General features: G+C 51.9%; 5 protein-coding genes, 1 long non-coding RNA gene and 2 pseudogenes across 9 annotated transcripts in view; 3 read left to right on the top strand and 5 right to left on the bottom strand.

The window, feature by feature from the left end:
* The first annotated feature begins 18,131 nt into the window (after positions 1–18,131).
* LOC142051287 (olfactory receptor 14C36-like) lies at positions 18,132–19,549 on the top strand (annotated as a pseudogene).
* A 4,792-nt stretch (positions 19,550–24,341) lies between these two features.
* LOC142051291 (olfactory receptor 14A16-like) lies at positions 24,342–25,955 on the bottom strand (annotated as a pseudogene).
* A 1,505-nt stretch (positions 25,956–27,460) lies between these two features.
* On the bottom strand, positions 27,461–52,610 carry LOC142051290 (protein ELYS-like). The gene is made up of 11 exons (XM_075080435.1): positions 52,490–52,610; positions 35,026–35,121; positions 34,165–34,258; positions 32,567–32,690; positions 32,381–32,437; positions 31,022–31,168; positions 30,085–30,272; positions 29,770–29,914; positions 29,562–29,675; positions 28,270–28,417; positions 27,461–28,184 (listed from the first exon to the last, which is right to left on the bottom strand). Exons 1-11 carry the CDS (start codon positions 52,608–52,610, stop codon positions 28,048–28,050), a joined length of 1,371 nt encoding a protein of 456 aa, XP_074936536.1. The 3' UTR covers positions 27,461–28,047.
* Positions 52,611–59,567: 6,957 nt separating this feature from the next.
* LOC142051288 (protein ELYS-like) lies at positions 59,568–74,144 on the top strand. 3 transcript variants are annotated; one of them, XM_075080434.1, is made up of 7 exons: positions 59,568–60,987; positions 61,423–61,540; positions 63,749–63,915; positions 72,239–72,389; positions 72,821–72,953; positions 73,041–73,222; positions 73,698–74,144. In XM_075080434.1, the coding sequence occupies exons 3-7, from the start codon at positions 63,904–63,906 to the stop codon at positions 73,943–73,945; spliced, it is 726 nt and encodes a 241-aa protein (XP_074936535.1). In that variant the 5' UTR covers positions 59,568–60,987; positions 61,423–61,540; positions 63,749–63,903; the 3' UTR covers positions 73,946–74,144. The 3 variants fall into 3 exon arrangements, 1 of the variants encoding a protein (XP_074936535.1); XR_012658398.1 differs by lacking the exons at positions 59,568–60,987; positions 61,423–61,540; positions 72,239–72,389; ... (1 more) ...; positions 73,041–73,222; positions 73,698–74,144 and adding exons at positions 62,262–62,339; positions 64,376–64,510; positions 64,705–64,952; XR_012658397.1 differs by lacking the exons at positions 59,568–60,987; positions 61,423–61,540; positions 72,239–72,389; ... (1 more) ...; positions 73,041–73,222; positions 73,698–74,144 and adding exons at positions 62,262–62,339; positions 64,376–64,954.
* A 4,553-nt stretch (positions 74,145–78,697) lies between these two features.
* LOC142051292 (forkhead box protein J1-like) lies at positions 78,698–81,955 on the top strand. Its single transcript, XM_075080437.1, has 2 exons — positions 78,698–79,213; positions 81,108–81,955. Exons 1-2 carry the CDS (start codon positions 78,713–78,715, stop codon positions 81,906–81,908), a joined length of 1,302 nt encoding a protein of 433 aa, XP_074936538.1. The 5' UTR covers positions 78,698–78,712; the 3' UTR covers positions 81,909–81,955.
* A 12,286-nt stretch (positions 81,956–94,241) lies between these two features.
* On the bottom strand, positions 94,242–96,478 carry LOC142051289 (uncharacterized). Of its 2 annotated transcripts, none has more exons than XR_012658399.1 (3): positions 96,372–96,478; positions 94,796–95,577; positions 94,242–94,335 (listed from the first exon to the last, which is right to left on the bottom strand). It is a non-coding gene; the product is annotated as an uncharacterized LOC142051289 (long non-coding RNA). The 2 variants fall into 2 exon arrangements; XR_012658400.1 differs by having other exon boundaries at positions 94,796–94,962; positions 96,372–96,468.
* An 18,603-nt stretch (positions 96,479–115,081) lies between these two features.
* LOC142051286 (hydroperoxide isomerase ALOXE3-like) lies at positions 115,082–120,413 on the bottom strand. Its single transcript, XM_075080433.1, has 13 exons — positions 120,204–120,413; positions 119,708–119,906; positions 119,550–119,631; positions 119,334–119,456; positions 119,094–119,197; positions 118,666–118,988; positions 118,376–118,579; positions 118,159–118,245; positions 117,488–117,657; positions 117,286–117,407; positions 117,096–117,196; positions 116,549–116,719; positions 115,082–116,319 (listed from the first exon to the last, which is right to left on the bottom strand). The coding sequence occupies exons 1-13, from the start codon at positions 120,339–120,341 to the stop codon at positions 116,140–116,142; spliced, it is 2,004 nt and encodes a 667-aa protein (XP_074936534.1). The 5' UTR covers positions 120,342–120,413; the 3' UTR covers positions 115,082–116,139.
* A 5,350-nt stretch (positions 120,414–125,763) lies between these two features.
* The window catches only part of LOC142051293 (E3 ubiquitin-protein ligase rnf213-alpha-like), a gene marked incomplete at its 5' end in the record, with an annotated part of 51,322 nt that continues 44,691 nt past the window's right edge, over positions 125,764–132,394 (bottom strand). The window contains 12 exons of the mRNA XM_075080438.1: positions 125,764–126,436; positions 126,916–127,076; positions 127,335–127,424; positions 127,888–128,088; positions 128,335–128,412; positions 129,326–129,521; positions 129,751–129,919; positions 130,196–130,279; positions 130,761–130,896; positions 131,103–131,360; positions 131,830–131,921; positions 132,288–132,394. The exon at positions 132,288–132,394 is cut by the window's right edge and continues 62 nt beyond it. Coding sequence (XP_074936539.1) covers positions 126,244–126,436; positions 126,916–127,076; positions 127,335–127,424; positions 127,888–128,088; positions 128,335–128,412; positions 129,326–129,521; positions 129,751–129,919; positions 130,196–130,279; positions 130,761–130,896; positions 131,103–131,360; positions 131,830–131,921; positions 132,288–132,394 — 1,765 coding nt within the window. The remainder of the gene's footprint in view (positions 126,437–126,915; positions 127,077–127,334; positions 127,425–127,887; positions 128,089–128,334; positions 128,413–129,325; positions 129,522–129,750; positions 129,920–130,195; positions 130,280–130,760; positions 130,897–131,102; positions 131,361–131,829; positions 131,922–132,287) is intronic.

Below are 132,394 nucleotides of genomic sequence, written 5' to 3'. Positions count from 1 at the left end.
TTCCATTCAGATTGGGTGATCTGATGTCAGCTCCACGTTGGAAATAATTGGGAAATGCAAAAATTTGTCATACCCTTTGCTGAATTGAGACTAGATCATTCAGAGGCTTGTTAGGCATTTGAGCAGGAATTGCTTGTGAATGTGAGTAAGACAAATCTCAGAATTAGGGGCAAGAAGCTTGGTTTGGGGGTTTGTTTGCCACTGTAAGTTGTACTCGGTGTGTTTCCTTGTCTGAGACTGGTTTTCAGAAAAAGATGGAAATCTGATGTGTGTATTCGAATGTGTAGAAATGGCTTTGAATGTGATGATTTTATTTAGAAGGGAAAGATACTTCTGAATGTGCTTAAAAAGCCAAAGAAACAAGCAAACAAAAAGCAAAAGCCCTAAAAAGGAAAATTTGCTGAGGGCTCAGTCTTGGGCCCCTCGGGACAAGAAGGACATAGCGTTGCCGGCGCGTGTCCAAAGAAGGGCACCAAAGCTGGGGAAGGGTCTGGAGAACAGGTCTCATGAGGAGAGGTTGAGGGACCTGGGGTTGTTTGGCCTGGAGGAGAGGAGGCTGAGGGGAGACCTTATCGCTCCCTGCAACTGCCTGACAGGAGGCTGTTGTGAGGTGGGGCTTGGTCTCTTCTCCCAGGTCACTAGCGATAGAACGAGAGGAAACAGCTTTAAGCTGCATCAGGGGAGGTTTAGGTTGGATATTAGGGAAAATGCCTTCACTGCAAGGGTGGTCAGGCGTTGGAAGAGGCTGCCCAGAGAGGTGGGGGACTCACCATCCCTGGAGGTATTGAAAAGACATGTAGACGTGGCACTTGAGGGCACGATTTAGGAGACATGGTAGTGTTGGGTTGACAGTTGCACTCAATGATCCTAGAGGGCTTTTCCAACCTTAATGTTTCTATGATTCTATGTTTCTATGATCATTTCACCTGGAAGAAGTATCAGAACACCAGCTGCACTCAGCTACTCCTTAACAGTGCACGTCTGTGCCTGCCTGTGCTTTGCCCTTCTGAAGGATTGCCACGGCATTAGAACACAGTGTTTGAAGCACCTAAAACTGAAACCTATTAGAACATCAATGTTTCACTTCTTTTCTGTCGTTTTGGGAAATGACAACTTAATGTTTGGGGTGTCGTAACTCCTTCATGTCTTCATAGCCTGGAAAGCTGCTTGATCTTGGCTTCACTGCTTCCATGCAAACGTTGCAGAGTTCTGTTTGTTCTGTCCCCTTCGCGCATTCCTGACGGCAAACTTCTCTGCACCCCATGTGCCATGGGTATAAGCAGGGCACGTTGCTGGGAATAGTTAATTGGAACGCAGTAAATTGAGAGGATAATGCAGAGGCATGCAAATAAAGATTAGAATTAGCCTTTGGGAAGTTGTCATGTCATGGGGAAAATTCCATGTGCTCCTCAAAGCAACAAGCAGCCCAGCCTGTGATGCCTGAGTGAGTGTAGAGTTAGAAACAAGCACTTACTGTTGGTGGTTTGGATGTTGAAAGCAGGTAGGATTCTCCTTTGATTTTGCCTGTTACTTTTAGGAGGAGCAGTTAGAGGCGGTCTTGTCAGCTGCTGCCCAGACAGGTTCTGTAGGGCTTCTGACTGGCTGCATTAAGCTTTGGACATCTAAAGGTAAGACTTGTTATGTGGTTTTTATGTTGCATGGTTTCTTCGTTTGGAATTCTTGATTCATTTCTTTTTTGTTCTCTCTTTTTAAAGAGCAGCCAAGTTCTGCTGCTAATTTAGAGTTGGCCCTTGACTGGACGTGGAGCAGAGTGATCTATACAAAAGGCGCATTTGAGCAAATCTGTGAGTACTAGTGCAGCCATGCTGCAAACCTAGAATCAGTCTTTCCAGTTGAGCTTATTCAGTGATCTGCTGGTAGATGGTCTTGCCCGCAGATCTGGAAGTGCACTTTGAAACTCTGAAATGGCTCTGTAGGCTAACGATTTCATACTTGTTCTTGAAAAGGTGTTGCGCTGTTTGACGGCTCCTGCAGCTCCACTGACCCGCAGAGGTTACAGGCTCTGCAGCACCGCCAGTTGCTTTTGAGCAACCTTAGCAGAGTCTTAAACTGTTTTCTAACAGAGGCACAAGAGCTCGCTGGAAAAGGTTTGTCACAGTATTTCTAACTCTCTGGTGTGTCTTATGAAGATTTGGAACGATGCTGGGGCTGTAATTGTGGAAAGAGGAGCTGTTGTTGGTTTTGCTGATTGGCAGAAAGTCAAATGTAGCGGGGAGAAGGGGCTTAAATGGGAGGGGTTGGGGCTGCCACTTAACGCGCGTTGAGTTCAGGGCACGAGTTTGTTGGGGAGCTCGTGCGAGTGGGTGGGGAGGCTGCGTTCAGCAAGGAGCTGTGCAAGCACCCGGCTTGAAATTACAGCAACGGGATGTGGCACTGTGACAAATACTCCCTTTGATTGTCAGCTAGCAGTGCGTAATTGCATGCAAATATTGGGCTGGAAATTACTAAAATCAGAGAGGAAGCCTAAATGAGTAACATGTGAAGTGAGTTGCATGAGTTTCTGTAGCTGTTTCTATTAGAACTTGTTCCTGGCATATTGAGGAGAAAAGAGAAAATCCCTTTGCTAGAGTAAACCTCTCTGCTACGTGAAGAACAGGTGCCTTATCCATGAGTGGATTTAGTAGTTCCGACTTCACTTTTTTTTATTAAACCTTTAGTGAATCTTCTTCTTTGTAGGGGTTGCTTGTGATTGTGGGCTTTTTCTTCAGTTAAGGAAGTGATACGGAGTGAAAAATGCACAGGCAAAGATTCCTACCGTGTTATTTTTCTACTTTCTCTTTAGTGCAATGAGGGGAGTTTTATAAAAAACAAAAGAAATTGCACACCAACAGTCCTCTTAAGCTTCTTTTCATGTTTTGCAGACCTGACAAACAAGCTGGCGGTGACCAGCCTCGCAGCTTTGTATGCACGAGTGGTCCTCTGGTTCTGTGGGTCCCGTCTCCTGCCAGAGGGCTCAGGTAAGCCTAAACTGTCAAGCACCTGTAGCAGTCGGTGCTTCCTATGAACACGTGCTTCCCCATGGTTTTGTCAAGGCTTCATCAACACCAAGTCGTGCCGGTTCAGTGACAGCAGATGCTGAAGTTCTGCTGCTGAAATTGAGATTTCACTGTTTTTTCAACTCCGTCGTGTAGAATGATGGAAGCAGTTTCTTTCCAGGGTGTTTCTCAGAAACAGCACTAAGCCTCTGAGTGAAGGAGTTGCTCGTGCCCACAGCTTGAAATCCTTGGGATTGTAAACAAGTAACTCCTAAAGCACCAACACGGGAATGCTTGATTTTACAGTAAAAGCCTGACGTGCGTGTTTTGAACTTTTTATGGATTGTTTGAGGAAAAAATACACCTTGGAAATAGTTCATCATTTGGATGGGTTATAAACCCTATTGTCAGCCTTAACTGTCTTACGCATGTTCACATGACATGTTTAAAAACCCATTCCCTTTGAGAATTGGGGTTTTTTTTTTAGAGTGAACTTCAGCTGACACTACATGTTCTGGATGCTACATCACCTGTAAGCTTGAAATGGCACTTAGGACAAGGAGGAATTGACTCCTGTGTCGTAGGTCTCTTTTAGCAAAGGCAGAAGGAGGATGGGCTTCTTTCAAAGTCGGAGGCTGGCCTGTGCTTTTGATGCTCAGCTTGTGTGTTCTTCTGTCTTTTTAGTCAAAAACTGTAGGTTGAAAATGTGATATGACTTCTTTAACTTACTTCTTATTTATTGCCTGTAGGTGATGAGATGCGTTTCTCTAGACCTTTCTACAATTATCCTCTGATTCGGAGCTACTACGCTGGTCATCGACAGAAACTGGAGTGTTTATCAAGGTAGGACGTGCAGGAAAGCTCTAGAGCAGTTCCGCTGCAAATTTAGAAGCGGCAGCAAGTGGCTTTTCCATCAGCAGCTGTATTTGCTATGCTTCATGCGTTTGCTGGCAACACTCTTGACTGGAGTGATGCGTGTGTCCTGCTGAACAGAGAGGTTCCTTTCCTGTGTTGAAATGTTGATATATACCTCTGCTTAGTGCCCTTTGTTGGTATCATCATTGTTTTGACGTGCACGTAATTCATTGGCAATTCTGTGTCATTTGTTACCACTGGAAAAGGTCGTGTGGTGAGGACAGGATCAGTCACGGCCAGGTCAGCCAGGCACGGCCTTTGCAGAGCAATTGTTCTGGACACAGAAGAAAGCATGTTTTAGAAAAAAAAAACCAAAAAACAAAGCAAAAATAATCTCTCTCAATGACCAGTGATAGATGGCGATAAGGGGATTGGCCCAAATCTCCTACTCCCAAGCACCGCGGTGTCATTGAAGGAGATGGGCAGAGTCACATGCAGCTGGCACAGCCAGCGCGCTCCTGGCTACTGGATAAAAGTGCCTTCCTCACGGGAACTGCCTTTCCTGGGCTGGCTCATGAGCATAATGGTGATGTGCCTTGGGTTCGGTGAGAACAGATTTTTCTTTGGCAACTGTTCTGTAACCTAAAGAAAGTCCTCAAGTAGCCGTGGCTGTGGCACCGTGAGCAAGGTGCAGCAGGAGGAGTCCAGGTGGAAGCTGCTCTATGTCAGGCGTTGGCTTTCAAGCTCCTCTTCCTGCGCGTCCTTCTCAGGTAACTCTCGTACAGGCTCACGGGCTCCTTAGAAGCACCACCTCCAGCGTGCTGCTTCTGCTCGTCCTCCTCGGGAAATGAAAGGCTGGCGTCGCAGCCCGCAGGAGCCTGCGATGGGCTTCTGAGCAATGCCGTGTTTAACAGGCCAGCCCTCCGTCACTGTGATGGCATGTGCAGAGGCACAAACGTGCTGCTTCAGGTGATACCAGAATTCAGCTGTGGGCTCAGCTTTCTGACCGTGACTGTTTTTCAGTAACAAAAGCGAGGTGCTGAGACCAAAGCCTGACATTTCCGTGCTGTGGTCTCACCGCTGTGTGTGGGAACGCTCCCACTGGAGGCGTGGGGTTTGGGTTAGCTTTGCTCACACTGCCCTTGTATTACAAGTAATGCGGCACAAAAGAAAACCTGAAAACTAAAAGGTCGCTGCAACTTTCCCCTTAATAAGGGAGCTTTTTGGATTCCTATTTGGAGCTCCTTTAATAATTCACTAGGATCTAATGAGCACCTTTCACCTGACTCCAAAATTTCTTTCCAGTCTATTTCAAGTCACGATCATGCCTTTGTCTGTTTGTTCCTTTCTTGGAGTCGTGGGAGCTTTAGCTGGGTTTGTTTTGGCTGGAGGAAATCTGTGACACTGAGAGGCCAGAATTAGTGTTTTCCTCTGTGCAAATCCTCGCTAGGTTTTGTTCCAGAAGAAAATGGGACTCTGACTGCCTGATGGTCGATGGCATGGTTTCCCAGTTAGGAGACCGAGTTGAGAAGTTGTGGCAGAGAGATGAAGGAGGAACGGGGAAATACCCACCTCCTAGTTTACGGGTGAGTGTTGTGTTCGCTGAAGGCAACAACAACAGCCACAACAAACCCCAGCCCCAGCCCAGCCCTCCCGCAAAGCCAATGATTTCTCAAAGAGAGGAGTTTTAAAAAGCTTCTACCTTTTCATTCCAGGCACTGCTGGAGCTCTATTTGCTAGAAGGTGTTGAAGAAAGCCACAAGCATGCAATCGTATCCCTTGGAGTTATTTCTGTTACACCTCCAGTATACGCGCATCAGGGGTCTGAAATGTCTGTCACCTACGTGTTCGATGCATTTTCTAATTTGTGCTTCAAACACACTGCGGATGAACACGTGTAGTTAAGAATTAAGTCGCAGACAGAAGCATTGTTTGATTTCTTTGTACTGTGGATTTTTTAGGAATTTTTAAAATGTTTTGTTGCAAAGTCTTTTCTGATGTGAGAAAACAGGTCTACTAAGCAATGTTAAAGGTAGAAAGCTCCCCTAGATTTTCTCAAAATGTAAACTGTTTTTCATTTTTGAAGCACCCATAGCTGTAGCAAACAGCTGCTTCCTCGAGCGATGCACTAGAATGTGCTGCTTCAGAGCAAAAGGATTTCTGACAGCGGTTTACCAGGACCTGATTTTGCTGAAATCATCCATTTTCCAGCACAGCTAAGAGGGCTTGCTTTTGTGCTGTTACAAGTGCAGGCACACAGAATAATAGAGAGAGAGAAGGGAAAAGCCATTGGGCAGAAACTGAATTTTTAAGCTGCCGAAATACACTGTGTTGCTTTGGTTGTTTGTTGCCTGAGCCGAGAGGGGAGCCTAGAGAGCAGGGGCTTTAAAGCTGTTGCACCCCGGAGCTCTCTGATGAGAATAGACCCCCCAAACCAGCTGTCAGAAAGAGAAAGTGACACTGCCGATGAGTGATCCACATACTGGTTTAAATCCAGTTTTAATCATTCAGAGCTAAGCTGTGCTGTAAGGACACCCTAATTTCACTTGTTTTATATACGCTGGAAAGGAGGGAAGAAACCAACTGTAGAATTTGTTTGCTTTAATAATCAAGCATTGGCCGTTCTCGTGTTTTGAATGTCCAGCTGGTGGCTGCAGTGACTAAAGAGGGAGCCTGAGTTTCCAACAGAACTGTTTAAATATCGAAAGGCAACCTTTCTGAATGCCTTAGAGAAATCAAAGAGTCTGTCTTTCTGGTTATTTATTCAGAATGCAATTTTGTTGTTAGGGCCTGACTATCTTCAGGTTGCAACAGCATAAAACGGCAAGACTAATACATGAGTATTTTCTGCGTCCTACCACTATGTTATTCTTATTTCCTTTTATTATTTATTCCTATTATATTAATCATAGGAATAATATTATTTCATGTGATAAATTGTTGGTCTTGCAAATTTATCAGCCTTAATTAGATACTTGATATCAGACAATTTACTTGCTGCTAGACATCATGCATTCCTTTCCGAACAAAACAGAAACTTCCGTCGACTCCTTCGCAGCTGCCTTTGCCATCCCTTCGGGCCTTGTTAAGCTTATCCAAGGATTTTGGCTTCTAGACCACAAGGACTATGAAGTAAGCATGTGACAGTTTAGTTAGGCATACGTTGTAGTGCAAGGCTATGATCTAGCAAATGACTTTAAAAACCTGGTGCTTAGCTAATAACAGGTGATAAAACATGGGAAGCTTCTTTTGTAATCCTGCTTCAGCAGCACCTTCAGCAATACGTGATGATCTGCAGTTTGGTTTTAATTACGTTGAGAGGAAATGGATTAAGACAATGAAGAAGTCAGCGTTAATAATGCTTGAGATGTGAATTGCCAAAGCCGTCTGTTCAGGTTGTTCTCAGCAGAGCAGTCGAGCGCTTTCTCAAAAGCAGTGGTTTGGGTACTTTAAATAGTCAAACGACCATCCTGGCAGCAAGATTTGAGACAGAAGACCGCAAAAGTGACTCTTCAATCTAATTCATGTTCCTTCTGATGCTGAAGGTTGCTCTTTGCCTGTCACAATTTTAATACAACCTGTCTGGGAGAATAACTTGTATTTATAAGAAGTGATGTTTGCCTATGGGGATTTGGTTACCCTAGCCGAGTGTGAATCACTCCTTTTAAAAGACTCTGGTTTTTTTCTGTATGGCTAACTGATTTTTTTTTCCTGCAAATAGTAAAGAATGTATATTTACCTGTCCGGTATCAGGGACATTCACCCTTACTGAAGAAACTTTTGAACAGTTTTGTTGTGTGCTTGTGTGTCCAGTCTGATCCCCTCTATACAAACAGGCTGTGGCCAGGCTGGAAGGGGCCCAGAGAGGGGCCACCAGGATGATCAGAGGACTGGGAAGCTGCCATACGAGGATGGGCTGGGAGAGCTGGGTTTGTTCAGCCTTGAGAAAAGGAGGCTCAGAGGGGATCTCATCCCCGTGTACCAGGACTTAGGGGGTAGCTACAAAGAAGGTGGAGACTCCCTTTTTACACGGAGTCCCATAGAGAGGACAAGGGGGATGGACACAGGTTGCTCTTGGGGAGATTCCGACTGGCCACCAGAGGGAAATTTTTCACACTGAGGACAGTCACCGTTGGAATAATCTCCCCAGGGACGTGGTTGACTTGGCCACGTTGGACACCGTCAAGAGTTGTCTGGACAGGGTGCTGGGCCATCTTGTCTAGACTGGGCTCTTCCCAGAAAGGTTGGGCTAGATGATTGCTGAGGTCCCTTCCAACCTGGGATTCTGTGATCTTAGTAAACCTGATCTCCACCTTCTGCAGAATTCCCTGGCCCTGCTCTTTCACCCAGCTACAACCAAACCTGTGTCGTGGCAACACGTGAGAATTCTTCGGTCCCTCATGTGCCAAGGAGAGCATGGGCGAGCCCTCAGATACATGCAGGTGATGAAGCCACCATTCGCAAGCAGTTGTGAAGAGCGACTTTTCCTCACTGTGCTGTTGTCCAATAGGTAAAGAAATATCTGCCACCATTTTGGCATTGAAATACTGTGAAAGGTGGAGAACAAACACTAGAAATCACAATCCCCTAAATTTCCTTTAAACTTTGAGCACAATAACTGTGGGGCATCTTTTTAGTTATACTATTAATACGCCTTTACATCTCAAAAAATTAACTACAGGTGCATGGCGGAGGCTTGGGCTCTGCTGCAGGAAGACACCGCTCAGTTAAAGGAGGAAGAGCTATTAAAAGACATGTATGACATCTGTCGGGAGATGGGACTAGTGGGAGACTTCCTGAGGCTGCCTTTCACAGACTCTGAACAAGTAAGTGTGGGCAAGAGGAAAATCTGAATCCCTTCTTTGCCAAGAGAAGAGGCAGGGTCATCATATATGTTTTAAAATGTGTTATTTCTCATAGAAGTGTTTGGAGAAATTTTTACGGATTCATGAAATTCTTTTAGCCCGGCATCTGCAGCGTGCCAACTGTATGGCAGCAGCACGGCTGAACCAGGCGACGAACGTTCATCTCATGGTAAGCGTAAAAGTCCTGCCAAGTGTGCCAGTTTCTCTCAGGGGTTACTGACCGGTTTAACAGCGCTCAGTAAGAATCCTGCTTTCTTTATCACACCCTTCTTTGAAATACTTGCAATAAGCCTCTGCACCTTACGTTACAGCTGAACCTAAAAGTTGAACAGAATGTGTCACTACTCCAGAGCTACCCCGTGCAGTTGGAAATTCTGTGTTCCAGGCTGTTGTTGACTCCACTTCGAACAGTTTGTGTCTAAGGATTAAATAAGTATCTCCTGTCAGCCACTCTTACCATTCAGTTATTCAGGGACGTACGTTATGCAGGGTTCAGATGATTGGAAGTTGTTTGGGTCACTGTGGAATGAAGAGTGTGTTGTATGTCATCTCCTGTATCTCACACGCAGCTCTGGGTGCCAACCCACAGGCAACATTTGCATCATGGGTTGATGTTTTTATTATTTCCTCAAGTTATAGCGTGAGGTCTGCAATTCCACAGCTTTCATTTTACCACTTTTTGGACAGAAATTCTTACCTAACTTCTGTATCTCAAAGTAGCCATATCAAATTCTGTGTTATGTGAACTTCTGTTGTGGTTCTGTGATCCATGTGCTGCTTTCCGGAACCATAGTTCTCCAGGGAAGCAAACTTATGGGGTGGTTCTGGAAGGTTGAGGTCCTGCATTTGAAAGCTTCCATCCAGGGGGAAGGGGTGTGTAGGTAGCTTTCTCTTCCTCATTTTAATCCTCACTTCCTCTTGTCCAACGTAACCCGCCGCTGCCCTGGAGATTCAGTCACCTGGGGCAGTGGCGTTTCAGGAAAAACAAGGGAAAGGCTGCTGTTTTGTCAGCCACGTGAAACTTGTGGGTGCTGACAAGTGTGTCAGAATGAGGTTCTGCAGGGTGCCGGCATGGTTTTACCTTAAAGTTGTAGGTTCTGCTATTATTCTAGTCTTCCTTCCACTTGGCTAAAGATACAGGGTGAAACTTCTTGCTTTACGCTTTTTGTTCACCAGAATGATCGTGCTCCTCGCTGGAGACAGAGAGCAGTTGCCAGAAATTCTCTCTCGGCCCAGCACGGCAAGACCCTTCCTAGAGGTCAGAGGCAGCTGGCTGTAGAGAGAGCCAAGCCTTACCATCTGCCTTCGTCCGGACCAAGAGAAGGTAATTTTTAGGGGGGGAATATAACGCACAACTAACCATCGCATTGATTGCACAAGGCTGATCGTTTTTCCCTCGTGCTTTACAGCTGCAAGACCAAAGCCATTCTCAACAGTAACAAAACCAGCTAATACAGGAAATGTGCATCCACGGGCACCTTTCAGCAGTCGTGTGTTGGCCAAAGTTAGAGAGTTATGGGTAGGAAATGAGCAGAAACCCAGTTGAGAGAGAGTTTTTCTGTTATGATAATGTTTGTTATGCAAAAAACATATATTTATATTATGGTAAATATGTTTAGAGAATTTAAGATGGCTAAAACTAAAACCCTGATTACCATCAAGCTATTGGTGTATGGATCCTGCTAGACTTGATTGTGTGATCAAATAGTAACCTTTTCCCACTTGCTGCCATGTTTCTGCTTTGTTTCTGCCTTATTTACTTAAAAATAGGCAGAACGATAAAGAGCAGGAAAGAGGCCTGTAGCTGTCAGATGTTTTTCCTACAGGTGGTGTGGCCAAATCAACCTCAGTTCTGGTATATTTGGACCTCTTAGTCTAGGCCAATTGGAAAATGCAAGAAAAGAATAGAATTTCACGTAGTAAGATTGCATTTGTTTCTTATGTTGTTGGTACTTTTGTCTTCTGTGCAAAACTTGCAGGTTTCCATCGCAGGAATGCTGTTCTCACCAAAGCAGTCAAGATAACGAGTGCCTTTGAGATGCTCGGAGAGAAATGTTCTGCGGTTCCTTCTGAATTACAGCTGTTCCTCAAATAAAAAGCGTTTTCCAATGCACTGAGCTGTGTGGGTGACCCATACGTGAGGTAGAGGGAAAAATGCAGGTGACGGTTCCTGATGTGCCTGTTGGTTCAGGTCACTCACTCCTGGGCTGTGCATCACCCGGTGTGGTTCAAGAGCAGGCTTATCCCACAGCAGCCATCGGTGTGGTGTGCCTTGCTCTCGAACTTGGTTTAAACCCAGACGAAACCATGGATTATTAGTGCAAGCCTGATTGCTGGTAGTTTGATACTACAATTGTAATGTTAATAGGCAGGAAGAGAAGGATGCAGGAAGTCGGTGTGTGACCGGCTCAGGGAAGAGCCCATGAGCGACTATCGGGTATGGTGCGAACAGAGGCTGGGTGCCCATTGTGCGCCAAGAGCTCTTCAAAGCCCCCCGCACTCGGGAGAACCACAAGCAGTGCCAGGTGGGATTAGCACAGAGTGGTGCTACATGGAGTAAATGGGTCGCACTGATCACCCAGCGGGCTTGAATAGGAAACCCCAGTCGCCCAGGAATCCTGGAAGTGACCATGGACTGGGCAGAGGGCAAAGGCTTTGGAATATCCCCAGAGGAGGGGGTGCCACGTGCTGAAGAGGCCCCACTGTGGAACAAACTGCCAGAAAATGAGCAGCAGTGTGCCCTGCTCACTGATGCGTCCTGTCGCCTTGTGGGGAAGCATCGGACGTGGACCATGGCTGAAATACAGATATGGGCAGGCCCGGCAGATTGACTATATCACACTCCCACAGAGCCGCCAAGGCAAGCGCCATGTGCTTACAATGGTGGAAGCAACGCCCGGCTGGCTGGAAACATACCCCGTGCCCCACACCACCGCCCGGATCACTCTCCTGGGGCTCGAAAAACAAGTCCAAGTCCTGTGGCGACATGGCACCCCAGAGAGAACTGAGTCAGACAATGGGACTCATTTCTGAAACACCCTCACAGACACCTGGGCCAAAGGGCACGGCATGGAGCGGGTGTATCACACCCCCTGTCACGCACCAGCCTCTGGGAAAATGGAAAGATGCAACGGACTGTTAAAGAATAGAATGAGAGAAATGGGGGTGGAACAGTTAAACACTGGGATACACATTTAGCCAAAGCCACCTGGTTAGTCAGCATGAGGGGATCTGCCAGTCGAGCTGGCCCTGCCCAGGCAGCCCCCTTACGCACTGTGGAAGGGGACAGAGTCCCTGTAGTGCACGTAAAAAATAAGTTGGGGAAAACAGTCTGGGTTCTTCCTGCCTCAGGCAAAGGCAAACCCATTCGTGGCACTGCTTTTGCTCGAGGACCTGGGTGCACTTGGGGGTGATGCAGGAGGATGGACGAGTCCCGATACCGTCTTTAAACCAGAAAACAGACACAGAAGAGCCTTGGCTGTCACAGGAAAGTTCAACGGTATCTCCACCCCCAAACACCAGCTCTCCCAGAAAGTCGCTCTCGTTCCTCAAGTCTTCTGCAACGGGAGAAAGAAATGGAAATGAGCAAATAAGAGCAGGCATCAGAGAATGAAGGAGCATTTCAAGGAGAAACAGAACTTATGTTTGCCCTGTTGATGCTTCCATGTGCTCAGAGCTCCTCCTTGCCCGAGGGAAGCCTTGCCTGCAACCTGAGGAGTGCCCAGGTGGCCAAGGAGGCCAACAGCACCCGGGCTTGTATCAGGAATAATGTGGCCAGCAGGATCAGGGCAGGGATGGTGCCCCTGTGCTCAGCACTGGTGAGGTCACACCTTGCATATTGTGTTCAGTTTTGGGCCCCTCAGTGCAAGAAGGACACTGAGGTGCTGAAGCGTGTCCAGAGAAGGGCAGCGGATCTGGGGAAGGGTCTGGAGAGCAGGTCATATGAGGAGAGGTTGAGGGACCTGGGGTTGTTTGGCCTGGAGAAGAGGAGGCTGAGGGGAGACCTTATCGCTGTCTACAAGTACCTGACAGGAGGCTGTTGTGAAGTGGGTGTTGGTCATTCAGGTTACTAGTGTAGAATGAGAGGAAATGGCTTCAAGATGCATCAGGGCAGATTTAATTTGGGTATTAGGAAAAATTTCTTTGCTGAAAGAGTGGTCAGATATTGGAAGAGGCTGCCCAGAGAGGTGGTGGAGTCGCCATCCCTGAAGGTGTTCAAACAATGTGTAGACATGGCAGTTCAGGGCATGGTTTAGCACACATGGTAGTGTTGGGCTGATGGTTCAACCTGATGATCCTAGAGGTCTTTTCCAATCTTATTGATTCTATGGTTCTATGATCCTATTTGCTAAAACCCTCAACCAACGCCTTGATCTTGCTAGAGTTCCCTCCACCCGCCTCTTGCATCCGTAGGCACTGCCAATCACTACCTAATGACTAACTGAGGAGCTAAAAAGCTCTCCAGGCTTTTCATCTCATCCTCAAAGGATGTCCCTGTTTCTCCAGTCACCATTCATGCATCCTAAACACACCAGTTGAGGCAGCTCACCTTGGTGAGGGGAGGACCTCCCCGAGGCACCTCCGTGCTCTTTGAGGTCGGAGCGCTTGTGCAAGGCTGCAGGAGGAGTGCGTTTGGTGCCCAGCACTGTACTGCAGGTGGTTGGTCTGCAGTGGGCAGGAACGAGACAGGGCTGCTTCCAGAAATGCCATGGAGGGGAGGTCTGGGGGTCAGGGAAAGCAGGGTGGACATTCAGGGTGATGGTGTTTCTCTTCTCAAGTCACCATTACACGTGACAAAGCCCTGCTTCCCTGGAAATGGCCGAGCATCTGCCTGCCGATGGGAAGCACTACACAGCTCACTTTGGGAGTCTCTGTGGTGCCATTGGCCAGCGTATTTGGCTGTTAACTGAAAGGCTGGTGGCTTGATCCCACCCAGGGACAGATTCATCCTTCCCTGCCCATGGCAGGGGTTTGGAACTAGATGATCTTTAAGGTCCCTTCCAACCCAAACCATTCTCTGGCTCTATCAAAAGAGGAGGTTATTCAGTCCCCTCAGCAAAGGCCAAGGAAGGAAAGCAACCTGAGACAAATTCCTTGTTCTGACCCTTGATTTTTTATGACTTTCCAATGCTGTCCCCCATCCCGCTCAGGGGGAGTGAGCGAGCAGCTGGGGAGGGGCTTAGCTGCCAGCTGGGGTCAACCTACCATGTAATTTGCCTTGTTTCTACTTTTAGTAAATCCAGCAGCAGTACTATGCTCTCAAATAATTTCTTCTTCTTCTTGAAGACAGTAAACTTTATTTCTTTAATGTTATGCCTCCCATACATTCTTCCTTGACAAGACAGTTATTTCTCCGTATTATGTTCTGGCATGAAGTTTTTAGAACAGCACTTTTTCTCTCCATTCCAACTGTCACCATTTAATGGCAACAAAATTACTCACCACGGGGAGGAATGAGAGCCTCATTCAGGCTGGAAGGCACCTTCCTAGATATCTGTAGGAAACATCCTACTCAAAGCAGGATCACACCAGCTTTCTCACGGTTTCATCCAGATGGGTCTTTGAAACTTCCAGGGATGGAGGCAGCGCACACTCTCTGGGGGATGGCTTCCCATGTCTGACTGTCCTCACATTGCAGACGTTTCTCCCTATATTGAGCCTGAGCCACTCGTGTTTCAGCTCGTTGCCTCCTGTGCTCCTGCCTTGCACCACAGAGTCTTCTTGGAAGCTTCACCACAGGCAATGCAAGTCTAGTACATCCTCCCCGCAAAGCCTCCATTCTCCGGGGTGAACAAGCCCAGCTCCTTTGGCCTCTCCTAAGAGGACAAGTGCTCCAGCCGTGACCACCTCTGTGGCCCTCCAATGAACTTCTGTGTCCCTCCAGCTTGCCCGTGTCTCTCTGACACTGTGTAGAACCAAAACCTGGGCAAGTCTTCTGGGTGTGGTGTAACAAGCGCTGAGCAGAGGGAGATAATCACTTCCCCTGGCCGTGCTAGCGCTCCTACAGCCCAGGGTGCTGGTGGCCACCTTTGCTGATGGCTCATCTCTTGCCTAAGGGAACCCAAAGCCCTGCAGACCCTTCCCTGCAGAGCTACTACCCGCCGAGGCAGTCCCTGTCCTGTGACACCATCGAGTCTACATCCTCTTTAGGAGCAGGACTTTGGTTGAATCTTTCCTGGATATCATGATTTTGGTGACAAAGAGGATGGCGACAGACAAGCCAACCTGAGTAAATCCAGTCACCTTCTCCTTCAGACACTCAGAAATGGGATCTGAGTGAACACGGCCTGGGGCACGGCCTTTCCCTCCTCTGCACGTCCTTTGGGAACTGGTGCCAGGTGCATGCGACACTGGCATTTTCCATAGGCTCAGGGAGCTCCCACAGGCTCCACAGCCACTGGAAGACAATGGGGAGAGGCTTCCCTGGGACACTGGCCTGCTCACTCAGCTCCCCGTGATGCTGTCCCTCCTGTCCCATGGGCTGGGAAGGATTGCGTTTGCTCAAGTGACCCCTGGCTTGATCCCATCCCCCGCTGCCTGATCTCCTCCAGAGTCCTGCCCTGAGTCACAGAGGCCGGGAGACCTTGCTGGGGAAGGCTGAGGCAAAGAGGGCACAGAGAATCTCACATCTCTCTACCCCTGCCCTTACTAAATCCAGCAGTGCCCACACAGTGTCTTTGTTTCTCCTTTAACTGTTCCTGAAGTAGGAAACACTCCTTATGGTGCCCTTGAGTTGCCTTTCGAGTTCAGACTGAGTTTGGAATTGGACCCTTGCTGAGTTTGGAAGATGCTGTCCTTGAAGACGAGCTGTGCTGAGCTCTGCAACCATGTCACAGCTCTGGCTCTTCAATGGAACACCACATGCCTGTTTGGAGAAAGTAGATCCTTCCCTGTCACCTTCCTGCTGTCCTGTTTAACGATGGGGCAATATAAGTGATTGTCGTGCCCAAATCGTTTCCTCACAGGAGAAATAACAGTGCTGGAAAGCCATGTCTCTCCCCAGCTGAGGGATGACTTCAGGCTGTTTCACAGCAGGTTCCCCTGGAGCCCCAGGGACACCTGGAGGGAGCCCCGAGGGGCAGAGAAAGGGCTGCCTTGGGCTGTTCCTCTGCTGCCGAGCTGGGCTGGGCTCCTGGCGTGGAGGGAGCTGCTGGCAATGAGGCAGCGCTGCCGAGAGACAGCTCTGCCCAGGAGCAGCTCCTCTGCCAAGCGCAGCAGGGCTGAGGGCACTGCCTGCAGGCACCGAGGGCAGAGGAGCCGGGCAGGGAGAGGGGAAAGGCAGCCTGGGGTGGGGGGATGCTGAGAGCTGACTGGGGGAGAAATCTTCACCACCTTTGACACGGTAAGTCTCTGGGTGCAGGACAATGCGGATGAGAATCCTGGAGGCATTTCTAGAGATTGCACATCCCATGGCTGATACAGACTGGCAGGGTGGCTCGCAGTATTTCTTTAGCACAGAGGAGGACATGCTTCAGAGCAGGGCTTCCCGCTGCACCATCCGAGGGACAAGACAAGCCAGCTCCCTCCTTCCTTCTGCCAGGGATGGCTGCAGTGGGATGAAGGTGGGTGCGCACCCAGGGCTGCCCAGGGCTGTCCTTCAGAGCAGGGTCCCTGCACCCCAGGGGACTCTGTGCTGCGGCAGGGACTCTGCTCCATGCCAGGGTCAGCACTCAGCCTGCCCAGGGAGCTCCCCATGGGGCTGTGGGGACAAGCTGTGGGTGGAAGCAGCGGTGCTTGGCAGTGCAGGGCAGGGTTCTGCTGCTGCTGAGCGGGTGCTGTGTGTGTCAGGGCTGCTCACAGCTCCAGATCACCATGAGGACATCTCTGGAGGACTCTTTTCAAGGGGAAGGTCAAGGCAGGGATTGATATAAAGAGAAGGACCTTTCCAGGGTCTGTTTTCAATTTCCTACTTGGGGACGGGTGAGATGATGGGGGATGGGAGAAATAGAATAGGAGCTGTAATGTTTGAACAACTACTGAGTCTCCTGAGCTGTAACTCTGAGTGACCAGTATGTCTACTGGGAGCCTCCTGAAGTGCCTTCAGCCACTCCTCTGCCTTTGGACTGCACCAGCATCACCTCTGCTGGCCCCACCAGGGTTGTTCTGAGCTGCCCTTTCCCACCCGCAAAGAGGAAGATGTGCCCAGGCAGTGCCCTGCAAACAGGCAGGTTTCTGTAGGGCCAAGGTGAGTGCACAGAGGTTGGGATGGGCCTGTCAGCGCTGACAGGGAGAAGACATGGCACAGACAAACACCTCTGAGGAGGAAAATGTCCAGGCAGCAGGGGTATGATCAGGGAATGAGAGGAAATTAAAACGAGAAATGCAGTGGGAGGGAGGTCAATGTTGATGTCTGGGAGCTGGCGTGCACAGCTGGGTGAGGGTAATGCTTCCCTGAGTGCTCGGCTGTCTCTCCACTGCCTCTCTGAGCCAGACCATCGCTGCATTCGTCCTTGTTTCTGCACTAGCCTGTGATATTGTTCCTCTTATCTAGTTCTTGCTGTCAGGCTCTTCGGGGCATGGGAGTTGCAGCAGCCAAGTCAGGCCCTGATCTTATGATTCCTCCCATGCAAGTGTCTCCATGGGAATGAGGTGCCCACGCTCTTCTCTAACTGTGGGGCTGTGGGAAAAGCAGTCTGTGTGGCTGGGGAACGAGCTGTGTGCCCGTGACTGAGCTCTCTTCAACAGGACAGTTGGGCATCTCCTTGGGGTATCCTTCCAACCTCCAGCTTCGGGTCTCCTTGGCAAGATTTGGGTGCTGAGACCTTGCTCAGATACCTTAAGTAAGGTTGAGACATTTAGTGAACCCTCAGCTCTCAGCAGTGTCTGGTGTCTGTTCAGGGTAACATGGGAGTGCGATTGGTCTCTGACACCCAAAGGTGTCAGTGCAGGGCACTTGGGAATAAGCCCTTCCAGCAAACCTCACTTTGCCCTAAGCCACAGTGAATCCCTTTGCCTCTTAGGCAGGTCTCACAGTCAATAACTCCATGTGCAGCAGAAATGCAGGAACTTCTGACTTCAGAGAACCAGACATGGCATGTGAAGAAAATTAATAAGCGTCCTTTCTTATACTCACTTTCCTTAGCACTGGAGTGGAGATGCGAACAAGCCCTTCTGCGATTGGAGTGGTTTTGTCTGACAAATGCTGAATATCCAGCCTGTTTCCCCGCCACATTCCCACGTACCCTGTGCAGCAGGGCAGGGATGACTCCTCGAGAGGCCACACCCAGAGTTCTGGCTGCTCAGCCAGCACACAGTGAAGCTCAAGTCAGGGACCTGAATGAAACTTTCCCCAGAGGTATAAAAAGTTTTGCGTGACACAGTGGGAGGATCTAAAAGAAATGGCATAGTTTTTGCTCAGAGAAACCTGTCTTAACTTGTCTTTGTCTTTTCCTATAGGACCCATACCCAGAGGCAGCAGATGTCGAACAGCAGCTCCATCACCCACCTCCTCCTCCTGGCATTTGCAGACACGCGGGAGCTGCAGCTCCTGCACTTCTGGCTCTCCCTGGCCATCTACCTGGCTGCCCTCCTGGGCAACGGGCTCATCATCACCGCCACCGCCTGCGACCACCGCCTCCACACCCCCATGTACTTCTTCCTCCTCAACCTCTCCCTCCTCGACCTGGGCTCCATCACCACCACTCTCCCCAAATCCATGGCCAATTCCCTCTGGGACACCAGGGACATCTCCTACATGGGATGTGCTGCACAAGCCTTTCTGTTTGTCTTTTTAATGTCAGCAGAATTTTTTCTCCTCATGGTCATGGCCTACGACCGCTACGTGGCCATCTGCAAACCCCTGCACTACGGGACCCTGCTGGGCAGCAGAGCTTGTGTCCAAATGGCAGCAGCTGCCTGGGCCACTGGGTTTCTTCTATGCTCTGCTGCACACAGCCAGTACATTTTCACTCCCCCTCTGCCAAGGCAATGCCCTGGAGCAGTTCTTCTGTGAAACCCCCCAGATCCTCAAGCTCTCCTGCTCGGACACCTACCTCAGGGAAGTCGGGATTCTTGTGGTTAGTGCCTGTTTAGTGTTTGGCTGTTTTGTTTTCATCCTTTTCTCCTACGTGCAGATCTTCAGGGCCGTGCTGAGGCTCCCCTCTGAGCAGGGACGGCACAAAGCCTTTTCCACGTGCCTCCCTCACCTGGCCGTGGTCTCCCTGTTTATTGGCACTGGCACATTTGCCTACCTGAAGCCCCCCTCCATCTCCTCCCCATCGCTTGACCTGGTGGTGGCAGTGCTGTACTCGGTGGTGCCTCCAGCAGTGAACCCCCTCTTCTACAGCATGAGGAACCAGGAGCTCAAGGATGCAGCCCATTAAGGAAGTGATTTCATGGATATTTGTCAATATCAATAAACTTTCCATCACTCTCCAAAAATGACATTTAGTGTATCCCAATGAAGACCTTTACTTTGTTTACTGATTTTTTTTTTTTAGCTCTACCTGTTCTATTATTTATTGTTGTTACGTTACTACATAATCGATTGTATTCATCTTACCCTCCTTATAAATGAACCTATCCCTGTCTATTACCTCAAACCTGCATTGATGTTTTTTGTAGTGCCTTTTCAGAGCTGACACTCTCACAGCATCTCTGTAAGAAAATGATGCCTCCATCAGGCAGGACCTCAAGATTTGGCTGTTCTTCCAAAGCTGATGTCAACAACAGGCCCAGGAATTTCCCCCCAAAAGGGCCTGAGCAGAAAGCTCATCGTCACCTTGGTGGCTGCTAGAGATCAAGGGTTGGGTTTAGGACACAGTCCTTGTTGTCAATTGACAGAGGAGGCAGTGAATGCTCACTGAGACACTGCCATACTGCGCCGTCCCAGTGCGTGGCAGGGCAGAGGCATCCTCCAGGAGAGGAATGTGGCGCTGCCTCCAGCGCCCGCAACACATGCATGGACCGTGTCACTGACTGGAGCCCCACAAAGTGAGAGATCGCCCAAGGGGGAGTCAACCATAGGGAAAGCATTAAATCAACGTGCAAGACACAAAATTATCTTTCTTAATGCGGTAGGTATGATGGAAATGTTGAGAAGATTAAAAAAAAAATGAAGCAACAAAGAAATAAAATGAAAGATGTAGAGAGGAGGAAGTGTCCTCTTGCAACCTGAAGCTTCAAACATTGTTGATGTTGCTATCCTCCTTGCTTTGTTCTGTCTTGTTTTAATATCCTGATCTGTGGGGGGATTTCGTGTACTGCCTTTGTTTGCAAAGGCAAGTGATCCTAGGATTGGGCTGGGATGCAGTTACAGGGACACGGGCACGTGGTGCCAGTGTAGGTGTCCTGGGACCCTCTGCCCAGGCTCCAGCTGCCGCTTCCGAGGGCCTCTCGTCTCCAGCAGGTTCCCTGTGACAGCTGCCAGTGCCAGGCATGGACTGCAGAGACACTGGCTCCTCCAGAGGCAGCGCTGGATACTCACAGTCAGACAGCGGAGCGCTGCCTGGAAACCAGAGAATTTCTGACACGTGTTTCAAAGGATGAGCATGACCTCCTCAGCTGAAACAACTGAATACTTGCAATGAAATGTCAGTGTTTCCCCATGGTTTCTCGAAATGGGGAGTTTTCAGGATGTGCATTAATAGCAAGAGCAGAGCTATTGACCTTCCACTAGACTTGCATTGTCAGTGCTCTGTCTATTAGGCTGTGCATTTCATCTCCCTCATCTTTCATGCATTCCCACCTGTCCTACCTAAACTGACCACGTCTGATGTCACCTTTCCAGCAGCCCATCTGCACATAAACACTTGCAATTGCTCTCCAGATTTCGCTTCCCCTCACTCTTTGCTCATTCAGGCACCTCTCAAATACACAGCTGCTGTTTTGAGCAGAAGGGAGTTAAAGGCTGCCTATTGTTCCATAGTCTTTCTAAATGTGTCTTTAGTGAACTCTTTAATTGTGTTTTTTTATCATATCTTTTCTGTCAAAAACATTTCCTGCATGATTTTGCCTTGTGGAAGGTGAACCTCATTTGTGGCAGCTTGTACTTGGCATACAATTGAGGGGTGGGTTTTACTTCAATGGTGAACCTTATCGGTTTTACTTTGTTTGTTCAAAAAATAAGAACCATCCCCCTTTGCCTTTGTGCAGCCTGTTCTCAAAGGAAAGCAGGTGGGAGCTGGCATGAAGGAGCTGCAAAACCCAGCTGCAGAGACCAGTGGAGCAGTCTGATGTAAGGAAAAGCAACACAAGACCCAGGTGCCTGACGAGAGACATGCTGGGGCTGGGGAGGTGCGGTGGGAGGTTGTCCTTACTGTGTCAGACCTGAAGGGACAGCTTCTCTGACCAGTCCAGATCTTCCTAGGAGAGACCCTGGGTCAGTATCTATTGGAGAGTGCTGCCATCGCCTCTTCTCTAAACTGAAAAATATTAATCTACACCCTTTAAAATAAAAAGTCCTTTTTATTAGAAGCTCCTTGAAACCTTTCTCCATAAGTCACTAGGAAACTTCTCTACTTCACTGTACAAGACTTGAAGTAAATTAGAGGAAGAAATAGAACTCGTTTGGGCTTTCTTTATTTTAATGAGCCCCATCGCGTCTTTGGTGCCGAGTCCTTCAACCTTGGGACTGAGAGGAGATTGCGCAAACCTTTCCTTAAGTTAAAGTCAGAAAAAAACCCTGAAGTGTCTTGAAGTAGGACCGAGTCCCTCTGAGGAGGGCCATTTCTGAGAAAGGCTCCCCAGGGACTCGTTAGGGCAGATAGCTGGAAGCCGTGACTCCAGGGAGGCCAAGGTAATGTGCCGGCAGGTCGGATGCTGGGAAAACCCTGGCTTTGCCTCATGAAGCAGAAAGGCCAAGCTCTGAGCCCCAGCCCCGGGGAAGGCAGATCCTGTCCCTCACACAGCGCTCAGGGCCCTTCCTGGGGCAGGGGGCTGTGGGGTGTGTGATGCTGAGTGAAGGACAAGGGTATGGCAGCGTCCAGCCTCACTGGGGTGTGCAAGGAGGCGAGGAGGCCCCCGTGCCTGAGGACAACGTGTCTCCTCATAGGCCTTGCTGGCAGAGACACTTGCCAGAGCCACGGGGACAAAGCCTTGGGTTCTCCTGGCAGCTTCCAGCCTTGCCAGCGCTCTTTGCCTTCTCTACCAGAGCTTCTCCTGTGCTGTCCCACAGCTGCTTCTTCTTCCCTGCACGCTGGAGACACCCCCCCTCGCTTCCCCACCTTGCTCTCACCTGCCATTGCCATACAGTCACTGACGTCTGTCTGTCCTCATGCTCTGTTCTGTGAGACACAGAGACAGACTGATCCCATCCTCCTTCGGGAGGACTTCATGTACCACAGCACGACCCTTTGAGGGACATCTCTTCCTCCTCATGGCCACTCCCCACCTCCCAGGCTGCCCTGTGTGGCAGTGCTGCTCTCTCCTGCTCTTCCCTCCCTCCAAGGAAGGCTCCACCACCTGGGAAACCACCCTTCAAGCAGGCGTCCCAGCGCGGCAGCCTTCCCATGGCCTTTCCCCTGAGCACCGTCATCCCCCCAGGCTGCCGCCCTTCAGATTCTCCATAGACATGGCCAAGCTGCGTGCCTGCTGCTGCCCCATCAGGCCCCCGGGCAGAGAGACACGACACCCAGAACAGAAGCCCCCTTCGTGCAGTGAGCCCAGCTCCTTCGGCAGAGGGGATCTCACAGTCACTGTGCCAGCCAGGTGCCTCCTGCTGGCCTCTCGGAGATGCTGGCAGGTGTCAGCTTACAAGCCCATACCCCAGCCATGGGTCAAGGGCTGACCCACCGGCTCTTTCAGAAAGAAGTGACCTCACAGTCCCTTTCCCAGCCACGGTCCTGCTCTTGGCCTGTCACCTCCAGAGGCACAAGTGACCTCACAGACCCCTTCACAGCCTTTGGCTTCCTCCTGGATTGGGAGTTCCCGAGACACAACTGACCACACAAGATGTACTCAACTGTCACCCTCCTTGTGGCCCTGTAGCCCAGTACCTGACCAGATAAAAGTAAGCTTCGTTCATCAAATTTATCAGAGGGATTTCCTACCAATACTTTGAGTGGAAAAAGGTTCCTCAGAGGAACTGCTGTATTTATACTGGTGCGATTTATATCTCTACTTCTGCCCCGCGGTTCTTTCTTCTTCCTCTGTCTCTTCTGTCTTCAAAAAGCTCTCCAATGACAAGAGAGTCTTTGAATGAGAGAATAACTGAGGTTGGAAAGACCCCTGAACACCATTGTGCTGGGTGTCGCTCAGATGGAGCGAACTTCTCCAATAACAGCCCATATACTGCTGTGCTACATACTCGTGGCTAGAACAGTGTCGATCACACTAGAGTTGACTATGCGAGATGGATCAAGGTCTTCCTGTAACTTGGCATCATCCACAAGGAGTTGAAAATGTGTTTTGTCCCATCCTACAGAGGGATACTAAAAAGGTTCCACATGGGGGTCAAGGGCTGGTCACTGAGGGAAGCAACCAGTAAGTGTCTGCCAGGAGGACTTTGTACTATGGATGATATTTGACCCTCACCATTCAACCAACTTCCCACCCACCACATACTCCACTTCTTCAGTCCAGCTGTCAACAAGCTGTCAAGTGTGTCCCTGCCCACATCCTTTCTGCCCCACAGGCTGTAGGTGAGAGGATTGAGCAGGGGCGGGGATGGTGTTGGAAAAGGGCATCGTCAGACTGTGTCAGGGGGGCTGTTCTGGGCATCACTTAGACAACGATGAGAGAGGCTGTAGAAAAGAGTGGCACTAGTGAGGTGAGAGGAGCAGGCGGAGAAGGCCGCCTGCGTGCCCAGCTGGGCAGGAGGGCTGCCCCAGGGTGGCAGCGCTGGTGCACACAAGGGATGCCGGCGTGAACAGAAACTGGGAGACTGGGCCTAAGCACCAGGTTCTGAAAGCAGAGAGCAGGAGTGTCATGGTTTCACTGCAGGAGAGTTCCAGCACTGGGGCAAAAACCACAGAAGAAATGGTTCAGTACATCGGGGCAACAAACCTTCATCCAGCCCAGGCACTCTGCAGCCCCTCGTGCCAAACTTGCTCCCCAGCACGACAGGAGAGGATTGGCCCAGGGGCTCCTCAGGCATCTCCTGCTACCCCAGGGACAGGGCAGCCTGCCCCAAAGGATGTCTCTCTCCATGCCTCATGGGCACACACACAGTGCCCTGCTCCTCTCCCAGCACAGCCCATCTCCCCACAAGATGCCTTTTCCCAGCTAAGCACACCTGTGCTGGCCAGGCCGCCCATTCCTGCACCCTGCCCCCATGCTCCCCACAGACCCCGAGCTGGTGGTGCTGCTCTGCAGAGAAAGTGGGCTGTGGTTCACTGAGGGTAAGACAAATCACCCACCAGGCTCCTTTCCCTGTGCCTGCTGTGTCCCCTGGGCTTGCTGAGCTCCTGTTTGCCACTTCACACCCAGATTTAGCATATTGTTTCTGGGTGACACCGTGCTGGACAGGCTGGTGCTCAGTGGGGTCCATTCACTGCCAACTCCCTGGCACACGCTGTCCCTCCCTGCACATCCCCTCTGCTCTTCTGGCAGCTCCCAAGTCCCTCCAGAAAAACATTCACCTGCCACCAGCCCTGTCACATGCTCCAGAGCCCCAGGAGGGTCAGTCAGAGACCATTCACCACCTGCATGGGTGCTGGCCACAAACAAGCAGCACCTGAACCAGCCCTCAGTCCCTTGAAGGCCCTACTGGGACCATGACCTCATCACACTGAGCCCATGGAGAGCAAGCAAAACAATGAACCGATTCCTTGGGCATGCTCTTGAGAGCATTCTTGGGCCTGCTCTTGAGAGCAACTCTGGAAGAAGAGATAAGCCTTCAGGTACTGCACTCAGGAGATGCCCTTTCCTGATGGAAACGGTGTTGTGGTGTTATGTGCCTTCCTGAACTCACAGCACTAGAACACAGCAGGACCGTGACCAATCTCCAAGAGCACTCAGGCCTTACACCCGCTCAGCAGCTCAGGAGGAGAGTGTGGATGTGGGAAGAGAGCAGCTCTGAAAAGACCAAGAGCTGCTGCTCCCTGGCAGTGCTGCTGTGCCGGGACTCTTTTTCCCCCCACCTATGTCCACAGGCACGGCCCCCGCAGCTTCATAGAGGTCTCAGAGGAAGGGTCTTGCACAAAAAAATTGATGCAGAGTCCTTTTTTTTTCTGTTTAAATACACAGAGAGCACAGTTCCTCATTTACACAATCTCTGGGTCAAATTCAACAGTAGACAGTGAATTAGAAGTGGGATAGATAATAAAACTTTATTGTGCACTTGCACACACCCCAAAAGTATTTCAAGGTAAAATAGGCTTGTCATGAGTTCCATTCTGAGTGCTGTGGAGAAGGCAACAAGCAGTTTCTTGCACCTGAAAAACATCCAGTGATCAGTTTCCCCACTGCATCCTTGAGCTCCTGGTTCCTCATGCTGTAGAAGAGGGGGTTCACTGCTGGAGGCACCACCGAGTACAGCACTGCCACCACCAGGTCAAGCGATGGGGAGGAGATGGAGGGGGGCTTCAGGTAGGCAAATGTGCCAGTGCCAATAAACAGGGAGACCACGGCCAGGTGAGGGAGGCACGTGGAAAAGGCTTTGTGCCGTCCCTGCTCAGAGGGGAGCCTCAGCACGGCCCTGAAGATCTGCACGTAGGAGAAAAGGATGAAAACAAAACAGCCAAACACTAAACAGGCACTAACCACAAGAATCCCGACTTCCCTGAGGTAGGTGTCCGAGCAGGAGAGCTTGAGGATCTGGGGGGTTTCACAGAAGAACTGCTCCAGGGCATTGCCTTGGCAGAGGGGGAGTGAAAATGTACTGGCTGTGTGCAGCAGAGCATAGAAGAAACCCAGTGGCCCAGGCAGCTGCTGCCATTTGGACACAAGCTCTGCTGCCCAGCAGGGTCCCGTAGTGCAGGGGTTTGCAGATGGCCACGTAGCGGTCGTAGGCCATGACCATGAGGAGAAAAAATTCTGCTGACATTAAAAAGACAAACAGAAAGGCTTGTGCAGCACATCCCATGTAGGAGATGTCCCTGGTGTCCCAGAGGGAATTGGCCATGGATTTGGGGAGAGTGGTGGTGATGGAGCCCAGGTCGAGGAGGGAGAGGTTGAGGAGGAAGAAGTACATGGGGGTGTGGAGGCGGTGGTCGCAGGCGGTGGCGGTGATGATGAGCCCGTTGCCCAGGAGGGCAGCCAGGTAGATGGCCAGGGAGAGCCAGAAGTGCAGGAGCTGCAGCTCCCGCGTGTCTGCAAATGCCAGGAGGAGGAGGTGGGTGATGGAGCTGCTGTTCGACATCTGCTGCCTCTGGGTATGGGTCCTATAGGAAAAGACAAAGACAAGTTAAGACAGGTTTCTCTGAGCAAAAACTATGTCTGGTTTCTGGTTTAAAGACGGTAGCGGGACTCGTCAATCCTCCCGCATCACCCCCAAGTGCACCCAGGTCCTCGAGCAAAAGCAATGCCACGAATGGGTTTGCCTTTGCCTGAGGCAGGAAGAACCCAGACTGTTTTCCCAGAGGCTGATGCGTGACAGGGGGTGTGATACACCCGCTCCGTGCCGTGCCCTTTGGCCCAGGTGTCTGTGAGGGTGTTTCAGAAATGAGTCCCATTGTCTGACTCAGTTCTCTCTGGGGTGCCATGTCGCCACAGGACTTGGACTTGTTTTTCGAGCCCCAGGAGAGTGATCCGGGCGGTGGTGTGGGGCACGGGGTATGTTTCCAGCCAGCCGGGCGTTGCTTCCACCATTGTAAGCACATGGCGCTTGCCTTGGCGGCTCTGTGGGAGTGTGATATAGTCAATCTGCCGGGCCTGCCCATATCTGTATTTCAGCCATGGTCCACGTCCGATGCTTCCCCACAAGGCGACAGGACCCATCAGTGAGCAGGGCACACTGCTGCTCATTTTCTGGCAGTTTGTTCCACAGTGGGGCCTCTTCAGCACGTGGCACCCCCTCCTCTGGGGATATTCCAAAGCCTTTGCCCTCTGCCCAGTCCATGGTCACTTCCAGGATTCCTGGGCGACTGGGGTTTCCTATTCAAGCCCGCTGGGTGATCAGTGCGACCCATTTACTCCATGTAGCATCACTTTGTGCTAATCCCACCTGGCACTGCTTGTGGTTCTCCCGAGTGCGGGGGGCTTTGAAGAGCTCTTGGCGCACAACGGGCACCCAGCCTCTGTTCGCACCATACCCGATCGTTGCTCATGGGCTCTTACCTGAGCCGGTCACACACCGACTTCCTGCATCCTTCTCTCCCTGCCTATTAACATTACAATTGTAGTATCAAACTACCAGCAATCAGGCTTGCACTAATAATCCATGGTTTCGTCTGGGTTTAAACCAAGTTCGAGAGCAAGGCACACCACACCGATGGCTGCTGTGGGATAAGCCTGCTCTTGAACCACACCGGGTGATGCACAGCCCAGGAGTGAGTGACCTGAACCAACAGGCACGTCAGGAACCGCCACCTGCATTTTTCCCTCTACCTCACGTATGGGTCACCCACACAGCTCAGTGCATTGGAAAACGCTTTTTATTTCAGGAACAGCTGTAATTCAGAAGGAACCGCAGAACATTTCTCTCCGAGCATCTCAAAGGCACTCGTTATCTTGACTGCTTTGGTGAGAACAGCATTCCTGCGATGGAAACCTGCAAGTTTTGCACAGAAGACAAAAGTACCAACAACATAAGAAACAAATGCAATCTTACTACAAGAAATTCTATTATTTCATAGCATTTGCCAACTGGCCTAGACTAAGAGGTTACAAGCATTGCCTAACAACTCACAAGAGGTTATGGGTTGGCTTCTGCCTGGAGCTTGTTTCTTCCCCACCAGAAGCTATTTATGGTTGGTTACATGGGAAGGGATGAAATTGGAGCAAAGACATGGAGTGCGCTGACAACCCTGAGAGTAATCTTCCATGAGAAGGGGTTCTGATGGGGGATTAAACTACTTAGTTATCTGCGGCCTTATTTGCACGCCGGGCATGTTCTTGTAGTACGATCTGGCCAATGTCTTGGTCTTTTCTCATGGCAAAAGGACAGTAGAGAAGGGCAGTAACTGACCTTCATTGCCCTCAAGTCCAAATATACCAGAACTGAGGTTGATTTGGCCACACCACCTGTAGGAAAATCATCTGACAGCTACTGGCCTCTTTCCTGCTCTTTATCGTTCTGCCTATTTTTAAGTAAATAAGGCAGAAAAATGTCAGCAAGTGGGAAAAGGTTACTATCTGATCACACAATCAAGTCTAGCAAGATCCATACACCAATAGCTTGATGGTAATCAGGGTTTTAGTTTCAGCTCTCTTAAATTCTCTAAACATATTTACCATAATATAAATATATGTTTTTTGCATAACAAACATTATCATAACAGAAAAACTCTCTCTCAACTGGGTTTCTGCTCATTTCCTACCCATAACTCTCTAACTTTGGCCAACACACGACTGCTGAAAGGTGCCCGTGGATGCACATTTCCTGTATTAGCTGGTTTTGTTACTGTCGAGAATGGCTTTGGTCTTGCGGCTGTAAAGCACGAGGGAAAAACGATCAGCCTTGTGCAATCAGAGCGATGGTTAGTTGTGCGTTATATTCCCCCCCTAAAAATTACCTTCTCTTGGTCCGGACGAAGGCAGATGGTAAGGCTTGGCTCTCTCTACAGCCAGCTGCCTCTGACCTCTAGGAAGGGTCTTGCCGTGCTGGGCTGAGAGAGAATTTCTGGCAACTGCTCTCTGTCTCCAGCGAGGAGCACAGTCGTTCTGATGAACGAGAAGCGTAAAGCAAGAAGCTAAATAGTTACAAGAAGTTCATCGCACGGAGCTGTCGGTGCTATTTCGAATTAGGGAATAGGTTTCCTCTACAGGTGCAGTAAAATACACCCCCTGCACAGAACGGCAGCCAGTTCTGCCCATCAGCGCACACCAGCTTCACCCGGAATTTTTAGCCAAGTGGAAGGAAGACTAGAATAATAGCAGAACCTACAACTTTAAGGTAAAACCATGCCGGCACCCTGCAGAACCTCATTCTGACACACTTGTCAGCACCCACAAGTTTCACGTGGCTGACAAAACAGCAGCCTTTCCCTTGTTTTTCCTGAAACGCCACTGCCCCAGGTGACTGAATCTCCAGGGCAGCGGCGGGTTACGTTGGACAAGAGGAAGTGAGGATTAAAATGAGGAAGAGAAAGCTACCTACACACCCCTTCCCCCTGGATGGAAGCTTTCAAATGCAGGACCTCAACCTTCCAGAACCACCCCATAAGTTTGCTTCCCTGGAGAACTATGGTTCCGGAAAGCAGCACATGGATCACAGAACCACAACAGAAGTTCCCATAACACAGAATTTGATATGCCTATTTTGAGATACAGAAGTTAGGTAAGAATTTCTGTCCAAAAAGTGGTAAAACGAAAGCTGTGGAATTGCAGACCTCACGCTATAACTTGAGGAAATAATAAAAACATCAACCCATGATGCAAATGTTGCCTGTGGGTTGGCACCCAGAGCTGCGTGTGAGATACAGGAGATGACATACAACACACTCTTCATTCCACAGTGACCCAAACAACTTCCAATAATCCGAACCCTATATAACGTACGTCCCTGAATAACTGAATGGTAAGAGTGGCTGACAGGAAAGATACTTATTTAATCCTCAGACACAAACAAACTCTTTGACGTGGAGTCAACAACAGCCTGTAACACTGAATTTCCAACTTCACAGGGTCGCTTTGGAGAAGTGAAATTTTTTGTTCAACTTTTAGGTTCAGCTGTAACATAAGAGACTTATTCCTAGAACTTTAAAGAACAGTGTGAAAAACAAAGCAGGATTTTTATCTGTAGTCTCAGAACCGGTCAGTAACCCCTAAGAGAACCTTGCACACTTGGCAGGACTTTTACGCTTACCATGAGATGAACGTTCATCGCCTGGTTCAGCTGTGGTGCTGCCGTACAGTTGGCACGCTGCAGATGCTGGACTAAAAGAATCTCATGAGTCCGTAAAAATTTCTCCAAACACTTCTACGAGAAATAACACATTTTAAAACATATATGATGACCCTGCCTCTTCTCTTGGCAAAGAGGGGGTTCAGATTTTCCTCTTGCCCACACTTACTTGTTCAGAGTCTGTGAAAGGCAGCCTCAGGAAGTCTTCCACTAGTCCCATCTCCCGACAGATGTCATACATGTCTTTTAATAGCTCTTCCTCCTTTAACTTAGTGGTGTGTTCTTGCAGCAGAGCCCAAGCCTCCGCCATGCACCTGTAGTTAATTTTGTGAGATGTAAAGGCATATTAATGGTATCACCAAAAAGATGCCCCACAAATATTGTGCTCAAAGTTCAAAGGAAGTGTAGGGGATTGTGATTTCTAGTGTTTGTTCTCCACCTTTCACAGTATTTGAGTGCCAAATGGTGGCAGATATTTCTTTACCTATTGGACAACAGCACAGTGAGGAAAAGCCGCTCTTCACAACTGCTTGAGAATGGTGGCTTCATCACCTGCATGTATCTGAGGGCTCGCCCATGCTCTCCTTGGCACATGAGGGACCGAAGAATTCGCACGTGTTGCCACGACACAGGTTTGGTTGCAGCTGGTTCAACCAGCAGGGCCAGGGAGTTCTGCAGAAGGTAGAGATCAGGTTTCTTAAGATACATAGACACACACACGCACAACAAAACGATTCAAAAGTGTCTTCGGTAAGGGTGAATCTCTGTTGAATAAAGTTAGATGGTGACTAATGAAGGGCTTGGTACCGGACAGGTAAATATAAATGCTGAAGTCTGCAGAAAAAAATATTCAGTGAGCCGTACAGAACAAAGGGAGTCCTTTGACAGGAGTGATTCACACCTGGCCAGGATAACCAAATCTCCGTAGGCAAACATCACCTCTTATAAAGACAAGTCATTCTCCCAGGCAAACAGGTTATATTAACATTGTGACGGGCAAAGAACAACCTTCAGCATCAGAGGGAACATGGATTAGATTGAAAAGTCACTTTTGCGGTGTTCTGTCTCAAGTCTTGCTGCCAGGATGGTAGTTTGAATAGTTAAAGTACCCAAACCACTGCTTTTGAGAAAGCGCTCGACTGCTCTGCTGAGAACAACCTGAACAGACGGCTTTGGCAAGTCACATCTCAAGCATTATTAACGCTGACTTCTTCATTGTCTTAATCCATTTCCTCTCAACGTAATTAAAACCAAACTGCAGATCATCACGTATTGCTGAAGGTGCTGCTGAAGCAGGATTACAAAAGAAGCTTCCCATGTTTTATCACCTGTTATTAGCTAAGCACCAGGGTTTTTACATCATTTGATAGATCACAGCATTGTATTGCAATGTGTGCCCAACTAAACTGTCACATACTTACATCATAATCCTTGTGGTCTAGAAGCCAAAAACCTCGAATAAGCTTAACAAGGCTCCAAGGGATGGCAAAGGCAGCTGCGAAGGAGTCAACTGAAGGTTCTGTTTTAGTTGGAAAGGGATGCATGATGTCTAGCAGCAAGTAAATTGTCTGATATCAAGTATCTAATTAAGGCTAACAAATTGCAAGAACAACAATTTATCACATGAAATAATATTACTCCTATGATTAATATAATAGGAATAAATAATAAAAGGAAATAAGAATAACATAGTGGTAGGACGCAGAAAATACTCATGTATTAGTCTTGCCGTTTTATGCTGTTGCAACCTGAAGATAGTCAGGCCCTAACAACAAAATTGCATTCTGAATAAATAACCAGAAAGACAGACTCTCTGATTTCTCTAAGGCATTCAGAAAGGTTGCCTTTCGATATTTAAACAGTTCTGTTGGAAACTCAGGCTCCCTCTTTAGTCACTGGAGCCACCAGCTAGACATTCAAAACACGAGAACGGCCAATGCTTGATTATTAAAGCAAACAAATTCTACAGCTGGTTTCTTCCCTCCTTTCCAGCGTATATAAAACAAGTGAAATTAGGGTGTCCTTACAGCACAGCTTAGCTCTGAATGATTAAAACTGGATTTAAACCAGTATGTGGATCACTCATCGGCAGTGTCACTTTCTCTTTCTGACAGCTGGTTTGGGGGGTCTATTCTCATCAGAGAGCTCCGGGGTGCAACAGCTTTTCAAGCCCCTGCTCTCTAGGCTCCCCTCTCGGCTCAGGCAACACACAACAAAAGCAACACAGTGTATTTCGGCAGCTTAAAAATTCAGTTTCTGCCCAATGACTTTTCCCTTCTCTCTCTCTATTATTCTGTGTGCCTGCACTTGTAACAGCACAAAAGCAAGCCCTCTTAGCTGTGCTGGAAAATGGATGATTTCAGCAAAATCAGGTCCTGGTAAACCGCTGTCAGAAATCCTTTTGCTCTGAAGCAGCACATTCTAGTGCATCGCTCGAGGAAGCAGCTGTTTGCTACAGCTGTGGGTGCTTCAAAAATGAAAACTGTGTCTAAATTTTGAGAAAATCTAGGGAGCTTTCTGCATTAATATTGCTTAGTAAACCTGTTTCCTCATAGCAGAAAAGACTTTGCAACAAAACATTTTAAAAATTCCTAAAAAATCCACAGTACAAAGAAATCAAACAATGCTTCTGTCTGCGACTTAATTCTTAACTACACGTGTTCATCCGCAGTGTGTTTGAAGCACAAATTAGAAAATGCATCGAACACGTAGGTGACAGACATTTCAGACCCCTGATGCGCGTATACTGGAGGTGTAACAGAAATAACTCCAAGGGATACGATTGCATGCTTGTGGCTTTCTTCAACACCTTCTAGCAAATAGAGCTCCAGCAGTGCCTGGAATGAAAAGGTAGAAGCTTTTTAAAACTCCTCTCTTTGAGAAATCATTGGCTTTGCGGGAGGGCTGGGCTGGGGCTGGGGTTTGTTGTGGCTGTTGTTGTTGCCTTCAGTGAACACAACACTCACCCGTAAACTAGGAGGTGGGTATTTCCCCGTTCCTCCTTCATCTCTCTGCCACAACTTCTCAACTCGGTCTCCTAACTGGGAAACCATCCCATCGACCATCAGGCAGTCAGAGTCCCGTTTTCCTCTGGAACAAAACGTAGCGAGGATTTGCACAGAGGAAAACACTAATTCTGGCCTCTCAGTGTCACAGATTTCCTCCAGCCAAAACAAACCCAGCTAAAGCTCCCACGACTCCAAGAAAGGAACAAACAGACAAAGGCATGATCGTGACTTGAAATAGACTGGAAAGAAATTTTGGAGTCAGGTGAAAGGTGCTCATTAGATCCTAGTGAATTATTAAAGGAGCTCCAAATAGGAATCCAAAAAGCTCCCTTATTAAGGGGAAAGTTGCAGCGACCTTTTAGTTTTCAGGTTTTCTTTTGTGCCGCATTACTTGTAATACAAGGGCAGTGTGAGCAAAGCTAACCCAAACCCCACGCCTCCAGTGGGAGCGTTCCCACACACAGCGGTGAGACCACAGCACGGAAATGTCAGGCTTTGGTCTCAGCACCTCGCTTTTGTTACTGAAAAACAGTCACGGTCAGAAAGCTGAGCCCACAGCTGAATTCTGGTATCACCTGAAGCAGCACGTTTGTGCCTCTGCACATGCCATCACAGTGACGGAGGGCTGGCCTGTTAAACACGGCATTGCTCAGAAGCCCATCGCAGGCTCCTGCGGGCTGCGACGCCAGCCTTTCATTTCCCGAGGAGGACGAGCAGAAGCAGCACGCTGGAGGTGGTGCTTCTAAGGAGCCCGTGAGCCTGTACGAGAGTTACCTGAGAAGGACGCGCAGGAAGAGGAGCTTGAAAGCCAACGCCTGACATAGAGCAGCTTCCACCTGGACTCCTCCTGCTGCACCTTGCTCACGGTGCCACAGCCACGGCTACTTGAGGACTTTCTTTAGGTTACAGAACAGTTGCCAAAGAAAAATCTGTTCTCACCTAACCCAAGGCACATCACCATTATGCTCGTGAGCCAGCCCAGGAAAGGCAGTTCCCGTGAGGAAGGCACTTTTATCCAGTAGCCAGGAGAGCACTGGCTGTGCCAGCTGCATGTGACTCTGCCCATCTCCTTCAATGACACCGCGGTGCTTGGGAGTAGGAGATTTGGGCCAATCCCCTTATCACCATCTATCACTGGTCATTGAGAGAGATTATTTTTCCTTTGTTTTTTGGTTTTTTTTTTCTAAAACATGCTTTCTTCTGTGTCCAGAACAATTGCTCTGCAAAGGCCGTGCCTTGCTGACCTGGCCGTGACTGATCCTGTCCTCACCACACGACCTTTTCCAGTGGTAACAAATGACACAGAATTGCCAATGAATTACGTGCACGTCTAAACAATGATGATACCAACAAAGGGCACTAAGCAGAGGTATATATCAACATTTCAACACAGGAAAGGAACCTCTCTGTTCAGCAGGACACACACATCACTCCAGTCAAGAGTGTTGCCGGCAAATGCATGAAGCATAGCAAATACAGCTGCTGATGGAAAAGCCACTTGCTGCCGCTTCTGAATTTGCAGCGGAACTGCTCTAGAGCTTTCCTGCACGTCCTACCTTGATAAACGCTCCAGTTTCTGTCGATGACCAGCGTAGTAGCTCCGAATCAGAGGATAATTGTAGAAAGGTCTAGAGAAACGCATCTCATCACCTACAGGCAATAAATAAGAAGTAAGTTAAAGAAGTCATATCACATTTTCAACCTACAGTTTTTGACTAAAAAGACAGAAGAACACACAAGCTGAGCATCAAAAGCACAGGCCAGCCTCCGACTTTGAAAGAAGCCCATCCTCCTTCTGCCTTTGCTAAAAGAGACCTACGACACAGGAGTCAATTCCTCCTTGTCCTAAGTGCCATTTCAAGCTTACAGGTGATGTAGCATCCAGAACATGTAGTGTCAGCTGAAGTTCACTCTAAAAAAAACCCCCCAATTCTCAAAGGGAATGGGTTTTTAAACATGTCATGTGAACATGCGTAAGACAGTTAAGGCTGACAATAGGATTTATAACCCATCCAAATGATGAACTATTTCCAAGGTGTATTTTTTCCTCAAACAATCCGTAAAAAGTTCAAAACACGCACGTCAGGCTTTTACTGTAAAATCAAGCATTCCCGTGTTGGTGCTTTAGGAGTTACTTGTTTACAATCCCAAGGATTTCAAGCTGTGGGCACGAGCAACTCCTTCACTCAGAGGCTTAGCGCTGTTTCTGAGAAACACCCCGGAAAGAAACTGCTTCCATCATTCTACACGACGGAGTTGAAAAAACAGTGAAATCTCAATTTCAGCAGCAGAACTTCAGCATCTGCTGTCACTGAACCGGCACGACTTGGTATTGATGAAGCCTTGACAAAACCACGGGGAAGCACGTGTTCATAGGAAGCACCGACTGCTACAGATGCGTGACAGTTTAGGCTTACCTGAGCCCTCTGGCAGGAGACGGGACCCACAGAACCAGAGGACCACTCGTGCATACAAAGCTGCGAGGCTGGTCACCGCCAGCTTGTTTGTCAAGTCTGCAAAACATGAAAAGAAGCTTAAGAGGACTGTTGGTGTGCAATTTCTTTTGTTTTTTATAAAACTCCCCTCATTGCACTAAAGAGAAAGTAGAAAAATAACACGGTAGGAATCTTTGCCTGTGCATTTTTCACTCCGTATCACGTCCTTCTCTGAAGTAAAAGCCCACAATCACAAGCAACCCCTACAAAGAAGAAGATTCACTAAAGGTTTAATAAAAAAAAGTGAAGTCGGAACTACTAAATCCACTCATGGATAAGGCACCTGTTCTTCACGTAGCAGAAAGGTTTACTCTAGCAAAGGGATTTTCTCTTTTCTCCTCAATATGCCAGGAACAAGTTCTAATAGAAACAGCTACAGAAACTCATGCAACTCACTTCACATGTTACTCATTTAGGCTTCCTCTCTGATTTTAGTAATTTCCAGCCCAATATTTGCATGCAATTACGCACTGCTAGCTGACAATCAAAGGGAGTATTTGTCACAGTGCCACATCCCGTTGCTGTAATTTCAAGCCGGGTGCTTGCACAGCTCCTTGCTGAACGCAGCCTCCCCACCCACTCGCACGAGCTCCCCAACAAACTCGTGCCCTGAACTCAACGCGCGTTAAGTGGCAGCCCCAACCCCTCCCATTTAAGCCCCTTCTCCCCGCTACATTTGACTTTCTGCCAATCAGCAAAACCAACAACAGCTCCTCTTTCCACAATTACAGCCCCAGCATCGTTCCAAATCTTCATAAGACACACCAGAGAGTTAGAAATACTGTGACAAACCTTTTCCAGCGAGCTCTTGTGCCTCTGTTAGAAAACAGTTTAAGACTGTGCTAAGGTTGCCCAAAAGCAACTGGCGGTGCTGCAGAGCCTGTAACCTCTGCGGGTCAGTGGAGTTGCAGGAGCCGTCAAACAGCGCAACACCTTTTCAAGAACAAGTATGAAATCGTTAGCCTACAGAGCCATTTCAGAGTTTCAAAGTGCACTTCCAGATCTGCGGGCAAGACCATCTACCAGCAGATCACTGAATAAGCTCAACTGGAAAGACTGATTCTAGGTTTGCAGCATGGCTGCACTAGTACTCACAGATTTGCTCAAATTTGTCTTTTGTATAGATCACTCTGCTCCACGTCCAGTCAAGGGCCAACTGTAAATTAGCAGCAGAACTTGGCTGCTCTTTAAAAAGAGAGAACAAAAAAGAAATGAATCAAGAATTCCAAACGAAGAAACCATGCAACATAAAAACCACATAACAAGTCTTACCTTTAGATGTCCAAAGCTTAATGCAGCCAGTCAGAAGCCCTACAGAACCTGTCTGGGCAGCAGCTGACAAGACCGCCTCTAACTGCTCCTCCTAAAAGTAACAGGCGAAATCAAAGGACAATCCTACCTGCTTTCAACATCCAAACCACCAACAGTAAGTGCTTGTTTCTAACTCTACACTCACTCAGGCATCACAGGCTGGGCTGCTTGTTGCTTTGAGGAGCACATGGAATTTTTCCCCTGACATGACAACTTCCCAAAGGCTAATTCTAATCTTTATTTGCATGCCTCTGCATTACCCTCTCAATTTACTGCGTTCCAATTAACTATTCCCAGCAACGTGCCCTGCTTATACCCATGGCACATGGGGTGCAGAGAAGTTTGCCATCAGGAATGCGCGAAGGGGACAGAACAAACAGAACTCTGCAACGTTTGCATGGAAGCAGTGAAGCCAAGATCAAGCAGCTTTCCAGGCTATGAAGACATGAAGGAGTTACGACACCCCAAACATTAAGTTGTCATTTCCCAAAACGACAGAAAAGAAGTGAAACATTGATGTTCTAATAGGTTTCAGTTTTAGGTGCTTCAAACACTGTGTTCTAATGCCGTGGCAATCCTTCAGAAGGGCAAAGCACAGGCAGGCACAGACGTGCACTGTTAAGGAGTAGCTGAGTGCAGCTGGTGTTCTGATACTTCTTCCAGGTGAAATGATCACAGAAACATAGAATCATAGAAACATTAAGGTTGGAAAAGCCCTCTAGGATCATTGAGTGCAACTGTCAACCCAACACTACCATGTCTCCTAAATCGTGCCCTCAAGTGCCACGTCTACATGTCTTTTCAATACCTCCAGGGATGGTGAGTCCCCCACCTCTCTGGGCAGCCTCTTCCAACGCCTGACCACCCTTGCAGTGAAGGCATTTTCCCTAATATCCAACCTAAACCTCCCCTGATGCAGCTTAAAGCTGTTTCCTCTCGTTCTATCGCTAGTGACCTGGGAGAAGAGACCAAGCCCCACCTCACAACAGCCTCCTGTCAGGCAGTTGCAGAGAGCGATAAGGTCTCCCCTCAGCCTCCTCTCCTCCAGGCCAAACAACCCCAGGTCCCTCAACCTCTCCTCATGAGACCTGTTCTCCAGACCCTTCCCCAGCTTTGGTGCCCTTCTTTGGACACGCGCCGGCAACTCTATGTCCTTCTTGTCCCAAGGGTCCCAAGACTGAGCCCTCAGCAAATTTTCCTTTTTAGGGCTTTTGCTTTTTGTTTGCTTGTTTCTTTGGCTTTTTAAGCACATTCAGAAGTATCTTTCCCTTCTAAATAAAATCATCACATTCAAAGCCATTTCTACACATTCGAATACACACATCAGATTTCTATCTTTTTCTGAAAACCAGTCTCAGACAAGGAAACACACCGAGTACAACTTACGGTGGCAAACAAAACCCCAAACCAAGCTTCTTGCCCCTAATTCTGAGATTTGTCTTACTCACATTCACAAGCAATTCCTGCTCAAATGCCTAACAAGCCTCTGAATGATCTAGTCTCAATTCAGCAAAGGGTATGACAAATTTCTGCATTTCCCAATTATTTCCAACGTGGAGCTGACATCAGATCACCCAATCTGAATGGAAGAGCCTACATCAGGCTTGCAAAAGAAACAGCCTATGGGCCAGGCCAACCTGCCAAGACGTTCATGTTAGCTACCACACTGTGCACAAGTGCTCTTTGCCCCAGCGCACCCCCACAGATCTGGTGAGGAATCCAGTAGAGAGGAAGATGAGGGCAGGGAAAGCCTGCTCTCCCCTTCCTACTAAGTGCTCCTCTGCCTGATGACTCGCTCGCTCAGCATTTCGCTTGGAGCCTGCCTGGGTGAAGATGGGTTCTTCATCACAAAGGCTGCATCTCTCAGGGAAATCCTTCAGAGGAGAGAGAAAGGTTGGTGCCCTGCAAATAGGAAACCTCTGAAGGAGGGGGGTGAAGTCACTGCGGTGGGATAAAGCAGAGAGAAGGTGGTGGGTGTCACGAGCTAAAGGTGACTGAGGTGTTGCAGCAACAAGAGGGCAGTCCCAGAGGAGTCAGTTGGGCACCTGTAGCACAAGGCAAAGGCTACAGAGGTGAAGATCTGCTTTGAGAGGCTGCAGCAAAGCCGACCAATGAAGGGAAAATACAGGGAAGTCATCGGGTAGAGCTGCCAACAGCAATTGTTTGCTGCAGCTCACTGCCTTGGAAGCAAACGATCAGGTATAGTCCCGCAAGCGGATGTTCGCAGCCACTCGCATCCGAGTGAGACACCCCCATCGTCAGGTCCTGCACGGAACCTAATGCTTTGAGAGACTGACGGGGGGGGAAGGTTGTTCTGAGGGAACGATGCTTCCTTTTCTCCGTTCTGTCCTCTTTTCCAAGGTAATCAGGGATCAAAACCCGAACTCAGGACCACGCAGGCAGTTGCACTCATTGATGAGAGAGAAGGAACAGCTTTCCCCGACTTTCTCTTCCTGCTCCTAGAGCAGCACTCTCTTCCTTTCTAAACATTCAGGCCCTGATCGTGCTTCAACAGGAGACAACGGTGCGTTTACACTCCCAAGAGGGGACCTCAAACATTACATTTGATAAAACTGGTAGGGTACAATTGCAGTTACGCGTGTGGATGGGCAGGAGGAGCATTAAATGGTCCCTGACACCGAAAGCAGCGCCATGGAAAGCTTAGGAAAGGTCCATCTCTTGACATTCTCAATAAAGATACAGTAAAAGATCACCTCCTTCCGGAAGCCGCTGCACGTCACATGAACAACTCCAGAGCTCAGCAGGCACGTGCCATCTGCAGAGACAATGAACGTTGGACAACATTCCATACTCTCACCGTGATGGTAGCACCAGTTTACATTTTTGTCACAGCAACCTCTGGAAAGGTACAACTGAATACCCGTTCTTCTCATCACATCACTTACAGCCTTTTTTAGAAAAACGATGACTGAGTGTAGAGATTTTCCCTCCGGGGCTATCGAGGTGCTGCGCTTTGAGCTTCAGCCCAGAGTCATTTCATTTGATCACCAGCACCACCTCACGGGCTGCGTTACAGAAGCACCCAACCCCCAGACCCAGCCGCCTGTCAGGCAGGTGTCACAACAGCACACACTTGGTCAGTACAACGTCATCACAGTTGGGTGGGTGGGGGGTTGGGGTGTTTCGGTTTGGTTGGGTTTTTGCGTGACAAACAGTGAACAGGAGAACCAATAAATGGCATTTGAGCTCGTTTAAGCTTATCACTATTCAAAGCCGTGTAATACCTACCAAAATTATAGGTGCTTGGATGAAAACACAGCTCAGGTTGTGGATAAGAAGGAGGAACTCTCCAGCTTAGGCTGCGCTCCTGCACCACAACATCCAGAAGGAGGTTTGGAGCAGTCGTGCTTGTTACAGCATCCAGTGACCACAGTGCAAAATAGGGGCAGTCCTGAAGGGATTCTTCTGGCCTGAAAGAAAACAAGTGCAGAAGCTAAACGCCGACTTTCCAATGAATTATGGGGAGGGATACTGAAACCAGCTTCATAAAAACCTACCTTAGCGAGCCTGGCTTTTGAGCCTGATACCAGCAGTCAAAGTCAAATACACCCAAATAAGTAGATGGTTTTCCCTGGCCGCGTGTATTCACTTGCCAGCTGAAGACTGAGACACTGGTGCCAGGAGATATGACTGGAAAAGGCAAGACATTGTTTCTTAGTGGGAGAAAATACAATCTATCTGACATTTTCAAAACATCACTTTCTATTTTGGATTCATTCTGTTACGTCACTCATGAAACGCAACACTTGACTAAGAAGAATTTTAACAATGTACACCATAGCATCACCTCTGTGATAGGTTTCAGTCATGCTGCCCCCTTTGCGAGTTCAACCTGTATCCGTCCTAAGACAAATCCAATTCACAATTGTCAGGTAATCAAGTTTCCCATACAGTAAGAGTGCATCAAGATGGTTAGAAAAAAACAAAAACCAAAAACCAACCCACCACCCTAGGAAAACATACTTTGCTGCTTTTAGAAAGCATACAAATTCTTGTCATATACACTTGATCACTCAGCTGGCATGATTAATTTCCAGATTCGACTCGATTACGAGTGTTACGAATAGCTCCTTTCCAGCACAGTCAGAATGAAAGAACACAATTATCACACAAAACAAACACCAAAACCCAACCCCAACAAACAGGAGATTGGAACAAAGAGTTTAACATCAAACATTGACCATGTTACACTCGGGTTCTCTCAAGAAGTGGCATGGTCTGTCGCCTCTGGGGAGAAGGCATTCTCCAGATGTGAGCAAAGTGGGGGGTGCATCCTTTACCCTGACAGAGCAGGGAACCAGGAGACAGGTCATTTGGCAAAATGGGTCTCTGTTCTCTGCTGAGTTCATCAGGGCTGCTCAGGGAGCCTCCCACACTTTACTGTGTGTCATCGTGAGCTTCTGTGCCCTTTCACTTGTGTGAGCCGCTGAAACTGCCTTTGAAGATGTCAATTAGTTTCATAAATCAGAAGCCAGCTGCATTTCTAACCTCAACCCACATCCAACAGAAGCTCATGTGGGCCTACAACTTGAATAGTTTCTGGATAAAAGCTAATGAGGAGCCATCAGAAAAATGACAAGCATTTTTCCATGCCTCAGACTTCATGAAAAGGGGACCGAAAGGGCCTTTTTTGTTGGTTTTGGTTTGGGTTTTTTGGTGGGTGCGTGTGTTGGTTGTTTTTGACAAGGTTTTAGAAGGCCCTCTCCTCAGAATCGTGACACAAGTGGAGAAAATCCAAAGGGGTTTTCATTAGATTTTGACACGCTGTTGTTAGAGGATGGCACCCCAAAAGAGGTGGAAGCTGCCTCTTCAGGACTAAGTCAAAGCTAATAAACACAAATAGCCTAGAAAGTCATGCCAGTGTCGTCTTTGTAACAAGCAGACATAAGTTAAGGCCAGTAAGAAGAGAGGGAAGGGCATTCACACACCCAAACAAAAGGCTGTGGAAGTTATCACTGCAGCCGGCTCAGAGATGTGCTCAGAGCATCACTGGATGTGCAAACCCAGAGATGCACATCTCATTATTGCAAGGTAATGAAAGACACCAGAGGAGTTTTAACTGTCGGTCCGGACGAGGGAAGCCAGAAGCTATTGCTTTAAGAGCTTGTAGGTGTAGGAACCTATTAGACACAGAGAGGGCAAAGTGCACAGGCAGATCATAGACTCGTAGAGTCATTTAGGTTGGAAAAGGCCCTTAAGATCATCGAGCCCAACTGTAAACCTCATACTGCCAAGTCCACCACTAAACCCTGTCCCAAAGCGCCACGTCTGCACGTCTTTTAACTCCCTCCAGGGATGGTGACGCCACCACTTCCCTGGGCAGCCTGTTCCACTGCTTCGCAACCCTTTCTGTGAAGAAATTTTTCCTAAGATCCCAACTAAACCTTGTGCTCTAGACCCTTCACCAGCTTCGCTGCCCTTCTTTGGACACACTCAGCACCTCAGTGTCTTTCTCGTAGTGAGGGGCCCAAAACTGAACACAGGATTCGAGGTGCAGCCTCACCACTGCCGAGTAGAGGGGGACGATCACTGCCCTACTCCTGCTGGCCACACTATCTCTCATACAAGCCAGGATGCTGGTGGCCTTCCTGGCCACGCGGGCACACTGCCGGCTCATCCAGGTGGTTGGGGAAGGTATCAAACAGATCTGGCCCCAGGACCGAGCCCTGGGGAACAGCACTCCTGACCGGCCGCCAGCTGGATGCAGGTGCAGGCATAGGTTGGAAGAGGGGAAAAAAGAAAGTTGAGGGAACATTCCTAAGCAATGGAGGGGATGATCTTACTGTTCAAAGACGAGAGCTGGAGGAATAAAATGACTGACAGGCGTTATAGAGGTGACCCCACCATACATCGCTACAGCATGTCAGCAAGCATTGAAGGGAAAAATAGGGTTTATTTTAACAAGTCCCACAGAATTTCAGCACCCAGTTTTTCCTTTGAAATAAGCCCAAGAAGTTAGTTTATACAGAGACTTAAGACTTTCAGGCTGTGGGTATGGAACAGCATTCATTGCTTGGATGCCAAAACCATTTAGTTTAGAAAAACCAAACAGGGACATCAGGAACAAACCTTCATCAACGCTGCCTTCTCTGGCTGCGCGGTTGGGAAAGGTTTCTATAGCCTGACAGCTGAGTAGTTTGGCCTTGCTGCCCTGCCCTCTCAAGGGAAAGGCTCCGCCCGCCAGATCCAAACTGTACTTTTCAACACAGGATGCCAAACGCTGCGGAAAAAATCACAGGCGAGAGAAGGGTCATTCTGAGAGAAAAGCAGACATTATACCTCAGTAGGAAAGAATGTCTATGTCTAATAGAACCTGCATATTGTACTGTATCTCTCCCAGGCACTTAATCTGATGGCAAAGAGAAACTACAGCTGACACGCAAGAGAACTGAGTGTCAAACCGTAACGGGTAAGTTTGGCCGTAAAAGCTTTGCACATTTTCAAAACTGAGCATTTCCCTCACAATATTGGTTCTAAATGTGTTTTGCAGAATTCCCTGCACCATCCCGGTTTCTTCACAAACCTACATATTTAGCTACAAAGGGAGATCTGAAATAATGCCATACATAGGCATGCAAAGCGCTTTGTTCCATGACTTGATCACAGAACTGATGAAGTTAGAGGAGTCACGGCCTTCCAGCAGCCAAAGCTCTCTTGCAAGGCATTATCTATAGGCACACACCGCTAGAGTGAAAGCCCATCCCTCAGGAGTAGCCATGAGAACTTCTTACTGAGTCACACTCTTCTCTCAAACCACGTCAGCTCCTGCCAGCTCCTCCTCTCACCTCCTCAGGGACTGATGGGTGAAATATGCCTCCCTGCCTTCACCAAGTGCAGCCAACAGCAAAACAACCCGGCGGACATGGCATGCACGTGGGCAAGGCGTTTAGGATCACAAATCCCTACAGAGTCAGCAAACTACTTTGAGACCTACAGAAACTCCAGCAGGATTGTGTGGAACCTCTGAGACCACCATTTGCTAAGCAAGCATTGACTGAAATACTGTCTTTCCAAATACAGCACTTGGTCAAATGATCTACCCTACAACACATGGGCGTGTGGATTGTGGACAAAGAGCAGCTCTACAATTAAAAACCAACCAAACAAAACCAAAAACCAAGCAGCTAAAAGTCTCCAAAAACCTACCAGAAAATAAAAAAATTGATTGTACCTCATTCTACCCAAGTTTCCTAAAGTTTCAGAGCTCTAGAAGGAACTGGCATGAGCTGGCACGAGACAATCCATTCTCGTATGACCTGATACGTTACATTTAACTCACCTACTCTGAGAACAGGCAAGCTTTCTCTTAACCATTCTAGGAAATACTACTAATAAATATCAAGGCTGTAGAGCACAGATCCTCTCCTACTGCACCTCAACAGGAAAGACATGCTCTGAATTAAGATTACTTTCCCATCAAAAAGATTTTGCAAGGGTTTCAGGCATAACACTGAATAAAATTATACGTTCTAAAAACGCATCTTCTATCTGTTAGATAACAGAGAGGTAAGGCTACTTCATCTCTATTTTAAACACAACCTCTTTGGAGCCACTTCTAAAAATTTACATATACTTTTTTGACCAAATCAGACCACTCTTTACTGTATTTGCGTATTTTGCTGGCTTCAAGAGCAGAGTTCATAGGTAACGCAGCCAAAAAGTAGAAAGAGTTCTCTTTAGAGCTACTAAGTTTCAGGACCAGCACCGAAGAGACCCTGCAGGTGAGCATCATGTGAAGTCCTGCTGACAGAGCTCAAAGGGAAAGCAAGAATTTAAACCTGAAGACCGGAACAGAATAAAGCTGTACGCCCGTGTTTTAAGGAAGGGAGACAGACAGAACCTTATTCAACTCTGCAGTTTGGTTAAACAGAGCTACTCAAAGCCCTGTCTTCTCTTCCTACATGCCATTCAGTTGGTGTTTAAATGAAGAATCATTTTATTTGTAAAAGCTGCTGCCTCTTCAGGAACTGAATTTATACGGGCTCTTTGCAGACGGCCCTGGCTGGAACACACGACACGGCGGTATGAAATTGTACGACTTCTTTTCAAAAAGTATGGACAAAGGCCGTGCCCAGGAAGACTCAGCAAAAGATTCTTTCTTTTTAAGTCATCTCTGAATTGTCATGGTCCATATTCTCCCTGCCAACTTCACTGATGCTCCCTTAGGGAAAAGGACTCTTTCCAGCCTTTCACGGACGTGCACGTCTTACCTCGTACATGACTTGTCCTGAAGCCAAGCGCCTCCTGTCTGCGAACGCTAACTGCAACAGATGTAAACTCACGGCATCGCCTTCACTGGAAAAGGTATAAATGATGACATTTGGTTACAAAGCTGCTTTATAGTCCTCGTTACCCTTTCCTTAGATCTAGGCTGAGGTTTCCTTAATAGCATTGTCTGGCTCAAAAGAAAAACAGCCCTTCCCAAAACCTGAGAATTGGTCACATTTAGCCACCAAACCACAAAGGAGGAAATTTGGACACTAACAGCTTCTGGGGCAAAGGCTACCCATACAATCTGGAAGCTTCAAGGTGTTCTATGGAATAAAAATGGTTGGGAACAGTTCTTTGCATTGAAGAGCTCGCAATCAAAACTGCTTTACAGTCAAACTGAAAAAGATTGCCACTCCATGAGCAGCCGAGCTGAGTAAATAGCTTGCTGATGCTGAAGGGGGCAGATCTTTCTCCCCTTCCCTTCCCACCAAAGCTCCAGTCCCTCCCCTGCACACACGGCACCTTCCACACCCTCGTTTCAGTCATTAGCCCAGCAGGAAACCACCGACTTGGCTGCTGAACACCTTCCCTGCCAGCCGAGCTGAGCTGGCTCACCAAGGCTCAGGCTGGCACCAGGGAACCGGCCATGCTGTCACCTCCTCCTTTAGGGGCAGCAGGCTGGTGGATCCGCACCTTTAGTGCTCTGGAGCTGCAGCCTCCACTGCGCTCCATGGTATCTTAATACCACGGTGTGAATATCAAGCAAACCATGAAGCAGTCATCAGGAAACAAAGGAAGCCATTTAAGAATGCCAGCACAGAAATAGAGCCACTGTCGCTTTGCTGCCTTTCAGCAGGGAGGAACTAGTAGGTCCCTCTTCATCCCTGTTACATCCTGTACAAATCGCACCGTCAGCTCCTTCCATACCGGAGAGAATCTCCTGCACGGCTAATTCAACAAAACAAATACACGTGGGTCAACTCTAGGTGAACAAATACTCAAAAAAAAAAGAAAAATCAGTGGCCGATAGTAAGCTTTTATTCACCTTTCTTGCGTCGACTGAACAGCCCACAAGTAGCAACAGTTGCGAGGATCATGCTCAGGCTCTTGAAAAGTAACGGCGCAGACAGGAATCCTTCCTCCTTCCAGCTGACAGTGGTGCCTGCAGGGTTAAAAAAACCAAAGAAAGCAGGTGAGCCTGGTGGCCCTGCCTGTTTGTAGAAGGGGAGAAGCATCTTCTGAGCAAAGAGCCCCTGACGTGCTTCTCCTCAAGGCACAGAAGGTCACACTCCCATCTCAAACAAGGGAGTCACGGGAGCGACTGCTTTTGATGCAACAGCCACGAGGTGAGGAAATTACTGTCCCTCACGGGCAATAACCTGGCTTTATCTCCTCCTCTGCCTGCGGAGCAGGAACATGAAAGATTCCTTCAGCTGCCAGGCAAAAGATTCTTCCTACTCTTGTCGCCTGCTTCAATATTGAACTGAAAATGCAGCCTCTCTTCTGCACAAGCTGAAAACAGTGCCAAACACCAGTAGTGTCTTGTTTCTTTACTTGGACTATCTAAAGCGTTTCTCCTCCAGACTTCTGAACCTTCTTTGCACCTTCACAATCTATTCTTGCCACCTCACTATCCCTCCACTCTCTATTCATGCCGCCAATAGTTCCCGGTGAGTCACTGCAGATTTGCTTAAGTGAATCCCGATCTGAATTGGGTCAGATATTCCAGGGGGGATTGCTCTTTGGCAGAGCTGAAATCATCTCCCTAATTTCTCTGTTGCTTATCCCTTGACACGACCCTTATTCCACCTCCAAGTGTTCCAAGCAGACTTTCATTCCCATGCATCGCTGCCTTGGAATGGGTCAGTCCCCTCTTTTGGTCGAGGCTGAAATGTGGGAGAGAATGTCTTTTCAGCCACAGATCAGCTCTTGAGCTTTCATGTCTCACTCCTTTCAACCTGGACGCTTTAAAGAATATTATCACCACAATCCCACCATTAACATACTTCAGCCTTTCAATGGGTGCCCTCATTGCAGGAGCTGGTTCTGAGAAATAATGTCTACAATCTCTTTCATTGAAACACACACAACTCCTGCTGTCACTGAATACTGCTGGTGGAACAAACTGCCTTATGGAAAGCAGCTCTCTCACGCCCTAACTGCTTGACAGAACCCAGAGAAGGGAGCTTTCCGCAGTTCCTCAGCCCACAGGCACAATAAGGAGAACAATCCCAGCCCGCTGGGGAGAAGGCGGCCCACTGAATCCAGGTATGGCTCAATGGTTACTTCAGAAGGGGATTCCTAAACACTCCAAGATTACACTCCACATTTCCCTCCCTGAAAAAGGGCTCTTTAAATTAACAGACTTCCTCCTCAAGCAGAGCCTTGAGAGCCCTGCACCTCCAGGCGTGACCAAGTGCAAAGGCCGACTTACTCCCGCTGCAGAGTTTTCATATTCCACAGTGACAAGGAGCCGTCGGAAAAACCCACAGCGAGCTGGTTGCTTCTGCTGATGTAGCACAGGGTCGATACTGCTGTTCCTGAAGAACACTGTAACTGAAGGCAGAGATGTCTCCCTGCTCTGGTCACGGTTGCTCTTCCTTGTGAAACGCCAGCAGCAGCTCTAGTGACAACTGTTAGACCTGCACGCACAAAACCACACAATAAAGGAATGCGTTATGCCATTCAGGTTGCATTTGAAACACTGACGTGACAACATGTATGATCTAATTCTACCATCCCCGGCAAAATACCCATTGATGCAATACTTTGTCTGCTCTTCCCATTTTGTACGCATTCAGAGCACATAGGAACTCTCTGACTGGACAGGTATCCTCGCTCCTATTTCAAAACCAGGTGAAAGCGAAACCTCCATAGACAAATTCTTCCTGGGCTCTGCACATCAGGAGTTTGGGCCTCATCGTGAAGCTACTTGAAGTGACACCAGCTCCCGAGGCCACTCTTGTAAGAGCAAAAACAGCGTATGCAATCCGAGTACACCAAGTACAGGTTCCGTTTGGTCAAATGCAGGGATTTTGGTAAGGCATATTTACTTTAAAAAACAAGCCTAAACTTTGCCCCAAGTCAATGAACAGAAGCAGAAGAACATTCCCAGGAAATAGGGCACGTCCGACACACCTTCCTGTCAGGCAGCTGCACTGACTCGGATGGTCAAATTCCTACCCCTCACTGGCGAGAGTCACCGTGACAGAGGGACCCTGGTGGGAGGGGGTATTTGTAACCTTAGGAGGAGTATGAAGCCACTCCCATTTTTAATCCATTCAGGACTAGACGATGTCAAACCGCCACCTGTAATCAGCAGCCATAAACGTCTGCACAGCAGTAGCTTCAAAGTGGGATGCGTGTTGGTGATTTAAAAGACTCAAGTTTTCTTACTTTTCCGTTCAAGTTTAGAAACCGCAAGCTCACCCGATGGTTCATTCTCCCTCTGACTGCAAGAGAGATCATCCAAACCAAGGTCCACCACAAGCAGATGACCAACATCTGTCGCCACCGCTGCCACGCCACAAAACCCTTGCAGAGCCTGGTGCAGGTGCCAAGGCCTCACGCTGGCTCCTCCGGGGTTGGTTATGGGCTCTACAGCAGTTACCTACAGGAAAACTACAAGTTAGTATTTAAGCTCTTTGACAAGCTAAATAGAAATCACTCAAAAGTGAAGCCAGAACCAGCCCATCAGAAGCAAGAAAGTAAATACAGGGTTGTAAGACTTAAAAACACAGCATTGATCCCAATTATATCCAGACAAAACAAACAAACAAACCAACCCCCAAAAATGTCCGGTACAAAAATCCGTTACTGCCTTCCGTTTACTGGGTTTCCTGCAGGGATTTCGCTGAGCTCACTCCAACTGCAATGGTGCAGTCTATTATCACAGCTTACCAAGTTCCATTTTCTACTTAGAAACCATTAACTCGAAGACAACACAGAAAATCCGTTAAATGCAAGAAACTTGACCGTATTTAAGGGACTGGAGTAAGAAAGACCAAACTCACTCTCGCTCTCCCACGGCCCCCAGCCCGTCAGCACTGGGATACAGCCCACGCCTTCTTTGCCAAACAGGTATTAGGGCAAATCTCGGCTCTCAGTCAGACGCGGCAGCGGCCAAGTTGCAGGGGAGACACACCGCTGCCACGGCAATGGAGTATTGTTACAGATAGTGGAAGGGAGATACCAGCTTAGGGAAAGTTACACCAGTCCTCATTTAGAATCAAAAGAGCAACCAGGGAAAGCAGAAAAGTTTTCAGTGCCGAAACAGCGGCAAAAAGCCCAGCAGCTGGTTCGCCAAAAGCCAGCTCCCGCTGAGGAGAAGCGCACGCTGCTCTGTAACACGCGGAGCCGCCTGCCAGCAGCTTTAGTACAAGGCCCTGATGAAGACAGACCTTTCAGCACCTGCAGCCCCTCCCGGGACAGCCCTGACTGCTCCAGCAGAGACACCAGCACGTGAGGGCTCCTGCACTAAGGCTCCACAACAAAAGAACACGGGCTGCCCTTCAGCCTCCTTGCATAATGTCACACAGTGACACCAGGGAGCTTTACATCAACACCAACCTGTTACACGACAATGGAACAGAGCAGTGAGCACCACAAGGATTCCTTTTTTTATATATATTGGTTTTTCTCCCCAGAGGTGGGGAAAAACTGACCAAACCTCCAAGCCCCAAAGTTCTCTCCTCTCCCGTATCAAGCACTTGCTGTGACTGCGCTGCCTGGCAATCTGCTACAGAATTTACCTTTCCTTTGGGCCACAAGAATTCTACTCCTAGAAGTGCCCGCAGTAATTGAGACAACTTTATATTGTTTCACACTTCCTGGAAATCAGATGAAATCTCCAATCTTCTCAGCTACTCAAAGCACCACCAAAAGTGCGTTGATTATTCGAATTCTTGCTGCTCTAAGCCTTGATGACTCTCAGGAGGAAAGCAGAAACACTGCACATATCGTGCTGCAGAATCAGCCTAAGTTCCCGTGTTGCTGTTAACTTTTTTTCTTTTAAGGTCTCGTTTTGTTGTTGTACAACTGGCCCCAAATCCACCTTTTCCACCTTTGCATACAGGTTCCCAGTTTTAACGCTTCAGTTTTCCCTGTAGAAGCTCCTGGAACTGCCTATTTTCCCACGGCACCAGGCACTGGCTTTGCACACTCTCCTACACTGCTGCCAGCTCATTCTGGGAACGAACGCAGAAATCCTGTCTCAGCTCCCTCACTCTGAAAGCTGCCCTTCTGCCTCACACAAACCAGGAAGAGTGGGGAAAATACCATTCCAGAGCTCTGAAACATGCAACCGTTATAAACCAATTTAATACCATTAATATTTTCAATTCGGGTTTGCTTTTACAAGTCTGAATGGCTGCACGTCTATGTCAGCACACAGCTTGCCTTTCCATCTCAAACGCTGAGATTTACCAGGACGATCGGCAAACCCACACAGCGGAGCACCAACCCAGCTCAGCTCGTTAGAAATCACCACCACACAAACGCTCGCTGCCAGCAATCACACTGTAGCGCTACAGACAAACAAACCCCGCCTGGATTCTAGCAAGTCAAACCCAATCACGCTCTGGAAAGCTGAGTAATACAGAAGTATTTATCTGTCGCAGATTCTAAGGTGGTAAAGATAGAGTGAATCTTGATGTCCCATTACCTTAAGGTGACTCTTGTCTACATTCAGATAAGGAGCCGAGGGGAAAGGACGTCATTTGAGTTTATGGGTTAGAGAAGGCAGGGAAAATTAGCAACATTACACCAGAGTATCCCAACGGCACAAGCACCATATGCAATAAGCAGAGGTTCAAGGGCTTCAGGCTGAAAGTCGGTCTGTAACCACCTGCCAGGTAACGCAGTGAAGCCTGTTTTTTCCCATCCTAAGTCAACAGAAAAATGTGCTTTGCTCTAAAGTCACCTGCTTGCTAGTCCCAGACTCCTGGGAATGTGCCGAAGTCAGCTACAGCACAGCCATGGAAGTCTGAGATATTTTAAAGACAGTATTTCTGACATAATGAACCATTCAGGACATGTATGTTACCAACACTTGAAAGGCAGGGTGAGGACGAGGTCTTTGTCACTCTGGCTAAAAAAAAAAGGTAGTTTTCAAGGCCTTTTTGTCAAAGTGGAGAATTAGGTAACTACGTGCTCTACTGTAAAACCAGAAAACTTGTTTGACTCTCTCAGCAAACTCAAAGGATAACGGTACCGTTAACCCCACGATTTCACATCAAGGTGCTCTCGACTGGACACTCTGCAGTGACAGTATGATGACACAATAGAGAAAATGGACGTCCTAGCAAAGAGACGCTCCAAAGCTGCTCCTGAAACAGCGTTATGCAGCACCTGACAACGTTTCCCCCATTAAAAAGGACCTACCCTTCCTGGCAGAACTACTGCTGTAACCACGCTTGATGTTCCAAGGTCGTACAGGCAGAGAACACTTCCCTCTGCTTCTCTCAAGCCAACCAGCAGCCCCGTTCCCGTCTGCCAGGAAACCTCCTTCACCACGCGGATGGTGGGAGGCTGCTCACGGGCTCCACTGAAACGGTGTGCAGAGAGCCGCTCTCCCGTCACAGCGCTCACGACCTCCAGCTGAGGGCCACACGCCAGCCAGGCCAGCCCATCTCTCCCTGGAAGAAGAGAAAAGGCTGGCTAAAGCAAACTCCCAAGAGAGGGTTGAAAACAACAGGAAAATCACAATCACTGCCCCTTTGCTTCAACAGAAGTACCTCACAGAGCAAGAGAGGCTTACCCAATTCCGGTCGATTATTGAAAATCACCCACTGAATCCTCAACCAATGCATCGTAAAATGAACCACCTTATTATTTTGCATTTGGACTTGTCATTCCTGCACTGAAGAATTCTGGTTGTTTGGGATAAAGATTACAATAGATTGGTCTCTAGTCTTTATACCATATTCAGCTTGGTTTTGCTAGAAATCATCTAAATACATAGGAGAATACAACTCCTAAAGCATATACTTCAAATATGGCAAAATCTCAGCCAATTCTTTTCTAGTTTACTAACTTTGCTCGACACACGCCTACTTTGGGCAGGGATTTGGACTTCAACAAGGAATTACCTTAAAATGGGCACTGCGGGAGCCAATTTCAACTTTTACACACGCTGATCACAGAGAGAAGTTAGCACATTTAGTTTCACTGAACTACTTCCAACACAAAGGGAGTATTAACTCAACTACTGCACTTACAGTCACACAGAGAGATCCTACATGGTCTTCACAGGCGCCCGGACACCCAGGCAGGCCCCCAGCGCTACCTTCAGATCACCGACAAAGTCAGCTACCTCATCTGCTCAGCCGCTCTCAGCAGCTCTCCCGGGACACTCCTCTGCGTCCCATTAAATACTCTGCAAACCTGGCTGCAGCGCCTAACAGGGCTTTCCTCTTCCTTCTGTTTTTAGTCAGGCTAGGAAAGAAAAAGCAGGGGGGGTTGCCTCTCTAACACTGTGGAAGAACTAGTTCTGCACGGGATGTTATGATGGTACAAATAAATACAGCCCAAAACCACACCAGGACTTTTTTGAAAACTGCCTTTCCTTCAATTAGAAGTTGAGGAGGGCTCACTGACTTGCCCGTGTTATTTTAATAGCTCAAGACTGGCGCAGGCTGTTGTCCTTTCAAAGTTTAACTCTACTAAGGTTTTAATGTTAACATTTTTCATCATTTTGTCATAGTTCATCCTTTCTGTTCTCTCAAAACCTGACGCACCTGAGCAGCACCAACCTGACACAGCTGATACTGTGACCCCGTGCCTCAGGTCACCTCCAGGCAGTAACAACTTCACAGCAAGACCCAATTTCAAGGAAAAGGCTCACCTCTGGAAAACCGCCCACGCAGCACAGAACCTCGGGTGAGCTCATCTTCCCCAAGAGCCTGAATGGTCACCTCGGGAAACTGCAGCAGGCTGCTCGTTACCTGAGCCGCGAGGTCTCGCATTCTTCACTGTGAATAGAGAAAAAAATGCAAAAAGAGGCTCCTGACAGCCATCGACATTTTTGAGATTGACAGAACTTTCATCCCTTTGCCGTGAAAAATCTCCCGTCCACCTCCTGCGGCTCTTTTCCTTAACAAAAGGGCACTCAGGACAGGTTTGGATCTCACAGCAGAGCAAAAGGAGAATCCTTTGCTTTTCTGATGCCTACGAGATCACCAACAAAAAGGGACGCAGGGGTATTGACAGGATAAACAACACGGGGAAAAAGCCCAAGACACTGGAGTCAAGTCAAGCAAGGCGGCACGAGTCAGAGACCGAGTTTTGCATTAAAAAGCTCCAGAAAATAAACAAAAAAGAACAAGTTGAGAAATTACATGTTTGAGCAGAATCACATCCAGCCAAGTCAGTGTTCTGGGATGTCACCGTTGACTGACATGTAGTACATGAAAGTCAGATTCAAAGGCCAACAATGTTACGGGCTTACTGAAGGAAAAGCTAAAGATACGGTCAGTCGCAGCTGAAGACGTGATATCACAAACCAGGTTCACTTCAGTGCCACCAAAAGAGAGGCCTTGCTGCTGCCCCCCTCTCTCCATCTGCTCCTTCCTTCTGCTCCTGTATCCCTGTGCCTTCCCTTGCCCTGACCTGCACACGTTTTAGAGCTCCTTAGGAGCCACATTAACTCCCCAAGCAGACAGGGAACGCACCCACAAGAGCAGAGAGTTTCCCACCAGCTTAGAGAGTGAAACGGGGTTGCAGAGAGAGCCAGCAAGCATAAAAGCTGGCACAAGGAAGGAGGCAGGACACTGCACCGGGGAGAAGGAGAGGGGATTTGCCCATCTCCATTCTGTGGCCGTAAGCCGTCCTGCTAGCTCATGCACGTGTGAAACCACACACTCACTTTGCAAGGAGAGCTGCAAGAAACCCCTTTGCTTTTAGAAAGGGCAGCACCCAAGGCACTCTCAGTCAACTCTGGACTCCCTCGTGCACGTAGAGGCTCACTCTCGCACGGAGGGAGGCTGAGGCTGACGGGCGTCATTCTTTCACTCAGCCAGATGTGGAAGCTAAAGTGATCTCAGGGAAGCGTTAGTTACTTGGTGGTCAGAGAAGGGACACCATTGCCTGACACTGCTCGGGTCACATTGTCTAAGGAAAGAGGACAAAGAGTGGGAAGAAGCCAAAGAAGAAGAAATGGAAGAAAAACTATGCTCTGTTGAGAAAAAACAGCATCCGCTTTGTTGAACAGCAGGGAAAGATCACAATTATAGAGCTTTCTGAATCACTATTAATGACTGGTTCAGTGACATTTTCCCCAGAAATACAGCCCCCAACAGCCCCGATCCCGTATCTGATGCAGACCACAGATTTCATTTCCCTTTACATGAAAAAACCCAAACCTGAGACACATCAGCGTTTGACACTAGAGCCACTTTACCCAGCTGCCTCCTATGGTTATTCTCCAACACGACTATTCCTGCATGCAGGAGCTGCAGTCCCTCTCCAACGCGGCCAAGCTAGCAAAAGCTCCTCAGGTCACTCCTGAAAGTGTGCTCTGTTGCACACTGCTTGGCGTACCTGGACAGACGGGCGCAGGCGCCGAGTGTCTCAGGGCAGAGCACACACGCAGCCGTCCTGACAGAGGCAGAGCCCAGCGAAGACAACGTTCCCAGTGCTCCCACAGCGCTGGCCCCTCGCAGCACCGGTTCCAGAGTCACGGAGTCACAAGGGAGAGAAAGGCCTTCCGGAATCCCTGGGGGCAGCTGGTCCAGCCCCTGCGCAGGCAGGGTCACCCAGAGCAGGCTGCCCAGGGCCAGGGCCCGGCGGCTGCTGAACCCCCAGTGCTCAAACACACCCCTTGCAAACAGCCGCCCGACGAGGGGAACTGCGGAAACGTTGGCAGCCCACGCGACAGGCCCAGGGGTTTGGGGACTCGCTCCGACCAACTGAAGTATCCTCTCCTCCACACCAGTAAAACACCACCACACCAGCAGGGGCTTGTCACCATTCTTCCTCCAAAGCTCCGTCCGACGGCTCACTAGGCAGAAGACACAAAGTTAAGGGAAGCCTGATTAAGTTCGTTTCACTGCCTTAAACCAGCAAACCCCAGGCATGTGGATGCAGGAAAACGAGCTGAAGCAGGCAGGGAATGAGGAGCCGCCCTCAGCAGAGCAGGACACGGCACCGTGTGCCCAAACGCAGGTGACAGCTGCCAGCCAAGGCTGACACAGCCACCCTGACTGACGGGCCTAAGGCGGCACTTGAACCACCGCGCTCAGCCCCACACCCCAGACGGGGGGTCAGCGGTGCCGACAGGATTAAGTCCTGACTGACTCCCGACAACAGATGCTGACGCTGACTGGCGCCAGCCAGCTGAGTCCGGGCAGGTGATGCTGGCCGACTGATGCTGGCCGACTCACTCTGGCCAACTGACGCACGGCTCGGGTCCTCCTTCTGCCCTCGCACCTGGGCATCACCCCTGATGGAGCTGGGCGGGCAGAGGGGTCCCTGGTGCTGCCACTCATACCTGTCGGGCAGAGCTCGGGAAGCTGGAGAGGCCCCTGACTAGTAGAGGCGCTACTTAGCGACACGGAGCCGCTGCTTAACAGCAGCTGAAACATCAGTGTGCCCTCAGCACTATGCCAGCGACGCTGAAGGACATTAACTCTATCCCAGCTACAACCAGCACAGCTCTGAAGTTTTTAACCACCTCTCCCGTGGAGAAGAGTGTGGATGAAATGCCCAGCTCCCCGTTGGCTGCAGACCACAGGAAGGCACCAGAGATGGCTCTATAATTTTGTGTGAGGGAAAGGGCTGCGGACAAACCAAACGCGTTTGATATCTAATACTGTAATCACCTGCGCAGTTAGGCTCTCTTCTCAAACTCCTCCTTCCACCTGTCAAGAGGATTTAACTACATACGTAAAAAAGGAAAAAAGCTTCCTGCCTTTTTTCCCTTTAAGTGAGACAAGTCCTTTCCTATTCAGGCTCTGCTTAAGTCTTAAATAGAACTGGTGACAAAGTAATTCCCTGATCTCCTCTTTCTGCTTTCAGAAGATCAGATGTGATGTTTTGAAGTAACAACCACGGGAGCTGCACTTACATCCGTCACAGGAACTGCTTCCACAGCAGGCACTAACAGCGGCATCGGACATTGTATCTTCACAAATGAGACACAACAACTCATCTGGACTAGGATCACCAGAGCAGGATGAGGAGGAAGAAGAGGGCGATGGCTCCTCTGGCAAAAAGGGAGGCTTTTCCTTCTTTCCTCGCACAGAAGCTTCCCTGGAGGGGGAGAGGGCCTGGTGGGAGAGAAAAGTTTAAAGATGGGTCAAAGAAAACTCTTCCAAGCTTTGGATTTTATCAAAGGAAGAGAACAGGTGGAATTCTTCTCACTCCACATTCGCCTCCTAAAACATAGGCCTTCAGATTAAACTACTCTTCTAGAGCCACAACACCAGAAGAGGGAGGGGGGAACAATTTTCCTGCTGCAGAACTCTCCCTTTCCTTTGATCAAGCAAGAAATTAGCTCAGACCAGAAAAATAACTTTTTGACAGCGAGAAATCAGGTGAAATGAATCCCACCTCTCCTTTGCCAGACGGCAAATGTACATTGCAGGCGCAGCACCAAGTTAGTCTCCGATCAAGTTAGTCTCTGAGTGATTACATTTTAGAAAGGGAAGGAGCCTGTGTTACAGCTTCTCCAGAAGGAGATCCATGGCAGCAAAACAGAAGTGCTACCAAGTGCAGTTTAAAACAGCCGCTCCTCTCAGCACACAGGAGTGTTTTCTTAATTTACAGCAACAGGAAAAGTTCTGTCTCTTCCACACACGGGAGTTCATAGAAGTCAGAGGGGGAGGACATCTCAGTCCAGCGGCAATTTCTTACGTTTTGCAAGGAGCCTTTGCAACATCAAACAGAACCAAAACGACCTCTCAAAGAGAACAACTCCGCTACAAACACCACCAAAATGCTTTGCAGAAATACACGTTCTTAGCACAGCACAGGTTTAACCAGCTTCCAGGGGCATGAACACGGGGACCACCCTACTGCGACGTTAGACAGTGTCACAGATTTTAAGATTAAGACGCAGTGACAGTGCTTCCTCCCCCGTAACTGCAGGCGCTGGCCAGTTCCGTTGCATTGCCACTCACACTTGTGCGCGTGGTTTCTCTTGTTCACTGCTCGGTCAGTCCAATTCATTCCATACTTACGCAGGAAGAGCTGGCATCGCATATTTCCCACTGCTTGTCAGCACGGCACCCTTTGGGTTGGGATCTTTCACCTCCACCATGGAACTCCACGGAATTCCTGTGCTCTTTCTATCTCTGGGAACAGGCTCAGAAGTTTTGTCCTGCTAAGAAAAGAGGTGCAGACTTATCTCGTCTGAAGAACCACGTTTAAAATGACATTTCCATGAGTATTTGAAGCAGCAAAAGCCTCTCATCCTCTCATTTTACCCAGCGTAAGTGTTGCTCAACTAAAATACTCCTTTGCCTCAGTGAATAGAGCCGGGATGTTCCAAAGGCTTGGGCAGGGTTTTGAACTCACTCGACATTCTTTGGCTTAACTTCAGGTTCCCTAAGGGCGAAACACCCCTCAGCTCACCATCCACTCAGAGAAGGGGCACAAACCCGCTCCTCCTCCAAAGCGCAGTGCAGAGTGAGAGCTTAATTCCCTGCTCTGGATCCGTCCCTGGGGAAACTCCTATTCGCCACCTGGGTACGAAGGTTGGATTCATGCCTCACGCACACACCTTCAGTGAGTAACGTTCAATGGCATGAATACTCAGCCAGAGGCTTGGGCAATTAAAACACGCAACTATTCAATAGGTGGGGTCAGCAGCAACATCTTGGTTTTATACGAAATACTAAAAACCGTGAACCGTCATTAAAGGACTTGAAAACTGAAAAAATTTCCAGCAATATTGAAATACATAAAAATATGCAAGCAAGCTCTCAGAGAGCGATTGATGGACTTATTTAACGTCTATGACCTGGAAAAAAGAGCGTTTCACGTTTATAACTCCAGGTGTCCCTTGAATCCTGAAGGGCTTTGCAACACTGCCTTAGAACCTCTCGATTTCAGTTTTACTGAAATAAACTCAGCAGTGTTTCTTGAGAGCTCAGGCTCAAGTGCAGCTTTACCACAAGGAAAAAGGGTAACTGTCCTCTTTCTCCTTTTCCAGCCTATTGAATTATATCATGCCCCCAGCCCCAGGTAAGCTTACGCTAGGAAAACATTATCAGAGAGACACGTGACTCACTGCTTATCGTCTCCTCAGTTGTTCAAAAGCGCAGAATCAAATCTCACAGTCGGCACGGAGGGACGGACCGCGCGGAGGGACGGACCGCGGGGAGGGACGGACCCCGTGGAAGGAGGGACCGCGCGGAGGGAGGGACCCCGTGGAAGGAGGGACCGCGCGGAAGGACGGACCGCCCCAGACCCGCGGCGGTAGCTATTGCAACACTCTGGTGTCGCTCTCGTTTTGTCTCTCCCCCCTTTCTCCCTTTTTTCTCTCTTTCTCTGCTTTTCTCTCGCGTCTCCATCGCTGGCCAAATGAAGGGACTTGGCACTTTGATTCCGTTTTGAGTCTTAGTTCTGTTCCCGAGAATGTAGAAGGAACGTGGCCACGGCAACACGTTGGAGTCAGTCAGAAGTTAAGCCCAGCCGCCCCCAACCTCCCAGAATTCCCTGAGGTCGGTTGGAAAGCAAGGGGGTTTAACCTCTGCCAAATTGTTCAGCCCGACAGTGGATCGTGACAGACTGGTAGGAGTGTTACCGAAAAACGCGGTAAAATCAGAAACAACTCTTTAACAGCAATTTAGTATTAAAGAGCAGGCATTCTTTATTCACAGCGCCGGATGCACGCGGGATCGCTGCTCCTAACGTGCGTACCTTACGCACCTTTCCCGTACAATTTATAGATCAAAAATTTACATATTCATAGATATTCATTATTGTCCTTTCTACCGATTGGTACAAACTTGCTCGTTCCGTATGTAAATTACTGCGCAGACTCAGTTATCCTCTTTGTTGTTCTCTTTTGAGTAGGTGGTATTACTTGGGCCGGTGGTGGTCCGTGAGTCGGTGGTCGCGATCTCCCCCTGTCGGAATTACCTTTTACCTACTTGGCTCTTAATCTTGGCAGTCCTGGCCAGTTTTCTCAGTCCACTACACGAAACCACATTTTGTCATCCTTTTCTGACAGAAGCACATTGTCTATTGTTTCGTTCACATTAATGATTACCGAGGGACTAAAACGCAGATCAAAGAATGCACTGATTGGTATACTCCATGTCCCCAGACTTAACGTCCAGTTGGATAAGGCTGTACAAGAAGTATAGCAACGTCTATGGTTGGTTAATTCGATCGCTCTGGTTACAGGAGCAGCAACAAAGAGGCGGTTTTAGCAGTTTTTCTCCAGCAGGTATGCCCTGCTGCAAGGTCTGGCCTATCGGCCCAAGGACTGGACTAGAAGCAAATAAAGAGGAAGCCATCAGCTGCTTCCGTTTGCAAGAAATACCAAGTCAACAATTGCTAAGTTCTTCCTGTTCATATCTCAGGGTCCTTTAGAGAGCTTGACATCTCCGCGTGATTCCCGCGAGGCTTTGGCTACCACGCGGGCTGTGCCCCACAGCCTCGCAGTTAAATTCCCCTTCCTGCGCTGCAGCTGCTTTGTGCAGTGGCCATAAGCTGCTCTGTTCCTCCTGCGTTTTGCTGGCGAGACGGCTGTACGAGGGCGATGCTGGCGGCACACACCGGCTACGGGGCTGCTCCAGTCCTCCTCTACACCCTTCCCTGTTCCCTCTTGCTCCTTCTAGCAAGAGGTTGTAAAAGTAGCAAGTCACTTGAGCAACTCTTCTCTAGCATGCAAGTCCTGTCAAACCAGTAACATGATACACCTTAAAGTCTCTGTTCCTTTATGGATTATAGAGGTGTGACAGAACACCAGCAACACCACCATCACCACCCCCAGCCACAGCAAAAAAGATGACATTTCTTTACAGCCAGCCACCAGATGAGCCGGTAACAGGAGTGTGTGCCACTGGGTCGCTGAGGCCAGCAGGGACTGGGGTCCATTTCTGAGCAACGCTGTCCTGTATAGAACCGAACCCGTTCCTGCTTTTCAAAAGCTTTCAATATTAGACATGAATGAACTGGTCAGTAAGATACCTAAAACAGAGGTTTTCAAAAAAGAGGATTTCAAAAACATTATTTTAGCAAATGGATTCATGAGCAGAGGGACCACAGAGACCTTTCACGCTTCTACAAAAGCAGGTCTTATATAAAGATCACAAGCAAAACGAGCTGAAATTAAAAATGCAAAAAAAAAAAGAAATAAGGGAAAGAAAATGGATTGGGGGGCAGTGAAGACAAAGTATTGTCTAATCCTTTTGTTATTTAGCTGTATAATTATTGATTGTGCTGACAGGTCGCTGACAGTTTTTGGGGGGTGTGCCTGGGTCTGCTGGTTGCTGCCAATTTTGGGGGAAACTTGAGGATTTGGGGGTGTTGCTGTGTCAGGTGCATGCTGCTAGGTCTGGTGGGAGCAGCCAGGTGTGGGGTGCGTCTGGATTTAGGGTTTGTTCCTGGACTGGGGCAATGCTACCAGGTCTAAGGGTTATTTTGGGTTTGGTGGCTGCCGCTGGGTTGACGGCAGCCTCTGTTCCAGTGGACACAAACCCTGTCCCTGCAGCAGCACCAGCAGTGCGTCTCGTAAGGCGCTGGGCACTGCTGTGGTCACGCTGCGCTCTCTGGCTGGTTGTTTCAGCAGGTCGGCTGCACGGCTGGCCTCCCTTGAGAGGCGCTGGGGTGCCACCCTCAGGTGGATTTCACTTGCTGTGTTTGAGGTGAAACTGCGTCCCTCATGTTCAGAGCGCTTTAGGATAGCACACACCATGCCGGCTGCTCCGCCTTGGTAGTAAACAGTGTGTTTCTGTTTGTGGTTTCGTTGCCCTGTTCCTTCGTTTGAATCTCTGATGCGGATCACTCGGGGCCATTGGTGGAGGCTGATTTTTGCACCGTGCCTGCTGTGTTGCTTGTCAGTGGTGCAGGAGGGGAGCCGGGCAGCGCTGCTCCACTGCTGCCCCACTGCTGCCCCACTGCTGCTTGCTGGGGTAGCCGTGGAGGAAAGAGGCTTTAGGAAGTCCCTTCCTAAGTCCAGCGGAAGCTGAAGAGGTTTTCTGCCAGTGGAGTTCCTGCTCTGTATGAGGTTGCTGCCAGGCACTGAATTTGTGCAGCCTGCGCTCCTGTTGACTTGCTGCTCTGTGTCACAAAGGGGTTTGTCAGGCAACTGTCTGGTGAACAAGGCTTCCGTGGTGCTTCGCTGTCTGGATATTCCAAAATAGGAGAGGGGCGCAAGTTAACATTTTTGAGGTGAGTTGAGCTTTTTAAGTTTTGGAGCTGACCGATCCAACAGAGTTGTGCTTAGGAAACCACAAATCTGGTATTTGAGGGCTTGTTGCACCCAGAAATCAAGCAGGCTGCATCAGTGTGACTCTAGGGATTGTTCTGCACAACGAAAGCTAAAGCGAGGCATACGTCACTAAAGGCGGCTGTGGGTTAGGCTAGATGAGCCACATCTACAAGCCTTCCCACCTCAGCATCTTCTGTGGTGTGCTTAGGAGATGAAGCTGTGCCTTGCTGTTGAACTTGGTCTAAACCCAGACGAAACCATGAGTTATTAGTGAAAGCCTGATTGCTGGTAGTTTGACGCTGCAATTGTAATGTTAATAGGCAGGGAGAGAAGGATGCGGGAAGCAGGTGTGTGACTTCTGTGAACAGCGGCAGCACAGGCGTGTGTGACCCTAGGAATCCAGGGCACAGGAAAGCCTTTGCTTCTGATCCAGCCTATTGGTCTCAGAGGAGCTTCCGAAAGGACGAGAACGGCATGCTCATCTCTGCAGGATCCAGCAGTTCCGTGGGCCAGGTAAGCCTTGAGTCAAAGAACCAGCTGGAAGCAGCTGTCACTAATACGCAGCTGGAGGCCGGTCAGTTCCTTTATCTCCCGTTATTAACATCCATGTCAGCGTAACGCAAAAGACCGGCATTTATCACTTTCCTGGTGTGAAGCAGTGGCTAGATTTTATCTATGTGTCTTGTCACCCTGGAACTGAGTGTTGCTGTCAAGTGTGCTTGCCAGTCTTGATTGCTAATTTAAACTGCTAGTGAGGGCTCTCCTGGCAGAGAGCAGTGCTTGTGTGTGCATTTGGTGGCTCGCTTATGAAGAGGAGGCACTTGATGGTTTGTTAGAGAGAGGTCTCTGGTGATCATGGTCAGGGAGTGCTGGAGAGCGCCTGGCAAGGTTATAATGCCACGCTGCTGGCGTACGGTCAGAGGGGCTCAGGGAAGAGCCCATGAGCGACGATCGGATACGGTGCAGCAGTTCCTGGGCAGTGATCAGGAAATGGGGCAGTTGCCCAGAACTGCTACTTTTACTCTCTTCCCATCTCCCATCACTGGTTTTTTCTTTCTATCTCTGTCTGACTCCCTGCCTGTATTTTCTAACTCCTCCCTGTCTGTCCTACAGCCTGTTGCTATGGTCTCCTTTCTGTGAGGGACCCGTGTGAGCTGTGAGGCACCTGTGGGTTCCCTGAGGTGGAAGGCAGTCGAGTGAGCGGGGCTGCAGCACAGGGAGGGAGGGAGGGAGGGACAGACAGACACAGAGAGAGAGACAGAAGTGCCTGAGCTGTGCCATGTGCCTGGCAGTGCAGAGAGCAGGAACTGCGGTGAGTCCTGGGCCCCTGGGGTCATGTCACCCCTCTCCTGCATCCCAGTCCCTCCTGACACCCCCTTCCCTTTCCCTCTGAGGATTTGTGGTGGGATACGTAGGTACATATCTATGTATGTGTGTATATGTTTATGATATTATACCTAGACATATACATAATACAAATATTATAATTTCAAAATATTTATTTGTAAAAAAATAAATCTATTCTTTATAAAAATAGAATCATATTATCTTAAACATAAAAAATACCTGTTTGTGGACGTAAGCCATCCCCAGCCCAGCTCAGCCACCCGCGGGGTGGGCAGGGGATGGGTTAACCCCCCACCCTCCCTCCCACTGAGCAAATGCCCGCAGGCAGAGAGAGGCGCTGCAAAGCCAACACCCAACTCTCTTAAGGAATTCAAGAAGAAACAGGGATGTGGGAGAGGGCTGGGGCTGGAGCAGCTGGGTGCTGGTCTCTGCCTCTGCATCTCTTCTGCATGTGGAAAGGAAAAGTCTTTTTCTATTCCCTGCCGGTGCTGGATTATGTGAGGTCTCCTGAGCTTATTCTTGACGTGGGAGCACCAAGAAACAGAAAAACAAAAGTTGTGGGGGAAGGAACCAAAGATGCTGGTGAGCGTTGCCTTTCCCCTTTCCTTTGCTCCTCGAAGCTTTCTTCTCCTGCCTTCCTGCATGGACCTGCTCGCCTCCTGTCTCTCCCTGCTGAGTATTTTCTCCCCCGGAGTGCCCCAGGTCCTCTGGATGAGCTTCTAACGGGGTCGCTTGGTCCTGCAGTCTTTGTCTTCCCAGTCATCGTGAAAACTGTCAGCATGGCGTGGAAGCAGAGTGGAAAAGGTGCCTGCAGAGGTCTCGGGCGTGAGCTCACGGGGGCTCTTAGTGAGCACAAGCGGGTGCTGAGAGCCTGCCCTGCTGGAGGGCCTCACGCTGCGTTTGCAAGCTGTCCTGGCACTGCCCCTGAGCTGCCTGCACAAGTTGAAGAGTTGGCTGGTGCCAGTGGGAGGAGGTGGGACTGAATGGGGGGAGCAATGGCTTCTCCTTACAGGAAAGGCTTGTCCAGGTGGGACCCTAGTTGCCACCTGCTCTGGGCCGGTGCCTTTCAGCTGCACCATCCCTTGCTTGTTCTTGGCGAGTTGCTGCACACCGAGAGAGGCCAGAGAGCTGCTTCAAGCAGCGCACCCAGCTCGCTGCCATGCAAGTGCTTCTCCACTGACGTGCTCTTGTGACCTGTGAATTCTCACGGCTGCTTCTCTGTTTGGTACCCGCAGGGTCCGACCGAAGGCACCGTCTGCGGTTCAGAGCCGAGCTGCTTGGCCAAATCAGTTCTTAACCCTGTGATGGTCATAGCAGGAATGAGAGCCAGGGCACCCTTCTCCATGTGAACGTAGTTTCTTCTTCTCCTTCCAGCCTGAAAACCATGCGGGAAAGTGCTGGCCCTTGCTGGGAAGTCGGGGACAAGCCTTCATCAAGCTGTCTGTGCCAATCCTTCCCAGAGCAGTCACCATGGACCACGTTTCAGGACAACGTTCCCTGGAGACAGTATCGGCAGAGCTCCAAAGGACATGGCTGTCTACGTGAGTGGTTTCTCCAGAGTAGGGGGCTGGGTGCTGCACAGCGTTTCTAAGCCGGGGGTGAGTATGGGTCAAAGAGTCCAGCGGCCTCTGGCCTCCTCCTGGCTCGCAGAAGCAGCAAGCTCCTTGGAGCTGTATTGCGCTTCTGTCCAATATACTGTTCGAAAGGAAGGTTCTGGGGCATGATGGAACTCGGGGAGCCACAGGGAAGAGGAGGTGGCACAGCGCACTGTCCTAGCCCTTCTGGCTTTCAATCCCCGTGGGCATTTGTGACCCTCAGGTTACCCCCCTCCCCCTGGGAACATCTGCTCCTTCTCTGGGTGGCAGCCTAGACTCGCTGAGTAGGCAAGCGTGGCGTGCTACCTAGGTGCAGCTTCTTGTCTGCTCCTTGCGCTCGTCTTGCTTTGACTGCGTAGCTGAAATAAACCCGTGCTTCACCGACTGAAGTTAAGTCTTCCCACAGTGTGTGAGGCGCTCTGGTTTCTCCACCCCCGTGTTTCTCTTGGGCCTGAAGTAGGAACCTGAGGAGCAGGGAAGGCTCCTGGGACAGTTCACTTTCCAGGCAGTGCTGAATCGCAGTCAGACCTTGCAGCTGAAGGTACGGGGACAGAGAGGGAGGAGAACTGTAGGAGAGGAGGAGAAATGAGCTTGGCTGGGGAGAAGCTTCCCTGCCAAAGGGCTATAGGCAGCCCTGTCCTTGAGCGTGTGCCACGCTGGCCTTTCTTCTGCTTTAACTTCCGAACAGCGTGTGCCTGGAGAGCTGTTCTTTTTCTCTTTCCTTTTGGGTTTAAGCTTCAGTGCCTACAACCACCGCAGCTGAAGCTAAAACCACCTTGAGTGTCTGGACTGCAAGTGGCTACAAGTGGCCACATCCCGTAGAACGCACTACTCCTGGCCTGCTGGTGAAAGACTCGAAATCCTGGCCTTTCTGAGGCCTCTGTTGCTGCTGGTAGCGAGCAGTGACAGGGAGGCCATTCTGCTTCAGTGCCTTTCTAGAGAAGGCAATGAGACATTATACTAACAGCACTGGGTCTTGTGACTGTGGAAGCAGGCGAGAAGACCTTGCCAAACTGTTTGCTGAAGCTTCTGGGAGCTGCTTCTTCCTTTACTCTTCTTGCAGCCAAATGAGGTAGAGCAGGATCAGACTGTCTTGACCACGAGAGGTGCAAGGAACTCGCAGGGCAGCCGGAAGGAAGGTGTTGACCGAGGCCGTCACCGCGGCACTGCTCTGTTGGTAGTCAAATGCTAGAGAGGAAAAGGCAGCTCCGAAGAGGGGGGGACGGTTCTGGGCCGGTGGGTTATGGGTAGCCGTAGTCGTTGGCTATGTCCATGCTGGCCTCCTTCTGCACACAAACGTGCAGCTGCCCGGTGACACCTGCAGGGCCGCCCGCTCCCGCTCCTCCTGGGCCAGCGCCTTCACACGCTCCCGCTGGGGCCGCTGCTTGCGTGTGATGGGCACCGACTGCTCCTGCTCCTCCAGCGGGGTGGGCGCAGCCGTGAGCCCCTCCAGGGCCCAAAGGACAGCGGGGAGTCGTTGGGAGGTTGTGGCGGCATGTGCAGCTGCTGCGGCAGCCTCTCCTGTGGGGTTTGGCCTCCGTGGGCGACAAGCACAGCCCGCTCGGCTGCTGGGGTTTGGCAGCAGACCTGGTGCGTGCCTTGCTGCTCGGTGGTGCCGCCGGTGCCGTGTCCTTCTTGCCGTCAGCGGGGGCTTGAGGCATCCAGTGCTGCGCTGGGTCTCGGGGCTGCCATCAAGGAATTGGGTTCCGGGTTGGGTGGTTGGGGCATCAGCCCCACCACCTTCACTGTGTGCCCCAGGAGGTGGAAACTGTGGCTGGAGTTGAGCAAGGGCACCCTCAGGACGATGCGGAGCGTCCTCAGCGCCGGGTGGGGATGCTGCTCCTGGGGACTCTGGTTCCAGGCTGCGGTGGGGATGCCGGCAGCGGCGCAGGGTCAAGGCGGTGGGATCAGAGGTGGCACCCAGTGGGCCTAGGACTGGCACCATCAGGGCGGGCAGAGGGGACTCCCATGTCTCACTGGAGCGGTGAGCGCGTCTGCCCTGCCTTGCCCCTGCACCCACTGCTCCGCGGCTTCCTCCCGGGCCGGGGCCTCCTGGGGCCTCCCTGGGGTGCTGCAGGGGCGTGCGGCCCAGTGCTGCCGGGAGCTGCGGGGCCCGGCTGGGCCCTGACACCAGCTGTGCTGGCACCTGGCAATGCTGTGTGTTCCCTGGAACGTATCGCAGCCCCCGGGCAGCGGGGGGCCGTAGCTTCCAGCATGGGTCTGTGGGACTGGAGCAGTTGGGGGTCACAAGGCTGGGGTGGGGCGTGGGGTGGGAGTCCCAGAGCAGCAGTTCAAGGCCTCCGTGCTGTGGTGTCTGGGTGGGCCGCTGCATTAAACCTTTCTTCTCCGCCCCATGAAGAGCCTTTGCCTTCTGGCTTCCTCTCGGGTCCTACGTCGCTTGGCAGGCACGTTGGTGGTATTGGATGCTCTGCGCTTGCTGCTTCCCACCCGCAGCCCGCTGCCACCTGCACTGCCCTGTTGCCGTCCAGCTTTCCCTTGGCCTGCTTGCCGCCCGCTTCTCCCCATTGGGGCCCCTCTTGGCAGGACACAACGCCCGGCGGCAGCAGCAGGTGGGTCAGACCCATCCGAGGCTGCCTCCGCAGCGCCGTCTCCGCCAGCTTGTGCAGACGGAGCAGCCCATAAGTTGAATACCGGCGATCCTTTGGCCTCCTTGCAAAATGCACCCCAGTGACAACAGGGAGCTTTACATCAACAGCAACGTGTCACAGGACAGGAACACAGAGGAGTGAGCATCACAAGGTATCCTTTTCTTTATACATTGTTTTTTCCCCACAGAGGTGGGCAAAAATGACCCAACCCCTGAGCCCCAAGGTTTCCTCCTCTCCCATATCAAGCATTTGCTCTGTGGCTTTGTGCCTTAAAAGAGGGGCTTGTACCCTGAAAGTGAAGGTTTGGAACTGAAAACTGAGGCTTTGAGGATGAAAAGAGGGATTTGAGCCCTGGAAGTGAGGATTTGGGTGTTAAGAATGAGGCTTTGAGCTTTAAAACAAGGGTTTGGACCCTGAAAGTGAGGTTTGCAGTCCTAACTATAAGGCTTTGAGACTAAAAGAGGGGTTTGGGTGCTATAAAGAGAGTCTTTGGGACCTTAAAATGAGGCTCTGAGCATTAAAAGAAGGGTTTGAATAATCAAAGGGAGGGTTTGGAATTTAAAAATGAGATTTAGTCCATGAAAATGAGGGGTTTGGATCCTAACAGTGAGACTTTGGGACCTCTGAATGAGGCTTTGTGCCTTAAAAGTGGGGTTTGCACCTTGAAAGTGAAGGTTTGGAACATAAAACTGAGGCGTTGAGAGCTAAAAGAGGGATTTGAACCCTGAAAGTGCAGCATTGGCTGCTAAAAATAAGGCTTTGAGCTTAAAAAGCGGGATTTGGACCCTGAAAGTGAGGTTTGCGGTCCTAACTATAAGGCTTTGCCGTTACAGGTGAAGTTTTCGGTGCTTTAAAGGGAGGGTTTGGGACCTAAAATGAGGGTTTTTCCCTGAAAAGTAGGGGTTTTGACCCTAAAAGTGAAGGTTTGGAATTTAAAAATGAGGCTTTGAACCTTAAGGGAGGGGTTTGTACCCTGAAAGTGAAGGTTTGGAACCTAAAACTGAGGCTTTTAGCCTTAAAAGAGGGGTTTGAACCCTGAAACTCACAGTTTGGAGCAAAAAATGTGAGTGTTTGGGACCTAAAAAGGAGGCAATGAGTATTAAAATAGGGGTTTGGACACTGAACGTGAGTCTTTGGGTGTTACAAATGAGGCTTTGACTGTTAAATGAGGGCTTTGGTTCCTAGAAGTGAGGGTTTCGGTGTTAACAATGAGGCTTTGAGCCTTAATAAAGGGGTTTGGACCCTGAAAGGGAGGGTTTGGGACGTAAAAATGATGCTTTGAGCCTTAAACAATGGATTTAGACCCTAACCGTGAGGCTTTGCAACATACAAATGAGGCTTTGACAGTAAAAAAGACAGGTTTGGACCCTGACAGTGAAGGTTTGGAACTGAAAACTGAGGCTTTGAGAGTTAAAAGAGGGATTTGAACCCTGAAAGTGAGGATTTGAGTGTTAAGAATGAGGCTTTGAGCCTTAAAACAGGGGTTTGGACTCTGAAACTCACGGTTTGGAACGAAAAAATGACTGTTTGAGCATTAGAAGACCAGATTCGATGCTAGAAGTGAGGGTTTGGGACCTAAAAATGAGGGTTTGTCCCTTAAAAGTAGGTGTTTGGACCCTAAAACTGAAGATCTGGAATTTAAAACTGAGGCTTTGTTCCTTAACAGAGGGGTTTGGACCCTGAAAGTGAGGGTTTCATACCTGAAGATGAGGCTTTTAGCCTTAAACGAGGGATTTGGACTCTAAAACGTGAGGCTTTGGAAAGAAAAAATGATGGTTTGTGCCTTAAAGGACCAGAGTTGATGTAAAAGTGAGGGTTTGGGACCGAAAGAGGAGGCACTGAGCATTAAAAGAGGGGTTTCGATGATGAAAGTGTGGCTTTGGGTGTTAAAACTGAGGCTTTGAGTGTAAAAATGGGGCTTTGGACCCTGAAAGTGAGGGTTTGGCTCTTACAAATGAGGCTTTGAGCTTTAAAACAGGGGTTTGAACCCTAAAAGTGAGGTTTGCGGTCCTAACTATAAAGCTTTGAGGTTAAAAGAGGGGTCTGGGTGCTATAAAGTGAGTGTTTGGGACCTGAAAATGAGGCTTTGAGCATTAAAAGAAGGGTTTGGACAATGAAAGGGAGAGTTTGGTATTTAAAAATGAGGGTTACTCCATGAAATGGAGGGGTTTGGATCCCCAAAGTGAGGGTTTGGGATCTAAAACTGAGGCTTTGAGCCTAAAAGACAGGATTGGACCCTAACAGTGAAGGTTTGGGACCCCTGAATGAGCCTTGTGTTTTAAAAGTGGGGTTTGGACCCTGAAAGTGAAGGTTTGGAACTGAAAACTGAGACTTTGAGAGTCAAGAGAGTGATTTGAGCCCTGAGAGTGAGGGTTTGGCTGTTAAAAATGATGGTTTGTCCCTAAAAAGGAGGGGTTTGGACCCTGAAAGTGAGGGTTTAGGTGTTAAAAATGAGGCTTTGAGCCTTAAAAGAGGGGTTGCGACCTTGAAAGTGAGGGTTTGGGACTGAAAGCTGAGGCTTTGAGTGTTGAAAGACAGGCTTGGGACATAAAACCCTCCCTTTTAGCATCGAATCCAGCATATTAATGCTCAAACCTTCATTTTTTAGTTCCAAACCGTGCATTTTAGAGTCCAAAGCCCTTGTTTAAGGCTCAAAGCCTCATTTTTATGTGCCACACCCTCATTTTCAGGGTCCAAACCCCTCTATTAAGGAATAAAGCCTCATTTTTAGGTGCCAAACCCTCACTTTTCAGGTCCAAACCTGTCTTTTTTAGGGTCAAACCCTCATTCTTAGGTCCTAAGCCCTCCCTTTTAGGGTTCAAACCCCAGTTTTAAAGCTCAAAGCCTCAGTTTTACCACCCAAAGCCTCACTTGCAGGGTCCAAACCCCTGTTTTAAAGCTCACAGCCTCAGTTTTACCACCCAAGGCCTCATTTTTAGGGTCGAAACCCCTCTTTTAATGCTCAGTGCCTACTTTTAAAGCCCCAAACCCTCACTTTTAGCATCCAAACCCTCACTTTCAGGTGCCAAAACCTCATTTTTAATGATCAAAACCCTCCTTTCACCCGCAAAGCCTCAGTTTTAGGTCCCAAACCCACACTTTTAGGGTCCAAACCTGTCTTTTAGGTTCAAAGCCTCAGCTTTAGGTCTCACAGCCTCACCTTCAGGGTCCAAACCCCTCTTTTAATGCTCAGTGCCTCCTTTTTAGGCCCCAAACCGTGCCCTTTTAGCATCAAATCCAGTCTCTTAATGCTCAAACCATCATTTTCTCATTACAAACCATGCGTTTTAGAGTCCAAAGCCCTTGTTTAAGCTCAAAGCCTCATTTTTAACAGCCAAACCCTCACTTTCACAGTCCAAACCTGTCTTTTAAGTTCAAAGCCTCAGTTTTAGGTCCCAAACCCTCACTTTCAGGTGCCAAACCCCTCTTCTAATGCTGAAATCCTTATTTTAAGTCCCAAACCCTCATTTTGGGGGTTCCAAACCCGTTTTAAGGCTAAAAGCTTCCCCTTTTAGGTGCCAAACCCTCACTTTCAGGGTCCAAACCCCTCTATTAAAGAATAAAACCTCATTTTTAGGTGCCAAACTCTCACTTTTCAGGTCCAAACCTGTCTTTTTTAGGGTGAAACCCTCATTCTTAGGTCCCAAGCCCTCACTTTTAGGGTTCAAACCCCAGTTTTAAGGCTCAAAGCCTCATTTTTACTACCCAAAGCCTCACTTTCACTACCCAAAGCCTCACTTTCAGGGTCCAAACCCTCTCTTAATGCTCAGTGCCTACTTTTAATGTGCCAAATCCTCACTTTTAGGTACTAAAATCTCATTTTTAATGTCCAAAGCCCTATTTTCTCATGCAAAGCCTCATTTTGAGATCCCAAATCTTCGCTTTTGGGGTCCAAACTTGTCTTTTAGTTTCAAACCCTCACTTTCAGGCTGCAAACCCCTCTTTTAATGCTCAGTGCCTCCTTTTTAGGTCCCAAACCCTCCCTTTTAGCATCGAATCCACTGTATTAATGCTCAAAACGTCATTTTCTCGTTCTAAACCGTGCATTTGAGTCCAAAACCCTTGTTTAAGGCTCAAAGCCTCATTTTTAACAGCCAACCAGACCCTTTTTTAAAGCTCAGTGTCTCCTTTAAAGTCCCAACCTGTCACTTTTAGGTGCCAAGACCTCATTTTTAATGCCCTAACCCCTCTTTTCACCCGCAAAGCCTCACTTTTATATCCCAAACCTTTAGTATTGGCATTGAATGCGGTCTTTGAATGCTCAAACCGTCATTTTCTCTTTCCACACTGTGAGTTTTAGAGCCCAAACCCCTCTTTTAACGTACAAAGCCTCATTCAGAGGTCCCAAACCCTCACTGTTAGGGTCCAAACCTGTCTCTTTTACTATCAAACCTCATTTGTATGTCACAAAGCCTCATGTTTAGGGTCTTAATCCGACTTTTAAGGCTCAAAGCCTCATTTTTAGGTCCCAAAGACTCACTTTAAAGCACCCAAACCCCTTTTTTAACAGGAAAGCATCATTTTTAACACCCAAACCCTCACGTTCATCTTCTAAACCCCTCTTCCTCTTCCTCCCCAGCACGCTGGGCACGCGACGTCCTGAAAGCGCGGCGCGGTGTGGGCCAGCTGCAGGGGCCCTGCTTTTATAGGTCCCGAGCAACAGCGAGGTGGCTCTTGGCAGCAGGAGCCCATTGTGGTGTTGATTGTGCCTGTGGGCGACGCGTGTGGCCAAATATGGGGGGTTTGGGCGCGGGGGGGCGGTGGCCTCAGAGATGGCCAGATGTGGGAGAAGGAGGAGGGTGGTGGGGCTGAGGGCTGAGTAATACCCATGTGTCGTAGGGTAGAGCATTTGACCAAGTGCTGTATTTGGAAAGACAGTATTTCAGTCAATGCTTGCTTAGCAAATGGTGGTCTCAGAGGTTCCACACAATCCTGCTGGAGTTTCTGTAGGTCTCAAAGTAGTTTGCTGACTCTGTAGGAATTTGTGATCCTAAACGCCTTGCCCACGTGCATGCCATGTCCGCCGGGTTGTTTTGCTGTTGGCTGCACTTGGTGAAGGAAGGGAGGCATATTTCACCCATCAGTCCCTGAGGAGGTGAGAGGAGGAGCTGGCAGGAGCTGACGTGGTTTGAGAGAAGAGTGTGACTCAGTAAGAAGTTCTCATGGCTACTCCCGAGGGATGGGCATTCACTCTAGCGGTGTGTGCCTATAGATAATGCCTCGCAAGAGAGCTTTGGCTGCTGGAAGGCCGTGACTCCTCTAACTTCATCAGTTCTGTGATCAAGTCATGGAACAAAGCGCTTTGCATGCCTATGTATGGCATTATTTCAGATCTCCCTTTGTAGCTAAGTACGTAGGTTTGTGAAGAAACCGGGATGGTGCAGGGAATTCTGCAAAACACATTTAGAACCAATATTGTGAGGGAAATGCTCAGTTTTGAAAATGTGCAAAGCTTTTACGGCCAAACTTACCCGTTACGGTTTGACACTCAGTTCTCTTGCTTGTCAGCTGTAGTTTCTCTTTGCCGTCAGATTAAGCGCCTGGGAGAGATACAGTACAATATGCAGGTTCTAGTAGACATAGACATTCTTTCCTACTGAGGTATAATGTCTGCTTTTCTCTCAGAATGACCCTTCTCTCTCCTGTGATTTTTTCTGCAGCGTTTGGCATCCTGTGTTGAAAAGTACAGGTTGGATCTGACGGGCGGAGCCTTTCCCTTGAGAGGGCAGGGCAGCAAGACCAAACTACTCAGCTGTCAGGCTGTAGAAATCTTTCCCAACTGCATTGACAGAGAAGACAGCGTTGATGAAGGTTTGTTCCTGATGCCCGTGTTTGGTGATTCTAAACGAAATGGCTTTGGAATCTGAGCAATGAATGCTGTTCCATACCCACAGCCTGAAAGTCTTCAGTATCTGTGTAGGCTAACTTGTTGGGCTTGTTTTATTTCTTTTTTTCCTAAACCTCTTGATCAACTCTTACTCTATAGAAAACTTGATTAGCTAATAATTGTGTATTTCATTTGGCTTAGGATGGATACAATCTGAACTTGAAAAGGGGGGCAGCATGACTGAAACCTATCACAGAGGTGATGCTATGGTGTAAATGTTTAAAATGATTCTTAGCAAAGTGTTGTGTTTCATGAGTGGTGTAACAGAATGAAGCCAAAATAGAAAGTGGTGTTTTAAAAATATCAGATATGTTGGTTTTTATACCAATAAGAAACAATGTCTTGCCTTTTCCAGTCATATCTCCTGGCACCAGTGTCTCAGTCTTCAGCTGGCAAGTGAATACACGCGGCCAGGGAAAACCATCTACTTATTTGGGTGTATTTGACTTTGACTGCTGGTATCAGGCTCAAAAGCCAGGCTCGCTAAGGTAGGTTTTTATGAAGCTGTTTTCAGTATCCCTCCCCATAATTCATTGGAAAGTCGGCGTTTAGCTTCTGCACTTGTTTTCTTTCAGGCCAGAAGAATCCCTTCAGGACTGCCCCTATTTTGCACTGTGGTCACTGGACGCTGTAACAAGCACGACTGCTCCAAACCTCCTTCTGGATGTTGTGGTGCAGGAGCGCAGCCTAAGCTGGAGAGTTCCTCCTTCTTACCCACAACCTGAGCTGTGTTTTCACCCAAGCACCTATAATTTTGGTAGGTATTACACGGCTTTGAATAGTGATAAGCTTAAACCGAGCTCAAATGCCATTTATTGGTTCTCCTGTTCACTGTTTGTCACGCAAAAAACCCAACCAAACCGAAACACCCCAACCCCCCACCCACCCAACTCTGGTGACGTTGTACTGACCAAGTGTGTGCTGTTGTGACACCTGCCTGACAGGCGGCTGGGTCTGGGGGTTGGGTGCTTCTGTAACGCAGCCCGTGAGGTGGTGCTGGTGATCAAATGAAATGACTCTGGGCTGAAGCTCAAAGCGCAGCACCTCGATAGCCCCGGAGGGAAAATCTCTACACTCAGTCATCGTTTTTCTAAAAGAGGTTGTAAGTGATGTGATGAAGAAAATGGGTACTCAGTTGTACCTTTCCAGAGGTTGTGATGAAAAAAATGTAAACTGGTGCCACCATCACGGTGAGAGTATGGAATGTTGTCCAATGTTCATTGTCTCTGCAGATGGCAGGTGCTTGCTGAGCTCTGGAGTTGTTCATGTGACGTGCAGCGGCTTCCAGAAGGAGGTGAGCTTTTACTGTGTCTTTATTGAGAATGTCAAGAGATGGACCTTTCCTAAGCTTTCCATGGCGCTGCTTTTGGTGTCAGGGACCATTTTATGCTCTTCCTGCCCATCCACACGTGTAACTGCAACTGTATCCTGCCAGTTTTATGCAAATGGTGATGTTTTAGGTCTCCTCTTGGGACTGTAAACCCACCGTTGTCTCCTGTTGAAGCACGATCAGGGACTGAATGTCTAGAAGGGAAGAGAGCGCTGCTCTAGGAGCAGGAAGAGAAAGTCGGGGAAAGCTGTTCCTTCTCTCTCATCAATGAGTGCAACTGCCTGCATGGTCCTGAGTTCGGGTTTTGATCCCTGATTACCTTGGAAAAGAGGACAGAACGGAGAAAAGGAAGCATCGTTCCCTCAGAACAACCTTCCCCCCCCGTCAGTCTCTCAAAGCATTAGGTTCCGTGCAGGACCTGACGATGGGGGTGTCTCACTCGGATGCGAGCTGTTGCCAACAGCCGCTTGCTGCACTCGACGTGATCATTTGCTTCCAAGGACGTGGGCTGCAGCAAACAATTACCGTTGGCAGCTCTACCTGATGACTTCCTCACCACTTCCCTGTATTTTCCCTTCATCGGTCGGCTTTGCTGCAGCCTCTCAAAGCAGATCTTCACCTCTGTAGCCTTTGCCTTGTGCTACAGGTGCCCAATTGACTCCTCTGGGACTGCCCTCTTGTTGCTGCAACGCTCAGTCACCTTTAGCTCGTGACACCCACCACCTTCTCTCTGCTTTATCCCACCGCAGTGACTTCACCCCCCTCCTTCAGAGGTTTCCCATTTGCAGGGCACCAACCTTTCTCTCTCCTCTGAAGGATTTCCCTGAGAGATGCAGCCTTTGTGATGAAGAACCCATCTTCACCCAGGCAGGCTCCAAGCGAAATGCTGAGCGAGCGAGTCATCAGGCAGAGGAGCACTTAGTAGGAAGGGGAGAGCAGGCTCTCCCTGCCCTCATCTTCCTCTCTACTGGATTCCTCACCAGATCTGTGGGGGTGTGTTGGGGCAAAGAGCACTTGTGCACAGTGTGGTAGCTAACATGAACGTCTTGGCAGGTTGGCCTGGCCCATAGGCTGTCTCTTTTGCAAGCCTGATGTAGGCTCTGACATGGTGTAGACCTGGGCATGGTGTGAATGGTAGGGAATAAGGGCTGGAGACTGCGCTGGTTTTGGGTGAGAAGGGGTTAATTCTCCTCACTGCGGTGGTCAGGGACCTTTCCAGCTTCCCGCGCTCTGCCGTGTGGGCAGGGGGCTGGGAGGGGCGGGGCCACGGCCGGGGCAGCTGACCCTGATTGGCCAATGGGATGATCATTCCATACCACGTGACACCATGACCGGTATATTAACGGGGGCAGTTGGCGCGTGGGGGCCCCCCCACTGCCCTGTCCCACCCCTCTCTGCCGCTCTGTCCCTCTCTCCCCCTCCTCCTCCTCCTCCCAGCTCCACCAGGGCTCCAGGACCTGGGCAGCCCCAGGGAGGCGGCCATGGGGCCCGGCGGTGGGGCAGAGCGGGGCGGGGGGACGGTGTCGCTGGATGGTGTCCAGGGAAGGGAACATCAGTCTGATGCTCCAGCGGTGGCTTGTCTACCAAAGCCCAACCTTCCTCGTGGTTTCAAAGGGGACAAGGAGAGCTCTCCAGGCCTGGCCAGGCCCCCCGGTGTAGGGCTGCAACAGTGCTTGTGGTCGGGGCGGGTCGGGGCAGGACAGGCAGGTCCTGGGAGGCGACCAGGAGGGTTTTCTGGCCGCTCCGAGCTGTGTGTCCCCAAGGCTGCAGGAGTGGCCCAGCAAGCTCAGGGGGCAGCTGCAGAGCGGGGTGGCTGCGTGCGGGCACCTGACGCTTGCTCAGAGGGGCCGTGGCTGCCGGCGAGCGCACGGCGATGGAGAGGAGCCGGGAGGAGGCTGTGCCCATGCAGCGTGCTGCGAGCAAAGCCACGAGCATCCTCCGCCGTGGCTCAGGAGAGACGGGATTTTGGTGTGGGTGATGCCAGCGCTGCCCTCGGCCACCCAGCAGGGACGAGGGGTGGGCAGGAGCTGCCAGTGCCGGCAGCGTGGCGTGAAAAGCAACGGCCCCTTGCCTCGCAGGGCAGCCCCTTGTTCCAGGGATCGACCCGCCAGGGATTGAAGGAAGGAAACCAGATTGCTGCTTACGGCTTTGCTTTGAGCGTGTTTTGGATTTGAAGAGCGCGTTTAATAAAGGGTATCTTATGTCAACAAAGTGTCCAGAGTCGTTCTGTGGTTACAAGGCGAGGGCAGTCGGGGTCTTGGGGGCTCGGTGGGTGGAAACCCTTTCTGGCTGGGAGCATCCACCCACCCGTCCCCCTGCACCTCCCCAAAACCAGCCCAGCTGCTTCAAGTCTCCTAAACACTTCCCAATGTCCCTTTCAACCCGCATTACCGACCCATCCTAAATCCTGCCTCCTCCGAGCCCTGCCAGGATGGAGAAGGTGCAAATGCAAACGAAACCTCTGCAGGGAGAGCCTGGCCGGGGGTAGCGGCAGCTTCCTGGTGCGGGGTGCGGGTGGCCGGGCAGTGGGCACAGGCGCCGGGGCCCCGGCACTGCGGGGACGGATGAGGACACCCAGAGGGGACCTTTCCTGGAGGGGAAGGGGAGAAGAGGAGCGCTGAAGAGAAATCCCTCCAGCGCCAGGGAAGAAACCTCGTGCTGGGAGCTGATGCCTTGAAGGTGAGGAGGGCTGTAAGGGGGGGTTATAATTTGGTTTTAATGGAGGGGCTGATGCGTGGTGGGGGGAAGCACCTTGCGGCAAGTGGGTTGCTCGCAGACAGCCCCACCCTGCGCAGGGGGAGGGTGGGGATGGGAGCGCTGAGGCCTGAAGTGCTTTGCTGCAGGCTGCTCTGGAAAGCCCTCGAGCTCTTGCTGCCTTCAGGTGTGTTTTTGCAGAGGCAGGCCCTGCTCCCGAGGGAGGTGACTTGTTAGAAGGGCAGCAAACTGAGGGTTGGGGTTGGTTTCTGGCTGTCGGTCTGCTGAAAAGGGAGATAGAGATTCCCGCTCCCCTGGGAGTCGCCTCCTCCCTCCTCCACGGCTGGTCCCAGCACCCGCCAGCTCCCAGCCTGCGGCCGCTGGGGAAGGGCGCGAGCAGAGGGGACTCTGCCCGTGTGCTGGGGAGAGGGTTTGACCCTCCCAGCTCGTCTGGCCCAAACCCCCGGGGGTCCTGGCAGGAAAAGCCCTTGTTGTCCGCACCACTGGTGGCAGCAGCAGCCCCCGAGAGCGGGTCTGGCCGCCCCCCTGCCCCTTGCTCTCAGGGGTCCTTCCCCCGTGGGGCAGTGGGCAGGAGGAGTGCCTGGTGGTTAAACCTTCCCGGAGACACCCCGAAGCCCCCCACCCCGCAAAGGGCAGGCCTTACAGTGTAAGGGGAAAGCAAACGGCTTCCCTTGGCTTTCATGGCTGCTCTTGGCCCCCTCGGTTGGGGTACTGGGGGTCCCTCCCTGGTCTCTGTTAAAGCCCTTGGGCGGGCAGTGGTGGGGCTTGGGGAGTTCTTAGAGAGACATGTGTCTGTAATCCTTCTAATTAAATAAAGGCAGGCCCCATCCTTGAATCTGGGGCTCTACCAGCCCCCCTCCCCCCTTCAGCTTTGCCCTGGTCACTGTGGGCTCCTCAGGGTCACAAGTGGAGGGGGGTCCCAGGCAGGAGGGAAGGGCTGGGGCTGCCCCTGCACCAGCCCCACGGGGGCACCAGGATGTGGGGTTTGGGATTGCTGGGGATGGATTTGGCACTGGGTGTGGGGTACGGTGGGATCCCGCATCCTCCCTGCCACCTCCCCGCGTACCTCAACCCTGCCCATCCCCACCCCGGGGCTCCGTCCCTCAAATAGCCGAGTCTCAGCCCAAACTGGCAGGTCCCCTCCACCTCCCCATGGCCATGCGAGGACCAACAGCAGGGCCAGGAGCTGTGTTATTGTTATTTTTGTTGTTATTTGCATTCCCTCCGCCGCTCCCCCCAACCACTGCCGTGAGGGTTTCTGGGCTCTCCCTTACCGGGGGCACAGGAATGTGCAAGGGCTGGGTGGTGACACTGGGGATCAGGCATCCAAACAAGCTGTCGCCCCGCTGAGCCTTATTCTGGGGGGAAAAGCCTGTTTTGCGGGAGCAGAGCGGGTGATTCCGCTCCGCCCACACCCCCTGACTGTTGGTCGCAGCATCATTCGAATGACGGAACCCTCGGCCCCAGCTGCCCCAGTGCAGCCGGTGCTGGGCTCCTCGGCCTCGGGGGCCTCTCCTCGCCCAAAGACACGCGAGTTTGGGCTCACAGCCCGGCAGCGAAGCCGGACACCACAGCCCCAGCCCGGGAATAACGGACGCCTGGATCCACCGGCTCTCGCTGAGTAAGGGTGTGCTTGGGCTGGGCCTGTGCCCCCTCCCCGGGTTGTTTTAGGGGCGCTAGGTGAAGGGAGAGGCAGAAAGAGCAGGAAACCAAGGGAAGCTGGTAGCAGGAGGGGAACGTTAAGATATTTTGGCGAGGTGGTGTAGCCTGAGATTTTGTCCTGCTAGCAGCAGGTGGGAGAATCATTCTTCCTTTGCGGGATGGCAGGGCTGGATTTTGGCTGTTTGAGGGGGGTTTGGCTGGTTTTTTTCTTTCTTACTTTGGCTGAAGGCTTGTTGGGCAGCACTGGCCCGCTGGGGTCTGGGTGACACCGTGGCACAGGGGTTTGAGGGAATTTCCCTGAGTTTGGGGCTGCTCAAGCACCCCGGGGAGGTGTTGTGGCTCCGGTGCGCAGCACCCTGGGGATGGGTCTCGCCCAGCGGCACCCGGAGCACCCAGGGCCAGCCCTGCCCGGGTGCCGGAGAGCAGCTGCGCTTCAGGGAGCTTCAACCCTCTCCCTGTTGCTGTTGCAGGATCTGCCCCATCCCCTCCCTTCCCTTCACGTGCACCCCGTGAAAGCAGGAGCTGCCGAAGTGCCGAGGCATGGCTGAGGGGTGGCTGCGCTGCCTGCAGGCAGGAAAGGACGGAGGGACGGAGGGCAGCGTGGGGGACTCGGACAACCTGGACGACAGCCTGACCAGCCTCATGTGGCTGCAGGACTTCTCAATCAGCGCCTGCATGGGCAAGTCCTCCTGCTGCCCCAGTGACCCGGACCCCCAGGACTGTCACAGCATCCCCAGCTCTGCCGCGCCGTGCTCGCCCCCGGCCGCCGACCCGGCACGCATGGGCATGCCCCACACTCCCTGCAAGCCCATCTCCTCCTCCACCTTGAGGACGGCGCACCACCCCACGGCCGCGCACCCTCAGCTCGCGCAGGACATTGACTACAAGACCAACCCACACATCAAGCCACCCTACTCCTACGCCACCCTCATCTGCATGGCGATGGAAGCCAGCCAGAAGCCCAAAATCACCCTCTCCGCCATCTACAAGTGGATTACTGACAACTTCTGCTACTTCCGACACGCCAATCCCAACTGGCAGGTACGAGATTTGGAGACTTCTTGCCTTCTCCCCTCTCCCCACGGGGCTGGGGAGGGCTTTCCACAGCCCCCACGGTGCAAGGCAAGATCCCACGGGGATGCTGGATCCCTCTGGCAGGAGAGCGATGCCGGCAGCCGGCGGGGAAGGGCTGTAACGGGAAAGAGCTTGGGTGTGCAGAAATGCCACGGCCATGAGGGCGGCGGAGGGAAGGAGCCATTCTAGGGGAGAGCCCGGGGCCGTGTTGGGAGCGGGGAGGTACCCACCGGTCTGCTGGTCCCTCCGGCTCCTCTTGGTGCTGGGGCGAAGGCGTCTCTGTGCCCAGCTCCACCTTCCTGGCGCTCTCGTGGGGTCCTGAGTCCCTCGGGGGTGAGCACACATGAAATCGCCAGGCCGAGTGCCTCTGGGGGCTGAGGAGCAGGTGTAGGAGAGGGACGGAGCCGACCCCCAGGCAGATTGTTGCGCAAATCCCTCGCTGCGGAGGTCCAGAGCAGAAATGCTGCTGCTTTCCAAGCAGGGCAGAGGGCAGGTCTCCTGACCCCGGGACAGGCAAAGGAGGCTCCATCACTGTGACGAGCCGGTGAGGCCTCAGAGGGAAACCCAAGAGAGGTCAAATAGGGCTGCTGTCCCCAGCCAGCACAAGCGTGCCCTCGGGGGGCAGGGGCCAGCTCCCCCACGCTCACCAGCTCTGGGGACAGCCTGAAGCACAGGGGCTTTTCCCAGCCACCTTGGCTCGCTGCCCTCCCCCGGCACACGACGGGACCTCCGGCACGGGGGGCTTTCTCGGCTGTGGCAGGGCAGGAGGGACCCGGGAGGCTCGTCCCTCTGCTCGGGTTATTTGCAGCCCGCGCCCGCAGCACGCCAGCGATCCCGGCAGCGGTGCTCGCCCGGGCAGGGCAGGGCGACGGCGCTGCAAACCCCCTGCCCGGGTGCTGCCCACCTTCTCCCTGCGCAGGGCGGTCGCCAGCGCCTCTGGCAGCCCAGTGCTTTCTGTTCTTCTTTTTTCCTTTTTTCTTTATTCTTTTGTCTTATTATTATTCTTTATTCTTTTTTCTTTTCTTATTTTTTCTACTTTTTATTTCTCCTTTTTCTTTTTTCTTTTTTCTTTTTTCTCTTCTATTTATTTTTTCTTCTTTTTTATTTATTCTTTACTCTTTTTTAATTTTTTTTCATTTTTGTTTTTTCTCCTTTTTTTTTTCTTTTTTTCTTATTGCTTCCCTTGCCTCCCTCTCTCTTTTTGGTCTCTTCTCTACTTTTTTAGGTCTCTTCTCTCTTCGGTTTGGTCTCTTCTTGGCTGTGTTCTCATCCCCTCTCCTCATTCCCATACATGAAGACAGCCTGGAAAGGTCATGCCACCTACTCTGGGGGGAGATGATGGAGATATCCCTGTGGGAGCTGAGTGCTTTGGAAAGGAGCCAACACACCCGGGCTTCAGCCCGGAGGAGGGGTTTTGGGGGTGGCGGGGGGGTGCGGTGTGGGTGTGCGCATGTTTTTCAACAGCTCTAAGTGTTCAAGCCTTGGTTTTCCTCTTCAGCACTACGGGTTATGGATAAATAAGCATAAAGGTATCTAGGCAACATTACAAAAAAAACCACCCACCTCTACCATATCCAATCTCTTAATCCAGTCTTAGCTTTGTGGAGTCCAACGCTGGGGCATTTACCCAATAGCTGAGTTTCCTTTCGAATTAGTCACATCACTCCAGGCACATTCAGGGCTTCAGAACCACTCGACAGAGGCTGCCTGGCCTATGGTTCCCCGGGTCCTCCTTCTTCCCCTTTTTGAGGATTAGAGTGACATTTGCTTTCCTCCAGTCCTCGGGCACCTCTCCTGTCCTCCACGACCTTTCAAAGATAATGGAGGTTCAGCCTTGGTTTTTTTCCTGTTTTGGGTCTAGAACTCCATCCGACACAACCTCTCCTTGAACAAGGGCTTCATCAAGGTGCCCCAGGAGAAGGGCGAGCGAGGGAAAGGTGGGTTTTGGAAGCTTGACCCCCAATACGCCGACCGGCTCAAGAGTGGTGCCTTCAAAAAGCGGAGGATGCCCCCGGTGCAGATCCACCCGGCCGTCACCGACAGAGCCCAGCAAGAAGCACAGAGCGTCGCCAGCCCGGCCACTTCAGCTTGCGCCTCCAGTAACAGCCTCAACGTCAGCGTGGAGTTACAGCAGCTGCTGAAAGAGTTTGAAGAAGTCACCGGTGACCAGAACTGGAACCTAGCGGATGGCAAAGCAGGGCACAAGCGCAAGCAGCCCTTGCCCGAGCAAACGGCCAAGGCGCCTCGGCTTTCCAACCCTGCCTTGCTGACCCAGGAAGAGCAGACTGAGCTGGCATCACTGAAAGGCAGCCTTGACTGGGAAGCCATCCTCAACACCACCCTGAATGGAGACTTCTCCACTTTTGGGGACCTGGAGCTCACGCCTCCCATCAGCCCCATAACACGCGACCTGGACTTGATGTTACACGGGCACCACATCGCCTCTCCCCAGGGGCAGGAGCACGTCCTCACCGAATCCAACCACGACAACCTGGACTTTGATGAAACCTTCATGGCCACGGCCTTCCTGCAGCACCCCTGGCACCAAGGGGCAAACGATTACCTCTCCAACTCCGGCAACGTGGAGGAGGTGTTTGAACTCAGCGACGGCTCTTTGCCAGCAGATGTGAGCGACTGGAGCAGTCTGGTGTCCCTCTTATAAGGGGCCAGTCACTCTCCAAAGCCCGCACAGGCTTTAGTAGGATGCTCCCCCAGAGCTGCTGGGACTTACAAGGGACAAGAGTTTCTAGAGACAGAGACATTCACAGGGACTTTTACCAGCTTCATTGTAAGATTATTCACAGAAACACTGCGGGGAGAAAAAACCAACACCACAGGAACAGCTTGATAGAGCTTTAAAGGCCACGTCAGAAGTCTCTAGTCCATGAGTTTCCTCAGGAGAAGAAATACAACACTGCTTATTTTTTTGCTTTTAAAGGAATACATGTGAATTGTCTTTTTCTTTTTCCCCGTGGCAAAGGACACGGCCTACGTTCCTTCAGGGCTAACAGAGCACCCGCTAAATCCCATCCAAGACATGAGATCCTGGTGGCTTAGGGCTCGACAGACTAAGTGCAATTTTCTTACCCCTTCGTCCCTCTGTTTCTCTCTCTCTTTTTCCTATTTTCTGCCTAGGGTAGGTCATAGGTATAGTGTGATAATTAGCTAGCAAGTACGTAGAGGTCCCTTCTAGATCCTCTGAGTTCAACCTCCCTCCTAGGGAGGTTCTACCTAGGGAAGAACAAAAGGTTTATAAATTCAGCAAGTCTGCTTCTTTAGATGTTTTTATAGAATCTATTATCGATTATATATTCAAAGGAACCTGTATTTTTAGCACTAGAATTTCCTAAGAGTGGGGTTAGGGGAAATGCAGTTTGGGAGTTGGTTTATATTTTCATTGTTTAAAGGCTTGTGTTCATCGTTCTGTAAACCAAGACCAGGCAAGGGAGGATCCTGCAGCAGCAGCAACAGGTTTCATCAAGGGTCCTGGAATTGTCCGCGACAGGAGAGGAGCAGCGGGGACGGGGTCGCTCCCACAACTGGCTTTGGTATTTTTTCTACCCAAACCCCTCGCTGCCGTTGCCAAAGGGTCTAGACCACCATAAACCCTCTCTGCCTTTCACTAGCTGACGTAGGCTGGGGACAGTGTCCCGGGGCTGGGGAGCAAGGGTCATGCCTCTTGCGGGTTTTGGGGGGGGTCACTGTAGGTGTTGGTATCTGTATTGCTGATGCTTCTTTTTATTTGTTGTTTTTGTGATATTTTCCTGTTTTGGGGCCTCTATATGATACTGAAGAACTGCAGATACACGTGTGCAATTTAACGTTTTTCATGGAAAGTTATTTACAAATTAAAAACAAAAATGGAGAAGAAAAAACCCCTTCTGCCTCCTTGTTTCCCTCCAGCACCGCCGGGCTCTGTCTGACCCTCTCTCCTGTGGGTAGGGGACACCTCAGCAGCCCAGCCCTGGCTGTACACCCAGCCCCGGTACGGGGGTGCCATCACCCCCCTCTGCAGCGACACAGCAATTCTCCACGGGGAAACCGAGGCACAAACCCCCACCTGCGCGGCAACGCTTACACACCGCCCGTGTGGCACCAGGGTGGCCGTGCCTGGTGTCCGAAGTCCTGGGAGCTGCTCCCAACCCCCGGAGCATCCTTCCCTGCCCCTGCGGGGAGCTCCTGGGGGTGACATGATGGGAGCGCGTGGGACTGTCCCTCTGCTTGTGCCAGGGTCGGACCCGGCACCGCAGCTGCCCTGAGAAACACAAGTGGACGTTTTTATGGACATTTTACAGGGAAGGGCCATAGACGAAGGGAGTGATGTCTGTGTATGATGCCAAAGGCTGGGGAGGGGAGGGGTGGTGGTTGGTGAGGTTGCGTTGCATCGTATGGGACCTGGGCATGGCGAAAACGGTGTGGAATAAGGGGTGGCGACTGCGCTGGTTTTGGCTGGGAGAGGGTCACTCCTCTTCGCTGCAGCTGGCGAAGCAGCCAGGGACCTTTCCAGCTTCCCACGCTCCGCCCCGGGGGCAAGGGGCCGGGGGGGCGGAGCCACAGCCAAGACAGCTGACCCTGACTGGCCAATGGGGTGCTCATTCCGTACCATGTGACGCCACGACCAGCCTATTACCCGGGGCAGTGGGCGCACAGAGGGGCGGCTGCTGCTCAGGGACCGGCATCGGCGGGTCGGCGGGTGCTGAGCGGCCGCGTCACGTGCCGTGTGTCTTGGTTGTTCATTCCCCCTTCCCCCCGCCCCGGGTTTCGCCTCTCTCTCCTTATTTTCCTTTTCTTTGCATTATTGCTGCTGTTATTATGGTTTTATTTTAATTATTAAACTGTTCTTATCTCAACCCACGAGCTTTCTCACTTTTGCCCTTCTGATGCTCTCCCCATCCTGCCGGTGGGGGGCTGAGCAAGCGGCTGTGTGGGGCTCAGTTGCCGGCTCAACCCCAACAGCCTTTGCTTGTGGGCAGCCAGGCTGGGTGCCCCTACCAGCACCGCCTGGCCCCATCCCTCCCTGGCGCTGCAGAGCTTCCGAGCTACCTGCTGCTCTCAAGCCAGCGAAAGAGCACTGGGCCTACGGGCATCACAAAGAAGCGGTATTTGATGTGCATGCATTTGCAGCAGGATGATTTGAGAATCGGAATACACTTGCCCTCTGAGACAGACTGCTGACATTTCAAACAGCAAACTACTGGGAAAAAAAAACAACCCAGCGATTGCTTCATCAGTTCAACCTGACTTGGCAAGTTTCATTGAAGAGGACACAACTCTGCTTTAGAAGCAGCACCAGCAGTCGGATTTTCAACAACAGGAGACAGTGCAGGGTACACCAACAAATAAAACAACAACAGAGAGACGAAGACCCTCTGAAACAACACATGGATGTGGAGCGTGTCCTCCAGAATCAAACACAGCAGCGGGGGGAGAGGGGGGTCTCTGCCTTGTTACCCTGTCCCTAATACCTCACCTTCCCTTTAGCTGGAGCCTCTCTTGCACTTTGCTTTGTGGGTAAACAAGTTATAGCACATCAGATTTCGTCTGTTATTTATCGCTCGCAACAGGTTAAAGTGTGCATTGGGGTGTGCATGGGGATATTCGTCCTCAAGGGATAAGGAAATCAACTCATTGTTGGAACCCTGAAACCCAAATTTGCAGAGCTTGACTTGACTTATGGAAGCAATAGCACAGAAAAAAAGTGCTTTGTCCGTAATTGAACAAACGCTAAAACCAGGGGAATCAAACACGACCAGACAACTATTGCTATGAAGGGGGCCACTATGCCAGTGCAGAGAGGGGGTCAGACCTCCATCTCAAGAGCCATCCCTGAAAGCTGGCAGAACTGCCGAAGAAACTGTGAGTCTCTTCTCAAAGACTACTTTCTTCTCCCTTTTTAATTTCACTGAAGTACATTTGCTGACCATGCTGACTTCACAGCAATCAAATCCCAGGTAACTTCTCAGTGTCGGGTGACAGCTGAGGACCAAATCTGAAGCATCCTCCACCTGAGTTCCCCACAGCTCAGCTACAGATCCCCATCTGGCATCTTCCCAGTAGTGAGCTACTGAACCACACAAAAATAATTCTTACCTGTTGTAATCCTGCTGCTGGGCAGGAGCCACTGTTCAGGAGCTGAACACAAATGACTGCCATCGTGCTTAGGAGCGATTTGAAACACTGCCCTTCTGCCACCTGCAGCACAGCTAGTTCTGCTTAGCAGGAGGATATTGTCCTCCACGCGTCTCCCAACTCTGGGGGCAAATTCTTACACAAATAACTACTTGCCAAAGTCCCGAGGAAAACCAAGTGTGGGCTGAGACATCCCCTTTCCACGTGGCTCTCTGCTGACAGGGGAAAACCCACTGAAATTCGCAGACTGACTGCATTCACCAACTGCAACTCGCACAGCAGCTTTCAGGAACGGCTCCAGGGCACAGCAGCAATGGCACAGATTGATTTTAAAAGACCAGAGGCGTGATCTGTGGGTGTCACAGCCTTCCCCAGGCAGCCCTCCCGCTCCAGGTACCCCAGGCACACCCTCTACTTTAGCAAGAAGAGGCCCAGCAAAGCCTCCCCACACACCGGAGTGGAGAGCGAGCACCAGGGCCAGCACACGCACAGAGACGCACATTACCTGGGACGAGGACTGCATTCACATCAGGATTATAAAAATAAACACAACACACTTAAAATGGGTATTTCTTTTCCTCCCTTACTCCATCCCATCCGTTTCCAGTCCCTAACCACACTTCTCATTATTTTCCTCAACGCAGTAAGGTTATTTGGACAACACAGGAAAAAATATGAGGGTGGGACAGTATTGGCCAGGTAAACCCACAGAAATACGAACTCATCTCACTTTTGTCACTGTTACAGAGGAGACGACAGGGTGCTGTGACACAGAGAGGGACAACATCACTGGGCTGCTGCGGGAGGTACGTGCTAGTGTTTTATCAGGTCTGAGTTTTCTATTTGCTGCTGCACAGTCTATGTTCCATATCCCAAGGCTGAGGATAGCTGTTCTCAGAGCATATCCTTTTAGAGCCCTCTCAGGTCCCTTTTTACCTATTGCCTTTGTTAGGGCAACGGCCTTTTCTCTCCCATATACAGGGCCCCTCTCCTCCCTCACATCACCCAGAGAACAGACCTGATGACTTGTAAAATAGGGACAGAAAATGTCTGAATCTCAGTGCTGAACCCAGGGCAGAGAAGAGGTGCTTATCTCCAAAACCTCACCTCTGCTCCTGTCCTAAAAGCCCAGGAAAGAGGATACACAGACAGTGATCCCCCCCTTCAGGGACTTCAGGTATTTTGTCTCTGCTGCGGAAGTATCAAAAATACAAAGTCTGTGCTACCGTTTTGGGTTCTTAAATAACCAACCATCAAAATTCGAAGGTACCTTTAACCAGGCTGTATATCCCCAGGATTACAGACAGCTACCAGACGCAGTACTTCAAGTTCTAAGAAAGAACAGCCATAGCCCAGACACTCTGAGGTGCAAGTTTACTTGAGTGACAAACATCAGTGACCTGACAAAGAAGTCACAGAAATGTCAGCAGCAGCACCTTTAGAACAGTGTTTCTTTGTGGAAGCCCAAGCCCTGTGCTCAGATATCTGCCATACTTAGCCATCACAGCGCCAAAATACTAAATCTGTTACGTGTGCTGTATCGACTGAAAATAGGAGTGGAAACGTCACCTGAAAGCAGTTCCTAGGATTAGGCGCAATTTAGGAGCCCTGTGAAAAAACCCAGAAAGGTCTCAATTGCCAGAATTTGCTTTAAGATAATCTGGAAAATGCTGCAGTATTTTAGGGAGTAGTTATTACATTTGAAAACTTGCTGAGATTTCACACACTCATTGATCTGTAGCTGCGCTCTACTCGTGATGAATCAGACATACAACCACGGATATTGTTGACAAACAACTCATACACCATCCAAAGTGCCCCATGAGCAGAGGGCAATTCGGAGGCTGCTGTGGAATTTAGGGGCAAAGAGGAAGGCTCATGCTGCCTGCCACTGCTAGAACACCACCGGGCTCGCACTTACAGCCACGCACCTCCCGAAGGGGAGGAAGGACAAGGACGTACTTTACATCACCACACAAGGGTTGCTTCATCCACTTACCTTGAGGAACACACTCCAAGGCCAGTAACGCATTTTGGAAGGCCTCTCCACCACTACAGCCTCCATTCCTCGCTCCCAAACAGGAGCCACTCTAAACAGTGGTTTCTGCAATGTTTCCAGCTGAAGGAACAGAAAGCTCATCTGCCTGGTTCATTTTCCGTGTCAGAACAGCAGTGCCATTCTTGCCTTGAACCGCATACAGCTATTTACCTGATCCTTGACGACAGCAGCACCTCTCCTCTCATTTAGGGCAGCATTACAATACCAGGAGAGGGTGCCGCCCAACCAGAAACGGAGCGTGCATCGACAAGACAGCGCTAGGCACACCCATTTCAATTAACCCCCAGAACAAGGCCACGTTTAGAAGCGCAACACTGTGGTGTCCAGAATTACTGGGGAGGGCCTGAAAGCACTGCAACAACTACTGCAGCAATACACCCAAAGCTTGCACGCAGAGCCACATAAATTCAGGGTTTTTTGCTTGCAGATGCTTCATGGGCACCAGGAGGCTGCTGTAGTGTTTGTGCAAGAGACGCTGTAACTCACCAGTGTACTTCATTTATTCAGAGCCAACACCAGAAAGACATGGCAAAACCACAAGCTAACAATGGCTACTCATTGTTATGTGGTGGAGAGGCAAATCTTTAAGAAGGCTGGAAAACACGACCGTTCAAATAAGGCCGGCGGAGCTGACATACTACTGGGCTGTATGAATACATGAATGACAGCAACAATCCTGTAGCCAGGATTGCATTTCAATAGCGGTAATTTCAATCACTGCACCTGATTCTCTCTCCTCCGTAAATCTGAGGAACACAGAATACAGAATGACAACCTGGAGCACAGAGACCAGCTTAGGGCAGAAAAGAGATCTTAGAAAGAGAACTACTAACATTTGCTAACATGCGAAACTGATTACTGCGTTTCAAGTTTGGAAAGGATTAACGCTTCCTTCATAATACCTGCACAAACACAATACTGTTTGCGATATTGTTCTTTTGCTCTTGCCTGAAACGGACATTGTCTTTAGGAAACTAGTCGCAATCACTTATGAAGGAAACTGCTTTTTTGCATGGCTCGCCAGCTGGCACCCTTGCTCTTTCCTCTATGGCTAGTATGCAAAAACCCCAGATTTGGGGCAGAAGAATACCTGCCATCTCCTGCCCCCTCTCCCCAAATGCAAGAAATAGTCAAACACTGACAATCAGACTCTTCTGGGATGGGAACAAATTAGAAGTTTACACTACAGTGCGTATCTGCCTTTAGTCTAAAAGCAAGAAAAGCAAACACATCGAATAGGGAATCTCTCCAGGTACAGGAAGCAGGATCTGCAACTCGGCTCTCAGAAAAAGCAAGCAGACGGATGACGACACCACAGAACTAGAGTTGCTTTGCAAAACAGCAGTGCACACGTGTGTGTTAAGTATCAACCGGTCAACTAGCGTTGGAGATGAATGCTTGAACGGTCTAAAAACACGTGTAAGACTGCATCTGGGGTGCCTCAGTTTGAACGGGACAGCTCGAGGGCACGAATGTGAGGGTGCCTCTGTACCGCTATACTTTGCGTCCCAGCCTCTCTCCTCGGTTGGCACAGGCCAGTTGCCAGATTTGCCCGAGAGCTCCCCAGCATGGCCACAAGGTACCGGTACCGCCAGCGCCAGGTATCCCCACGGTTGGGAGCAGCATTGTCCCCACCCTGGGGCAGAGAGGGGCAGCACAAAAACAACCCCCAAAAGGGCCCCATCCCGCCCCAGTGGTGGGGATGGGGCAGCTCACCCATGGCAGCACCGCAGGGCCGCCTGTACCGGCTGCATCCCTTCCCCTTTGGAAGGAAATTCACCTCTCCACAAAAATCATGCTTGGGAGGGAAATTGTGGGCATGGGAAACCATTGGGATAGGAAACCATCCCAGGGCTGAGAAATCATTGTTGGGATGGGAATTCATGGCGGGGATGGGAAACCCTCATCCGGATGAGAAATCAGCACAGAGGACAGAAAATCATCAGCAGGATGGGAAATCATGGTGATGGTCAGTTGCTGAGGCATGACAAATCCAGCCCTGGCAAGGCTGGCTCAGGCAGGTGCTGGCGGAATGATCGCCCTGGGGACAGAACCCCAGAACAGTGTTTGCCCCAAACAAACCCCACACTGACCCACCGCCAGGCAGGTACAGCATCAGGCTCCTGCTCCTCGTGGTGCTCCTGCCCTCCAGGTAACCCCCCAACGGGCTCTGCCCACCAATACCTCACCCCACCACCCCTCTTTGCTTCCCCCAACAGAGAGGTTCCCTCTCCGGCTGCCCACGGCATCGCAGGTGCCCAGCATGAGCTTCACCACCCCAGCCATGCCAGCACCGGTCAGTGCCCACGTGCTGCCCTCTGTCCCGGGGCTGGCAGTGTCTGGTGAGCCTGCCCAGCTCCACACCGTCACCCACCAGCTGTCCCAGCCCACCGTCTGGCAGGCGGTGCCAGGGCCCCTGGGGGCCCCGGGGCAGGTGGTGCAGCTCCCCAGCAGGGTGCCACCTCCCCCAGTGGCACAGCTCCCTCACGGGGTGCAGCTCCCCACTGGGGTGCAGCTCCCTCAGTGGGGTACAGCACCCGAAAGGCATGCAGCTCCCCACTGGGGTGCAGCTCCCCGCTGGGGTGCGGATGCCCATGGGGGTACAGCTCCCTGCTGGGGTGCAGCTCCAGCTGGGGTGCCTCTCCCCCATGGGATGCAGCTCCATGCTGGGTTGCAGCTCCCCAGTGGGGTGCAGCTCCCCAGTAGGGTGCAGCTTCCCCATGGGGAGCAGCTCCCCCACCGGGTGCAGCTAAACCATGGGGTGTCGCTCCCCACCATGGCTGCTCCCTGTCCCCCTGCCTACGGCTGGGGACAGCAGGTGGTGCCACAGGCGCTGGTGCCCCACCAGCCGAGGGGGATGGGGCCACGGACCCTGGACCAGCAAGAGCCCATGGACCCCACGGGCTCCTGCCTGCTGCGTGCCCCTGCCCACACCGGCGACGCACCACCGTGCCGCCCCACGGCTCAGCCTTGGGTCCAGGAGCACCCTGTGCTCCACACCCTGCCCGGCAGCGCCCAGAATCTATCAGAGGGCTTCAAGAAGGAAGTGGTGGCCATCGAGGACAGTGTCCCTGCTGCCAGCCCCCACCAGACCGCCCTGGCTCTGCCAACCTGCAGAACCAGGATGGAGCCTAAAGGTGAGCTCTGGGGGGTGGCAGAGCCCGCGGGTAGCTGCCCTGTGCCAAGGAAAGCTTGCATCACCCCGCGCTTGGGTTGGATCTCTTTGCTTTTTCAGCAGTGGAGACCACCCCGGCAGCCCCAGAGAAGCCCGTCGACCTGCCCGAGCAGGGGCCACAGGCCTTCGCTGAGGCCTGTCCTGAGCTGGCAGAGGACACCATCGCCAGCTTGGTGCTCTCCTGGCTCAACACCTTGGAGAGCGAGGACAGCCTCCCCGATGGGCCTGACAGCCCCAGCCTCGCCGCCTTCCTCCACGAGCTCCCCGACCTCTCCGAGTACGTGGCGGAGGGCGGCTGCCCCAAGGAGCCAGCAGCGGCGGCGGGGCTGGGGGTCGGCGAGGTCTCTGTCGACGACGTCGACGACTTCACCAGCTTCCTCAGCCGGGTCCCTGACTTCTCCGAGTACGTGGCAGAGGGCGGCTGCCCCCATCAGCAAGTGGTGGCAGCAGGGCTGGGGGACAGCGAGGACACCATCCCTAATGGCCTTCATTTCCCCAACAGCCTCATCAGCGCCGATTTCCTCGATGACCTCCACGACTTCTCCATGTACACGGCAGATAGCGCCTGCCCCCAGGACCATGCGGTGGTGGCAGGGCTAGGGGACAGTGAGGACACCACCCTGACCACCAGTGTCCCCAACGTGACTGCCGAGGCCCTTGATGAGCACCCTGACCTCTGTGGGTACGTGGCGGACGGCGGCTGCCCCAAGGAGCCACTGGTGGCGGCGGGGCTGGTGGATGGCGGGGACACCATCCCCAATGTCCTCGACTTAACAACTTCACTTAACAAGCTCCCCCACCTCTTGGAGTACAGGGCAGAGGGCGGCTGCGAGGTGGAGAAGTTGGCAGCAGTGATGCTGGTGGATGGTGAAAATATCCTCGCCGATCTCCCCGACAGCCTGGACACCACTGCCTCCTTGCAGCGAAGACCCTGACCTCCTGGAGTACGAGGCGGAGGGCGGCTTGTGCAAACGCCGCCTGCAATCGGGGATGCTGGGGGATGCCGACCCCTTCTGGGGGGTGCCGGCCTCCCCCTTGCAAGACACCAAGGGGAACCAGGGCGGGGTGTCGGCAGTCCTCCCCACCTGGCTGCCCTTGGATATCTCCGAGGAGAGCTCTCCGGAGACTGCAGAGGAGACTTCTGAGGACAGACCTGTGGACAGTCCCCAGAACGATCCCCTGCAGGCTCCTCCGGAGACTGCAGAGGAGACTTCTGAGGTCAGTCCGGTGGACAGTCCCCAGAACGATCCCCTGCAGGCTCCTCCGGAGACTGCAGAGGAGACTTCTGAGGACAGACCTGTGGACAGTCCCCAGAACGATCCCCTGCAGGCTCCTCCGGAGACGGCAGAGGAGACTTCTGAGGACAGTCCTGTGGACAGTCCCCAGAACGATCCCCTGCAGGCTCCTCTGGACAGTCCCCTGCTCAGCGTCCTGCAGTCCCCACTACTGACGCCCTTGGCCAGAGCCCAGGTGCACCCCCAGCGTCACCAGCCCCACATGGCCCAGCTGCTGGAGGAGGCGCTGCGGAGGCAGCCCCGGGTGGTTTTGACCCACTTGCCGCTGCCGCCGGGTGTCACCTCCTGCCGGGTGGGGCCCAGGTGGGGAGAGGTGGGCAGCAAGCAGGCAAACCACAAAGGCAGAGCTGCATGGGGATGGCACGGGGCAGGCAGCAGCGGGCTGCAGGCGGGAAGCAGCAAGCGCAGAGCGTCCAACATCAGCAGCGTGCCCGCCAAGCAACCTAGAAACCAGGGCAACACCAAGGGGCAAAGGCCCTTCATGCAGCAGAGGGGACAGATTTAAAGCAGCCGTCCCACTCAAACACCACAGCATGGAGGCCTTGAACTGCTGCTCTGGGACTCCCACCCCACGCCCCACCCCAGCCTTGTGACCCTCAACTGCTCCAGTCCCACAGACCCATGCTGGAAGCTACGGCCCCCCGCTGCCCGGGGGCTGCGATACGTTCCAGGGAACACACAGCATTGCCAGGTGCCAGCACAGCTGGTGTCAGGGCCCAGCCGGGCCCCGCAGCTCCCGGCAGCACTGGGCCGCACGCCCCTGCAGCACCCCAGGGAGGCCCCAGGAGGCCCCGGCCCAGGAGGAAGCCGCGGAGCAGTGGGTGCAGGGGCAAGGCGGGGCAGACACGCTCACCGCTCCAGTGAGACATGGGAGTCCCCTCTGCCCGCCCTGATGGGGCCAGTCCTAGGCCCACTGGGTGCCACCTCTGATCCCACCGCCTTGACCCTGCGCTGCTGCCGGCATCCCCACCGCAGCCTGGAACCGGCATCCCCAGGAGCAGCATCCCCACCCGGCGCTGAGGACGCTCCGCATCATCCTGAGGGTGCCCTTGCTCAACTCCAGCCACAGTTTCCACCTCCTGGGGCACACAGTGAAGGTGGTGGGGCTGATGCCCCAACCACCCAACCCGGAACCCAATTCCTTGATGGCAGCCCCGAGACCCAGCGCAGCACTGGATGCCTCAAGCCCCCGCTGACGGCAAGAAGGACACGGCACCGGCGGCACCATCGAGCAGCAAGGCACGCACCAGGTCTGCCGCCAAACCCCAGCAGCCGAGCGGGCTGTGCTTGTCGCCCACGGAGGCCAAACCCCACGGGAGGGGCTGCCGCAGCAGCTGCACATGCCGCCACAACCTCCCAACGACTCCCCGCTGTCCTTCGGGCCCTGGGGGGGCTCACGGCTGCGCCCACCCCGCTGGAGGAGCAGGAGCAGTCGGTGCCCATCACACCCAAGCAGCGGCCCCAGCGGGAGCGTGTGAAGGCGCTGGCCCAGGAGGAGCGGGAGCGGGCGGCCCTGCAGGTGTCACCGGGCAGCTGCACGTTTGTGTGCAGAAGGAGGCCAGCATGGACATAGCCAACGACTACGGCTACCCATAACCCACCGGCCCAGAACCGTCCCCCCCTCTTCGGAGCTGCCTTTTCCTCTCTAGCATTTGACTAAGGACAGAGCAGTGCCGCGGTGACGGCCTCGGTCAACACCTTCCTTCCGGCTGCCCTGCGAGGTCTTTGCACCTCTCGTGGTCAAGACAGTGTGATCCTGCTCTACCTCATTTGGCTGCAAGAAGAGTAAAGGAAGAAGCAGCTCCCAGAAGCTTCAGCAAACAGTTTGGCAAGGTCTTCTAGCCTGCTTCCACAGTCACAAGACCCAGTGCTGTTAGTATAATGTCTCATTGCCTTCTCTAGAAAGGCACTGAAGCAGAATGGCCTCCCTGTCACTGCTCGCTACCAGCAGCAACAGAGGCCTCAGAAAGGCCAGGATTTCGAGTCTTTCACCAGCAGGCCAGGAGTAGTGCGTTCTACGGGATGTGGCCACTTGTAGCCACTTGCAGTCCAGACACTCAAGGTGGTTTTAGCTTCAGCTGCGGTGGTTGTAGGCACTGAAGCTTAAACCCAAAAGGAAAGAGAAAAAGAACAGCTCTCCAGGCACACGCTGTTCGGAAGTTAAAGCAGAAGAAAGGCCAGCGTGGCACACGCTCAAGGACAGGGCTGCCTATAGCCCTTTGGCAGGGAAGCTTCTCCCCAGCCAAGCGCATTTCTCCTCCTCTCCTACAGTTCTCCTCCCTCTCTGTCCCCGTACCTTCAGCTGCAAGGCCTGACTGTGATTCAGCACTGCCTGGAAAGTGAACTGTCCCAGGAGCCTTCCCTGCTCCTCAGGTTCCTACTTCAGGCCCAAGAGAAACACGGGGGTGGAGAAACCAGAGCGCCTCACACACTGTGGGAAGACTTAACTTCAGTCGGTGAAGCACGGGTTTATTTCAGCTACGCAGTCAAAGCAAGACGAGCGCAAGGAGCAGACAAGAAGCTGCACCTAGGTAGCACGCCACGCTTGCCTACTCAGCGAGTCTAGGCTGCCACTCAGAGAAGGAGCAGATGTTCCCAGGGGGAGGGGGGTAACCTGAGGGTCACAAATGCCCACGGGGATTGAAAGCCAGAAGGGCTAGGACAGTGCGCTGTGCCACCTCCTCTTCCCTGTGGCTCCCCGAGTTCCATCATGCCCCAGAACCTTCCTTTCGAACAGTATATTGGACAGAAGCGCAATACAGCTCCAAGGAGCTTGCTGCTTCTGCGAGCCAGGAGGAGGCCAGAGGCCGCTGGACTCTTTGACCCATACTCACCCCCGGCTTAGAAACGCTGTGCAACACCCAGCCCCCCACTCTGGAGAAACCACTCACGTAGACAGCCATGTCCTTTGGAGCTCTGCCGATACTGTCTCCAGGGAACGTTGTCCTGAAACGTGGTCCATGGTGACTGCTCTGGGAAGGATTGGCACAGACAGCTTGATGAAGGCTTGTCCCCGACTTCCCAGCAAGGGCCAGCACTTTCCCGCATGGTTTTCAGGCTGGAAGGAGAAGAAGAAACTACGTTCACATGGAGAAGGGTGCCCTGGCTCTCATTCCTGCTATGACCATCACAGGGTTAAGAACTGATTTGGCCAAGCAGCTCGGCTCTGAACCGCAGACGGTGCCTTCGGTCGGACCCTGCGGGTACCAAACAGAGAAGCAGCCGTGAGAATTCACGGGTCACAAGAGCACGTCAGTGGAGAAGCACTTGCATGGCAGCGAGCTGGGTGCGCTGCTTGAAGAAGCTCTCTGGCCTCTCTCGGTGTGCAGCAACTCGCCAAGAACAAGCAAGGGATGGTGCAGCTGAAAGGCACCGGCCCAGAGCAGGTGGCAACTAGGGTCCCACCTGGACAAGCCTTTCCTGTAAGGAGAAGCCATTGCTCCCCCCATTCAGTCCCACCTCCTCCCACTGGCACCAGCCAACTCTTCAACTTGTGCAGGCAGCTCAGGGGCAGTGCCAGGACAGCTTGCAAACGCAGCGTGAGGCCCTCCAGCAGGGCAGGCTCTCAGCACCCGCTTGTGCTCACTAAGAGCCCCCGTGAGCTCACGCCCGAGACCTCTGCAGGCACCTTTTCCACTCTGCTTCCATGCCATGCTGACAGTTTTCACGATGACTGGGAAGACAAAGACTGCAGGACCAAGCGACCCCGTTAGAAGCTCATCCAGAGGACCTGGGGCACTCCGGGGGAGAAAATACTCAGCAGGGAGAGACAGGAGGCGAGCAGGTCCATGCAGGAAGGCAGGAGAAGAAAGCTTCGAGGAGCAAAGGAAAGGGGAAAGGCAACGCTCACCAGCATCTTTGGTTCCTTCCCCCACAACTTTTGTTTTTCTGTTTCTTGGTGCTCCCACGTCAAGAATAAGCTCAGGAGACCTCACATAATCCAGCACCGGCAGGGAATAGAAAAAGACTTTTCCTTTCCACATGCAGAAGAGATGCAGAGGCAGAGACCAGCACCCAGCTGCTCCAGCCCCAGCCCTCTCCCACATCCCTGTTTCTTCTTGAATTCCTTAAGAGAGTTGGGTGTTGGCTTTGCAGCACCTCTCTCTGCCTGCGGGCATTTGCTCAGTGGGAGGGAGGGTGGGGGGTTAACCCATCCCCTGCCCACCCCACGGGTGGCTGAGCTGGGCTGGGGATGGCTTACGTCCACAAACAGGTATTTTTTATGTTTAAGATAATATGATTCTATTTTTATAAAGAATAGATTTATTTTTTTACAAATAAATATTTTGAAATTATAATATTTGTATTATGTATATGTCTAGGTATAATATCATAAACATATACACACATACATAGATATGTACCTATGTATCCTACCACAAATCCTCAGAGGGAAAGGGAAGGGGGTGTCAGGAGGGACTGGGATGCAGGAGAGGGGTGACATGACCCCAGGGGCCCAGGACTCACCGCAGTTCCTGCTCTCTGCACTGCCAGGCACATGGCACAGCTCAGGCACTTCTGTCTCTCTCTCTGTGTCTGTCTGTCCCTCCCTCCCTCCCTCCCTGTGCTGCAGCCCCGCTCACTCGACTGCCTTCCACCTCAGGGAACCCACGGGTGCCTCACAGCTCACACGGGTCCCACACAGAAAGGAGACCATAGCAACAGGCTGTAGGACAGACAGGGAGGAGTTAGAAAATACAGGCAGGGAGTCAGACAGAGAAAGAAAGAAAAAACCAGTGATGGGAGATGGGAAGAGAGTAAAAGTAGCAGTTCTGGGCAACTGCCCCATTTCCTGATCACTGCCCAGGAACTGCTGCACCGTATCCGATCGTCGCTCATGGGCTCTTCCCTGAGCCCCTCTGACCGTACGCCAGCAGCGTGGCATTATAACCTTGCCAGGCGCTCTCCAGCACTCCCTGACCATGATCACCAGAGACCTCTCTCTAACAAACCATCAAGTGCCTCCTCTTCATAAGCGAGCCACCAAATGCACACACAAGCACTGCTCTCTGCCAAGAGAGCCCTCACTAGCAGTTTAAATTAGCAATCAAGACTGGCAAGCACACTTGACAGCAACACTCAGTTCCAGGGTGACAAGACACGTAGATAAAATCTAGCCACTGCTTCACACCAGGAAAGTGATAAATGCCGGTCTTTTGCGTTACGCTGACATGGATGTTAATAACGGGAGATAAAGGAACTGACCGGCCTCCAGCTGCGTATTAGTGACAGCTGCTTCCAGCTGGTTCTTTGACTCAAGGCTTACCTGGACCACGGAACTGCTGGATCCTGCGGAGATGAGCATGTTGTTCTCGTCCTTTAGGAAGCTCCTCTGAGACCAATAGGCTGGATCAGAAGCAAAGGCTTTGCTGTGCCCTGGATTCCTAGGGTCACACACGCCTGTGCTGCCGCTGTTCACAGAAGTCACACACCTGCTTCCCGCATCCTTCTCTCCCTGCCTATTAACATTACAATTGCAGCGTCAAACTACCAGCAATCAGGCTTTCACTAATAACTCATGGTTTCGTCTGGGTTTAGACCAAGTTCAACAGCAAGGCACAGCTTCATCTCCTAAGCACACCACAGAAGATGCTGAGGTGGGAAGGCTTGTAGATGTGGCTCATCTAGCCTAACCCACAGCCGCCTTTAGTGACGTATGCCTCGCTTTAGCTTTCGTTGTGCTGAACAATCCCTAGAGTCACACTGATGCAGCCTGCTTGATTTCTGGGTGCAACAAGCCCTCAAATACCAGATTTGTGGTTTCCTAAGCACAACTCTGTTGGATCGGTCAGCTCCAAAACTTAAAAAGCTCAACTCACCTCAAAAATGTTAACCTGCGCCCCTCTCCTATTTTGGAATATCCAGACAGCGAAGCACCACGGAAGCCTTGTTCACCAGACAGTTGCCTGACAAACCCCTTTGTGACACAGAGCAGCAAGTCAACAGGAGCGCAGGCTGCACAAAGTCAGTGCCTGGCAGCAACCTCATACAGAGCAGGAACTCCACTGGCAGAAAACCTCTTCAGCTTCCGCTGGACTTAGGAAGGGACTTCCTAAAGCCTCTTTCCTCCACGGCTACCCCAGCAAGCAGCAGTGGGGCAGCAGTGGGGCAGCAGTGGAGCAGCGCTGCCTGGCTCCCCTCCTGCACCACTGACAAGCAACACAGCAGGCACGGTGCAAAAATCAGCCTCCACCAATGGCCCCGAGTGATCCGCATCAGAGATTCAAAAGAAGGAACGGCGCAACAAATCCACAAACAGAAACACACTGTTTACTACCAAGGCGGAGCAGCCGGCATGGTGTGTGCTATCCTAAAGCACTCTGAACATGAGGGACACAGTTTCACCTCAAACACAGCAAGTGAAATCCACCTGAGGGTGGCACCCCAGCGCCTCTCAAGGGAGGCCAGCCGTGCAGCCGACCTGCTGAAACAACCAGCCAGAGAGCGCAGCGTGACCACAGCAGTGCCCAGCGCCTTACGAGACGCACTGCTGGCACTGCTGCAGGGACAGGGTTTGTGTCCACTGGAACAGAGGCTGCCGTCAACCCAGCGGCAGCCGCCAAACCCAAAATAACCCTTAGACCTGGTAGCATTGCCCCAGTCCAGGAACAAACCCTAAATCCAGACGCACCCCACACCTGGCTGCTCCCACCAGACCTAGCAGCATGCACCTGACACAGCAACACCCCCAAATCCTCAAGTTTCCCCCAAAATTGGCAGCAACCAGCAGACCCAGGCACACCCCCCAAAAACTGTCAGCAACCTGTCAGCACAATCAATATTTATACAGCTAAATAACAAAAGGATTAGACAATACTTTGTCTTCACTGCCCCCCAATCCATTTTCTTTCTCTTATTTCATTTTTTTTTCCATTTTAATTTCAGCTTGTTTTGCTTGTGATTTTTATATAAGACCTGCTTTTGTAGAAGCGTGAAAGGTCTCTGTGGTCCCTCTGCTCATGAATCCATTTGCTAAAATAATGTTTTTGAAATCCTCTTTTTTGAAAACCTCTTTTTTAGGTATCTTACTGACCAGTTCATTCATGTCTAATATTGAAAGCTTTTGAAAAGCAGGAACGGGTTTGTTTCTATACAGGACAGCGTTGCTCAGAAATGGACCCCAGTCCCTGCTGGCCTCAGCGACCCAGTGGCACACACTCCTGTTACCGGCTCATCTGGTGGCTGGCTGTAAAGAAATGTCATCTTTTTTGCCGTGGCTGGGGGTGGTGATGGTGGTGTTGCTGGTGTTCTGTCACACCTCTATAATCCATAAAGGAACAGAGACTTTAAGGTGTATCATGTTACTGGTTTGACAGGACTTGCATGCTAGAGAAGAGTTGCTCAAGTGACTTGCTACTTTTACAACCTCTTGCTAGAAGGAGCAAGAGGGAACAGGGAAGGGTGTAGAGGAGGACTGGAGCAGCCCCGTAGCCGGTGTGTGCCGCCAGCATCGCCCTCGTACAGCCGTCTCGCCAGCAAAACGCAGGAGGAACAGAGCAGCTTATGGCCACTGCACGAAGCAGCTGCAGCGCAGGAAGGGGAATTTAACTGCGAGGCTGTGGGGCACAGCACGTGTGGTAGCCAAAGCCTCGCGGGAATCATGCGGAGATGTCAAGCTCTCTAAAGGACCCTGAGATATGAACAGGAAGAACTTAGCAATTGTTGACTTGGTATTTCTTGCAAACGGAAGCAGCTGACGGCTTCCTCTTTATTTGCTTCTAGTCCAGTCCTTGGGCCGATAGGCCAGACCTTGCAGCAGGGCATACCTGCTGGAGAAAAACTGCTAAAACCACCTCTTTGTTGCTGCTCCTGTAACCAGAGCGATCGAATTAACCAACCATAGATGTTGCTATACTCCTTGTACAGCCTTATCCAACTGGACGTTAAGTCTGGGGACATGGAGTATACCAATCAGTGTATTCTTTGATCTGCATTTTAGTCCCTCGGCAATCATTAATGTGAACGAAACAATAGACAATGTGCTTCTGTCAGAAAAGGATGACAAAATGTGGTTTCGTGTAGCGGACTGAGAAAACTGGCCAGGACTGCCAAGATTAAGAGCCAAGTAGGTAAAAGGTAATTCCGACAGGGGGAGATCGCGACCACCGACTCACGGACCACCACCGACCCAAGTAATACCACCTACTCAGAAGAGAACAACAAAGAGGATAACTGAGTCTGCGCAGTAATTTACATATGGAACGAGCAAGTTTGTGCTGATTGGTAGAAAGGACAATAATGAATATCTATGAATATGTAAATTTTTGATCTATAAATTGTACGGGAAAGGTGCGTAAGGTACGCACGTTAGGAGCAGCGATCCCGCGTGCATCCGGCGCTGTGAATAAAGAATGCCTGCTCTTTAATACTAAATTGCTGTTAAAGAGTTGTTTCTGATTTTACCGCGTTTTTCGGTAACACTCCTACCAGTCTGTCACGATCCACTGTCGGGCTGAACAATTTGGCAGAGGTTAAACCCCCTTGCTTTCCAACCGACCTCAGGGAATTCTGGGAGGTTGGGGGCGGCTGGGCTTAACTTCTGACTGACTCCAACGTGTTGCCGTGGCCACGTTCCTTCTACATTCTCGGGAACAGAACTAAGACTCAAAACGGAATCAAAGTGCCAAGTCCCTTCATTTGGCCAGCGATGGAGACGCGAGAGAAAAGCAGAGAAAGAGAGAAAAAAGGGAGAAAGGGGGGAGAGACAAAACGAGAGCGACACCCGAGTGTTGTAATACCTACCGCCGCGGGTCTGGGGCGGTCCGTCCTTCCGCGGGGTCCGTCCCTCCGCGCGGTCCGTCCTTCCACGGGGTCCCTCCCTCCGTGCGGTCCGTCCTTCCACACGGTCCGTCCTTCCACGGGGTCCGTCCTTCCACGGGGTCCGTCCTTCCACGGGGTCCGTCCCTCCGTGCCGTCCGTTCTTCTCTGCGGTCCGTCCTTCTCTGCGGTCCGTCCCTCCGCGCGGTCCCTCCTTCCACGGGGTCCGTCCCTCCGTGCCGTCCGTTCTTCTCTGCGGTCCGTCCTTCTCTGCGGTCCGTCCCTTCGCGCGGTCCCTCCTTCCACGGGGTCCCTCCATCCGTGCGGTCCGTCCTTCCACACGGTCCGTCCCTCCCCGCGGTCCGTCCCTCCGCGCGGTCCGTCCCTCCGTGCCGACTGTGAGATTTGATTCTGCGCTTTTGAACAACTGAGGAGACGATAAGCAGTGAGTCACGTGTCTCTCTGATAATGTTTTCCTAGCGTAAGCTTACCTGGGGCTGGGGGCATGATATAATTCAATAGGCTGGAAAAGGAGAAAGAGGACAGTTACCCTTTTTCCTTGTGGTAAAGCTGCACTTGAGCCTGAGCTCTCAAGAAACACTGCTGAGTTTATTTCAGTAAAACTGAAATCGAGAGGTTCTAAGGCAGTGTTGCAAAGCCCTTCAGGATTCAAGGGACACCTGGAGTTATAAACGTGAAACGCTCTTTTTTCCAGGTCATAGACGTTAAATAAGTCCATCAATCGCTCTCTGAGAGCTTGCTTGCATATTTTTATGTATTTCAATATTGCTGGAAATTTTTTCAGTTTTCAAGTCCTTTAATGACGGTTCACGGTTTTTAGTATTTCGTATAAAACCAAGATGTTGCTGCTGACCCCACCTATTGAATAGTTGCGTGTTTTAATTGCCCAAGCCTCTGGCTGAGTATTCATGCCATTGAACGTTACTCACTGAAGGTGTGTGCGTGAGGCATGAATCCAACCTTCGTACCCAGGTGGCAAATAGGAGTTTCCCCAGGGACGGATCCAGAGCAGGGAATTAAGCTCTCACTCTGCACTGCGCTTTGGAGGAGGAGCGGGTTTGTGCCCCTTCTCTGAGTGGATGGTGAGCTGAGGGGTGTTTCGCCCTTAGGGAACCTGAAGTTAAGCCAAAGAATGTCGAGTGAGTTCAAAACCCTGCCCAAGCCTTTGGAATATCCCGGCTCTATTCACTGAGGCAAAGGAGTATTTTAGTTGAGCAACACTTATGCTGGGTAAAATGAGAGGATGAGAGGCTTTTGCTGCTTCAAATACTCATGGAAATGTCATTTTAAACGTGGTTCTTCAGACGAGATAAGTCTGCACCTCTTTTCTTAGCAGGACAAAACCTTTGAGCCTGTTCCCAGAGATAGAAAGAGCACAGGAATTCCGTGGAGTTCCATGGTGGAGGTGAAAGATCCCAACCCAAAGGGTGCTGTGCTGACAAGCAGTGGGAAATATGCGATGCCAGCTCTTCCTGCGTAAGTATGGAATGAATTGGACTGACCGAGCAGTGAACAAGAGAAACCACGCGCACAAGTGTGAGTGGCAATGCAACCGAACTGGCCAGCGCCTGCAGTTACGGGGGAGGAAGCACTGTCACTGCGTCTTAATCTTAAAATCTGTGACACTGTCTAACGTCGCAGTAGGGTGGTCCCCGTGTTCATGCCCCTGGAAGCTGGTTAAACCTGTGCTGTGCTAAGAACGTGTATTTCTGCAAAGCATTTTGGTGGTGTTTGTAGCGGAGTTGTTCTCTTTGAGAGGTCGTTTTGGTTCTGTTTGATGTTGCAAAGGCTCCTTGCAAAACGTAAGAAATTGCCGCTGGACTGAGATGTCCTCCCCCTCTGACTTCTATGAACTCCCGTGTGTGGAAGAGACAGAACTTTTCCTGTTGCTGTAAATTAAGAAAACACTCCTGTGTGCTGAGAGGAGCGGCTGTTTTAAACTGCACTTGGTAGCACTTCTGTTTTGCTGCCATGGATCTCCTTCTGGAGAAGCTGTAACACAGGCTCCTTTCCTTTCTAAAATGTAATCACTCAGAGACTAACTTGATCGGAGACTAACTTGGTGCTGCGCCTGCAATGTACGTTTGCCGTCTGGCAAAGGAGAGGTGGGATTCATTTCACCTGATTTCTCGCTGTCAAAAAGTTATTTTTCTGGTCTGAGCTAATTTCTTGCTTGATCAAAGGAAAGGGAGAGTTCTGCAGCAGGAAAATTGTTCCCCCCTCCCTCTTCTGGTGTTGTGGCTCTAGAAGAGTAGTTTAATCTGAAGGCCTATGTTTTAGGAGGCGAATGTGGAGTGAGAAGAATTCCACCTGTTCTCTTCCTTTGATAAAATCCAAAGCTTGGAAGAGTTTTCTTTGACCCATCTTTAAACTTTTCTCTCCCACCAGGCCCTCTCCCCCTCCAGGGAAGCTTCTGTGCGAGGAAAGAAGGAAAAGCCTCCCTTTTTGCCAGAGGAGCCATCGCCCTCTTCGTCCTCCTCATCCTGCTCTGGTGATCCTAGTCCAGATGAGTTGTTGTGTCTCATTTGTGAAGATACAATGTCCGATGCCGCTGTTAGTGCCTGCTGTGGAAGCAGTTCCTGTGACGGATGTAAGTGCAGCTCCCATGGTTGTTACTTCAAAACATCACATCTGATCTTCTGAAAGCAGAAAGAGGAGATCAGGGAATTACTTTGTCACCAGTTCTATTTAAGACTTAAGCAGAGCCTGAATAGGAAAGGACTTGTCTCACTTAAAGGGAAAAAAGGCAGGAAGCTTTTTTCCCTTTTTACGTATGTAGTTAAATCCTCTTGACAGGTGGAAGGAGGAGTTTGAGAAGAGAGCCTAACTGCGCAGGTGATTACAGTATTAGATATCGAATGCGTTTGGTTTGTCCGCAGCCCTTTCCCTCACACAAAATTATAGAACCATCTCTGGTGCCTTCCTGTGGTCTGCAGCCAACGGGGAGCTGGGCATTTCATCCACACTCTTCTCCACGGGAGAGGTGGTTAAAAACTTCAGAGCTGTGCTGGTTGTAGCTGGGATAGAGTTAATGTCCTTCAGCGTCGCTGGCATAGTGCTGAGGGCACACTGATGTTTCAGCTGCTGTTAAGTAGCGGCTCCGTGTCGCTAAGTAGCGCCTCTACTAGTCAGGGGCCTCTCCAGCTTCCCGAGCTCTGCCCGACAGGTATGAGTGGCAGCGCCAGGGACCCCTCTGCCCGCCCAGCTCCATCAGGGGTGATGCCCAGGTGCGAGGGCAGAAGGAGGACCCAAGCCGTGCGTCAGTTGGCCAGAGTGAGTCGGCCAGCATCAGTCGGCCAGCATCACCTGCCCGGACTCAGCTGGCTGGCGCCAGTCAGCGTCAGCGTCTGTTGTCGGGAGTCAGTCAGGACTTAATCCTGTCGGCACCGCTGACCCCCCGTCTGGGGTGTGGGGCTGAGCGCGGTGGTTCAAGTGCCGCCTTAGGCCCGTCAGTCAGGGTGGCTGTGTCAGCCTTGGCTGGCAGCTGTCACCTGTGTTTGGGCACACGGTGCCGTGTCCTGCTCTGCTCAGGGCGGCTCCTCATTCCCTGCCTGCTTCAGCTCGTTTTCCTGCGTCCACATGCCTGGGGTTTGCTGGTTTAAGGCAGTGAAACGAACTTAATCAGGCTTCCCTTAACTTTGTGTCTTCTGCCTAGTGAGCCGTCAGACAGAGCTTTGGAGGAAGAATGGTGACAAGCCCCTGCTGGTGTGGTGGTGTTTTACTGGTGTGGAGGAGAGGATACTTCAGTTGGTCGGAGCGAGTCCCCAAACCCCTGGGCCTGTCGCGTGGGCTGCCAACGTTTCCGCAGTTCCCCTCGTCGGGCGGCTGTTTGCAAGGGGTGTGTTTGAGCACTGGGGGTTCAGCAGCCGCCGGGCCCTGGCCCTGGGCAGCCTGCTCTGGGTGACCCTGCCTGCGCAGGGGCTGGACCAGCTGCCCCCAGGGATTCCGGAAGGCCTTTCTCTCCCTTGTGACTCCGTGACTCTGGAACCGGTGCTGCGAGGGGCCAGCGCTGTGGGAGCACTGGGAACGTTGTCTTCGCTGGGCTCTGCCTCTGTCAGGACGGCTGCGTGTGTGCTCTGCCCTGAGACACTCGGCGCCTGCGCCCGTCTGTCCAGGTACGCCAAGCAGCGTGCAACAGAGCACACTTTCAGGAGTGACTTGAGGAGCTTTTGCTAGCTTTGCCGCGTTGGAGAGGGACTGCAGCTCCTGCATGCAGGAATAGTCGTGTTGGAGAATAACCATAGGAGGCAGCTGGGTAAAGTGGCTCTAGTGTCAAACGCTGATGTGTCTCGGGTTTGTTTGTTTTTCGTTTAAAGGGAAATGAAATCTGTGGTCTGCATCAGATACGGGATCGGGGCTGTTGGGGGCTGTATTTCTGGGGAAAATGTCACTGAACCAGTCATTAATAGTGATTCAGAAAGCTCTATAATTGTGATCTTTCCCTGCAGTTCAACAAAGCGGATGCTGTTTTTCTCAACAGAGCATAGTTTTTCTTCCATTTCTTCTTCTTTGGCTTCTTCCCACTCTTTGTCCTCTTTCCTTAGACAATGTGACCTGAGCAGTGTCAGGCAATGGTGTCCCTTCTCTGACCACCAAGTAACTAACGCTTCCCTGAGATCACTTTAGCTTCCACATCTGGCTGAGTGAAAGAATAACGCCCGTCAGCCTCAGCCTCCCTCCGTGCGAGAGTGAGCCTCTACGTGCACGAGGGAGTCCAGAGTTGACTGAGAGTGCCTTGGGTGCTGCCCTTTCTAAAAGCGAAGGGGTTTCTTGCAGCTCTCCTTGCAAAGTGAGTGTGTGGTTTCACACGTGCATGAGCTAGCAGGACGGCTTACGGCCACAGAATGGAGATGGGCAAATCCCCTCTCCTTCTCCCCGGTGCAGTGTCCTGCCTCCTTCCTTGTGCCAGCTTTTATGCTTGCTGGCTCTCTCTGCAACCCCGTTTCACTCTCTAAGCTGGTGGAAATCTCTCTGCTCTTGTGGGTGCGTTCCCTGTCTGCTTGGGGAGTTAATGTGGCTCCTAAGGAGCTCTAAAACGTGTGCAGGTCAGGGCAAGGGAAGGCACAGGGATACAGGAGCAGAAGGAAGGAGCAGATGGAGAGAGGGGGGCAGCAGCAAGGCCTCTCTTTTGGTGGCACTGAAGTGAACCTGGTTTGTGACATCACGTCTTCAGCTGCGACTGACCGTATCTTTAGCTTTTCCTTCAGTAAGCCCGTAACATTGTTGGCCTTTGAATCTGACTTTCATGTACTACATGTCAGTCAACGGTGACATCCCAGAACACTGACTTGGCTGGATGTGATTCTGCTCAAACATGTAATTTCTCAACTTCTTCTTTCTTATTTATTTTCTGGAGCTTTTTAATGCAAAACTCGGTCTCTGACTCGTGCCGCGTTGCTTGACTTGACTCCAGTGTCTTGGGCTTTTTCCCCGTGTTGTTTATCCTGTCAATACCCCTGCGTCCCTTTTTGTTGGTGATCTCGTAGGCATCAGAAAAGCAAAGGATTCTCCTTTTGCTCTGCTGTGAGATCCAAACCTGTCCTGAGTGCCCTTTTGTTAAGGAAAAGAGCCGCAGGAGGTGGACGGGAGATTTTTCACGGCAAAGGGATGAAAGTTCTGTCAATCTCAAAAATGTCGATGGCTGTCAGGAGCCTCTTTTTGCATTTTTTTCTCTATTCACAGTGAAGAATGCGAGACCTCGCGGCTCAGGTAACGAGCAGCCTGCTGCAGTTTCCCGAGGTGACCATTCAGGCTCTTGGGGAAGATGAGCTCACCCGAGGTTCTGTGCTGCGTGGGCGGTTTTCCAGAGGTGAGCCTTTTCCTTGAAATTGGGTCTTGCTGTGAAGTTGTTACTGCCTGGAGGTGACCTGAGGCACGGGGTCACAGTATCAGCTGTGTCAGGTTGGTGCTGCTCAGGTGCGTCAGGTTTTGAGAGAACAGAAAGGATGAACTATGACAAAATGATGAAAAATGTTAACATTAAAACATTAGTAGAGTTAAACTTTGAAAGGACAACAGCCTGCGCCAGTCTTGAGCTATTAAAATAACACGGGCAAGTCCGTGAGCCCTCCTCAACTTCTAATTGAAGGAAAGGCAGTTTTCAAAAAAGTCCTGGTGTGGTTTTGGGCTGTATTTATTTGTACCATCATAACATCCCGTGCAGAACTAGTTCTTCCACAGTGTTAGAGAGGCAACCCCCCCTGCTTTTTCTTTCCTATCCTGACTAAAAACAGAAGGAAGAGGAAAGCCCTGTTAGGCGCTGCAGCCAGGTTTGCAGAGTATTTAATGGGACGCAGAGGAGTGTCCCGGGAGAGCTGCTGAGAGCGGCTGAGCAGATGAGGTAGCTGACTTTGTCGGTGATCTGAAGGTAGCGCTGGGGGCCTGCCTGGGTGTCCGGGCGCCTGTGAAGACCATGTAGGATCTCTCTGTGTGACTGTAAGTGCAGTAGTTGAGTTAATACTCCCTTTGTGTTGGAAGTAGTTCAGTGAAACTAAATGTGCTAACTTCTCTCTGTGATCAGCGTGTGTAAAAGTTGAAATTGGCTCCCGCAGTGCCCATTTTAAGGTAATTCCTTGTTGAAGTCCAAATCCCTGCCCAAAGTAGGCGTGTGTCGAGCAAAGTTAGTAAACTAGAAAAGAATTGGCTGAGATTTTGCCATATTTGAAGTATATGCTTTAGGAGTTGTATTCTCCTATGTATTTAGATGATTTCTAGCAAAACCAAGCTGAATATGGTATAAAGACTAGAGACCAATCTATTGTAATCTTTATCCCAAACAACCAGAATTCTTCAGTGCAGGAATGACAAGTCCAAATGCAAAATAATAAGGTGGTTCATTTTACGATGCATTGGTTGAGGATTCAGTGGGTGATTTTCAATAATCGACCGAATTGGGTAAGCCTCTCTTGCTCTGTGAGGTACTTCTGTTGAAGCAAAGGGGCGGTGATTGTGATTTTCCCGTTGTTTTCAACCCTCTCTTGGGAGTTTGCTTTAGCCAGCCTTTTCTCTTCTTCCAGGGAGAGATGGGCTGGCCTGGCTGGCGTGTGGCCCTCAGCTGGAGGTCGTGAGCGCTGTGACGGGAGAGCGGCTCTCTGCACACCGTTTCAGTGGAGCCCGTGAGCAGCCTCCCACCATCTGCGTGGTGAAGGAGGTTTCCTGGCAGACGGGAACGGGGCTGCTGGTTGGCTTGAGAGAAGCAGAGGGAAGTGTTCTCTGCCTGTACGACCTTGGAACATCAAGCGTGGTTACAGCAGTAGTTCTGCCAGGAAGGGTAGGTCCTTTTTAATGGGGGAAACGTTGTCAGGTGCTGCATAACGCTGTTTCAGGAGCAGCTTTGGAGCGTCTCTTTGCTAGGACGTCCATTTTCTCTATTGTGTCATCATACTGTCACTGCAGAGTGTCCAGTCGAGAGCACCTTGATGTGAAATCGTGGGGTTAACGGTACCGTTATCCTTTGAGTTTGCTGAGAGAGTCAAACAAGTTTTCTGGTTTTACAGTAGAGCACGTAGTTACCTAATTCTCCACTTTGACAAAAAGGCCTTGAAAACTACCTTTTTTTTTAGCCAGAGTGACAAAGACCTCGTCCTCACCCTGCCTTTCAAGTGTTGGTAACATACATGTCCTGAATGGTTCATTATGTCAGAAATACTGTCTTTAAAATATCTCAGACTTCCATGGCTGTGCTGTAGCTGACTTCGGCACATTCCCAGGAGTCTGGGACTAGCAAGCAGGTGACTTTAGAGCAAAGCACATTTTTCTGTTGACTTAGGATGGGAAAAAACAGGCTTCACTGCGTTACCTGGCAGGTGGTTACAGACTGACTTTCAGCCTGAAGCCCTTGAACCTCTGCTTATTGCATATGGTGCTTGTGCCGTTGGGATACTCTGGTGTAATGTTGCTAATTTTCCCTGCCTTCTCTAACCCATAAACTCAAATGACGTCCTTTCCCCTCGGCTCCTTATCTGAATGTAGACAAGAGTCACCTTAAGGTAATGGGACATCAAGATTCACTCTATCTTTACCACCTTAGAATCTGCGACAGATAAATACTTCTGTATTACTCAGCTTTCCAGAGCGTGATTGGGTTTGACTTGCTAGAATCCAGGCGGGGTTTGTTTGTCTGTAGCGCTACAGTGTGATTGCTGGCAGCGAGCGTTTGTGTGGTGGTGATTTCTAACGAGCTGAGCTGGGTTGGTGCTCCGCTGTGTGGGTTTGCCGATCGTCCTGATAAATCTCAGCGTTTGAGATGGAAAGGCAAGCTGTGTGCTGACATAGACGTGCAGTCATTCAGACTTGTAAAAGCAAACCCGAATTGAAAATATTAATGGTATTAAATTGGTTTATAACGGTTGCATGTTTCAGAGCTCTGGAATGGTATTTTCCCCACTCTTCCTGGTTTGTGTGAGGCAGAAGGGCAGCTTTCAGAGTGAGGGAGCTGAGACAGGATTTCTGCGTTCGTTCCCAGAATGAGCTGGCAGCAGTGTAGGAGAGTGTGCAAAGCCAGTGCCTGGTGCCGTGGGAAAATAGGCAGTTCCAGGAGCTTCTACAGGGAAAACTGAAGCGTTAAAACTGGGAACCTGTATGCAAAGGTGGAAAAGGTGGATTTGGGGCCAGTTGTACAACAACAAAACGAGACCTTAAAAGAAAAAAAGATAACAGCAACACGGGAACTTTGGCTGATTCTGCAGCACGATATGTGCAGTGTTTCTGCTTTCCTCCTGAGAGTCATCAAGGCTTGGAGCAGCAAGAATTCGAATAATCAACGCACTTTTGGTGGTGCTTTGAGTAGCTGAGAAGATTGGAGATTTCATCTGATTTCCAGGAAGTCTGAAACAATATAAAGTTGTGTCAATTACTGCGGGCACTTCTAGGAGTAGAATTCTTGTGGCCCAAAGGAAAGGTAAATTCTGTAGCAGATTGCCAGGCAGCGCAGTCACAGCAAGTGCTTGATACGGGAGAGGAGAGAACTTTGGGGCTTGGAGGTTTGGTCAATTTTTCCCCACCTCTGGGGAGAAAAACCAATATATATAAAAAAAGGAATCCTTGTGGTGCTCACTGCTCTGTTCCATTGTCGTGTAACAGGTTGGTGTTGATGTAAAGCTCCCTGGTGTCACTGTGTGACATTATGCAAGGAGGCTGAAGGGCAGCCCGTGTTCTTTTGTTGTGGAGCCTTAGTGCAGGAGCCCTCACGTGCTGGTGTCTCTGCTGGAGCAGCCAGGGCTGTCCCGGGAGGGGCTGCAGGTGCTGAAAGGTCTGTCTTCATCAGGGCCTTGTACTAAAGCTGCTGGCAGGCGGCTCCGCGTGTTACAGAGCAGCGTGCGCTTCTCCTCAGCGGGAGCTGGCTTTTGGCGAACCAGCTGCTGGGCTTTTTGCCGCTGTTTCGGCACTGAAAACTTTTCTGCTTTCCCTGGTTGCTCTTTTGATTCTAAATGAGGACTGGTGTAACTTTCCCTAAGCTGGTATCTCCCTTCCACTATCTGTAACAATACTCCATTGCCGTGGCAGCGGTGTGTCTCCCCTGCAACTTGGCCGCTGCCGCGTCTGACTGAGAGCCGAGATTTGCCCTAATACCTGTTTGGCAAAGAAGGCGTGGGCTGTATCCCAGTGCTGACGGGCTGGGGGCCGTGGGAGAGCGAGAGTGAGTTTGGTCTTTCTTACTCCAGTCCCTTAAATACGGTCAAGTTTCTTGCATTTAACGGATTTTCTGTGTTGTCTTCGAGTTAATGGTTTCTAAGTAGAAAATGGAACTTGGTAAGCTGTGATAATAGACTGCACCATTGCAGTTGGAGTGAGCTCAGCGAAATCCCTGCAGGAAACCCAGTAAACGGAAGGCAGTAACGGATTTTTGTACCGGACATTTTTGGGGGTTGGTTTGTTTGTTTGTTTTGTCTGGATATAATTGGGATCAATGCTGTGTTTTTAAGTCTTACAACCCTGTATTTACTTTCTTGCTTCTGATGGGCTGGTTCTGGTTTCACTTTTGAGTGATTTCTATCAAAGCTTGTCAAAGAGCTTAAATACTAACTTGTAGTTTTCCTGTAGGTAACTGCTGTAGAGCCCATAACTAACCCCGGAGGAGCCAGCGTGAGGCCTTGGCACCTGCACCAGGCTCTGCAAGGGTTTTGTGGCGTGGCAGCAGTGGCGACAGATGTTGGTCATCTGCTTGTGGTGGACCTTGGTTTGGATGATCTCTCTTGCAGTCAGAGGGAGAATGAACCATCGGGTGAGCTTGCGGTTTCTAAACTTGAACGGAAAAGTAAGAAAACTTGTGTCTTTTAAATCACCAACATGCATCCCACTTTGAAGCTACTGCTGTGCAGACGTTTATGGCTGCTGATTACAGGTGGCGGTTTGACATCGTCTAGTCCTGAATGGATTAAAAATGGGAGTGGCTTCATACTCCTCCTAAGGTTACAAATACCCCCTCCCACCAGGGTCCCTCTGTCACGGTGACTCTCGCCAGTGAGGGGTAGGAATTTGACCATCCGAGTCGGTGCAGCTGCCTGACAGGAAGGTGTGTCGGACGTGCCCTATTTCCTGGGAATGTTCTTCTGCTTCTGTTCATTGACTTGGGGCAAAGTTTAGGCTTGTTTTTTAAAGTAAATATGCCTTACCAAAATCCCTGCATTTGACCAAACGGAACCTGTACTTGGTGTACTCGGATTGCATACGCTGTTTTTGCTCTTACAAGAGTGGCCTCGGGAGCTGGTGTCACTTCAAGTAGCTTCACCATGAGGCCCAAACTCCTGATGTGCAGAGCCCAGGAAGAATTTGTCTATGGAGGTTTCGCTTTCACCTGGTTTTGAAATAGGAGCGAGGATACCTGTCCAGTCAGAGAGTTCCTATGTGCTCTGAATGCGTACAAAATGGGAAGAGCAGACAAAGTATTGCATCAATGGGTATTTTGCCGGGGACGGTAGAATTAGATCATACATGTTGTCACGTCAGTGTTTCAAATGCAACCTGAATGGCATAACGCATTCCTTTATTGTGTGGTTTTGTGCGTGCAGGTCTAGCAGTTGTCACTAGAGCTGCTGCTGGCGTTTCACAAGGAAGAGCAACCGTGACCAGAGCAGGGAGACATCTCTGCCTTCAGTTACAGTGTTCTTCAGGAACAGCAGTATCGACCCTGTGCTACATCAGCAGAAGCAACCAGCTCGCCGTGGGTTTTTCCGACGGCTCCCTGTCACTGTGGAATATGAAAACTCTGCAGCGGGAGTAAGTCGGCCTTTGCACTTGGTCACGCCTGGAGGTGCAGGGCTCTTAAGGCTCTGCTTGAGGAGGAAGTCTGTTAATTTAAAGAGCCCTTTTTCAGGGAGGGAAATGTGGAGTGTAATCTTGGAGTGTTTAGGAATCCCCTTCTGAAGTAACCATTGAGCCATACCTGGATTCAGTGGGCCGCCTTCTCCCCAGCGGGCTGGGATTGTTCTCCTTATTGTGCCTGTGGGCTGAGGAACTGCGGAAAGCTCCCTTCTCTGGGTTCTGTCAAGCAGTTAGGGCGTGAGAGAGCTGCTTTCCATAAGGCAGTTTGTTCCACCAGCAGTATTCAGTGACAGCAGGAGTTGTGTGTGTTTCAATGAAAGAGATTGTAGACATTATTTCTCAGAACCAGCTCCTGCAATGAGGGCACCCATTGAAAGGACTGCGGGCATGCAAAGGATTGCGGTGCTGTTCTCATGGCACCCAGGAACCTCCCACGCCTTTCTGCGTGCCCCAGGGCCTCCCGGGGCCGGCAGCAGGCAGCCAAGGGCCTCTCCTTGGGCACTGCCACCCCTGAGGAGCAGCAGGGTCTCCTGATGGGCAGGGGAGGCTCAGGCTCACGGATTCCTCCTCGGGGGCTGCCAGCACTGCCCTAGACAGCAGCTCTGCACCCACCTCTCCCATTGCCCTGGCCAGGAAAGCTCTTTCCTCTGGTCCCCACCACTGATGCGCCGGCGGGGCCGGGGATGGGGGTCGCTGGGCAGAACGAAAGGCCGGGTGAGATGCCAAGCCCCTGGTGGGCCTCGCCACCTCCGATGCCCCAGCAGAGGCTGAAAGCCGATCCCGGATGTCCACAGCCTCCTGAGAACATCCACCTCCTTTTAAATGCAGAAGGATTAATTCAACAGGCTCTGGTGGAATAAACCAGTGTTGAACGCGGTGCAACATTACCATCTTCTTCCTCTTGATTTGGGAGGTGAGGTGGGCAAGAGGAAGGAGCCCATCTTAAAGAGCCTTTGCAGGATTTACGCTAATTAGTCAAATTCTCTGATCTCTTCTCCAAAAGACGGTGTCAGGCCTCGGCAGAAGCCTTCCGCAGGCATCCGTGGCCTGAGTCAGGCATTCACAGGTTGGAGTCGACTCAGATGTGTTGGATATTCGCTCTTCAGATTCAAGGTCCTGGAAGCCTTTTGACTCGAGGTCGCTTGTGCCCGAGAACAGATAAAACTCGTTACGCCTCTTGGTCTGCCTCAGCAGGAGGAAGCCTCTTCTGCTGGGCGCTGACCTTCTCGGCCTCTTCGTCCACACCTGGTGGGGAGTTTGGATGGACTTGGTAGATCGGAGCACCTCCCGGTTACTTCCAGCTCCTCTCTTTAAAAGCAAACAACCGACAACTTGATAAACCTCTGTCACCGTTCTCCAGCTTGTTGGAACATGTTTTTCTCAAGTCATCGGGGGTGCTGTATATCCCGTTGTGAGGCACAGCGGGGGCTTCTGCTGCGACAGCCTCTGGTGCGTGATGGCATCTCAGGACTGGCACTGGAGAAAAAGGTGCCAGGTTCAAGACGCTGCTGTCCTCCAGAGTGACCTCTCTCTCTGCGTAGGTGACAGGAGGGGCTGGACTCCAGCACATGGTCGACCCACATGGGTCGTCGCGTTGCTGCCACTGGGACAAGCAGGGTGCCGGGGTGTCCCTGACACCCTGGGGCTCACACTGTCACCTTTCCCTCCGGCGGCTGCAGCTGGGGCCGCTGCGTGCCACCAGCTCGCCCTGCGGGCCCGGCGCTCCTGCCCCAGGAGGGGTGGGTGGCGGGAGGGTGAGGAGGTGCGGGGTCAGCCCCCGCATCGCATCGGCTGGTGCCTCCTGGGCCAGCAGCGGGGCTGGGTGGGCTCCGGCTGGTGGGGCCGTACTGCACAGCGTGCTGGGGGCTGCACTCCCCGCCCTGGGGCGTGCCGGGGGGGTGTAGTCCTTCACCCCCAGCGGCGTGCGGGCAGCCGTAGCCCCCATCCCAGCAGCTGGGCAGGTGTGCTGGCTGGGGCTGTGGTGCAGTGAATGTTCTTGACGGTACCTGGTCTGGGGCTGTGTTTTGGAGTTGCGCTGAAAACAGCGTTGATAACACAGGGATGTTTCAATAATTGCCGAGCAGCGCTGCCCCGGGGTCGAGGCCTTTTCTGCTCCTCACGCTGCCCTGCCAGCGAGGAGGCTGGGGGTGCCCCAGGATCTGGGAGGGGGCACAGCTGGGAGAGCTTGACCCCAGCGGACCCCAGGGATACTCCATACCGCGTGACGTCGTGCTCAGCAACACCAGCCCGAGCGTGTCAGAGGCGGCCACGTCCGAACACCGGGACGAAACCTCCAGGCTTTGCAGCCCAAGCAGAGAGGGTTGGATTGACAGCTGGCCTTTACTGAGGGCTGGGGTGGGAAGCGGGGTACGGGGTGCTGGGGGTGCCAGGGGTACAGGTGGTGCAGGGGGTTCCCAGTGCTGGGGGTGCCCAGGTCTAGGGGGTGCTGTGTGCGGTGCTTGGGGGGGTTCTGGGGGTGCTGAGGTTTGGGGTGCTGTGGGGTGCCCAATGCTGGGGGTGCCAGGGGTGCCCAAATGTGGGGTGCTGGGGGTGCCTGGTGCTGGGGGTTCTGGGGGTGCTGAGGTTTGGGGTGCTGGGGGTGCCCAATGCTGGGGGTGCCAGGGGTGCCCAAATGTGGGGTGCTGGGGGTGCCCGGTGCTGGGGGTTCTGGGGGTGCTGAGGTTTGGGGTGCTGGGGGTGCCCAATGCTGGGGGTGCCAGGGGTGCCCAAATGTGGGGTGCTGGGGGTGCCTGGTGCTGGGGGTTCTGGGGGTGCTGAGGTTTGGGGTGCTGGGGGTGCCCAATGCTGGGGGTGCCAGGGGTGCCCAAATGTGGGGTGCTGGGGGTGCCTGGTGCTGGGGGTTCTGGGGGTGCTGAGGTGTGGGGTGCTGGGGGTGCCCGGTGCTGGGGGTGCCCAAATGTGGGGTGCTGGGGGTGCCCGGTGCTGGGGGTTCTGGGGGTGCTGAGGTTTGGGGTGCTGGGGGTGCCCAATGCTGGGGGTGCCAGGGGTGCCCAAATGTGGGGTGCTGGGGGTGCCTGGTGCTGGGGGTTCTGGGGGTGCTGAGGTTTGGGGTGCTGGGGGTGCCCAATGCTGGGGGTGCCAGGGGTGCCCAAATGTGGGGTGCTGGGGGTGCCTGGTGCTGGGGGTTCTGGGGTGCTGAGGTGTGGGGTGCTGGGGGTGCCCGGTGCTGGGGGTGCCCAAATGTGGGGTGCTGGGGGTGCCCGGTGCTGGGGGTTCTGGGGGTGCTGAGGTGTGGGGTGCTGGAGGTGCCTGGTGCTGGGGGTACTGAGGTGTGGGGTGCTGGGGGTGCTGAGGTTTGGGGTGCTGGGAGTGCTGGATGTGTCCAGGTGTGGGGTGCCAGGGTGCTGGAATGTGGGGTGCTGGGGGTGCTGGGATGTGGGGTGCCAAGCATGCCCAGGTGTGCGGGTGCTGGGGGAGACTGGGGAGTGCTGGGGGGCACTGGGAGCACTGTGGGATGCTGAGTGCACTGGGGAGACTGGAGAGCACTGGGGTTCAGTGAGAGCACTGGGGGGGCACTGGGGGGCACCGGGGAGACCTGGGAAAACTGGGGAGCACTGGAGAGACTGGAGAGACCTGGGAGTGCTGGGAACACTGGGGAGCACTGGGCACCCCAACATGTCTCCCAGTTACACCACCCCCCCCAGCTCCCTGTCTGGGTGGGGGCTCTAGGGAGGTGTTGGGGGCTTCCCAAGATTTTAGGATCCCCCTCAAGCAGAGAGGGTTGGATTGCCAGCTGGCCTTTACTGAGGGCTGGGGTGGGAAGTGGGGTACGGGGTGCTGGGTGGGGATGCCAGGGGGTGATGGGGGTACCCAGGTGTGGGGGTGCTGGGGATGCCCAGGTGTAGGGGTGCCAGGGTGCCCAGGTGTAGGGTGCCCAGGTGTGGGGCTGCTGGGGGTGCCCAGGTGTGGGGGTGCCAGGGTGCCCAGGTGTAGGGTGCCCAGGTGTGGGGCTGCTGGGGGTGCCCAGTGCTGGGGGTGCTGGGGGCTGGGGTTGCCCAGGTGTAGGGGTGCCAGGGTGCCTGGGTGCTGGGGGTGCTGAGGTGTGGGGTGCTGGGAGTGCCCAGGTGTGGGGCTGCTGGGGGTGCCCAGGGGTGGGGTGCTGGGGTGCCCAAGTTTGGGGTGCCGGGGTAGCTGGGAATGCCCAGCTGCGGGGTGCTGGGGGCGTGGGGGGCGCTCAGATGGAGATGCTGTTCTCAGTCTCCATTGGGTTCATGTAGTTGTATCTCAGGCTGGTGCTGTAGTTCCTCTCCTCGATGCGGTCCTGGATCTCCTTCAGCTGCGCTTGGAAGGTCCTGATGAGCCGCCGGGGTTCTGCCTCCGTGAACCGCTCCTCGGGGTAGTGTCCCAAGAGCGTCTGGGGGACACAGGAATGGGCACCCATCAGGTTCAACCACTTGGCTGAGGTGTCTCAAGCCATCTCTGGGGGATCTCTGGGTACCCTGGTAGCTGTAGAGTGATGGTGGCCACCAACCTGGGGTTGGGGCTACCCAAGGGGGTGATGGGCACGTCTTGGGGTTCCTCAGACCCACCCCTCCAGAACTGCTGTTTTGGGGAGGGCATGGTGATGGTGGGGCCAGACTCACCACATCGTTGAGGCGGGAGCTGAGGAGGATGAGGGCCACCACAATGCTGGCGGTGGTGTCCACCTCGGGGACAGTCTCGAGGAAGCTTTGGAGGAAGGCCTTGCCCTTCGTCATCGGCGGTGGTTGGCGCATGGAGGACGGGTTGTTGGGGAGGAAGGTGCCCAGGTCATACTGTGGGGTGAGAGGCCACTGTCAGCAGAGGTCACCCCTCTGGCATGGGGATGGGTTGGATGGGGACAATCTCCTGACGTAGGGTGGGACGTCCCTCCAGCACGGAAAGGGGATGGATGGGGTTGTCCCCCTGGCATGGGGATGGGTTGGATGGGAATGTTCTTCTGAGGTGGGGAAGTCCCTCCAGCATGGAGAGGGGATGGATGGGGCACCCCTCCAGCATGAAGAGAGGTGGACACAGACATGTCCCCTGGCTCAGGATGGGGACAATGCTCCTGCACACAGAAGGGTTGGAGGGGAAGACCTCTCCAGCGTGGGACAGAGACACCTGGGGACATTTTTCGGGTGCAGAGGAGTCAGAGGTCCCCTGTCCCACCTGCCCGTTGTTGACAGCCGCATGCTGCACCGAGCAGGTGAACACCACCATGGTGAGGAACTTGTTGAGCTCCGCCACTGTCTGCAGTGAGGAGGGGATACCTGGGGGTGGGGAAAGACAGCAAAGAGCATCAGGGACCTGTCCTTGTCTCCCCACCACCCCTGGAGACACCCCATGGCACCCATGGTACCTGAGGAGCTCCTGCCCAAGAAGCCATTGGTGAAGATCTCCATGACCCATGCCTGCAGCTCGGTGTCCCCGCTCACTGCCGCATCTTCCTGGTAGTAGAAAGCCACGATGCCGGAGACAAAGCTACCATAGGGTGAGGTGACCATGAGACCAAAGAGCACCTATGGGACCACCACCACCTGCCACCCAAACCCTTGTTCCACCTCTTGACAACTTCCCAGAGGCTCATCCCATCATCCCGGTAGAGGTAGTTGGGGATGTGGGCCATGCCGCGGTGCTGGATGTCATCGGGGAAGCAGAGGGAGGTGTAGGTGACCTGCTCCAAGCCCCGCTGGACGATCAGCTTCAACCCCTCGTAGGTGACCCCTGAGGCCTGGTGGGGAGGGGGCACCCATGGGTGCTCAGGACAGGAGGTGCTATGCCCCCCTCCAGCCCCGAGCTGCCCCAGTGCTCCCAATATACTCCAGTGCTCCCAGCGCTCCCCAGCTCCAAATCCCACCCCCAGGCTCTCTAGTGTCCCCCAGGGTCTTCAGTGCTCCCCGGTGCTCCCAGTGCTCCCAGTACATCCCAGTGTTCCCAGACCACCAGTACTTCAAGCAGCCCCCCCACTGCCATCCAGTGCTCCCCAGCCCCTCTGTGCTCTGTAGTGGCCCCCAGTGTCCCCCCGTGGTCCCACTATACTCCAACGCCCCCAAGTGCACCCAGGGCACCAGTACTCCAAGTAACCCCCCCCCAGCACGCCCAGTGTACGCCAATGCTCCAAGAGCACTGGTGCTCCAAGTCCCTCCCAGTATCCCCAGTTATCCCAGTTCACCCCAGTGCCCCCCAGGTGCTCCCAGTAGATCCCAGTGCTCCCCCAGTCCCTGGGGATCACCTTGGCAATGATGCCATCAGGGCTGATGAGGACAGTCCGGGCCAACGTGTTGATGTGAAACGTGAAATGGAAGTGGGGGATGAGGAGCTGGTGGTGGAAACCAAGACTTTGGAGATGACCAGGGACCTCCCAAGGAGCTGAGAGGGGGTTGTTGGGTCGGGGATTACGGTGGTCAGATGGGTGGGGGGCAGTGAGTGGTCCTGAGGTGGGTCCTTACCTTGAAGAGAGGGTGACAGGCAGGCAGTTGACGTAGGGTGGCAATGGCAAAGACCTCCGCAAAGAGGTGGGTCCTCAAGAGGTGGGTGAGGAGCTGGTGACTGTAGAAGTCAGCATTGCGCACCCAGGTCTTGGCCAACAGCCAGTCCCACTCGGCATCGCTTGGAAAGAAGATGGGGCTGTTGGGTCCCGGTGTTTGGCTGAGCTGTGGAACACAACCACATGGTAGGACCATCTTCTCTCCACCACCGTGGTGGGGTTGTCCACTGGTTTGGGGTGGAATGTCCCTACCTGGATGGCGATGGGGCGTAGGAGCCCATCGGTGCCCTGGTGCAGCAGGCAGAGTGGGGCGGCCACGTACTGCTGGCGCCCGTGTATGGTGCCAGCCGGGATGTCCTCCAGCAGCTCGTAGTCCACGATGAAGATCCGACCCTCTTGCATCTCCTTGCCCAGATTGGTGTCACCACGCAAAGAACCAGCTACCATCTCCGCCGTCACTGGGAATTTGGCCGGCAGCGTCTCACATCGACGGATGATGATGGGATTGTTGCCGTTCAGGAACTGGTAACCGAAGAAGTCATCCTCTTGCCAGTGCTTGGCCACGTACTCGGGGACTGAGGAGGTGACCAGACATCAGCACCCAAGTGCCCACCTTCCACGTTAAGCCAGGGGCTTCTTGAGAAGCCCTGGGTTGTGGGGACGACACACAAGGCACCCACCAATATCCCTGCCCTGTGTCCGGGAGAAGATGCTGCGCATCTCATCCAGGCTCGTCCAGGAGGTGCGTCTCAACAGGAACCCTGACAGAAGGTAGGAGGCCTTTCTACGGGACAGAGGTGGATCTCAGCACCCACCATCCCTTCCCTGCCCCCCCCGCCAGCCTCTCAAGACAGGGTGGCACTGGCAATGCTCCTCACTCCCATCATCTAGGTCCTCTCCAACCTTGGGGCGTTGCTTACTGGAATAGGAGGACACCAGTGAAGTTGGTGGACCTCATGCTGGAGAACTGACTGTTAGAATCCAGTTCCTCGACGGAGTCCACTTTGAGGCAATGGGGCCAGCCTTCGGCGAAGCTCTTCCACCTGCAGGTGGGACATGGGGACGGACGTCAGTGTCACCGCTGGCCAGGTCACCCTGGCCATGGTGGACTTCCATCCCTATGTCCCTGCTCTCACTGGTAAGCCTCCTTCCGTGCCTCCAGCTCCTTCCGCCGATGCTCCTTGAGGATATCCAGCTGATCATCCGCCAGCTTTTTCCCTGGAAAAGAGGAGATAGGGGTCAAGGTTGAACCCCCCTGGCTAGCAGAAGAGGATGAGGGTGGGATGGGTCTTACCTGAGCCCTCCCGGAGCTCCACGGTGGTGGTTCCCTCCAGCCACTGGTAACAGGGGAAGTGGTAGAGAGTGCCGTCAGGGGCCACCACACAAACATCGTTGCAGAACCAGGCATCCTCCAAGAAGAGCCGTTTCTTGTGCAGGCGGATGAGGATGATGGGACCCAAGTCCTGCTCACAGGACACGGTCAGGTCCTTCTCCTGGTGGTGGGGGGGGTGGGTGGGAAATGGCTTAGAGAGGGAGGGCAGCTGCTCCAGTGTGGCACCGGGAGGTAGGAGCATTCCCCACCAGCAGAGTGGGAGTTCAGAGTGGGGTTCCCCCAAAGTTCCTCCATCCTCCCCAAGACCACCTCCCACCATTCCCCCAAGACCCCTTTCCTCAATCCATCAAACGTTGGAGAAGACCCAAGCCCTTTTCCGTCCCTCTCCAGTAAAACCCATGCCAGGGACCCTCAGGACAGCCCATGCCACCACTCGTGTCCCCGTCCCCACGCTCACCTTTCCCGGCAGTAAGTATAAGCTGACGGTTGTCTGGCGACTCTCGCCACGGCTGCCCACCAAGGTGATGGAGATGCTGTTGCTGGTCCCAGCTGCGAGGATGCTACCCGTTGCCACCTTCACCTTGTAGACAGCCATGGTGAGCTGCACCAAGGACAAGCAGCGAAGTCCAAGAGACGCCTTCAAAAAGCAACAACCCGTAGGGGTGAAGGGTTTTGGGGGTGGAAACCTGCTGTTTTGGTTGGTTTACGTGTCACAGGCCCTGTGGCTGTTGCACAAGCCGGGTGGCCGGTCCTTCCTTCTCAAGGGGAGGTGTTATCAGATGACCGTTACCAGCCAGCACCCACTTTATCTAATCTCAACAGATGTGGCCATGGGGACATTACCCAAGCGATGGCCCGCGGGGGGTGGCCATGGGCCCAAGGGAGGGGGTGTTCGCCATGACCAGGATCTCCACCTGCCTCCCCAGGGTCTCCTCCATCTCCTGCTGCGTCCCTGCCCCCAGCTTCACTGGCTGCTCAAGGGATGCTGCGGAGCAGCGGTTGTGGGGCCAGCAGGGACTTTCCGAAGGAAGACAGTGGAGCAACAAATCCTGGAAAGCATTTCCAGGCACACAAAGGATTAGAGAAGCATCAGGAGGAGCCAGCATGGCTTCATGTCCTGGTTGCGGCTGGGGTAGAGTTAATTTTCTTCATAGTAGCTGGTGTGGGGCTGTGTTTTGGATTTGTGCTGGGCACAGCGGTGATAACGTGGGGGTGTTTTAGTTGTTCCTAAGCAGTGCTTACATAGTCAAGGCCTTTTTCAGCTCCCCGTGCTCTGCCGGGTGCACAAGGAGCCGAGAGGGGACACGGCCGGGACAGCTGACCCAAAGTGACCCACAGGATATCCCGTACCACACGACACCATGCTCGGGATATAAAGCTGGGGAAGAAGGAGGAAGGGGGGACGTTGGGAGCGATGGTGTTTGTCTCCCCAAGTCACTGTTAGGCACGATGGAGCCCTGCTCTCCTGGGGATGGCCGAGCGCCCGCCTGCCCGTGGGAAGGAGCGAATGAATTCCTGGTTTTGCTTTGCTTCCGCGCGCAGCTTTTGCTTTTACTGTTAAACTGTCTTTATCTCAACCCACGAGTTGCCTCACTTTTACTCTTCCGATCCTCTCCCCCATCCCATTGGGGCACCGGTGAGCGAGCGGATGTGTGGGGCTTGGTTGCCGGCTCGGGTTAAACCACAACACTTCACCAAGGAGAAGTCATGCTTGACCGATTTGATAAGCATCTATGGTGCAATGACTGGCCTAGTAGATGAGGGGAGAGCAGTGGAGATTGTATTCCTGGACTTCAGGAAGGTTTTCAACACAGTCTTCCATAAGATCCTCCTAGAGAAGCTGTTGATGTATGGGCTGGGTGAGCAGTGAGGTGGGTTGTCAACCGGCTGAACGTCTGCAAGTTGCAGGTGACACCAAACTGGGAAGAGCGGCTTAGACTCCAAAGGGTCCTGCTGCCACCCAGAGAAACCTCAGCAGGCTGGAGAAACAGGCTGAGAGGGACCTCGTGGGATTCTACCAGGGGAAGTTCAAAGTCCTGCCCCGGGGGAGGGACAGCCCCCAGCACCAGGACACGATGGGGACACCAGGCTGGAGAGCATCTTGGTAGAAAAGTGGGCATCTTTTTGGTGTCCACATATGTGGACACCAAGTTGACCATAAGCTCTTGTCGCAAAGGTGGCTTACAGTGGAGGGAAGTGGTCCTTCACCCCTGTGCTGGTGAGGCCACACCTGGAGGGCTGGGTCCAAGTGCTGGGCTTCCCAGTGCAAGACATGGACATACTGGAGAGAGTCCAGGGATGATGATGAAGCAACTGGAGCATCTGGCTACGTGGCTGGTGCCATACTCAAGGTTTGGGCTTCTGTGATCGTGGATCTACCTTTGAGCAGCCAGGTCTACCTGTGAGAGGCTGGATCTGTTGGGGGCTGATGGCACGAGGCTGGTGCCATCACAAGGGTTTTGGCTTTTATGACAATGGGACTTTCCTCAGCACCCATAGCCTGTTAGCGAGGGATGGAATCCACCTGTATAGAAGGGGCAAGGGTGGGGTCCAAAGTGGCAATGCTGGTGCCATCCCATCCAACGGGGGAATAATCCAGGCCAACCAGAGCAGTGGCAAAGGTGCCGTAGCTGCCTCACGAAATGACACTCGGAAGACCAACCACCTCAAGGGAGTGTATGGTTATAGTGGGTCCTCGTGCACCCCTCCAGGGAAACCTGGGTGCTCAGGTACCTCTCTGAAACGTGCGTACACCAAGGCATGCAGCGTGGGCAGTAAACAGGAGGAACCAGAGATCTGTGTGCGGTCACGGGGCCACGATCTCATTGCAATCACAGCGACACGGCGGGACAGCTCGCGTGACTGGAACGTGGTCATGGGTGGCTACAGGCTTTGCAGGAAAGACAGGCCAGCAAGGCGAGGTGGGGGAGTTGCTCTTCGTGTGAGGGAGTAGCTGGAATGCATCGAGCTCTGCCTAGCGGTGGAAGAAGGACGAATCGAGAGCTTATGGGTAAAAATTAAGGGGCAGGCAAATATGGGCGACACCGTTGTGGGCGTTTGCTACAGGCCGCCTGATCAAGAAGAGGAATTTGATGAGGCCTCCTGCAGACAGTTGGAAGTAGCCTCACAATCGCAGGCCCTGGTTCTCGTGAGGGACTTCAACCACCCTGATATTCCCTGGAAAAGCAACACGGCGAGGCACGCACAATCCAAGTGGTTCCTGCAGAGCATCGACACAGGTGGTGGAGGAGCCAACGAGGCGAGATGTGCTGCTGGACCTTACACTAATGAACAAGGAAGGGCTGTTTGAGGCTGTGAGAGTTGGGGGTAGCCTTAGCTGCAGCGACCATGAGATGGTGGGGGTTCAGGATGCTGCGTGGTAGAAGCAGGGCGACAAGTAAAATTACAACCCTGGACTTCAAGAGAGCCAAATTTGGCCTCTTCAAAGACCTGCTTGGAGGAATCCCATGGCTAGGGCTTTAGAAGGCAGGGGGGTCCAAGAGAGCTCGTCAGTATTCAAGGACCACTTCCTCCAAGCTCAAGATCAGTGCATTCCAGGAGGAAGAAGCCAGGCAGAGGAGCCAGGAGACCCACATGGATGAGCAAAGAGCTTCTAGAGAAGCTCAAATGGAAGAGGGAGGTTTACAGTATGTGGAAAAAGGGACTGGCCACCCAGGAGGAATACAGGAATGTTGTCAGGGTATGCAGAGATGCGAAGAGGAAGGCCAAGGCCCGCCTGGAACTAAATACGGCGAAGGATACCAAGGATAATGAGAAGGGCTTCTTCAAATACATCAGCAGTAAAAGGAAGACTGGGGAAACTGTGGGCCCGCTGCTGAACGAGGTGGGGACCCTGGTGATGCAGGCTGCAGAGAAGGTGGAATTACTGAATGCCACCTTTGCTTCAGTCTTCACTGCGAAGGCTGGCCCTCGGGCATCCCAGCCCCCGGAGGAGAGAGATAAAATCTGGAGAAAGGAGGACTTCCCCTTGCTTGAGGAGGATTGGGCCAGAGATCGCCTAGGCAAACTGGATCCTTGCAAATCCCTGGCCCTGATGGGGTGCACCCACCAGTGCTGAAGGAGCTGGCAGTTGTTCTTGCCAAGCCACTCTCCATCATCTTTGAAAGAAAATGTCATTCCAGTGTTCAAAAAGGGCAAGAAGGAGGGCCTGGGAAACTCTAGGCCAGTCAGCCTCACCTCCATCCCTGAAAAGGCGATGGGGCAGTTCATCCTGGAGGTCATCTCCAGGCATGTAGAGGACAAGAAGGTTATCAGAAGCAGTCAGCATGGGATCACCAAGGGGAGATCATGCTAAGACCAACCTGACAGCCTTCTATGATGGCGTGACTGGCTGGGTCGACGAAGGGAGAGCAGTGGATGTTGTCTGTCTCAACTTCAGTAAGGCATTCGACACCGTTGCCCATAACATCCTCACGGACACGCTAAGGAAGTGTGGGTTGGAGGAGGGGACAGTGAGGTGGATTGAGAACGGGCTCAACAACAGAGCTCAGAGGGTCCTGATCAGTGGGGCAGAGCCTGGCTGGAGGCCTGTCACTACTGGTGTTCCCCAGGGGTCTGTGCTGGGTCCGGTCCTGTTTAATGCATTCATCAGTGACCTGGAAGATGGGACAGAGTGTCCCCTCAGCAGGTTGGCTGGTGACACCAAGCTGGGAGGGGTGGCTGATACGCCAGCAGGCCGTGCTGCCATCCAGCGAGACCTGGCCAGGCTGGAGAGCTGGGCCCAGGGGAACCTCATGAAATCCAACAAGAGCCAGTGCAAGGTCCTGCCCCTGGGGAGGGACAACCCCCCGCACCAGCACAGGCTGGGGGCTGAACTACTGGAAAGCGGCTCTGCTGGTGGACAACAAGCTGACCGTGAGCCAGCAACGTGCCCTTGGGGCCAAGGAGGCCAATGGGATCCTGGGCTGCATGAAAAGGAGTGTGGCCAGCAGGGTGAGGGACGTTATCCCCACCTCTGCTCTGCCCTAGGGAGACCACATTTGGAGTGCTGTGTCCAGTTCTGGGCCCCCCAGTTTAAGAAGGACATGGAACTGCTGGAGCAAGTCCAGTGGAGAGCTACCAAGGTGCTCAGGGGGCTGGAGCATCTCCCTTGGGAGGAAAGGCTGAGAGACCTGGGCTTGTTCAGCCTGGAGAAGGGAAGGCTGAGGGGGGATCTCATCAGTGCCTATAAATACCTGAAGGGTGGGTGTCAGGAGGATGGGGCTGGACTCTTTTCAGTGGTGCCCAACGCCAGGCCAAGGGGCCACGGGCACAAGCTGGAACACGGGAAGCTCCACCTGAACATGAGGACAAACCCCTTCCCTGTGCGGGTGCCAGAGCAGGGGCACAGGCTGCCCAGAGGGGCTGTGGGGTCCCTTCCCTGGAGACATTCGCCCCCCGCCTGGACGCGGCCCTGTGCCCCTGCTCTGGGGGTGCCTGCTCCAGCAGGGGGTGGGACGGGGTGAGCTCCAGGGGGCCCTTCCAACCCCTGCCAGTCAGGGATTCTGTGATTTACCTGACCAAGTGGGTCTTCACCAAAAACCTGGCCAGACTTCTATGAAAAGCCTTAAACTAGACTTAGGGAAGGGTCACCAAGATGATGAGGTCACTGGAGCATGTCAGTGAGGAGGAGAGGCTGAGGGAGCTGGGATGGTCCAGCCTGAAGAAGACACTGCGAGGGGCAGTGTCAATAAATACCTGCAGGGTGTGGAGAGGACCAAGATCCTCCTTCCCCAGGAAGATGGAGGGAAGGAGCTCACCACGCAGGTCAAACCCTGGGGGCACTGGGGTATACTGGGAGCACTGGGGGCAGCTCTGGGTAGGGTGGTTGTGTTCTTTCCTGCACCTGCCATTCCATGGAGGCCAGCATGAGGAAGCTCAAGCCTCCAGCTCCTCCACCGCTGCCTCCCCAGAGCCTCCTTGCGCCCCATAGTGGCCCCCCAGAAGGAATGGTCACACCCATGACAGCAGCCAGGTCCCCTCCACTACCATTTTGGGAATAACACGAAACCAAGATGGGTCCTTGAGCATTTAATGATATGGGAAGAGACAGAGGGACAAAGCAGGATGGGGGCCACCAACAATGGGCACAGGGACACACAGAAGCACCCCTTGGCCAATATGGAAGTTGTAGAGGGGCTCCAGCACCTCGGACACCCCTGGGACTGCTGGGAGGCAGAGTTGGCCAACTGAGGACGTTGGTAGTGGCATTGGACATGTGCCTATGGAGGTGTTCACCAGTCTCCTGCTGTGGCTCTGCAGGGTTGGAGGGACAGGGACACTTGGGGTCCTCGTGGGGGCAGTGGTGGGTCCAGGAGGGAGCTTCTCTCCCAGGTTCAGGCAATGGGGGAGCAGGATTTTGGGGCTTCAGAGGCTCAAGCTGCTCCAGGAGCCTATGTGAAGCTCATGCGTCGCTTCCAGAGCTGGGATTAAAGGGGTGGATGTTTCCTCTGTGCCCATGGGTACAAGCCACCAGCAGGGTCATTGTGAGAGGGGGGCTAATGGCTGCCTTGGGCTGGCCTCTCCTGGCTGTATGCAGCGGTGTTGATCTGACTGGCCTTCGCAGCTGTCCTCCAGACAGAGAGGATCTTCTTGACAGGAATGTCTGGGTCCAGGGCATCCGTGAGGGTGACCACAGAGATGGGGGGAATTTGGTTGTCCTCCAGGAAGAACCTAAAGGCATCCTTCAGCCTGCGGGTGAGGTAGAGCATGATGGGGGTGAGTGGATGGAGGTGGGATGGGTGTCCCACCACCCCTAGCCACTAGCCAAGGCCAGCATTGGCTGTCAATAATAAGCACTGTCTTGGCCAGGGTAGTTGGTCAATGGTGGCTCTCAATGGTGTCCAAGATTGCTGGCCACTGATGACCAACGCCTCATGCTAGAGGCTGCCCTGGGTATCTCCAGTGGCATCAGGAGCCAATGGGCAGGTGATAGCTGGGCATAAGAAAACCCTCTTCCCATGAGGGTGATGCCACCTTGGGACAGTCCCCAAGATGAGCATCTCCAAAGACAGAGATCCACCAACGGGCAACCAGATGAGGATCTGAGTAACCTTCCTGGAGCAGGAAGTGGACCTGAGACCTTCGGAGGTCCCCCCCACCCAAACCCTCCCAGGAAGCTGTGACTTCTGCCACTGCTCTGGCTGTCCCAGGATATGACCTAGACTTACTCATATGCAGGCTCAAATCTGGACAGTGCCACCGTGATCATCTCGTGAAGCTCAATGAGGAAGAGGTCGAGGTTGGTGTTGGACAATGCAGAGGACAGGGCTTTTGCCTCCCTCGCATCCAGCTGCTCTTGGAACTGCTTGGGTACCAGGCAGAAGGGATCCTGCAAAGATCACCACAACCCTCTCATGTCCTTGAACCTCACATCAGGGCCACCAGAGAGCTTCCAAGACATAAGCCAACCCTGAAAGTGCCCAGGGGGGTGGATGATCTTCAGGATGGGCCAGAGACCTTGATTTTACACAGGGAAGGGATAAGACGGGGATGTCAAAAGTGCTGCCTGGCTGTGGCAATGTAGGTTTCCTTTCTCCTCCCCGGGGTGGCAAACACTATCTCCGTCCCCCAGCCTCATCGCCCTCACCTGGTTCAGCTGTACCAAGAGCATGGACCTGCGAGCTGCCAGGACCTGCCACAGCGACAGGATGTGCTTCAGCCGGGTGTTGGGGACCACCTGAAGAAGGGGGACAGAGAGGCACAGGCATTCAGCTCCTTGGAAAAGTCATGTCCATGCTCAACTCCAGCATGTCCTAGAGGACATGTTGGGCCACCAACATCCCCCAATGGCTGGACCTCAGCACATCCAGGTGGGTGCATCTACAAACCCTTGGGTCCCGCATCACCAGCATCCCCCACAGAGGATTCCAGGCCATCCGCAGCACCCAAGGTGTCCCCAAGGCGTTGGTGGACATGGCATGAAATCCTGCCAAGCTTTTAAACCTACCCAGGTGCCCAGAACCTCTGCCTTGAGCAGGGGACCCCCAAACCTTCATGGACGCTAGATCTGGGGACTCTGGAGCACATGAAAGTGGTCAGAGCCACAGGGGACATGAAGCCCTGCACAGAGTGGTACGGGTGGCCATCAAGGAGAAGACACAAGGGTCTCATTCCCCAGCTGCCCTGAGCCTCTCGCCCACCGGCACGTCCTGGAACTGCTTTGCGCTGGCGTCCATCCTCAGCTCCTGCTGGACATATTCGGGCAGCGGGTACTCTGGGTCACCACCTGTCACGGCCAGGAACTCAGCAGCCACCTTCAAGGTGGCCAGGGCCTTGGAGAGGGCGTTGACTGACCAGGCCTCTTCCATGATGCGCTTCTGCTGGTTGATGCTGAGCAGCTCCTGGCAGTAAGAACGGCAAGGATGTGACCCAGTGAGAGCTGGGACCACCACAATGTGATGTCCTCCCAGCCTGCTCACCCATCCGGAACAGGAAAACTGGGTCCTGCCAGGTCTCCAATGCCCTACTTGTGTTGGCCTTGGGTCTTTCCCCATGTCTTCCCAGTCTCCATGCTCCCATCGCATCACGGGACATGAGGGGAGACCTCAGGGTTGGATGGAGGAGAAGACCAGCAACTTGTTTCCTACCTGGGGAAGATGGTCCCTGACTTTAGTCTTGGTGTCCTGGAGGGTCCTCACGTTGTTGAGCGTAATGGATGGGGCCGTCTGGAAAGGGTTGGGGACAGATGGTTATGAATACGCTTGGTGTCACAGAATGTTCTGAGTTGGAAGGGACCCACAAGGATCATCAAGTCCAACTCCTGTCCCTGCACAGGACAACCCCAAATTCACACCATATCTAACGGGCCAGCAGGGAAGTTCAGCTGAGCAGATATGAGTCAGGAGGATGTCCCATGGGGTTCTGCAGGAGATGGTCTATGGCCCTCTGAGGCCACTGTGGGGGTTGTGGAGATCAGGGGAGGTTCCTGATGGCTGGAAGAAGGCATCTCCATGAAGGAGAATCTGGTGAGCTCGCAGCCTCACCTCTGTACCCAGCGAGGTGATGGAGAAAATCCTCTTGGGAGCCATTTCCAAGGACCAAAATGGTCCTGGACACAGCCAGTGTGGACAGATTTCCACCTTTAGGAGCACATGCATGGCCCATTTGCTGTAGGGCAGCCTGGTTCTAGTGTCCTCAAGTCCCCTTTTCCCACTGGCTCCAGGCTTCATTTTCACAGAATGGAGACCCACAGCCCCACCCAGAGATGTGCTCCTCCAAGGTGGTTCAGAGTCCCACTTTGGGCCATACATAACTCTGAAAGATGCCTCTTGAAGTTCTTTCAACAGCTAACACCAACTTCTCCCTTGTTCTCAAATAAATTAGGGTGGCTTCCCCTTCACAGAAGACAGTGCTGTAGGTCACACTACCTTTCAGGCCACCATTTCATGACCACAGAAGTGGTTTCTGGCCATGGAAGTCCTTCAAAACCCAAGGAACAGAGACAGATGCACAGGAGGCATCTGCCAATGCCTTCAGTTGAGTCTGCTGACTCCAGAAAGGCAGGTAGAAGAGGCTGGAAAGAGACCCCAACCCCACTACTGGCCTCGGACAACACAACTTGACCCATGCTGAGCTCACCTGAACCTTGATGATGGGCTTCCCGCTGATGAAGCAATCAACCACTTGCCGCTGCAGCATCTGGAAGTCGAAGTAGGTTGTCTTGGTGCCATCTTCATCTATCTCGTACTGCAGGTTGGCGAGCGCCATGGTCACCAGATCGCTCTTGGTTATGGCCAGCACAGAGGAGGGCTTCACCTCTTCTGTGGAGACAGACCTGGGATAGAAAAGGTTGCTTTGTGGGGTTACAGGACCTCTCGCTTCGTCCTACTCTGCCATCAAGGACCCGCTTTGCTGAACACCAAGCTGCCCGGACCTTGCAAAGGCATAGTTTGGCCACCACAGCACTCCTGCAAGCCCCACGTCAGCCCTAAAAACCTCTCATGGAGCCTTTACAGAGGGTGAAGGAGTTGGACAAGCCCTAGGGTGAGCAGCTTGAGACCTACCGTTGCCTCTCCCTGGTGACCCGCGCGGCTGTGTCGATGCAGCTGTTTTGCAGCTGTATGAGGAAGCTGGTCACCAGGTGGCTGATGGACGGTTGGGTGGGGAGGAGGTGTAGGATGGCAGTGTTGGTGTTGATGTCACTCGGCGAGAGGTCTGGCAGGATGGTGATGCCTGTAAAATGGCAGAACAGTCTTCTGCCCACTGTACGGATCCCAGGGGAAGTTCTCCCTTTCACGGAGGTCTTAGAAGGGCTTTTTATTAGGTTTTATATTTTCAGAAGGGTTTTAAATTTGTTTTTAGCAGGTGGAAAGCAAGCAAGCCGAGCAATTCTGCCAGGAAGTGAAAGGGAAAGGTAGTTGCAGCTCAGCTTTGGGGCATCCCCAGAAGAAACGGCCAAGGAAAGAGGGACGTGACATCCCTCTTTCTTCCGGGAGGAAAAACGTGTACCTGAGCTGGATGGGTTCATTTTAATATTGCTCCAAACTTTCCGGATCGTCTCTATAGCTCTGCTGAAAGCCAAACGCTGGTCCTCTGTGGGCACAGAGAGTAGAGAAAACGGCCCGGTCAAGGCATCCTCCCAGGGGACGTGCCAGGTCAAAGGATGTCTCCAACAGATACATCAGTGGTGGTGTCACAGCAAACCGTGCTGTGTGTTGGCTCCGGCTGGGCCCCGTGTGACATCAGTCAACCAGGCACCATGACTTAGGAGCTGAAAAGCCCACCGCACCTATCTTCCTTGTTCACAGCAGAAGAATCTTGCCAAGCACCAAAATGCCCCGGGAGAAAGGATCTGCCCTGGATCTATCTCAGTGCCTCAGACACCCCCACCCTCTCCTAATTTCCCCCCAAAACTTCTCCTGCAGAGGCACCCCCAGCCTCGATGGGTTGCTCTTCTGTGGGCTGTGCTGGCTCTACCGTGCAAACTACGGCAGCAGCTTCCCAGGCGAGCATCTGGGCGCTGAGGTGTATCTAACGCCCCCCGTCCCGGGCGTGATGGAAATCCGTATCACACCTGAAAGTTCAGGCTGGTCCAGGAATTGCCGGACTGTGTAGCTTTCCCCTTTTTGGCTGTTTTGGAAGAAGTGGATCAGGGCATTCTGCAGACGGAAAATGTCAGGCAGGTGTCGGATATGTTGGATGTTTTCAAGCTGGAAGAGAAAATTCAGCGTGATTCAAGGGACAAGGATCCTGTCTTGCACCTCAGGGTAAACTGGAGGAGGACCTTGTTTTGCTTGGATGCTCCAAAGAAACATGGGGAGAAAACAGTTACCCCGGTGCCCCATGGACACCAACCAGGGTGAATCTACTCAGTGCCTGCATGTTTTGGAGGAGAGGAAAGGTTCACACAGCCAACCTTCAACAGGAGCTCCAGCAGAATGGGGTAGGGGTGTCCAGTGCCTTCTCCATGTTCCTGCTGTAGGAGATGCATCAAGGTCTGGATGGTCATCTTCTGTTCAAATCTCCACATGCAGGGCTGGTTGATCAACCCCTGCTTCGGCAGGCCTTGGAAAGGTGGTGTCTGGCTGTAAGCTATTTTCAGAAGGAGGCTGGAGCCATGGTGGCCTTCATTCATCCTCTGCTCCTTGACAGAATTAAGTCTCTGCTCCAATTCCTGTAAGAACCCAAGGGTTGTTCGGAGCCACCCCTCATTACCAAAGCAGCCCAAGGGGATTCATGGCGTCTTAGGGCAAAGAAAAGCAATGAGGGCTCTGGAGAAGCGGGGAAGCATGGTAAGAACTTGCCACCAAAGTGACAAGAACAGAACTGCTCAGGGAGAAGCCCACAGGTAATTTTCTCCAAGGGAAGAAACCTGACTGGTTTCCAAGGAGGATCTGTGTCGGCATATAGAAAGCATCCAAGAAGGCAGCTCTCTGCAGGAGCAGAGCAGGAGACCGCGCCAGCCAGGAGGTCTCCATCACCCCAGAACGAGGTCCAAGTTCAAAAAAGAGGGGACAAATCTCTTTCCTTCCACATGGGAGCACCCTGAGCTCAGCAGATGTGTCTGGACATGGACAGGACCACCAGCACAGCGGTGCTTTGGGTACGCGATACCTGGGAGCAGCAGCTGGGCACAGTCGTACCTGGAAGAAGGGCTGAGCCAGGGCCTTGAAGGAGGCCTCCCATTGCTCTTGGTCCTTTTTCTGCTGCAGGGTGCTCAAGGCGACACTCTCATCTGTAGAAGACACAAAGGACTATGTGAGCTTTTGCCCTGTAGACCCTGGGGTCTGCCCAGAGCTTTGTGGCTTTCTTGACAGTGAGGACGAAGATGATGTAGAAATAAGCGGAACCGCGAGCAGACGGGATTACGCAGATGCTTAGTTGGAGAAAACTATCTCCCAATCTGCTCATTGCCCTCAAGCTGGTCTGGCCTGAGTGCTTTGAATGACCTCGCTGCCCTCATGGTCCTCCCTGTCTTCTCACCAGTTTCCCAGGATGGAGACTATCCCGGGAAGAAAGAACCAGTGACACCAGCCCCGGTTAAAACCCAACCACTGTGAGCCTTCAGGTGACTTCCCAGCACTTCCCAGCATCTCTCTACCTGCTGGGTTCTCATTGCTCAGGTGCTGTAGAAACAGGTGGACAGTCAACACAGCATCCTCCATGTTCCTGCCGAGTGCTTCTGCCAGGCACGCAATGTCTTTCCGA

This window comes from Phalacrocorax aristotelis, unplaced genomic scaffold (assembly GCF_949628215.1).
Source record: "Phalacrocorax aristotelis unplaced genomic scaffold, bGulAri2.1 scaffold_127, whole genome shotgun sequence".
NCBI lineage: Eukaryota > Metazoa > Chordata > Aves > Suliformes > Phalacrocoracidae > Phalacrocorax > Phalacrocorax aristotelis.
This window is presented reverse-complemented; position numbering and strand designations above follow the sequence as displayed.

Excerpts from the sequence above, each read along its gene's own strand:
- LOC142051290 (XM_075080435.1), bottom strand. The coding sequence starts at position 52,610 with ATGCGAGACCTCGCGGCTCAGGTAACGAGCAGCCTGCTGCAGTTTCCC. Across the intron at positions 30,273-31,021 it reads TAGACCACAAGGATTATGAT|AACTCCCTGGCCCTGCTGGT; the intron begins GTAAGTATGTGA and ends TACCTTCTGCAG. Across the intron at positions 29,676-29,769 it reads CTTTCACAGACTCTGAACAA|AAGTGTTTGGAGAAATTTTT; the intron begins GTAAGTGTGGGC and ends TATTTCTCGTAG.
- LOC142051288 (XM_075080434.1), top strand. Across the intron at positions 72,390-72,820 it reads AGAAGACAGCGTTGATGAAG|TCATATCTCCTGGCACCAGT; the intron begins GTTTGTTCCTGA and ends TGCCTTTTCCAG. Across the intron at positions 73,223-73,697 it reads CCCAAGCACCTATAATTTTG|ATGGCAGGTGCTTGCTGAGC; the intron begins GTAGGTATTACA and ends TTGTCTCTGCAG.
- LOC142051292 (XM_075080437.1), top strand. The coding sequence starts at position 78,713 with ATGGCTGAGGGGTGGCTGCGCTGCCTGCAGGCAGGAAAGGACGGAGGG. Across the intron at positions 79,214-81,107 it reads ACGCCAATCCCAACTGGCAG|AACTCCATCCGACACAACCT; the intron begins GTACGAGATTTG and ends TTTTGGGTCTAG.
- LOC142051286 (XM_075080433.1), bottom strand. The coding sequence starts at position 120,341 with ATGGCTGTCTACAAGGTGAAGGTGGCAACGGGTAGCATCCTCGCAGCT. Across the intron at positions 119,632-119,707 it reads GGAGCTCCGGGAGGGCTCAG|GGAAAAAGCTGGCGGATGAT; the intron begins GTAAGACCCATC and ends CCTCTTTTCCAG. Across the intron at positions 119,198-119,333 it reads ACTGGTGTCCTCCTATTCCA|AAAGGCCTCCTACCTTCTGT; the intron begins GTAAGCAACGCC and ends TCTGTCCCGTAG.